Genomic DNA, 144179 nt, shown 5'->3' with positions numbered 1-144179 from the left:
CTGTTGAAACACATTGCAGGTGTCTTTTTGAACAGCAGCAGAAAGGGATAAAGGCATCAGCCTTTCTTCTGAATAAAGTTATGTCATGACTATATGCATACACCCATCTGTCCACTCCTGGATTCTTCAGTAGTACAGCCTTTGACATTTGGCTTCATAATTACACTACCATTTCACTGAATAAAGTGTTTCTTTAGCTGTTGCATGAAGATTTTGTTGTTGTTGTTGTTAAGACCCTTATCTCTCGATCCAATCTAGTTTATACAAAAGAATTAGGCACTACATTTGCTCTTTTCATATTAGTCAGTGACATTTTCCAAAACTTTGCTTACTTGGGCAAATGTAAGTTGGGTAGGATTACGTGCAGGTGAGCAGAAGTACCTGCATCTTTTCCTGTTGAAGTTGAATTTCTAAAATGCAGAGTTTAGAATCTGGATAACGTTTTAGTGAGAAACAATGAGCCAGATTTTGGAATTACAGAGAAGTTTTTGAAATGTTATTTGAAATGTGGAAGGATGGTTAATGAAAAGAGCAAGCATCAGATGATGAATCATCTGGGTCAGATCTAATTAAGATTTAAGCATAGGAAATGTCCTGTTTGGCACAAGCCGTGCTGTGCACCTGCATCAAACCATTTGATATGTGAAAAGCTTTGCCAGCACTAAATTATGTCACAGGTACAGCTGTGTGACTAACTTATGAAGGAGTTATGTATTGAGTTACGCTGGATTTCCAGCTCAAAGAATACCTGCAAGCAGAGTGTGATCTCTTTCTTATCATGTCTCTCTTCAGATTAGTTTTCCTCTGAGGCAGTTAAAAACCATGTTTATTTCTAAATTAATGTAAATTAAATTTACTGCATGCTAACATTCAACTTCTTTAATTGTCCCTAGCTGGATGAGCATCCAAGAATAGTGTGGATAAACACATTTCACTTTCCATTTACACTAACACATTTATTGAAATGCTAATCTGTTCCCACCCTTATACAAAGGCTACATCTGATCAGAGTCTGACTTGGATGTCACTGAGGTAGGGCCCATACACGGCATGGTAATAAAGTCAAGTCAATATTTCCAGGAAATTACGTGCTGCAAAAATATGAATATCTACTCTTCAAGGAACCTCAGAAAGGTGATGGAGAAGAAAATGACCAGTAAAAAAGGGACACACAACTTTAATAATAACTAGACTTGCAGAGGGAAAGCTATGATTGATCTAGAAATTTAAGCCAGATCTCCTTCATTCCAAGCAGTTATACTGGGGAAAAAAATAGTCACAAAACCAGAACTACACAGGAGCAATGTGCCAGATGGTATAACTATACACTGCAAGGCAAAACCCAATGATGTTAAAGGATATTGCTGAAAGCATCAGACAAGATTGTCATCGGTACAGAAATGGAGAACTCTCATCCCTGCTGGAGAATACTGCATACTATAGCTTTCTAGCTTGATCTTTGGTGACAGCATACACCAAACAATTTTTTTAGACATATTTCTCACTAGCATGAAGTGATTTAGGAGCCCAAGTCCCCATAGGAAGTCCTAATCTCCTTAACACTTCACAAGTTCTGTGAAACAGGAAAAAAGATAAAAACGTCAATAATGCCTTGACTCTCCAGTCATGTTAGACTCCTGTGTTCAGCAAAGTATGATAAACATGTCTTAATTTCCTATTGCTCAGGAGCAAAAGTGTAGTGAAAAATGGAAAAATATTTTAAAACTTAAGACTTACGTGATGGATCACATAGCTCAAGGACGTCATACTAAATTTTAAATGTGGGAACTAAAACTAAGAATAAGATATTCATGCATGATCCATATGCTGAAATCTAGTCTCATCAATATTTGTCCAAAACTTTTGAATAATAAACACATTTGAAATATGAACGATTCACTTCAAGACAGCTTCCATCTAGAAACACACAGCTAAATTCAAGAAAATTCAGGAAAATATTAATTGCAATTCTAATAAAGAATAATGTCTGTTTCTTTTGTCTTGCATAGGTTTATTTGCTGGAAAAAAATTACATTTCATTCAGAGCCTTTAATTTCTACAGCATATTATATTTTACACTATGTTTCTCTCTCCCAGTCAAAACCAGTCTGCATGTCACTGAAACCTCCCAATGTGCATCAAATTCACAGTTACTACACACAGGTTTTCATATTGCTGAGTTCAAAAACTCATCCAGCTCTCAATCGTGCCACTTATGATTTTTTAGCAATATTTTGTTAATTACTTTTAGGCTAATTAATGCTGTGTATTGGCCTCTCTCTGTGTGCCCTGGAGCCATTTGTTATGCTATTTTAGTACAGAGAGTGTTTTGCTACTCATTTGGTTCCCTACCTGGCACCATGACGGATGCTGGGAGAAAGGCTCGAGCCTCTGGTGTTTCCCTGCAGGGTTTGAATCCCTACTGTAAATGTTAGGCTGCAGCCCAGTTTGAATTTAGAAAAACATGCTGAATCATTGGCAGGCTTGGTGCAGCTTGTTTCTGTCACACAGTAAGGGACTGTTTTTGTTGAATCTTGAAAGAAAAACTTTCCTGTTCCCAGTGGCTTGCTACAGGATACTGAGTGCTCATGTCAGGACACTCATTTTTCAACACTTTAAAACTGTAAATTATATCTGAAAATATAGAATGCAATTAAAGTGAATATTGCAGAGTCTCTTGCTGCTGCTAGTCAGTTTCTGGCAATTGTCATCATTTGTGACATAAGAAACAGCATGGGAGCCCAATGTCAGAGGTTGCATATCAGCTTCCATCCTGTCAGAAGAAATTAAATATTTAAAATGCAGTCAGAATACTGATCCTGGAATAACACCAGTGCAATGAAATGAAGAATCAGGCCCTTAATATTTAATATAACGTTCAACATTTAAATAAAAGTCTTTTCTTCTCACAGGATCAGAACAGATAGTCTATATCTCTGGAATCTTAAACAGTTGGAATTTCAGATGTCACTCATATAACTTTTTTGTTTTTCACTAATCTGAGTATTAGACTCAGCAGACATCAATAATCACCTCAAACCAGGTTCCTGGGCTAGACACCAGAGATGACAGACCAATGCAATCCTCCTGCCACCCTCATAAAAACGGGAAGAGAACTGTCCAGCATAGTGCACCACACTTACCAGGATGGTCTTGGCTCAGGAAGGAACAAGACCAGCAGGAGATGGACAACAGTTAATGGATATGCTGGGAGGCACTCATGGGCTGCCCACAGGGGACCCTTTGGGTCAGCCTGGCATTGACAGTTCTGTCTTTCCCCTCACGTGTTACTCTCACTCCTGCACGTGCTCACTTACACTGTTCCTCCAAACATCAGTTGTACTTAAAGAGGCCTTCTCTTTTGAAATACAGTTGATAAGTGGTGGAAATTACTCCTGGTGTACACCAGTGTCAAGAAGGACCACACAAACCCACCAACACAACTTCAGGTCCTAAGTATAGACTTCTATTTAACAGTTCCAGGAGAAAATATCAAATGCAGACTGTACATGCTCCCTGTCTCTTATCCCGTCATATCTTTCTAAGCGTCATGGAGGAACTATCTCATTAAGTACAGCCTCACCTCTGGAGCACATTCCTTTCATCAGTCCACAAGAGCTTGAGTTTGGCAGCCAGAAGAGCAAAGGCCACTCCTCTGCTTTCATTCTAGTTTAATATTTTGTGTGCTGTTTGTTGCTATGTATCTAGGTGCAGCAATGAATTTCTGCTCCCACTCATTGACAATAGCTTCTGTAACTTCCATTGTCTGCACATTTACCCCTAGTCACTAGTTAGAAACAAAACCAAGACCCTAGAATAGTAAATACTACACTTAAGGTTTATTACTGCATTCCTCCTCTGAATTTTGGCAAACTTTATTCTGTAATGTGAGACATACAGTAAAAAAACCCCACAACTTAAAACTGCAACTTACATACCTCTGAATTGATGATACACCACAGCATTAAGTTCTGCAGAGTCTATTGATGGTTTAAATAGTACACATCAATAGATGTAGGTCTCACTGCCAGTAGACAGTTAAGACTTGGTTTAAATCCAACACATAGCATGAATTTTACCGGGATCCAGTGATAATAATTGTGACTTTGTGTTATCTTCCATAATGTAAAAAAAAAAAAAAAAAATCTAATGAGATTGGGAATAGGTAAATGATAAATGACCAAATTAACTTTTAAAGAATTGTTACCTTCATCATTCGGGGATACATCTTTGAGTACTATTTTCCATCCTATGATCTGAGGCTAAGAGAGTATTGGCAAGCAAGTTATGCTTCCTTGCAGCACTGCAGCTACAAATTGAAGCACTAAAACACTGACCGACAATCAGCCTTAATCCTGTGAAAAGTGGCATGCTCTGAACAAGGAGGGAAAGAAAATATACTGTGGCACTGAAGAAGGGATGGCTCAATGAATGGATATATAGAAATTGATGGATGGTTTAAGATCTATACTTGTTGAAATGAGGTTTGAGTTTCATGTTGTAGACACAGGGTGTCTCATGGCAGAAATAAAACAATAGAGAGAATACTAGCAACCATTTCACATGGACTTAGAGGGTAAGAAATGTAAGAAGGAAAAGAAGAGGAGGAATTACATGATAAAAGTAGAGGAAGAGGCAGAAGGCTATACAAATCCCCCTGAGCTTGGGGTTTGTCTCAGAAGCAGAATTGAATAGCTCTCAAACTGAACATGTTCTTCAAGCATGGGAAAACAGAAATTTGTTTAGCAGTCCTCTGTAGGCAGGAATATTACTGTAACAGTGAAGTGACTGTCTTGTTGTTAAGACTGTTGTTAGCACTTTTCTGTATGTAAAATCAAATACTCTTTCTGAATTTCCTCTGGATAAGCATTTAGATTCACAGAAGTTGTTTTTGACTGGAGACCCTCATGTTTTGCAAGACTTGCTGCATCATTCCTGTATGCATTTCTAGCTTGTTTTTGAACAACTGCAGATTTGGAGCCTCATTTCTTACACTTGGGAGTTTCCTGCTCAGCCTATAGTTCATAATACTAATGGGATTTTTTCCCCTAATTACCCTGCCTAAAGTTTTCTTTTCCTTTAGGTCATTTATTTGTCATTTTCCATCCAAATGAATTATAATTCATCACAGTTACTGGCATTTTTGTTCAGCAGTTGGCTTGGGCTTTTTTTTTTTTTTTTTTTTTTTTTTTTTTAATTGGACAAGCTGCAGGAACAGTTGTCTTCAAAACATATTTATTAACATTGTATAATGGAAGTAATTTACATTCCTGTTATTGGAATTGGCCTGATCCAGCAATGGACCCTCTAGGAACTGGTGAATTCTTTAAACTCTCCCTGAGGTAATGTGGATTTTCAGAGAATCTGTGCCTCACACAAAAGAAGTCAAGGATCTGGCAAAACCAATAATTTTCTCTCAACCAAAAATCCATAAGAAAACATAGTTCTCTAACCTGCTTAATTCATCCAAACTAATACAAAGGGGAGTGCTGTAGGCTGTCATTTATAATTTGCTTTCTTTTCCAGAACATGCAAAAATGTCAACTGAACAGAAGTAGATGTGCCATAGAGATGCTGACGGTATTTGCTGTTCGTCATGATATAGGTTAACAGAGCTAAAATGCCTAACAATAAAAAAAATGTCAAATACCACATTTCTAGCACAATAATCCAATTAGATTGCTTAGATCTAATCAGGATAGGCTCCAAACATTGCAGATGGAGGACAAGGTTTAGAATATACTTGCACTCAGTTTTGGACAGGGTACCCTGTTTAAGGCATAGCTTCACTGCTTCCTTACCACCTACACTGGCAAATTTCTTGCAGCACCTGAAGCAAAGTGTTGGCCCAAAGCAGGAGCTCCCCTCACAGCTGTATTATGTTTAGAGGAGAGGGTGCTAGTTTAAATTTAGATATTTGTGTCAAATATTTATGCTAATTGAGTTTTACATTGCTAGAATAGGTGTGCTAAGATGGTTGAGAGTTTTCAGAAGCACTGTACCTTCCACTTGCACCGTTCCAGTAGAGGCACTCTGTGCAAGCCCACGTGAGAAGAAAATCTGGCCATCAGAATGTCACCTTGAAGAGCTGGGGGTCAGCAGCACCTCGTACAGAATGCACACTATTGGTGTCCCTTTCCTGCCCAATAGTCTCTGACTGCAGCCTCAGTACCTGCAACATCAGCAGATACGTTCTGTATGTCTTAGAAAAAGAGACGTGTGCTAAACCACCTACTGCTCCTTTCTTTCCTGTTTATATCATCCACTTATGTTTTTCCTTTCATAAATCCATGATTTTTCCCTCTGATCTTCAAATGCTATGCATTCAAGTGTTTACTGGTTATTCTGGACAACAAGGAAAAGTGAATGAAAGCTTAACAACTGAAACCTGTTCACCTGGCCAAGGAGAGAATTAAAGACCTGGCAAACAGATAAGGCAATCAATTGTTCTGTCCTTCTTTGCATAAAAACAGAAAGGTCACATTTTCCATAAAGTTGTTTTTGCAAAGGACAATTTTATTAGGTCTCTTTGAATCTTCTTTCAATGATCTGCCTTTGGAATCATGAATTTAAAATGAACTCTGATCCTTAATAGAGGTGGAAAAGCAAAAGCTTTAAGAGATACATACCCAAACGCTGTTTTCATTTCTTAATGTCCTTTCCCAAGACATTGTTCTGAGCAAGCCGCTACATGGGTAAAACTTTCCTACAATTATTCACTTGATTATCACTCAAGTTTCAGAAGGGTAATATGGCAGCATTTATGGTAGCAAGAGCTAAAGTGTGAAACTACAGTAGTAGAGGAAAAGTTTAAAATTTGTACAGTAGAAAAATTCTATTATGAATAAACAATAAAATCCTTGAGTGGGATAAAATAGCATTTTTGAAGGAAACACCAGGTCTGTTACTGGCAGCATATTGAAAATGCACAGCTGTTGTTGAAAATCCATAGTATGTTGAAAGTTAATGATCAAAAGCTGAATAATTTATATATTAATAAGGAATAGTTAATATTAATTGGCAATTAGTTGCCATATAAAAATAATTTATAAATGTATGATAAATTACTTAAATCAAATAATTACATCATTAAATAAGATATGATAAATTAAATAATTATAAATTAATCAATGCATTAATAAGTGGTTTAAAACAACAAGGACCTAAGTAATGCAATTCAGTAAGTTTTGACTTTATCAAGCATTTAAAACCACATTTGAATTTCATTCTCATTTCCTTAGAGATACAGTGAAATTCTAGGTGCAACTGATGGATTCTTTAAACTTCTTTATATTAGGAGTGGCCTCTAAATCAAGCTGCAGTATGGTGTTAAGATTAATTTTGTGGACAGACACATGACAGTATGAGTTTTTGTGGTTTACTGTAAGCCAATAATACCAGAGTTATCAAGCTGAATGCAGGGACCTAACAGCTATTTGTCCCAGCCCTTTTGTGACATCTAAAACAGCTTAAGAAACTGCATTTCTGAAATGGAAATGAGAGTTGTTGCAACAGAGAAAAAATAACCTATTAGCATCTTGGTACAATTTCTGCCTCAAATTTGACATTTAATTGCCTGCTAACACCAAAGGGAAATCTTAATTCTAAAGAATAATGTGCATTACATCATTCATATTTACGCATGTGTTTATTCTAAAAATACGCATTCAAGATGAGTTATTTCTTCCTTCTGTTCTCCAGGGACATGCATTCCCCAAATAATACTAAATTTACCTATTGATAGAAAACTGGCAGAAGCCTCTTCTATTGCTGCTATGAATGTCCTTTTATGGAGTGAAGACAAAAGGGAGGCAAGTTGAATCACATTTGCCAGTGAGAGAGAACAGGGCAGAAAATTTGACAAGCTACCTCAGTTTAGCAGCTCTATGGTAACTACCTGTATAGGTGCTTTCCCTGTTGCAAGTCTGAGGTGATTTGAGGTTGTTTACCTGGAAGTGATTAAATATCTTACTACAATTTTAAATGATCTTTCATCCTTCACACCAATATTTCTGCTCCTCTCCAAAAAGGATGAAATGTCATTCAAATAAATCATTTGCTGTGGTTAGAACACAGTGCATACAAGGAACTGTTCTGATTTATTTTAGTGAGGTGGCTGGGGACACAACTCTTTGGCAATTATAAAAAACAAAACAGAAAATGTTTTTGTTATTTAAAGAGAAAAACGTTGATGTACCAATCTCAAATAAAATCAGTATGTCATAAGCTTCTGTCCTGTCATTTGACTGGTTTGTGTTTTAAAAAATGCACTTTAAGTTCAGAGACATCACACACACAAAAAAAAAACCCCAACATATTCCTGCACTCTAAAACCCTGATCTAATACAACACAGCATTGTGTTAGATCCAGAATCTTATTCATTTGAGGTAAATACCATACATGTAGATTCATATTAATAAATCAGTTAGGTCCTTCAGAAACAAAAAGCTACTTGATATATTGTTCAGTTGGTTTTATCGTCTATTGCTGCTACAGTATTGAACTACTTCATTAAGACAAATTAACAAATTTTAGTGCTGAAAGGATAACTGGAGAAATGAACGGTCTCCAATAAGCAGCTTTTGCTAAAAAAAAAAACCAAAAGAAAAATCAAAACAAACCCTGGCAACTTTCATGTTTAGACTGTGAACTGTTGAAAAGAAACCTGTCCACTTCAGCAAGTGTAGTGACTCAAAACAATAGTGACAATGAACTGGAACAGAGTACAATTATATTACAGCAATTTTCTTAAATCCTAATTGCAAAGATTAAAAAAAAGATGTGTTCTGTAAGAAACTGCAGGAACTAGAAGAAAATAGTCTTGGGCCATAAGATAGAAGTAATGGCACAAGACTATTAATTTGTGTATGAAAATGTTAATTTAAGCCACATTTTAGAAGCTTCATTTCTCTCCCACAGAAGAGGTAAGTATGACCAACATATAAGATACATCATATCCTGGAAAGCAACCAGAAATATAAGGGAGTGTTTGGTGAAAATATAATTTTGCAGAAATAATTTTTACTTGCTCAAATAATAATTCTACACTTTCATAAAATAAACCATAAGGTAGGGCTTTGTTTTTTAGGCAAGAATGAAGAGGATATCATGAAATGAAGTTCTTTAGTTTCAGTACTCATAACTTCAATTATTGATAACAGTTTGGAAAAAATTCATTTATAATTAAAACAGCTATTAAAGAAATGCAGTGTCTTCCTAATAACAGCACCTCTTTTTGATTGACTTGTAACATTCATAAACAGCTCTGGGTTTTTTTTGTCTGCTGTTCACCATTACTCAATTGCAGAAAATAGTCGCAGCCTCCTTTATTCACAGGATATTGAATAATCCTGAATATCTGCATATTTTTTTTGTAGCTAATCACAAGATGTCATCAATATTATGTTTAAATCAAGGTATCAAATAAATCCAGTCAATCCTAGGCAAGAGGAAAGTTATATTAAAATAGTTGGTGATCTGAAAAGCAAGCTTCATGTTTTTGTAATTTTTTAGATGTTTGAGGCAATTTGATCTCCTCAAAGTTACGAGAAAAACATTTTCATGCCGATAGCCAAAATTACCATTTTATAATGAACATACAGAAGACAGAGTGGTTTGAAAGTAAAGAATTTAAAATTTGTTTTTTACTGTAATGCTTGTATGTTTAAATACTGCATGTATGTATAAAGTTGCTAAAGCTTCCTGCCTTGCCAAAAGCTAGCTCTTCCTTAATAATGATGTCAGTATAGTCTAAGCTTGTAAATACAGCAACTAAACTCTGAAGGGAATGCAGACAGATTTCCCATTACAGATCACAAAAGTCCCAAAAAGCCAAAGTAAACAAATGGATGCAATGAAAAAAATAGATTAATTCCAACCACTTATTTCCAGATCTCAGCTTAATAAGTATGTTTGATGATGGATAAAGAAAAGTAGCATTGGCATACTATCATATGCAACAGAAAAAAAAAACACTATTTGAGACAGTCCGTATGTATTTGCTGCCTTGTACTAATTGGGTTTTTGCACTGCTAAGTGCGGGATTCCATTTAGCAGTACAAGGAAAGTATTATGTCCTACAACATTTAATCAAAATTTCTTTTTTTTATTATTTCTGCATCTCCCACCCCTCTATTTCTATCCAGCCATCTCACTCCAAATAGCAACTAAATCTGAACTATGTACAGAAGAAAGTAATCAGGTTCTGAATTAAATTATGGCAAACACTCAATTGCTTTCTGTCTGGACTAAATTAGGGAGTGCATGTTATTAGTGTTTACGAAAGCCCTCTGTTATCCCTCCTTGAACTCCTATTGTCTTACACTATATCCATTATTGTACGAATTTGTCCTCCTCCAGGGTAATTTGTACAATGATAAAGGCAATCTCATCTTTCTCTGACGAAGAAAAATCATGACATCTATCATTCATGGATGAGAAACTCCCTCAGTGGACTGACCTGCCTCCATCTGCTTGAAATTAGAGCACAGTTTATGTCATATCCTATGTGTTCAAAATGATCCCACTCCCACCTCAGTGTCTGAGATGTCAAAATGAGTAGTCCAAATATTTGGCTTTCAGATACCTTCAGAGATATTTCCTGCATTTGAGAGACAGGATACGTGCAAATGTGTGCTTGTGTACACATATATGAACACACATGTGTGCAAGCACTATGCTCACACGCCTGGTATAGGGCTGTGCTGTTCCATGGCCAAACACTATTCTGTATTTTCCAGTCAATGGCTATTCCCAGGAATTCTTTAAAAAAGGCTGATATACAGAAGTCCTGTAAAAGTGTATTTATACTCTGAATGGAGGTAGAGATTTCCAGTGAGTCCAGAAGACAGAAGAACTCTATTAGGTACAGGTGAAACTACTCTACGCAAAGAGCCAGGTATGTACAGGCTCACTCTTAAATATTCTCCTATAAATATTACTTTCTAAAAAGAAATTCATAGAGTTTCAAACCATACCAACATAGACAAAAGTCATATTGTCCTTAAAAAGAGCTAGTAAGTAATCTTTTTCATTGGCACTTTTTTTTTTTTTTCCCCAGCAGTTTTTGAAAATAAAATATGAGTGATTCAAGCCTTAACACTTACAGGCACCAATGGCTTAATTATTTAACAGTTCCTGGACTGCTGATATTTCCAGCTTGTGGACTTAGTTACAAGCTCAAAACTAGGGAATTGTGTTACTGAAAACAGATTATTAAATAATGAAATACAGGCTTTGAAAAGCCTCTGAGATGCTTACCTTTAGGAATAAGACCAGCATTAAGAGATTTCTAATAAAATATTGAATGAATTAAGGGACTTCCTTTTTCTGTATGTGGAGGTTACATTTAAATCCCCTCACTGCATAGCAGCCTTAGGCAACACAACCTGACTTGACATTCTGTTGCCTTGAAAAGGATGAAGAAGTCAGGTTTTGCTACATGAAAGAAAGGCAGGACTCTCCCTTCTACTCTTTACTTGTTCTCTAGGCTCCCTAGTTGAATAGGGCTGTAGTGATTGAACTAAAAACCCTAGAAAGACTTTGCCTGACTTTCATTGAATTTTAAGTGTATGTGTGTTTATTTTCTGGCACTGAAGCTATAGCAAAGCTAACTTTTGTTTGTGAAGCTCATGACTGAAGCAGCCTTAAGCCATGTCAATCCACAGAAGTCTTTAAGAGCAAGAGGTCCTAGCCGTCAGTGAGCACAAAAAGAGACTGAAGGCCTGCAGGGTCATTTGCCAAGTCAGACAACACTGGTTAAAGTCAAGAAAAACAGGTTGTTACTCTGAGTCTCTAAAAGAACTCTGACAACTGAAGAAATAATAACAGGAATTTTGCAAATGTGTTTTATAATTTTCTCCCTTCCAAACATTAATCTTCTAAAATCTTCTCAATGGTAAGAAACACTACAACCTAGGCTTTGTAAAACTTTGCCTGTGACCTGACTCTCTCATCCATTAGCAGCACTGCAAAGGTCACTGATTCTTTCATCATAGCCACATGAAATATCAGTTGAAGGTATTAATCTTTTAGCATCTTAGCTTCAACCGACCATCCAATTCTCTTCCTGAATCACTCTCTTGTCAAATACTGGCAGCCAGCTCCTGTCACTGCACCTTTTCCTGACACACAAAGAAAGTATTTAGCTGGTATAGCCATGTGATAAGGCATAAAAGGGTGCATGTACACTCCCAGGTGCAGGCTGTCAAACACCAACTCTGCTTTCCCTGCCTCCCCCCAGACTCCTGAAGAGTGAGCGAAGTTTGGCTGGAAAGCTGGGTAACCGCCTTAGTGATAACGACTGTGACAGCAATAGGTGACACTGCTGGAATCTTCTGTGTTACTGACACAAAATATGACTTTGTCTTGTGATAATGCCAACTATAGTGGTATTTGCAAAAACAGTAAGTGCAAAAGGATTTAGGTATCTGCAGATAGGGATGGGGCTTTTCCTTCTCTTCACAAGCCTCCCGCTTGAGAGAATTTGATCTTATCGGGAAGGGCTGTGAAGGGGTCTGTGACCTCTCCAGAAGGACTTGACTGTGGCCGTTATGTGAAGAGTCACTGGGACACAGAGACCCACACCTTTTCATCTTCCTCCACACTGTCAGATCCTGCACCTCAGCACAGGCTCATTGCTTACTCTTTGCTTGGGACCTGCTTACCTCAGACAAAATACTCTGGCATTTTAATCGGCAAAAGGTAGAGACCTGATGTTTGAGTCTGAAAGAAGGAATACAGCCTTCCTCCTACCTATTCCTCTCCCAGGCTGGTGTGGAAAGTCCTGTCCTGCTTCCAGGAGAGGATAAGAGAGACAGAGAAGCAGGAAACAGCAGAATAAAACTGGCCACCCCAGGGTATGTCATTTAGACTATGCTCAGTCTTGTATTTCATGTTGAAGAAATAATACAAAAATCCAGTCATGGGCATTCTGGTGCAGAAACATTCCTAAATTGTTTTTGATATTATTTGTTAGCCATATTAGTTTTAAACTGTTATTTTGAGAGACAAGAAAGTATTTATCAACCCCTAAACCTCACAAATTTTAGCAGAATAATTATTTTCCTGAAAATTTCTTGGTGGAGTGTATGAATTGTTTACAATAATGTTTACAATCTTAAGTCCTCTCAAAGAGAGCAGAAAGCATAGTAAAGTCATGACTGTCCAAAGCCAAAAGATAGATCGAAAAGGTTGCTTAACAGAATTGCATTGACAGTTTCATGTCAGCTGACTTGAAAAGAAACAAATTCTGTGCTCTCAAGCAGTGACATACTACTTGAAGGAAAAAGAAGAAGAGGGAGAAGTAACCTTCTCTTTCACTAAAAATTAAATAAGTGCAACCTTCCTCAAAACAGAGTATAAAGGACTCAAATCTAGAATGAAGTGACTTGTCTATGTCCAAAAGGGACCAACTCTGACAATTTTAGTCAGACCTAGCAGCTCATCCCATCAAGATGTCAAAAATTAAACTGTACTAGTTGAGAACAGCAAAGTTTACAAAATTAAGCCATTACTGAATACCACACAATGATATTAAGTCATGAAAATACCTTCCCAAAGTTATTTTATAGATTATTTTCAATATTAAGTATAAGCACGAGTAGTTACAAATATTTTCCAAAAATAAAATAATTGCTCTATATCATTCTACACCTCTTCCTACTGTGTGTAATTGTACTTAACTTCAAGCATTGGTTGGAAAAAAAAAAAAAAAAAAGAGAAGAAAAAACCACAACAAATCAACAAACTGTAACTTTCTGTTCCATGAGGCTGAAATGGCTGATTTACAGACAAAAGCAGGAAGAAAACACTCTCCTACAGACCAACGTATTGTACTGTAGTGCAGAAGCTGGAATAGACAAGCCAAAAGGTAAGAAGAAAAAACTTTGAATTCTGCTGGAAAAATAATTCATCTAAATATTTAGCCTTTGGTTTCACCAGACACCGTATGTGGCAACCTTAAAAACACGAAAACATAAAATACACCCTAGTGGTGTTCATCTAGATGAGTATTCTGTCTCCTCCTCAAGACCTGTTCTGGGGTTACAGAATTCTGCTGCCTAATCCCTTCAGTACCTAGTTATCAACTTCCAATCCATGGTTTTGTCATCTGTTGACATTGTCTGCGTCCAACGTCTCTTGTGGCAGCACATACCAGAGGTTAACTATGCACTGTGCAAGGCAATGAAACTAGTAGGGGATTAATTTAAAAACAAAGAAATTATGTAGCCTCTAGTTCTATTAATACAGCTTGGTGAATAATGGGCTGCAGTTGATCTATCTTCTTCATAGTTTTTTAAAAATCAGTTGCATCTCTCTCAGCCTTCTTCTCCCCATACTTGAGAGTCACAGACATTTCGGTCTCTTATTTTGCAGCCCTATCCTCTTAACCACTTTAGTTTTTTTTTCTTAGTACCTCCTTTAACTCCAGTCTGTCCTTTTAGAGATGGGGAGACATTTACCACATACGGTATTGAAGATGTGGGCAAACACAAATGTTTATATAGCAGCAAAATAATATCCTCTGTCTTTCTTTTGGTACTATTCCTGATGATAGCCAACATTTTGTTATCTGGATGGACTGCCTTATAACTGTATAACTCACACCTTGTTTTTTAATTCCTAGATACTTTAATTGCATTAGCAAAGACTTTATTATGCTGCAGCACTGGTTGTCCTTATTCAAGGGCATAGACAGGTGTGACCCATGTGGTGTTGATGTAAGGCCTGATGCAGAAGTTTCCATAGTAAGGATCCAGGCATGGGATTTTGATCCGGCCCGACTCTTCTGCACAGACAAAAAATAAGTCTTTTGAATAATTTCTGGCATGGACCACTAAGAGTTTACACACACCTTAAAAAAGTTTTACACACTAAATCAGAGCTTATTTCACCTTTCCTTTGTGATGACTCCATCTGTCATGGCCCAGAACTCCTTTGAGTCTGTCTACAGGCTGGAACTCCCCTTGTTCTTAATGAGGCCAAACTGAATTTGACACTGAGTGAACAGTAACTCAGAATGGCTTCCCCAGGAGAAAGCGTTGTTTATTCTTTCCTTGAAAGATCTACAGCACAGAGGAAAAGCTAAAACAAAGAGCACCATGCATATGTTTTCCCTTAACTGTATCTCAGTGTTGCCTAGCATGGAGTGGGTAATTCCCCTCACCCTAGCTAATCCTCATCTGTGATAGCCTATCATATCAAAAGGCCTGGATTCTTCACTATGATTAAAAGACAGATAAGTGGGAAAAGCTCAAGGGAATCACTGCATAGGAGGATACTTCTGTCTCATACTAACACAAAGGAAACAGAAAGACAGTAAAAAAAAAAAAAAATAAAAAATCAGACCCATTAGGATCTATAGTTATACATCCAACTAAACTTTGAAATCCAAGACTTGTCAGACTAGTCAACTTTCATTTTTATTGACATCTTGGTCATGTCTTTCTGAATCCTTAATCTTCTTTTATTTTCCCCGTAAGAAGTCATCCCCAATAGTGGTTCCTGTACAGTTGCTACTCCCGTAACATACTCCCTGTCAGAGTTTATCTCTGTACTCGTCACCTCAGCTGGGATGTGGATTGTTTGGCATGGGATGTGTGACTTACACAAGGGTCATTAATTCTTGACACATCTGCAAAGCTCTTGATCTTAGTTTTATTCTTTTAAGCAAACTTTTGAAAAAGGGAAAGACAGATTGCAACACTAATTTATCTTTTTGTCTGCCAGCAACAAAGGAACCAATTGGCAAAACTCTGTCCCACCTCTGCATGTCTGTGCAGGAGAGGGAGACAGCAGAGAAACTCTCCTTAATTCTATTTCCAAGGGTTACAAAAGTTGTAATTGTTATGGCTGGAGAGTGTCAAGGCTATTTGGGGTCCAGTGCTGTTTCTTATTCAACAGTTTCCAAAAAAGACATTGACCTTTCTTAATCTTAGACAACACTAAGAGACCTACATACTATTTCTCTGGAAAAGCAGTGACATGTCATGGATATCTCTTTAAGATTATTTTTGCAATTATTTTTTTACAGATACTTTGCTGCACTGTAAGGAAGTAAGCCAGAGTCCAAAGAGAGAGTAGATTGACATAGGATGATTTGCCTTGCAGCTTATACAGACAGTCCTAGAAGTAAAGATCTTGCTGCAGCTCTGTTTAAATCAGATGAAATTGAAGCTGTTAACCCTTCACAGCTGTAAATGCAGGTAAATCAGTCTCCTCATAGGTCAAATCTGATATAACTGTAATTGTTCATGTTTTCCAAGGATCTAGTCCAATAGCTTCCAGAAGCTCACAAAAACCATAAGTATAAACACACAGAATTTACTGTCACTGGAACAGCATACTTCCATCTAACATAGATGCAGAACATAACGTGCCACCAGAGGAATTAAAAAATTACTTTCACTTTCCCAGTACATCAAATCACCAGTGATGGGGGGGAATCCATGATGCATTTATCAGATAAATCTACACAGTCAAATTATAACAGACACCTTACCAAACAGATATACAGAAAAGGCTCAGGATCTTTCCATTCATATGCCGTACCTGGAGAAAAAAGTTTTGTTTTAGAAAACAATGCATGTTTTCTTCAAGCTCTAGTTTGTTGTTAATAAAATATATTTTTTTTATTTATAAGGCCATTTCAATTGCTCACACACAATTTTTTTCTTCTTCAGCTTTTTTTCACCTAAAGGCATTATTTCTCTCTTTTCCTTTGTATGTAATTACGATGTCGTAAATACCAGCATGCCTTCTTGAATTAATTTAAAATACGAGAGGCACCATTCCATACTTCACAGCATTTATCATTAAGAACTGCATAAGCAGGAAGTGACCTGCAAATAAAATAAACAGATGGCTTTATTTTTATTTCCTTTAATAATTTGGGCAGACAGTGTTCATGTCAGAATCACAGTTAATGCACAGTGAACCTTTGAACAATGGTCCAGTGCATCCAGATATGTCTGATAGTTGGGCCAAGACATTCTAGTGCTCTTCAATATTTATTTCAGGCTATGATTGACTGGTTGGTAGAGATTTTTGTCAAATATTTTCAGAGCTGAGTCTTTATTAATACGTATTAAATTGTCTAGTAAGAACAGATGGTAACAAGAGAGATGAGAAAAACAGCTCTTTTGATTTGCAAGGGAGACTGCCTTTCCTTTTCCTGGAACTGTGGCTCCATCAAGATTTCCAAGAAGCACTGAGCTCCAAGGAGCTTGGAAACATGCTATTTAATGTATGTGGTTTAAATACTCTGCAGAATCACAGAATGGTTGAGGTTGGAAGGGACCTCTGGAGATCATCTGCTCCAACCCCCCTGCTCAAGCAGGACCATCTAGAGCCAGTTGCCCGGGACCATGTTCAGATGGCTTTTGAATATCTCCAAGGTGGGAGACTCCACAGCCTTGCTGGGCAATAACCAGCAGTGCTCAGTCACCCTCACAGTTTTCTGCTGCTCAAGCAGCATCTCCTCTGTTTCAGTTTCTGCCCACTGCCTCTTCTCCTAGCACGGAACAACACTGAAAGGCACCTGGCTCCATCTTCTTTGCACCCTTCCTTGAGGTATTTATATACATTGCTATAAGCCTTCTCTTCTGAGCTGAACAATCCCAGCTCTCTCAGCCTTTCCTCATACACGAGTCCTTCAGTCATCTTCATGACCTTCCATCTCTCTCGTACTACAGAACTGCACACAGCACTCCAGGTGTGGCCTCCCTGGTGCTGAGCAGAGGGGAAGCATCACCACACTCCTAATACAGCCCACACCAAACACACACCAAATGTATCATATATTTCATATCATATATGAAGAAATACAGGATACAACTTTCACCACAAAATTAGCAGCATTTTGTTCTTCCTAATAAAAATCTGAGCTTCAATTTTGCTGACGACCTAAGTAGCCTACATTTGATTACAGGTGATGCCAGATGCAGACCCAGAGTGTGACAGTGGCAATGGACAGGTGGATATCGAGAACAATCCACACAAAGTCTACTCAGAGACAATGCAGTTACACAAATGGATGGGAAGCTTCTACTGCAACATCAGGGAGGAACTGTCCCCTCTAGCATCCCCAAAGAGAAAAAGATGGTGGCATGGTGGGAAGGAATAAGAGTATCTAGGAAGTTGATACACTATATTCCCTGAAGTGGGGTAGCTTTGGGCAGCTTTCTACTATGCAGAGAAATAAAATTCTTTCTTGCTTAAGGTGAAAATTTCCCCTAAGCTACCCAGGGGCTGATATAGCACTGCACTGGCCTGAATCCAGACTATAAATAATTTGCCTTCGTCTACACCTTAAAACTTCATTAACTATGACCTTTCAAAATAAATTAAGCTTGACTCACCTTGAAACATCCACTTTGTCATCCTAATCATTTTCATACCATTATTACCTTAAAAAAACATGAAAAGATATAATGTTATTTAGAAAGCAGATGTGAAACAATAAGCTTGCATCTTTTAAATACATGAGAGATTTTTCTCCTTTCTGACGATTTTTAAACTGTCCTTATTTTCAAATATTACAGGGCTTTTATTTTGTTCATTTTCTGGTAACCATCTTTGGAGGTAGTAAATAAAAATGGTAGGTTTCTCAGTAGACATCTCTTCCATAAATAAACCTCGCTTCCTGCTATTTTTTGTGTTTGATTAGCTAGAAATAATTGCTCTCAGACTTTCATAGTCCATTATGACTCTCTGCTCCCAAGACCTCTCCTTGGCCTGACTTACAAAGGGCAAGAAATTGGCTCTTACACTTGCTGACATGTGGCTGGTGAAATCCGTAGGGAAGTCATGTAGTCATGAAGAGCACATTAATCAAAGATAATAGCAAAATACTACTGTCCCTCATTACAAGGACAACTGAACAATTCACCCTGATTTTCAAGTAGACTGGGTCCTCCTGCTTTTATCAAAGACAATAAACAGACTTCATTATAAATATAAATGCAAAGGGCCAGGTTCAACAACACAAGTTCAAATCAGGAGAGATTGTGTTCAAGTCAGCGCAGCCAAGCTGGTATACTGGCATGAAAACTAACTAGCAAATAATCAGTAGGCAATGAACAAGAACTTTGACAACATAGCCACATTTTGTTCTCCAGAAACTGACCTGATTTTTCAAGTAATGGAAGCAGGATTTGATACCAAATACACATATATCGCCAAATTACAATCACGGGTTTTGGAGCTGTTCTAGAAATATATCTACACACAATTCTACAGAAAGAGCTTTGCATGAACACCCCTCCTCTTTCAACCCTCTTTTCTGTTTCCTGCAAGCATAAAGAAATCTTCATTTGCCTTGCCTTACAGAGTTCAGTTAATAGCACAGCTAAAACTTTTTAAAGCTACAAAGAAGTTTCCACAATGCATTTGAGACTAAACTACAACACTGATTTTAGTCTATGAATCAGCTAGTTCCGTGCACTTTTTTCAGTTTCCATTTGATCCAAGTGTTCTGGTCTCAGATGGGATCACTTTTGTTGTTCCAGTTAAACAATTTAGTATTGAACAAATTCCAAGGGATGCAAAATACCACAGGAACATTAATTACCAGAGAATAAAACTTTAAGTGATTACATGAACTCACTGAAGTACTCTTACAATTGAGTAAACCTTTGCAACTTCTGTTTGAGAAAACCAGCTGTCCCTGATTTTTTAAAAATCTCTGCAGAATCTGAGTCCTAGAAAGAAGGAATATGAGGAGAGGGAGAAGGAGCAAGTTGTTCATTTGCTGTACCCATGCTATCAAAAATTATAAAATCTGTATTCCTTTTTTTTAATATATAGAAGAAAAACATTCATCTGGGAAGACAGTTCCCATAGAAATCAAACTCTGTTTTCATGACCATTTCTCCTGAATATTCTGTTGGGAGGGATGGCAGTGTGGGATCAGTTAGAAGTTATCATGGAAATTCACCAAACCAGATCAGCTCTGCCTCTTCTACTTATCTTTCTTCAGCAGATTTTTCCCCTTTTGTGGGTCCTATGACATAAAGGTTACACAAAACTTCATTTGTTTAATGTCCAGCCTAGATGACTAGCTGTGTTTAGGTACCTTGCTCCATTAATTTCTCTGACTGAGAACATGAACCTTTAATTAGCACAAAGATGGATTTACATGATAGTCAACTGAGAGAGGGCACAATCACAGCACTTCATATGCTAGTATAAACCACTGGAAATATCCAAAATGCCTTTCAAAAACAACCAAAAAAGAGAATAAAACCTACTTATTTCTTAACCACCACTGTTAATATTTTTACTACACACAGGTTTTAAATGCAACTACATCTGCAGTTTGTTACTGCATATTAGTAATATTATAAACCTGTATGAACTTTATTCCCCGACCGATGGACTTTAATCATATCATCCTGCCAAGAAAAACATTTCACATTCACTGCAATAAACAAGAACTCTACAAATGTAGAAGGAAGTCATTTACCAGATGTTACTATTTGTCTTACAAGTCTGTCTTTGACTTTTGCTTATTTTCTCTTGACCTTGTAGGCTTCTCCCATACACAATTGGCACAGAAAAAGAAATGTGAAACCTTTGAAAGTCAGTTGTTATCCAGCTAAAAAGTTCCTTGAGACCTAATATATATACCTTTTTGGTGTGTCAGAAGAATTACTCATATCATTTGACCACCAATAAAGGATCACCATGTCATGTTCCTGACTTTTCTGAAACTATGCTATATACCTTCACACTTAACTTGCAACGTTTGCAAGGTTCTTCAAGGTACTGAACCAAAAAAATAAAAAAAAATGAAACTAAATAAAATCTCAGCTGAGAAATGCAGTTAAATTACCTCATTCAAAAATCACAGAAAAGGAAGATTAGATGATCTGTGTTTACTTAGGACAATATATCCTTGCTGTTATTAACAAATGAGTCTTGAACAATAATATCAGTAATTCAACAACTAAATCAAATGTAGGTATTTCCATTTCAGACTCTTAATATTCTCCCTTTCCCTCCTAAATAAATAGGAGACTGCTGGTGGTCATAAAACTACATAGCATTTGAAATGCATATGGTCATTTACTGATACATTTGTTCACATACATACAAGCATTCAGCACAAATTCCTGCTGCGTTAGCTAAACCTGAGGGTCATGTGTGGATTACTGTTGCTAGATGTGTTTCACTGAACTACTCATCGCTCATCACAGTTGGGACTAGCACGTACCGCCGCTGGAGCTACTGAGCATCCAGAACCACTGAGAAGTTTCCATAAAATTAAAAGCTAGTGTCCAGAGTAAGAGTCTGAAAGCAGCTGTTATAATCAGGAGAAGACAATACAGAATAAGCAAGTTGCAAAAAGCACAACTTTCTTCTATACCATCATTTCAGGTTTGTGTGGGCTCTGCTTCACCAGCTGCATTTTAGCAGCTCCAGAAGAACATGGAGGCCATGCTACTGTTTAAGCTGTATATGCAGAAGAGGAGATTTAACCATGTAATTTTAGCACTTTTCCTTCTGTTATCACATCACTTTCTTTTCTCCCAAATGTCTACTAAAAATGTTTAATGGCATGAGAGAGAAAACGAAAGCAGGAAACATCTGGAGGCCCAGTTCTCTATGTGTAACAGTATTAAAAGGACAACGTTTCTCTCCATGACTGCTGTGAACAATGGGCAACTGGTCCAGATTTGTGCTTGTGAGATGGACAGAAGGAAATCTTATGTCAGATTTCTTGTTGCTAGTTGACAGTAGAGGAATGGCCCTCAGGGGAAGCTTTGTCACACTCAAATTGAGTTAAGGCATAGTCCCAGCCCTTTGGCTTTGGCCAATCCTAGCAAAAAAGCGGAACTGAAAAGAAAGTAAAAAAACCTGAGCCTGAGCCTGAAACCAGCTCAGGCAACAAACAGAACACTGCTGTACTAAAGAAATAGCCTAATTCAGCAAAAATGCTCTGACCAGGTCTGTAAACATGGGGCCAGGCACTGAACAAAGCAGCAGAGACTGGGATTCACATTATTGCATCCAAGAAGAACAGACCACCACCAGAAGAAAAAACATCCTGGTTGGGACTAATACAGTGAGTCAGCTAGGGCTGTGCATCCTACCAGGGGAAATTTAAGTCTGCAGGTGTTTGAGGCTGTGTATAACCACAATACACATGATGTGTTTGATTCATAGTAAAGAATCCAGAATGCTCCTTCACTCTGATTGAGGTTTTGTTTCTGCCTAAAGAGTTGTGCACATTTTTATCTCAATGCTACATGTATATTTTTGATAACTACTTCTCCTCAGAAGTTATGGAAAAGATACAAGGCATTTGAACCTAGAATGGCCTGGCATAAAAAATTAGATGTCACATTCCCTAGGAAGATATTGGACAGGACATTAATATTACTAGTTCAGGTAAGATGAAGAACAGAAATGGATTTGAATTTGTCTTTCACTGAAGCTCTTACACCACTGTTAGTTCACTCCAGAAATATTCTGCTAGGGCAAACAAGTATTTTGAAATATTGCAATATTTTAATCACATCAGTCCTGCTTGGTCTGCCTGACAACCTGAATACTCATTTTATCTTAAATACAAATACTTAAAAAACTGGAAGGGAAGAACTTAAGACATATCACAAACAACAGCTAGAGTTCATGTTTAAAATATCTTTGAAATAAGTGCACTCTTTTCCTTAAAAATGGATAATCTTAGGTTACACCTGTTTTCACATAAATATATTGCTAATCAAAGAAAAATAACCAGAAAAACACATGGAAATGACCAAAATAATTGCAGTTGTTTGAGATATGGCTAACAAAATCAGCATCCATTTTACACATGCACACACACACACATACATACTTTTATTCCCCTTTAGATCTTTAAAACTCTGACTTCTCTGATGGGTATTTTATTATTCAGAAACAAGTAATACATGTGCATTTTGCAAGAGCACAGAGTTATAAGTAGATCAGAGACAAACACTAATAATGGAAAAAAAAGAAAAATGAATAGTTATCATATGACTTCCCAGAAACTAAACAAACAAAAGCAGAACAAACTCACTGATAAAACAAAAGTGAAGTCATAGTATTTGTATTTTTTTTTTCCTGCAGCATCCTGAGAACAGATTTTAGAATGTGCATGAGTAACTTGAATATATACATCACATGGATAGAAGTGTTAGCGAAAAAATCCTTGGTTACTTTTCCCATTGAACTGGCTCTTTGTGTTTGCCCAGCATCTGTACAAGCTTGCAAACAAGCCACCTGTTGGGGAAAAAAGTGGCAAAAGACACTTATGTTAGAAACAGAGGAGAGTAATGTGTAGAGTGAGTGACAAATAAAGGTTGTAATTAGCTTCTTGGAAAATACAGAAATTTAGAAAACACAATGTTCGAGAATTTTTTTATAGTCTTAAGTTCTTTTAGAAATATTTTGAGGGATTTTGATTCAGAAAAGAGTACAGCTAGGGAGGGAAGAAAAAGGCAATTAAAAGCATAACTTCTGGAAGGAAGAATCTCTTTGGGGGTAAGGTTTTGCTCCCTCTGTTCTCTTTCCAAAGCCATCAGAAACACAAAGCCTATGTTAGATGAGTTAAACATCAAGTTAGAAGAGAAATGAACATTAAATATATGTAAAATAAAAAGGGGCATATAATGATAGTAAAAGTAAAAAGTCCTTTCAGTTTTGTTTCACAAGAGCTATTACTTGTCAATACATTGATTTTGGCTGTTCTCCAAGAAGAATATTGTCACGGTATTTCAGCCTTGTATAACCAACAACAATAATAATAATTTGTTAAAATACAACATCAGGAATATCTAATTGGTATTATACAACAGGCATAGTTATCAGTAACTCCTTTTCACTAAGCTTTTGTAAATATTTGGTATGTATGGACATAATCTGTGATGGATAAATCCTGAAAATGTACTTGCTTAACTTAGTCTCTAAATTTCGATGCTTATCATTTTCAAACTACTTGAAGGGAAAACCCCAGCTGTCTTCATATGAGGCAGCTAAAATCTACAAGACATACAATTACACTTGTATGATATGCTCTTGCATTGATTCAGTAGTTGGAGTAGATGCCACTGTCCTTTCTGCATTGCATTTTCCTTATAATATATTTAAGCTCCAAAAGCATACATTTTGCAACATCTGAACTTTGCTTAATCACGGTTGCCCTTTCTCAACATTAGTTTGGTAAACAGAAAGTCAGGTTCAGGAACTCTTTTCTACTCGTCTTCCCATTGAAAAGCTCCATAACTGCACTGGAAGATCAAGTTCTTCTTGTATAATATTTTACATAAATTTTGTTTTTAAAAAGCAAGCATATAAAAATACCTGAGTGGCTTATAACCAAAACTGAATGAATTTGCACAGCAGATAAAGAGCAAACATCAGAAACACAAAGAGTGGAGTCCCTATTGTTTCTGCCTTACGAATAGGCTCATGTTTTTCTCTAAGTTCACTGCCACTTTGGTGGAGTGTAGTTCAGAGTATTTATGTCATATAGTGGCAATTCACACATCAAGTTGTGCCAAAAGACAGGAATAAGGAGGGGAAGACAGAGAGACAGAAGTCTGCTTTAAAAAAAAAAATAAAAGGCAAGGGAGAATTTTGTTTTGAAAGAGTCATGGAAAAATGCTGAGATCCTTAGCAGTTTGGTGAACTCATTTGCTTTAAAGGCAGCAGTAGTTTTTTTGAAAGAGACTACAAGACACAAGTGAAATCAGTAAGAATGCAGCCTGGGGTAAGTGGTAGTGCATGGAGCAAACGTTCTGCAGACCACTCTGAAACAGACATCTGCAGGTGAATATGTGAGACTGTTTCTGAAAGTTCCAGCTAAATTCCCCTTCTTTGTTCTGACAAAAACATGGACAAAAAGAATGGTTGTGATCTGCAAAAGTGGTTAGGAAGACAGCTGTAGTGTCACGTGCCTAATATTTTAATACAATTATGTGTGAGCAGGAAATGCTCCTGCTGGAATTCCAAGTCCTACTCATTCTTTTATCTACAAAGTCTTTGCTATTGAGTGTTGCCTACTAATTGGAGTGGATCAGAGAACAAACACAGACCCAAGCGAGTTGGGTAATTGTGTATTTGGAGAGAAAGCAGCTTCAGGCCCTTTAGGGGGGAACAAAGCAAGCTCAGCTCGGTGTGAATGTAGCCATCTTTATTCAGAAAATAAAACAATATGGCACACAATTATATGACTCAAAATGACTAGAGGTTGCTGTCAAAATAGAACTGTAAACAGGAATCCTAACTGTACAGAGACATTTCCAGAGAATCAACTAGTCTGTACGCAACTATGTGGCCAGTGTGCTTCAAAATTCATTGTGCAGTCCTCTTCTTTCACCACATTTGGAACTGACCCTAAGTGTAACATAGAGCCCCCCACCTCCACACCAGCTTTGTCTAAACTAGTGTGCAGTAAGAAATGGCACAGGTGCTGGGGTAAGGATGTGGCCACAACTTGCATATGTGCTCATTTTTTTTGTGTTCCACAGAATAACACAGTCATAAAGCCTATCGATCCTTTTGCTGACGAGGGGTACCTAACCCATTATTTAGTCTGCTGATTATAGGAAGAGTGGAGGATTGGAAGAGAACAGTGGGATGTTCTGGATTTCTCAGGACTGCTTAGTAATTTGGATATCTGCAAGGAGCGTGGGGCTTTTTTGAAGTTATATGTTAAGTTATGCATCTAAGAAAAAAAAAAAAAAAGCATAAATACACAAAACAAAATGTCATCTTGGAAAATCATGACAATAGATAGGACTAGAAATTTTAGTGGATAATTTTCTAGCCATGAAGTGCCTTATGTACCGGTGGAACCAGAAAGGACAAATGTAATCAATGGATACCTATGCAAGGGAATCTAGAGCATCAGTAGGAAATAATTATACCCCTGTATTTGACAGAGGTATCATGCTATGATATCATATCTGATATCAGATATCATATCTGATGCCCACACTCTAAGGATGGTCCTAATAACATGAAGACAGGTTTGAAAAGGGGAATAACAGTAACTGATGATCAGAAGAACTATGGGTGATAATGTTAAATCCTAGGAGTGCAACCTGTCTAGCCTAACCAAAACCAGTTAAGGAAGAAACTTAGTCCATCCTGTAACTACTGGCCAGGAAATAGAAATATGAAAGAAAGTATTTCAACAAACAGACAATTTCAAGCCAGAAATAAAGTGTGTTTTGGTTGGTTGATTGTTTCTTAATCACTTGGGGTAGGCTTCTGTTGGAATAACTTTATTTTTAAAATCAAACATAGATAGTTTTCTAAAAGATACGCTCTATTTCAACATGGATTTAGTTTCTATTAACCCGAAGCACCCTGCAATGTGAAAAATACCAGATACTGTCTTTTAGCAGATGTGCCCAGGCCTCAGTATTGACAGCTAGACTCCATTTCTGCATCAGACAAAGAAAACAGTAGGAAGAAAATCTCTTCCCTTTCCCTATTGATTTCAGAAGTACATCAAGTAATGGCTTCACTGTCTATTTTCACAAGATACAGCTATGTGAACCATAATGTAGTTGCAGTGACCATCATTTTGACTGTGCTTAAGTGAAGTTTGAAAAATTATTTTGAAGGATGCATGTGAAAATTCTCAGAGCAGGTCTGACTGTGCCCTTCTGCATAGCCCATAGATACAAAACTGACCATATGCTACTGCTGCTCTGCTGTTAAATTGACTGGAGCTGTTCTTGCCAAAAATTCCCCCTTATAGGGGAATGACATGACAGCCCAAACTGAGTTGGGAACAATGTGGAATCAAAAAAGCTGACTGGTACTTGGAGAACTGTGTTACAGGACAGCTTGTTCCACTCTGCAGGGCATCTCTGGCCAATGCAGAATGCTGTGCCATCTCTTTCCCCTCTTCCTCTGTACTTACATAAATCCAAAGCTAAGCTGGCTGTTGTTTTAAAATAAATTATTTCAGTGGGAAGTTTCAAAGTTTTATATCCATAAATTCATTCTTTATGTAGTTTAAGAGAGGCAGGTATTCAAACTGAATGATGATATCACAAATGCAAGTACACTAAATGCTCAGGTCAAGGTTTTTATCCACCTTACCTTGCATTGTAGGAGAAAGTGCCTTCTGGAGTGGGGGAAGAATCTTATTTATCTTAAAACATGCTCATAAATCAGAGGCACAGATGGCTTTACTATTTAAAAAACAACCAAAGATTAAGCAAGTGATAATAGTTTAATAAGCACAACAGTTTTGTATTTGCTGCAGTGCTGCTTTTGAAAATTATCTTCTCCAGGCTTGAAAGGAATGGGGACTCTGAAGTGGCAGACCTGAGGCTAAAGTCAAATGAACGCTGAAAGTTGCATGAAGGGCTGCCTCTGTATGAGCAAAGAGTTTTCAGTCTTCTGGAAGCAATGAAACTTTTGATCTTTGAGATCGAATCAGACCACATTACTGAAGGGTCACTGAAGCAACTTATTAGAGTCATTGGCTGTACTTTTCTTGAGCAACAATTAAAGCTCATGTTTTGCAAGCTGCTGCTGACCATTTAAAAGGAACAAAGTGACAAAGTAAACTTTAGAAAGATGGACAATATCTTTTTATAATTTTTGAAACCCAACTGTCTTATAGAAAGATTATCTTGTTTAGCTGGCTAATTTTCAGCAAGAACTTCTAGGGTTTCTGTGGATTTTCTGATACCTATGTTTTCTCACAGAACATTCTTCCTCTTTTTCTTTTCCCAGAAGTTTTAATTACAATGATGGTGTGGAAAAATAATAGTTGAACTTGATTTGTCTTAGAGATGTGTAAGGTAATGAAGAACTACGAAGTCTTCACCTGCAGGAATATTTGCAGCAGAAGTTCTCTTACTTTAAATTTAAAATTAAATATTTTAATAGCTTGCAAATGAATACAGCATGTAATAGTTAAAAAGTCGGTTTTCCTACTGGGCATTTGGCCCACCCTTAGGTAAACGGTCATGGGTTCTCACTAAAACACAGAGCATCTCCTGAGAATAGAGGTCTATCCATCATGAGCTCATATGAATTTTCTGTTCCAGTTCTCAGAAAAGCATTTTGCTTCCTTGTTTATTGTCTACCCATTTACTACATCAGAACAAAATCTCATTGATTTAGTTGCAATTACAATCTTGGATTTAAAAGAAACACTGTGTTTCAACTAAAATTTGTACTTAAGTTCTTTTCTGAAGTAGAGAAGAAGAAAGGAGGAAAGGAAGAGAGGAAGAAAGAGAGCAAGAGAGGAAGAGAGAGAGAAAGAGAGAGAAAGAGAGAAAGAAGGAAAGAAAGAAAGAAAGAAAGAAAGAAAGAAAGAAAGAAAGAAAGAAAGAAGAACTAAAGAAAAGGATCATGTACTGGTGTTCATATACTAAATAAAAGCATCACTTGCTTAACATTAGCATCCACTTTTCCAAGTCAACAACCTCACTACAGTTGCTATCTGCCCTTTCCTTTCTTCTAAAATGGATTCTAAATGATTGACTGTAAATACATGAGACTGATCAGGTTTGCTTTGCATCATTTGCTTTTTCCTTCAAATGAAACACAAATTCATTTGATCTACTTGGTATTGCTTCCTAAGTAGAATATACTTGGGAACTGACTCTGTTCTGCAAGTCCGTGAGGAAAATGTTTCCTAAGTGATAAATGTTTCCTGGAATGTTTGGGCTGACAAAAAACTTTAATGTATTTGAAACAATTTCCTATGCTAAACGATGTAATACTCTCCAGAAAAAAAAAAAAAAAGGGAAAAAAAGTCTTCTGATAAGGTTTCCACTATACATGTTAAAATAAATGACATTTTTCCTGCTAAAATTTGGAAATAATAAAAAGGTGTGCAAGAAGAATTTTTGGCCAGACTCTTCACCTCTCCAGTCTTGCCTGTTCTTGCATAAAATGACATTACTGTCCTTATCATTAGCTGTCAAACTATTCATATGGCCTGTGTTACCAGACTACCTGCAGATTAGCCAAACACTAGTTACACCATAAAAAGAAAATATTGTTACTTTCACTGACCAGGTAAAATTGGTTAAAAGACAGATTCAAAGAGAAGATGGAGGTATTTGAAGAGCACTTTATACAGTATTTAGATAGCTAAATTGAGGTCCATCTACAGAAAGCTTTGTCACACAAGAGATCTAAGCGTTGGTAAGTTCCTATGTTTTGCTAGTAGACTTACTTAGGTACATATCCAGAGGCACCAAGATCCTGAACAGTTTTCATGCTTGAGTACCACTCTCAGGCCTCAAGAAGTTTAGAATTTGCAATCTCTACCCCATCTCAGAGACCATAGTCTAGCAGATGTGTTAAGAGTTCAGCAGTCAACAATATAAAGAGCAGCAGCCTGGAGACACTTGCATGAAATGATGATTAAAAGTAGAGTTCAGCAGGTACAAAAGAAAAAGTTTATCACTGTGAAAGCTCCCTTATTGTTGAACTTGTACAGTACAACTAGAGTGTTTAATTCAACCTTTGTGAGCTCTATTATCATTCTGCTTAAATTAGCATAAATCAAGAGTCAAACTTATGGTAATGGGCACATACAAGTGTAAGAGTGACATAAAAATGTAAGAACTGTAACAATAATGTTGAAGGATCCAAACTGAAAACTGATCTTTTGGATTGCTGTTCTCTGCATATCATCTATTACACCTGAATGCAATCAGTAAAGTGGAGGCACATCAGAACCAAATCCTGGGCTATATGCAGACAAATTAGAAAATAATTAGGCCTAAAAGTGTATTTGTTTTGTCCACAATGTCTGGAATAACAGTCATTAAGCATTCAATATTTATCAAAAATTACCAGATACAGTGATATACTACTCAAAATGCAGGGGTGTCATATTGCAGCTATAATGAGTCTTTAATTAAAAAAAAAAAAAATCAGGTATCCTATAAATCACTAATGAATAATAATAATGTCTCTGAAGGAAATTTCTGTCCTCTAAGAACAGGCAGGAATAAGTGGGAAGGGATCTGTTTGATACACTTCTAGGAACTTGGTCACATACCCATAACAGGGCTGAAGCATATTCTGGGTTTATATGATAAGTAACAGCTCCTCTTCTAGCACTTGTCACATTGCATCTGCTAAATATAGAGTGGGACAAAAGGATAGTTCAAAGAGGAAAGATAAGAAGGTAAAGCTGTAACTGCTTTCTCTCAAAGTGCGTGTTGATATATGTATTTTCCATATCTAACTGGGCACAATTCCTTCCATCTGCCTTCAGAAAATTAACTACCATTCGAAATTATTTTGTGTTAATTTTCTTCCTCATCCTTTCCTCCATCCATCTGTTTTTCTGTTCTTGATACCCACTGAACCCCTCTCCCTCTGAGGCTGCTCCTATTTCTTCCTCTACTACAAAGGAGGTAAAATCCATTTTGTTGCTGAGGCACAGAGAGGGGAAAGTGGCCAGGGAGTGAAGATGGTATAAGGAAAATTGCAAGGCTTTCTGTTCCTGAAAAAGCCACGGATAGGACAGAATACAGGAGCTGTGATTATTTCTTCTAAGAGAGGCTGTGTGCACAGCCAAAAGTTCTGTCAGGGTAGGTGTAGTCAGCACCTCCACAGTTTCCATAGCCATTTCCCTGCTACTTCCCCACAAGGAGCTGTAAGGAGCTCCGTTTTACAATTAAGGTTGTGTTAAATTGTCAGGGACCTAGTCTCTCGTATTGGGGTCAATCCCAGGAAACAGCACCTTGTCTCCCACCCCAGCAGATCCCCATTTCCATGTAGTCAGGCATGTCCCACTTGTTGTAAGCTACATCCAAATTCAGAAGTCAGAATACATTATCAGCCACTAGGTATCTGAACACAAATTTGAAAGACAAGTCTTCTCTCACACCTAACCCTCATGACTCTTGCTGTCTCTAACATTAAGGTTTGCAAGATCGAGACCCCAGTATACTAGCTGTTCTGCAGAGAAAAAAAGCTGCTCCTGACCTGCAAACCTAGCAGAAAGTGCACGCTGAAAATGCCAAAGGGCACATCAAAATTATTCTATGCTTTTATTCCTAACACCTACAAAGTCCACAGAGGTGTCATGTTAGGTCAAAAAGAGATGTCAAAGGAAGAATAATAATCAAAAGGAATGGTCACAAGCAAGAAGCTATGAAAACAAAGAATGTTTTCACCTCTGTAGCTAGAGCTGATTGAAGGGTAAGATCAGACTCATTCAGTCACATGGTATCACTACACTAAAGCTTAAACCCAGTATGCCCTGAAAAAGAGTGACAATTTAGGCACACTTGCTTGCCGTATATGTAATCCTGCAACATCAACAATCAGATTACAAAAAGAAGTGCACGGCTATTAAGAGATGTTCCTTTAGCTCATGTTTGTTCTGAGGTTTCTCAGCTGTGGATGCAAAGTAGTCTTGCAACTTAACAAATGAAGTCAGAGCAAAATTTATCCTTGAAACAATGCGCATCATTCACCATTTTGTAACAGCTAATTTCATGAAAGTTTCAGTGTTAGGAAATCTTTTCTTTTGAGTTTTTGAAAGTTATCCTATAGATCTTGCATGAAAGCAAAACATAATTATTTGCTGCTTTCCCTAATCAGTGTTTTCAGCAAACTATTACAAATCAGGTATTCTTATTACTTTGTTTATCTGGAGATGTTTCTTTCAATTTTTTTACTTCTTATTTTATGTCTGGCAGTCAACAAAAAAGTGTCCCATGACAAAAGCAGACCTATAATTAGTCTTGTGGCCTTCAAATCTTCAATTTGAAAACATAGTCCTTAGGTAATGCAGTTTAGAAATAAATTGGGAAGTGAAGAACTAGATTTTTAGAAGTTTGTACCTACACTTTTAACCCCACTCCACACAGAATTTAATCTCATAATGCCCAAAAGAAAGTAGTAAAGAATAAATCTGACTAAAAATTTTTGAATGTAGCTTCTGATTTTAGACTCACTGGAAAACATATTTATCTGAATTTTCAGGTAAGATACACATATCCTGCAGCAGAAGCCCTCTCAGCAAGACACAAAATACCCTCAGGATTCATCCCTCAGGAAATAATATCTGCATGTGAGAATCGTTATTAATGTCTTCCCCTTAGTCACACATCAAGTTGCAATAAAAACTATTCATTAAATGGTGTTAACTAGCAGACACTGCTTTCTTCCTGCATTTTCATTTCCCGTTATCTAGATGTAAGAAGATTCATGATGCTGAGATCATAATAATATGAAAAGTAATTTACAAGATGACAGGGGAGGTTGGGTGGGGGGAAGATTCCTTCACACAAACACATAACTCTCAGAAAACTCTGCTTAAAATTCTCCTGAGTTAGCTCAAATTATCTCTGCAGATCCATTTCCAAGAGTTAGTACTCAAAAAATAAAATAAATCTCCTTAGTATTTAACTCCTATAAAAACAGGCTTGGTGAAAATATTCCAGCTAGTTAGGCAGCCAAAGTTTCATTGCAGTGAGAAGGGATGATCATACACACATTCAAGGACAAATCTCATGAAGCTCATGTTTGACAGGAAATTGTACAGGAAGCTAATTTAGAGAGATCAAAATGAGGGTGGTATGTTCCCAGGACCCAGGGCAAGTCAGAAATCTTGCAGCTGAATTTTGTACATATGGTAATTTGATCAGAGTGGATATAGCAGAGAAGGGAAAGAAATAGTGGATTGGAAATGTAGAAAAAAGAAAAATCAGCATGGGAAAAAGAATTCAGTATCTCTGTAAATAAGGCAGATCACAAAGCCCCCAAATCAAACAAAAGCTACTTTATAGTAGTAGGGTCAGAAATACCATAATTTGGGATACATGCATCAGACACTAGTCATTTAAATTGTAGCAGTTCAAGTTGCTATGCATGTGTTTTCATTTATCTTCTAGACAGCCTATTAAATGCACTCTCGCCTTAACACTGCAAACTAAAAAATGGAGCATGAGAGCAAAACACAGGGAGAAACTAGCAAATTTGAAGGTAACTATGCATTTCGAAGCTTACTTCTTTTTTATGCATCTAGCATCAGATGATTAAAAAAATGTGTGTATCTTTTCTGTACGTATTAGAAACAGGGAATATGACTCTTTTCTATGTATTTCCAGAACATTGATAGAATTTCAAAAGTCTGTAGGAAATGTATGTGGGCTGCAGCCTGCAGATCCCACAACCACTGTACATATCCTTTCAGCCGAGCCATCTGGTGATTTGTGGTAGCATGAACTTTGATCATAAGTCAAAACAGTTTAATAACATGAAGTATAGCAGTGTCCAAGTAATCCAAGTAAGAGCAGAGAGCAAAGCATTAATTTGAGCTATAACACTGACTTTCTCTGGGAAAATTCACAACTAACAACATCCTTCTTTATGACTAAAAGAATAAAACCTGGTATTTCATTTTCTGGTTTATATCAAAACACACATAATCTTATTTCTGATCTTTTAACGAACTGAAAGTTATAGTGGCCAAATCATAATCTGTTTGAATGATTTTTCCTTCATTGTTCATAAACACACTCAGCTAATACCAGTATGTGAAGTGGAAGTAATTGAATTTACACCAATCTGTTCTTTCAAGAGGCTCAAAACTGAACTTTGTGTTTATGCTTCTGTATACTTGTATTAAAAGAGACATATCTTGGATTTCATTGGGGAGAATCCCAGAAGCCAAACAGGAAAAAGGAGGAGCAATGAATGGGAAAATATGAAGAAAGTTAGATGTTTCCCACACAGCTACAGGATTTCCCTGGGGCTTTAGAGAACCTAGGCCAAATTCTGCACTCAATTACATTTGTAATACCTGACTGATTTCTGGAGAGTTGTGGATGCAGGGGAGTAAAATTTGGCACCTTCTTTTTATCACAGAAAAAATAAGAGAAAGGTAATTCTAAAAGCCAACTTAAAAGCCATATTCTTCTAAAATAAAACAACCACAAATGGCAATGTACAATGAATGAACTATATAGCTTATGTAATTCTTCAAAGACATTTTAAAAACTTTCTGACACAAAACTATGAGGAATCTATAAAAAAATCCAAACCCAAACTACTGGAATCTGAATTTAAAGCAAAGCAAGTCAGAAATCTGAACGACAAAAGTGGACACTACAGCTTAAAAATATCCATGAAGTCATAGACCTAAAATGAATAAAATAAAAGTCCAGTGTGCACTTCTAGGTTCATACACAGAGCATGAAACTCTACCCAGCACTGACCATGCAGGACAGTCTCATCATCGAGGCTGAAGGGTGTCATAGCTTTTAGCAAGATGTACAAATGGGAAGGTCCAAATAACAAGGCAAAAATGTGAGAAGAGGCAGGCTGAAGTCACTTGCTTCCACTCTGCTGCATGATTCCCCGTTCCTACATTCCTGTAGAATACATGATACTTCTCCTTCTTGATGACAGGACTGTATTATGTGGTCAGACAGTTCATCCACTTTGTCCTGCATTTTCTCCTGTTATTGAAGTCATTTGGTGGAAAACATGAGAAAGTCAGTTCTGTGCATATTTTGGTTTTCATTTTCTTGGGCTTCCGCTATAAGTGAAATAAGAAGAAATAAACTCCTCCAGTTTGCCTGATTAAAAATGAACAGTCACCGTTCTCCACTTTGTGAGCAGCAACATTCAGTTCTCCCAGGACCTGACAGCATTACAAGATGAACTGTAGATGACTATTCATTAAAGTGCTCCTTAATTTAGAATCTTTGGAAAAGCTTAAATGGTCTGCACACATACTGATCAGCTTCTAGGAAATTAGAGAAAGCTGAAGGAAGGGAGAAAGTAAGTGTCTAAGATGGGGGATTTCAGTGGATTTAAGGTGGATCTGTATTTGCTTTGCGCTTTGTTTCATTCTGGGGCCCTATTTCCCAGTCATTAATACTAACACAGGTTCATAATCACATTCACTCTGAATTGAACTGAACTTAGTAACAGGCACAGACCAGAAGCTAAACTGGACAAGAGTTTATTTTTTAGTGCATACAACAGGGGCATGAGATATACCAAACATGTCTCCCCCCTCGCAGTCCTGAGATAATCCTTCAGGCTTCTCATGGCTTACGGCTCCCGTACCACTAACGTTGACATTATAAAGCAAAAGCACAAATCTGACAGACCAAAAGCAGTCCTACCACTTTGGTTACTGCTTCTCTTCCTTCCCTGATATGGGAATTTGGAGGTTTCTCCTAGTGATAGCCTACACATGTGGTTTTGCTTCCAGAAATGTACCATGGCAACAGCATTATGAAGTGATCTGACAACAAGCCATAGCAGCAAGCACCGCTCTTAGGAGTTTATAAAACTGAAAGCAGTGTAGTTAAAAGCCTGTATCCTGGATCATTGCTGTGGTTCAGTTCCACACACACTCAAATTATGCACTGGGTTTTTGACCGATAAACCACAGTACAGCCCTCATCCTACCCTTTTATTGGAAGCTCAGAAATGTGTCTACAAAGGCTGAGGCCTGCTTTCTTTTTCAGTGTCTTTGGTTATCAAGACAGGATAGAATCAATAGAAGAAGTCTTTCTGCCAGCCCAGAACACCACCAACCTTTACCCTTCTTCCCCGAAGCATCAAAAAGTACCCTCTTTCTCAAGCATAGTCAGGAACCTTGATATTTGTCTCGTGTAGAATGAAGGGAGAACATGGGTTCTCCTCTTCCCTGTGCTTTTCTCCATGTCCTGTACCACCTACACACAAGGTCAGGAACACACGTCAAATGACTCCCATGACCTATATGTTTACAACCTGGCAAAGAACTTTTCTACATGAGGAGGAATTGCAGTATGACTCACAGATGGCTAATCACAGCACACTATTGCAGCAATAAGTACTGCGTGAGCCCCTCCAAAGGAAAACTGACCCTTCCGGAATCTGGCCTTCTGCGTACCCACACACACTTACCACCCTGCCCACATGGCACTTCTTTCAAAATGACATTGCCCTTGGAATACAGTCACATCCCACATTCTTGTAACGAGCAATAGCAGGCACAATGTCCCTGCATGCTGCTTCATCCAGACTTAGTGTTCTTGTTTCAAGGAAGATTTAAACTCAACTCTTAAAGAGAACATTGTGGGTATCGTAACACAGTATAAAAAGAACGACAGTAGAAAAATGCTGCTGAAAAACTGTGATTTAATTTGCACCGGTGTTCTTTTTCTTCATTAAATTCACAAGTGGTTGCATGGAAAAGGAAACTGCATCTGAATCTAGATATTTAGTAAGAAAAGAAGCAAAATCTTTTCACTCTAATGCCTTCTTTACAATGTAAGAGCTTCCTGAACTGCAAAAACTGGGCCCAATTCTGGACACTGCTCTCCATAAGAATACATCAAGAATAAATCAGCTAATTCTCATGATTCACTGATTCTCAGAAGCCTTTGCTTGTATTCATCAGAAAAGGAGATGACCCCAGAAAATATAAACATGTTTGTGCTGGCAAAGTAATAATAAAAATTAAAAAGTAACAATGTTTGGAAACTGATCAAAATCATTCCAGTAAAATCCATTTTTTTCTTGGTCACCAATACAGCTCTTAAAAACATCTCTGTGAAACTGTTGTTTTAAGACTAACATATACCTTCAAGAAGCTAATCACTCATTCATCCTGTTCTACTTCTCCCAAAAGATAAATCAGGTGCTGTTTCTAAATGGATACTTAATATGAAGCTTATTTTAAGCATAAGGAGGAGGGGAGAGAAAAAGATGTAGGACTGGAGAACCAGAATTTCAGTTAATGATGTAGGATTTTTGGTTCATACATTCAGACATTTCCCTAATTCCTTTATATTATTGTGTAACACTAGACTTTACATAAGATCAGTTCAAGACTATTGTAATATAAGAGGAGAAACCTCATCTGAAAGTTGGGAAACATAATCCATGTTTCTTCATCAAAAGTGCAAATCTAAGGTTATAATGAGTAATCAAAAGTTTAAAACAGTTTTGAATGGACACTTAGATAAGCTTTTAACCACCAGGATGAGCTGAGACTAGTAGTTAACAACAAATCTGGAATCACACTTATGAGTTAAGAATTCAGTGAACACTTTCTGAACAGAAAGCACTTATGAATTAGATCATCCTTCATCCAGATGGCATAACTATAAAGAGGCTGAAAGAAATAGCAACTTAGCTGATACCAGTGTAGTAAGGGAATATTCTGTATTCAAAAATTATGCTTGAGCTAGACCTGAGTCAAAAGATTTTGATAAAATTTTTATTCACTAGAAAAATACCAAGTAAAACCCCCAATAATTTCAGACGTGTGCTGGTTTCAGGAAGAACTCATTTTTACAATAACATTTTAAAAAGTTGTTTCAGCCTCTGCAGAACAATTAATTTTCTAGGTTGAAGTTTTATAAAAGTTATTCCTCTTTTCTTTAATTTCCCTAGTGTTCTCCAGCTCTGTCCTTCACAATACAAATGTTCCTCGGTATGTGACTGCTTTAAAAGCAAACACAAAAAACTTCATCTTTATTCACCTTTCCACAATGTCTATATATCCTTTCTCCATTTTATTACTAGTCTCACTACCTAAACCTGCTGTTTCAAGCTGTCCTTCTTCAGTATGTCCCACATCTTGCTCCCGCCACTGGATCACCACTGAATCTGCAGTCATTAAAACCTCTAGTGATTCTTGGTACAAATCTTCGAACCAGCACTGTCCTTATTCTTCTCAATAATGATATTCTTCACTTTTTGACTCTGTTATCTGTGACCTATTCCATACTGATTATCCTTTGTTCATTATCCAGTTGTCAGCTTCCACTTCTGATCAGCCATGGATACCTTCTGATATCTCTTACATTTCTTTAAAAAATCATCACTGGGCTTTTTTTTTCATGCTGCCCTCCACACTTAGGTAGAACTTCCCATAAACATCCACAAAGCTCTCACAAACATGTCCAAGGCTCTCTTTTGCTATGCTGCCCATAAAATTATTAGTGCTGCTGTTAAGCTCTCATGCCCTGTTACCACCAAGTATCATGTTAGCAAATACTGGTTTATAGTTCTTTTAGGCTTATCTCTTATTACCTACCTTGCCTCTTCTATGTACTGACATTACAAACTTTAAAATAGCTTTCCATTCTTTGTCATTTGTATACCGCACAGCATAAGCTGACACTAGTTTCTCGCTACAGTTCATAGCAATATAGTACCACACAATAAGAACAATAAACAAAAGGAGCTGTATCAGGGAAACATTGAATTCAGTTTTCAGAAAGACAAGCAGGCGAGATGTCTACATCCCATTGGAATTCAGACACCTACATGTTTCCACAGAGGTCATTAGGAACTCATTGTCATCTTTTATGGTCTACAGAACATTTTGCAAAAATGAGTTTCTCAAGATATGGCTTCTGAAGGATGCCACAAAAGATCAGTTACATAGTTTTGTCTCAAGTCCACATTGTGACAGGAGAAAAGAATCTCATAAACGGGAAAATTACTTCATGCAAGCTCTCCTTGAGAATGAAAGCCAAAATCATACATTATACACATTTCAAAATAATATATTGTTCTTTCTGAACCTTCCCCTTTAAGGAACATGCAAAAGATGAAGTGAAAGAAACATGAGAAAAAAGAACGCGAGACAGAAAGATCGTGAGAGAGGTTACCCTCATAGCACTTTTGATCTGGCTGACACAAGAGAGGTAATAAAAATTCATAAGAGAAGCCTTTTCTTGCTCAATTTCCAGGACAAAAACATCTGGATATCTATCCAAAGCTGACTCAGCCTTGACATCTTTTGATCCCAAGTGCCCTATTTCTTTGCATCCAAAAGTATTGTGAAGCGTTCACAGAAATGCACACATTTCCAGTGGGTTTTGGTGTAGCCCGACCAGAGTGGAATGGGGTGAAAAACAAAAGCTAGAATGATCCTGGATACAAAAAACAAACAAACCAACCCCCACCCAGCCCAAAAGTTAAAACCTTACCATTTGTATTAAACACATAGGTTATTATTTATATAGCTCTGCATGCATGCTGCACACAGTGTCTGCCTTGCGGTCTCAGTATTACAACCGTCAGATAATGTTATGTGTATACATAGGCAATTTTTAAAAGTGGGGGGTTTGCTATATAAATTAAAGTGAGGAGTGTGATATGTTTCAAACCAGGGGAAGTTACAAAGCAAGATCAATATTGTCTAGAGAAGAGGATGTAGGAGGTGGGAATTTCAGAAGTGTATGCGTGGAGTGTTTGTAACACACCTCAACTCACCAATTATACTTTACACATGCTAAGTCTCTTGATTTTGTAACAAAATCAAGATTATAAATATATGTTCCATATATACCTGTGTTTACAATTTAGAGGACATGGAACTAAGCAATGTTTTAACAGTACCTGACATATGCAACTGTATTACCCATGAGCTTTTCTTACAGAAAAAGTACCATTCTACTTCCCGCTATACTAATAAGGACTAAAAGAAATTAACTAAAGAAAACATTACTTTGGTAGAACTATTACAGAAACCCTGGTATTTTAAAAGTTGGTAAATCAAATGTACTCACAGTTCTTGATTTCATGCTATTGGTCAGTATAGTGGTATTTTGCTCTGACCCACAGGGCACTGAGCTGAAGATTTCATCATTATTTTTCCTCATGTTATGTTTTCCAAGCCAGTCTAAGAATTATGATAGTATGGTCTAAGTTTTAGAGATGCTGACCATGATTAATTTTTACCTCCAATGTAATTCTGTAAAGTTCATCCCATTCAATTTAAGGTCATCTAATCAAGATACCTAGTATCAACTTTCAAGATCAATTTTTATTGACCATCTCTGAAATTTTGACCTAATTCATTTCAGCTTCAATTTGATATCACTCCAAATCCAGAAATAGTGCTATTTAACACAATCTGCACCAATTAGATTGCACCCAGAATCGAACATATAGATTGCATTTAGAGAGGTACTGTTCTGATTCAAAATATTACTTCAGTTCTTGCTCTTTAGCCATAAAGACACACCCTACTATGTATTATTTACACATTTGTATTTGCTGTGTCTCATACAGGTATGAACTTTCCTAACACTGGATTTATTCAATAAGGAAGGAAACTGAGAAAGCAATAAATTATAGCAACACATCCACATAGTGCATCAGTCACCTTATAAATACAATGGAAGGCCAAAGACTGCTGAAGGTAGAAAATGATACAGCATCATCGTTTATGCCAGTGACTAGAATCTCTTTAATTTCAAAAGCATCTGGATTAGGCTGTTGGGCTAGCTCCAACTAACTCTTTATATACAAGGAAAGCAAAAATTACATAGCCAGCAAGTGTGGAGTTTACACACGTATTCACTTTGGTATGCTTCTATTCAAGACTCCAACAGAGTTTTTACTGCTTAATGATAATGTGGGTGAACTAGAATAACTGGAGAGATATACCTAAAGTGCATCCCTCTTCCCAGGCACACTTAACTCTACAGAAACTGTGAATGAAGCATGGAGCACAGGGAAAGCCAATTCTTTTTACTGGTAAGCTTTGTTTGTGTTACCATGAAACTTTTAGAACAAGCATACCCTGAGTGTCTCCCCGGCTTACACACATCAGGGTAAGAACATTTTGATTGCTAAACTTAAAGCCGCTGAAGTCAGAAAGAACACAACCTTGAGGACCTGTGTCAATTTGAATTCACAAAGTTTTTTGTTTTCTATTTGCAACTTCTACTCTCATATTTCTTTGGGGGAAAAAAAGGCACAGAGGGAATTGATACAGAATTTCACAATACCCCTTTTAACTTTACTATTACTGCTACGTACAGCATATCTACACTTTGATTTCTTTGGTGTGTCCCCTTTTCGTAGACTACATGAAGCATTTGTTAACGATGCTGTGAGGGAAGAAGAATGTCCTGGAACTGGAATGTTTCCATGGGACAACCAACTGCAGGCTGATTCCTGGAGAAAGTGACAGGATCTAAGTTACTGCAGCTGTTTAAACTCAAGCTGGGGTCATCTTACAGAAACTATTACTAATGCTGCTAGAGAGATGGAACTGGTTATTTAATAAGTATCTCCAGCTATTTTTTCTAGTTCTTTCAGCTTGTGTTCAGGAGTTGAATACATCAAACCCATTTGTTCTAGATCCAATAAATTAAAATCTAGTAGATAAGTGAGAATGAGATATTGTTAATATTCCCAAGTGTGGTTATGTGGTTCTTTCAGACAGTTACAGAATCAAAATACAAAGGTTTTGCAAAAAATAAGTTGCTATTTAAAGTTCCAAGCACCATTTGTAAAAAATATATTTTGAGATATAAATGGTATTGTCAGGAAATGCACCTGACAGACCCATGTCTGGACATGGTCCTGAGCAACCAGCTCCAGGCGGCCCTGCTTGAGCAGAGGACTGGACCAGATGACCTCCAGAGCTGCCTTCCAACCTCAACTATTCTGTGATTCTGTAATTCTGTGAATCTGTGTACCTAATTTGTTTGGCAATGTATAATTTTGAAGAAGTCCCTCTTTGATAAGGGGTTTCTCAATGAATTAAGAATATGAAGATGACAGGCAGGATGTGAAAATCATACATGATTAAAACACTGCATGAGGAGTGGCAAAGTGAAAATTACAGGTTTTGCTCAGAGATATGCAAATTATTCCTAATAAAACCTCTACTGAATGTATACCAAAGCTTGTTTCTCAAAAAAAAAAAATGTTATAACGAAGAGAGTACTACCAACTGGGTCAGTTGTTTCCGTTTTCTCTATATTCAGAATTCTCTCTTGCTAGAACTCTCTCAGTCTCTGATCAGGATACAGTCCTACCATGGTACTTATACAAAAAATATTCTTGTAAACTCTGACAAACATTCATCTATGCACATAATTTTATTAATAGCTGCATATGCCTAATTTCAACTACGCAATCACAAGAACTTTAAAGGTCAGCTCTCTAACCATAGCAAGACTGAGGCACTTTTAAACCTGACAGTACCTATACATAGATAATATCATGCATGTATCATTTTGTATTCCTCTTCCCTGCTCCTTAAAGGCTCTTAGTCTTTTGGAGCTAGGATCAGGACTTTTTATGAGTTAGTAGACATGCCTAGAAAAATGCCTTTTCACACCAAGTTGGACACTGAACAAATAAATTCTTATACAAAGTAGGAACATGTTAATAAAGATGGCTGAAGGCAGAAAGGAGAGTATTCAAATCATCACAGCTAGGTGCCTACGTTAGGATGATTTGCCTTTACAGTAGATGAAAAGAGATCTCTCTCCCCGGTGTCTAGGAAAGATTCTAGACAGATGACCCTTCTAGCTTGGGTGCATCAATTAGGTGGGATGAATACCAACACCTCTATTCACTCATTGCCTTACATTTAAATGTTGTGAAAACACTTTCCCTGATCACACAAATTAGGACATTTGCTATGCCACCATAGAGATCATCTCAGAAGGAAAACATAAGCTTTAAGCGCAGAGACAAGCGAATAAGATTCCAATGCAATATGGACAGGAAGAACATGCATTCTGAAAGAGACCAGAGAGGATTTCACAAGTGCTTTGGGCAATGGCACTAGGACTTTCCTGTATCCTTGGGATACACTACTACCTGACACTGCATCCTCATACTGCGTTTTCTGCACTGATCTTTAAAGGTCCTTTCCAACCCAAACTATTCTATGAGTCTATGATTTGTTTCAAATTGATGGCTTGTAGTCAAATGTTGACTAAATACTGCTAACTTTTTTTTTTTTTTTTTCCATTTGTGGCTGTCCTGGTTTAACAACAGAAACTCCTGCTTGCAGTTTCCATTACTCATTATCAGAGAAGAATCAGACAGAAACAGGTAGAGAAGAATTGTAAGTTCCCACTTAACCTATTGCAAGAAAGATATATAGGGCAACCTAGTTTGCTGGCCAAGCAAAATAAAGTCTGCAAGAGAAATTATTGTTTAAACAACACTGAGGAATAAAAATGACCTAGGTTAAATAAAATGTTAGCATAAGAGAAATTTTCTTCAATGAAAACCTAAATAAACTTAGGTCAAAAATTGGAAGAGTGTATTTTAGAACACCCTTTAATTAGAAACTAGGAGGGACACAAAACCTAATTGGTTTCAAGGAGGATCACTGACAAATTTTTGCAGTGCATAAATGATACGGTGGTCTGTGACAGCAGAGCCTGGTCCCAGTCATATGGAGATTCTGGATCCTAGATTTTCAGTTGGTTTGTCTGACTGGTCTCCTATGGTCAGTAAAAGGTATGTTAATAACTATAACTTAAAGAGTAATAAATTCACCACAAAATTTATGACCAGAAATCAAATATGTTTCTGCCTACAACCCAGATTAGGGAAACTGAAGCTTATGTCCAAGCAATCCCTTACAAGATATTATATTACTCATTCAAGAAGCACGGGGCAAATATTTATTTTTAAAATTCTCTTCGAGCAATAAAAATATAAGCAAAAATCACAGCACAGCATTGTTTCAAGCAAAAGAAAACATAAAGGAGAGCAAATGGAAAGATGTGTTCAGGTGCACACATCCAAAAATCGGCAGTATTTCTTCAGAGGAAGGCAAGATTAATGAGTTTTATGTGGAGAATCTGGCATCTGCTAAGAAAAGCAAACACTGTGGAAATGCAATAACACAAATTAGACGCACCAGATAAACCAGGGAACTACGAAAACCCATTAATTTACAGGCAGAACAAAGTCTATGCTTTGGATTCATGAGTGTCCTCAAGAAAATACATTTTAAAGTAATACTGTGAATGAAATGACTCCATATAAATGAAGCCAATTTCACTGATCCCCAACATGGACTCATGACTGAGACTTTGTAATTTGCCTGTTTGTGTATTCGAGAAGCTTCTTGTAGCACCAAAATGCTGCGGGAAAGGCTGTCTGAATGGCACTTCCATCGAAGACAGGACATAGAAGTGCCAGAAAATTTACAAGAAAGACTGGTCTCCTGAGGATTCCAGATCAGTTTTGTTCATCTCAGAAGCAGGCATACATTTTGAAGAAGCAAACTTTTACTCACTACCAAACAAAATCGTAGTTTGACATGTAATTAACATAAAATTTGAGCACACAATCATTTTGTGTTTTCTACAGATAACATTTTTCCTTTGATTTCTTTTATAATTTTCAAAACAGAGAAGCATTAAGAAGCTTTCAATCCACATTCATTCTGGTAAAGATTTCCTTTTCACTATTTTCTTTGTAAATTTTCAGTAAGATCAGGTTATGTCTAGTTTCAAGCCTAAAACTTTACTTTTAAGATCAGTCTAAAATGGCTTTCCATGTTCTCAGACAACAAATGCTACATTTCAGCTTGATCCACTCAGTATATTTCAGTGTTGACATACTCAAAATGTGCACAACTGCTATGAAGCCTTTTGTTGAACTGGAATATGGCTGGTAGCAGAAAGTTATGCAGAACAGGGTTCTCAAAGGCAAACTCAACCATTTTTGTAAGAAAGGGAGCAAAACAGAATCTTCCCTCTGCTATCCATGTGAACATCTACAGTAAATCTACTCATGTCAATGTTGACAGAATTGTGAACATAGCTGCAAAATCAATCAATTTAATTGAAATAAATGGAATTCACCAGGGTAAAAAAAAAAAAAAAAAAAAAAAAGAAGTGTGTCCTGGTATGAATATGATCTGCAAGGCAGCGTTTTGTGACCTGAGCTCATCAGTACCAAGCCACACAGTACCATCTCATCTCTGCAACTAGGGCAATGCCACTACACAATGGACAAACCTGAGTTATGAATCTAGACCATTGGAAACTTTCTAATCATGGGTTCAAACTGACTTTACATGATACTCTTTTTATGGTATATAGAAAAATTTTTTTTTCAATCCAGTTTGGGAAACTTTGCACTCATGGGGTATGTGCAGTGATATAACGAATACAGTAAAGTAATGTTTCAAAACACCATAAAAAAAAAGCAATCCTCTTCTCAGATGCAGTATAGTATCAGCTATCAGGACACGGAGCAGTTAGATCAGGTAGTTTGGGTTAGTCTCGTCAATATCAACAATAGTAAAGGAAATATTTGCCAAAAATATATACTGCATTCTTTTCAATACATTGCACATAACATACTTCCCCAAACCAAATGCAGTGAAACTCAAAAGTGGGAGGACAACATCTTAAAGGTCAAACTCAACTCTAACCACACTGAGCAGAACAGTTCATTCTGTTTTGTACGAAGTACAAAGCTTTGCTGACAGCGCACACTGCCTGTTGTCAATAATGTTACTAAGATAACATCAGGTAAATTCCACTCTTAGCAGGGGAGAAAGAAAAAGTTTTGCTATCCATGAGCTCTGGAGCTGCTTTATTCAGGATTTGAGTGATAGCTTCCCCATTGCATTCCATCTGTATGTTTATGTGAAGCAGTTCTGATGCAGCTCATTAAAAGTTCCACAACAGCAGCATGAGCCAATGTAGAAGCACATCGGGTGGGAATGGGAATGTATATTGCTGCTTATGTGCTTCTTCATGTCCATTTGCTTTAATTTATAGCATTTCCAAGCCTAACATCACAATCCAGAGCAGATCAATTCACCTTACACTTTAACTCATGGCAACAAAGGCAGGCAGATCACTTCAAATTAGTTTGAGAATCACCAGTTGTATACTTAACCACAGTTTGGGCAAACTCTGAACCAACAGATCAAAAATCAAAGTTTCTGCTGTAGTCTGAAATAATTCTAATCAGAATCAGCTATTCAGAAAAATTAAAGCAGCAAGGTTAAGGTGTAGTCTGTGAAGACAGGAGGCACTTAGCTGCCACCTCATTAACACTTATTCAAGGTGTAATATGAATGTGAAAGAGTAAGAATCAGCAAGAAAGAGACAGATACATGGTTCAATTCCCTACTATAGGTTAGCCAGAAAAGCCATAGGATATCGCAGGACCTAAGGAAGAGGTGGAGCAACAAAGGAATTATGACATAAAATTCTGAACAACAGTTTCTTTTGAAGGCTACTTCTGGGATGCTGGACTTCCATACTACTTTTAACAAAGGTCTGAACATAATCTTGCAATGCCAATGCTAATGTATGTGAGGCTACTCACATGCAAGCACTCCTATATTTTTTTCATTTCTCCTATTGTCCCTCCGTACACATTCAGCTACCTTTGAATATTAGTTTATAAGTCAGAAACTGTCTGATGTTAGTAAAAAAATGACACCATAACTCCTACCAGCAATGGCAGAACTAGCATACAAAACAACATTACCTCGGACAGAATAGCTTTAGAACCGCCAGAAGTTTAGGTTTTATATTGGTAGGACAAATTTAATCATTCCATGGCTACATTTCTGGCTCCAAGAAATATAGCAACAGTTTTGTTTTGTTTTGTTTTGTTTTTCATTAGTAAATGTATTTCTTATAGGTTGCATGCTGAGCTAGTTATCTTTGTGACAGAGAGGAGCAAAAGTATAAAATTTACAAGAGGCAAGCTGCTAATGTAGGGGTGTATATGTAAACCAGAAGTACTTTACTGGAGCAGTTTGAACTTATATCGTATCACGGCACAATAATTTGCCCAGTGATGATGCAGGTTTTTTATAGTAGGCTACAGGGAATTTCAGACTTCAGTTTAATTTACTGCCCAGTATTGATGCAGAACCATATGGTAGACACTGAAAGATTCAGTCTTTAAGTGGAGAAAAAATGTGAAATCATCAACCAGAAAAATGTCAATTGCCTCCTATGATGTACACGTGTCTTCCTCAGTTCACCTTTTGGAGTGTTTTACTATATATTGTAAAATATATATTTGCAATTTAATTACATTATCTGCTTTGTTCCTATAAACAAAGTGACAGAAAGCAAAGGAAAACATGTATTGGCTCTGAACCTGGCTTCTTCTGCTGAAGAAGTATGCTTTGTACAATAACCCAGGTACAGGCATGAAAAAATGTGTTTCACCTCCACAAGGATTACCTACTTCCCATGCCATATAAGCATTCAAATATAAAATTGTTCTACAGATTCATTTATTAGCTACCAGTTTTAGTCATACTTATCTGTGGACTATATTACTGGATACGCTCTATAGTATGTCTCTGTTGGGAGGAAATTGGACTAGATTTATGATAATTATCCTTCTTGTATTTCTGGAAATACAAATAATTTTTCTTGGCAAGATATAGCCTGTGATTTTCACCGTCTTTCTGAGGGTCTCTACTATCTTTTGTCTTACCATCTGAATTCAGTCCAGTATTTTATCCTGTGCACTTTCAAAAGTGCTACAATTTACTTCCATGGTAAGAAAAATAAAATCTTGTTTGTAACATTGACAAGCCTGGATATGCTTACATCTGTCCAAGACAAGCTACCAGTTCCGTATCCGTATTATATCCTATGTAAGACACAGAAAGGGGAAAGAGGTAATCTAAAACTTCAGCAATTATCGTTGAGTTTTTGGTGTGTTTTCAAGTCCTACTGACAGCAGTTCTCGGAAGTCATCACTTTGATGGCTGTGACTTCACCAAGCATCCCTTCCAACATGAAGCTCATTATGTCTGTAGAGTTAACGTCAGCCCTCACAAATATTGAATGCTGTGGGTGATTACCATCAGAACACAAGCACAGATATTTCCTTGATTGAAAATGAACTGGTAGCAAATAAATGGAGGGAAACTAATCAGCACTGGAAACGCACAAAGAAATACTCTTAGTGTGCCCTATCCCTATTTTTGAATCGGGTTGTAATTGTCAGTGAGAAGCCCTAATGCTTCTAATGTAACATCAATGAAATAGCCACTCTGACTCTAGGAATCACAACTGATGTACTTGCTGTTTTCCTGTTGATGCAACCAACACTCTTAATTCCTCACAGAAAAAAGTCCTTCTGTATATAGTCTTTACTCTACAGCCACAGAAGCATGGGTCCTTATGTGGCCCTTCTGCTTTTCAGTGTGAAAATTTTGAAACTCTGTATTGGCTCACAGGCCTCCATGACTTGGTAGAGAAGCTGAAGAGAATAATCTGTTCCTAATCAGTTCAAGCAAGATGCCAGCTGGAATTTATTTCAAATTTTAAACTAGATAATGATGTAAAATGGCAGTCTGACTTCCTCCACAAAAAAAAGAAAAATTGGTCTCTAAAATGCAATTTGGAATAGCAGAAGATTTCAGTCACTTGGAGTGAAATTCTAGTTTCACTGAGAGACAAAAAGAATTTTTTCAAGTGACTTCAAAGTGGTCAGGATTTCATTCTTTATATGCTTCAGATATTTTATCCTGAGGAGGAATAAGCTGTTGAAGTTTAAAAAATATGCTCTATTTAGTTAATTTTTAAATGCACCAAGATGCTGGAAGTATACCAATTTTTAAGTTGTAAATGGGGAAGAAAACCTTTGAAATGTCACTTTGAAGAGAATAAGGGCTTCTTATTAAAGGGTCTTATTTGGCAACAACAAATTGTGGCATGCCTTCCCATTCCTCCTTCTACTCTTATAACTATTATTTATTGCCATTACTGTGATGTGTTCTATAATTGGATTCTGGCACAGATTGGTGGAAAGAGAAAAATCTTTCCAATCTGATTCAAAATAGGTTTTACTTTGTAAAATACACATGCAAAGAGTGAAAGATTATCTCCCTGCTCCCCAGTAGTTATTCAAACCATTCAGACATTTTAGTCTAGGCAGACCTTAAACCTGCAATTTCTGAAGCTGTGTTTCTAAACTATATGTATGATTTGGGGTTGGGGTAATTTTTTTCATATTTCTTGAATAGCTTTTCTCCTAATGGGTTTTGGCTGAGCAAATTGTATGTTCCTTTCAAGAAATACACTTTGAAAAAAAACCTTGCCTCTCACCAGAGTCACATACTCTGCAGTCATAAATAAAATAAATGTGGCACTTTACAGTCAGAGTAGAGGGCTGAAAATCAGGCATGTTGATTAGGCATGAATCAGTGATTCTACTTCAGGAAGCATATTGAAGGAATTAAGAAAAAATAAGAAAAGCATAAAAAAGCATAATAGTATAACATAATAACAAATATAAGTAACAGAAAATAAAAAACAGCACAAGGAAAAGCTAAACCTTCTCCCTCTGTGAAAGATGGTCTTCCACAGTTGAAGAACTTCTTCAATCAGTTGATTACAGTGTGAATGGCTAAGCTGAGAACTGACAACACATTCACATGCGCCTCAGCAAAGCTCACACTGATTAAACTTCAGGATAATCAGAACAATACTCAGACAAGGGAGTAAGAAAGACAAATATGAGGAAGTTATCAAACTGCAAAACAGGAAGCTGGAAACTTTTAACTAAAACATCGGTTTGTTTCAAATTTTTTTCCTTTCCATAAACCTTAAGCTATGGCAACTGCCAGCACATGCTAGGTAGTAGTATCAGATGCTTAACAAATCAGAAGTATAGCACTCTTAGAGTCATAACCACCAACTGATGTCTATTTTGCAAGAAATTGTGCCTTTGAGGCCTTGTTTGCCACTGCAAACTTTCCTCCACAAAATTGGTCTGCCCAAGGATCCCTTTATTTGTTTCAGACCAACTCAGCTGCCCTAGTTTGATGCATAAGTGCAAGTGGGCATCATGATCAGGTGGACTTGGCAGGGGGTGAACTAGAAATACATACAGTATTTCTTCTCCTAACAGAGCTTTAGGGGAGGGTTATGTTCCGCTTCTTATTGGTGACAAGCAATGGATGACTAGCACCATGTTAAATTTGGGCAACTAAATTCAGAAGATGCCTGTTTTCTGGCCAAATTTGAACTAGGAGAGAAGAGCTATTTTACTTCAAAGCAATCAGAGAGCAGATTCTGCGTACCAGTTCCTTTTACTGAAAACTCAAAAGAATACCACAAACTTGCAGAAATGTTCCAGTTTCTGTGCAAAGATATTTTTTCTAGTGCCAGCCATTTTGAGTCTCATTTTAAAAGCTTAGTACCAGCTTGTTTTTATTAAGTAGTTAAAAACATTTGACTCAACGATTTTAAAAGCAAAAAACCCTAAAATGTTTTTTTTCTTTAAAAAAAGCACTGGCACTGAGAATTTTATATGCATCTACAGAGGTGTTATACACAAAGAGTGTATTTTTTTGAAATATTGATAGTTTTAATTCCTCTGGATGTTTGTGAGTACACAGAGGGGACAAATAGATATCAGTTGTATCTGAAAATGTAAATGTTTAATGAAAGATCTGGTTAAACTGACAGTTCAATCTTTTGAATGCTTTCCAGGATAAACACAGCCTGTGAGTATTTCTCTGAGTATGGTTTATCATGTATGTATAAATAAAGTAAATGGAAAAGTCCCCCCAACCTTTTGGATAAATGCATGCATATCATGATATGTGTTGTCTTCCAAACAGAACAGGGGCTTTCATTAGAATTCTAGATCTATCCATCTTCATTATTCCATTAATCTTAAGAATTTAGTTTCTGAAACTCTAGGAGGAATCTTAAAACCTTAGCAATATGTATAGTGCTCTAGAAATAGGTGACCTAAAGAAGACACTGTAAATAAGTCACAAGGAATATCTGTAATGAATACAGTAATATAACATTTTTTTTCAGGAGTGCATGACCTCTCAGAAGCACAGATTTAATCAAAACAATAATATGCTACAATGGTACCTTTTGCAGCAATACCTCAGCAAACAGGGTGAAGTGATACATACTTAAGTACAAATCTTAAAATACAGTGCCCAGCCTGTCAAATACTGCAGGTCATGATAGGCTATATAACCAAGTGAAGTAAGGAAATCGTAACTGTAAATATGCACAAGCAAATTAGAGAATAAGAAAGCATAAGCATCTTTGAAGAAGATCCTTCCTAAGATGGTGACTGACTGATGTGATGACTTGTGTAGAGAAACAAATGGTGTTAACCTCAGCTAGGGTAAATATTAGAGCAGAATAATGCTCTAAGTCACTCCCTCTATTTACCTGTGTTTATAACTGTTCCAAGCGTGCTTTCCATAAAGGAGTATTGTGATTTTTATAAGAAACTTGAAGTTCCCCACTAGGCCTATGGGTTTTGACATAATGTTTGACAGTTAAATAAGAGACCAAAAATTGCTGTGCTCTACCAGAAGCAATAAAAACCTGATTAGTTAATATCATTTCATATTCAAAGTCCTAAGTGAAAAGGAGACTGTCTCTGAAAGTATTATTTATCCACCTTCCTGAGCACTTGAGATGCTCAGTTAAGTATAGTGTTAGTTGACAGAACCACCAGGTGACAATGGAGGGCAAGGTGTACTGTAACAGAAGCACCTTATACAAGGAAATAGCCTTAATCTGAGTCTCATCATTTTGATACAAGTTGCCAAACATATCTGTTCAAACGAGCATTTCTTAATATACCAAGTCATACCAGCCCTCCAGGGAAGAAGTAATTAAAACTATCAGTTCCTATTCACCACTAAAAAAACCCTTAAACTTTGTTTCATGTTGAGACACCTCATTAGGGGTGGGTACTTATATCTACAGACAACATTGTAATAAGTAATGATTAATTAAAAAAATTTTAAAACACAACAATTGAGAATTTGAACCCTTTAGAAAACTGCAGAGACTAGGCATGTGACTATCTGGAGGCAACAATTATTGTTACTATCTCTAGAGAGTACTTGGCCCAGACATGTCTATTAATACCAGACTTATTAGGTCTTGACAGCTTATAGGACATCTGTTTGTTTTATTTCCCTTTAGTCTCGCCAAATGCTAGCAGCGAAAATCATACAGATTTTTTTCCTACCTCTGCATAACTTGAAAGACTTTTTTGCATATATGAATTTTGACAATAAACAAGATCTTCTAGTGTTCTGTATCTGATATATATGTACAGGCATGTGTACTCAAAGAACTGCAAAGGTGGGTAAATTTCTTTAATCTGAGGACATTTATCTATGAATAAAGGTGCAGTTAGTGGAGCTAACAAAAACTTTTCTCAGAAGTAGGACAGTTTTAATAGATTTTTTTTTAACTTTAACTAAAAAAGGTGGTAGAGACTGAAATATCTCAGCAGAAGATTTTCACAAGCAACTCCCTCAAGTATTTCAGTATATTGCAAAATTCCAAGAAAGCGCTACAAAGTTTCAGAAAATAATGTTGAGGCTTTTGGTATGGCTTTCCCCATATTTCCACTTAACATAAATTGAAGAGAAAAAATGAGAAAAAGAAAAAAGGAAAAGAGAAAAAGGAAAGTATGAGGACAATTATAAACTCATTATTTCAACTTAAATTTGCATGCATTTATTGGTTGCATTTTTTAGCCTACTTAATGAATAGTTAAACTGAATAGCACATTAAATCAATTAAGAATTGATAAAAGTTTGTGACTAGGATAGCAGTAGTTAAACATTTAAAAATTGAGCTATACTGGTTCTTGTTACCTAAAATACATGATTTTATTTAATCACTAACAATAGTTTACTTTTAGCTATATTCATAAGAATTACCACAGAAAGCTAATATCACTATTTACCCTACTGTACCTAGGAATTGCATAAGTCTCTTTTTTTTTTTTATCTGTACAAACAGAATAGTCTTGTGTTACAGCCTGATACAAAGGACTTGTTGTAGGACTTTCTTCTGTATGTTATTTATGTTCTTATTACACTGGATTTTAACATGACAAAAATCCAGTATTATAAAATGAAAGTCCTTATAACTGTAGTAGCATATCAGACAGGAAAGGGAGACTGGCAAAAAATATTTCTTGTTCTTTTTCATTTCATATTCTGAAAAATCTGAAAGTACTGTCTGTGACAAGAATAAAAATAAAATGAAGTAATACAGATATAGTATTAATATGCCTGTATATTTTAACAGCATTATTAATTTATCTTTCCATCATTTCCCTTTATTTGAGAGGACATAGGTTAATTCACAGTAGCTAGACACATAGAACTGAGCTCAATTTCAAGTTATAAGGCAAAGTGAGAGTTCTATCACCAGAGAAACAAATATTTCTGTTCAAAGACAGCAGAACTGAGTTGGATCTTTTGTCTAGGATACTTGGACTAAGACACATAAAATCACACAGAATCATCTAGATTGGAAAAGACCTTGAAGATCATCTAGTCCAACCATTAACCTCACACTGGGAATTCTCAACTACCTATCCCTAAGCGCTATGTCAACAATCACTCTGTTTTCTTTCCAGCATGCCCTCTCTCTCACAGAGCAGCAAGGGCCGGCTGCTCCCTCGGAGCTGGGGAGCCAGCAGCCAAGGGGATGCCACAGACAGCAAGGCAGGGGCCTTGCCAGCCAGAAGCTTAACATTCTCTGGGCTTGTCTGTCTTTCCTCACCACACCAAACCCCAGCACCATGACTGGGATTAAGTGTAAACTAGCAAAATTCGTCCATTTAGTGTATAGTATATGAAGACATGGGCACACTACCAACTGTGTGAGAAACTATAGTAGATCATCAACAGTGGGTAGGACAAAGATCAGTAGAAGGAAGACGGCTGATGAACACTCTTGTCAGTGTTCAATGCCTACCAGGCATATGCAGAAGAACGAATAGTTCTCATTAGACAGAATACAGCGAAAGAGATAAGGCTCTCTATGAACAAGCCGGGATGGAAGAGGAATGAAAGGAGCCAAGGCTAGTTGGCTCCCAAGCCTCTGAAACCTCTAGACAAGTTCAGATTTTGTAACAATTCTAAAACTTGGTATCACTAAATTGTATTAGCACAGCCAAGCACCAGTAAAAGCACCTCTTCCACATAGTGTCTAATTTCAAGAAACACAGGACAATTCCCAATGATAAAATGGGCAAGTCCCATGGCACTTTCATTGTTAGAGAGATTTTTGTGAGACTGGATTCTGTTTAATCAATCTATGATATTTTTATGGAAAACACCCAAAAATACAATTCTGAATTATGTTTCTGACCAAAACGCAGGATTTCAAATGAGGTCCTTAACATCAACATGTTATTATTAAGTGTGGATCTGTATATGACTGTTCATAAATTCCTGGATAGTGGTAGTTTTGTATCATAAAATATATTTATATAATAAAAAAGTTTAGTATTAAATTATTCTGTTTTTTTTCCATGAGATTATGGATATTTCCTTACTGAATGAAGAAAAAAACAACCCATAAAACATGTGTTTAGGTACCGACTGCAAGGAGCCAACTTGAGCCCTTAGTATAAGGACATTCATTTCTCTTTTGACATAGTAACATTCATGTTTATTTTTCTCATCTACATAAAAGTGAAAGTCATTGCAATAGAAGTCCATGTCACAACACGGTAATAAAGGTAACCTGCTTCACAAAAACTGTTGCTATCTCCTTTAATCAGTTGTAAGCATCACAAGTTAGATGGTTTTTTGCCTCATGCAAAGGCAGTGACAACACATGGCAGTACATCACATCAATCCTATACCCATGAATCCAATCATATCTTAATCCAGGCACTATAAACATGGGGCAGAGGCATCTGTACTGTAAAAACAAACAGAATACCCCACATGCATAAACACAAAAATAGAAGGATCATGCTTGGATGGTTGGAAGAGTTTTATTAACAAACCCTAGAGAGCTGTCTGCTCCTTCTTTCTTGAGTATTACAAACTAGATTCTTCTGTTTACACTGTCTTAATGCTATCCCAGCTACCTAAATGTGTGCTTTGCTTTCCAATAAGGAATGTTTTTCTAGATAGCAGAAAGGAATGGTGCAACCTTTTCCAGAAACCTTGATCATCTGAAAAGTTTTTATCCTAAAATTGAGTTGCAGAGCATTCCTTACATCTATAAAAACATGCAGAAGTTCGTAGATTTATAACTTAATAAGTCTGTAAATAGGCTTACAAGTATCACCTATGGTAAGATAATATGTGGAATAGTATATGATAATCTTTAGACACTGAATAATATAAGAATGAGAGTTTACTGTATCAAAGTAAATGTACAAGCACTTTATTTCAACTTAGCTTTAGTTAGGCTAACAGAAAATTAGATAAAACATTAGAAATAAGTGAGATGAGTTAGGACTTTCCATGAAAAACAGCTTCACTGCAGAGTAGCCATCAGAAATAATTGTAACCTTATTTAGATTAAGATAAAATGGCATTCTAATATCTCACTATCTTATCTAGATAATTTTATTAGTGCTTAATATAATAAAAGAAGCATCTGGCAGCAGAACAGCATTCCTCTACCACAGAATGTGTGTTCTGCATAGGCTTCCATCTGCAAATGCAGATTGAAACTTTCGTGAACTAATGCAAATTATGAAAGATTTTCTAATCTAATATATTTTCTTCATCTTATTGTTCTTTAAATAAAATTTAAATTTGTCTTTATATCTGTTCTTCCTTCTTTCATTTTTTTTAGTGTGTGTATAACCACTCATTGCATAATTTCACAATTACGTAACAGGCATCTTCTGTAACATATCTCTATTTCATTGTTCTTCATATATACAGTTTTACTGTCTGTTTAGGATTTTATGTAAAAATCTTTTTATCTACCACTAAAGACTGTTTTTTTTGGAGAAAGTTCCTTGAAGTCCCTTAGCTCACAGCTAGTTTCAGGGTTGCCTGAAACAATGGGGGCAAAGAATGAGAACAGCTGAAGATCCCCAAGTGCTCTCTACAGACAATCGCTTTGCTGTCTTGGCCTCAGAAATGAAGAAGAAAAAAATAATTTCTTTATAGAGCTAATGTTTAAAACACTCTTTGCTAAATATTTCAATAAACTTCTCACATTATTCTTTGGGACAATATCCAACTTGCCACAGAATATTAATTTACAAGTACCCTTTTTAGTGTAGTTCATGCTCAATTAAATCCCATATGATTTTCCAACAGAAACAGTATAGTGCAAAGTTTTTTGAACACTGTAGTTCTAAAGCTTAAGTCAAAATACTCTCGAAATAATTAAAGTTTCATCTGAATCCCAGAAACCCAGAATTGCAGAGCCACTGAGATTTGAAGGGACCTTTGGAAATCATTTAGTCCAACCCCCTGCTCAGAGCAAGGCCACCTAGAGCAGGTTGCTCAGGACTGTGTCCAGCTGGGTTTTTAACATCTCCAAGAATGGAGGTTCTCCAGTCTCTCTGGGCAACTTGTTCCACTGTTTGATCTTCCTTACAGTTGAAATGTTTGTTCCTATGTTTAAACTGAATTTCTTGTCTTTCACTTGTGCCCATTGCCTCCTGTTCCTTCACTGAGCACCACTGAAAAGAGTCTGGTTCTGTCTTCTTTACTGCCTTCCACCAAGTTTTTATACAGATTGATAAGATCCTGCCTGCGCCTTCTCTTTTTGAGGCTGAACAGTCCCAGTTCTCTCAGCCTTTCCTCATATGACAGATGCTCCAGTCCCTTAATTGTCTTTGTAGCCCCTTGCTTGATTTGCTTCAGTAGGTCCATGTCTGTCTTGCCACAGCAGTCCAGATGTTTCTCACCAGAGCTGAGTAGAGGTTTAGGTTCACCTCCCTTGACCTGCTGGCAATACTCTGCTTAACGCAGCTGCAGATCCCATTGGCCTCCTTTGCTGTGAGGGCACATTGCTGGCTCATGGGCAACTTGTTGTCCACCAGGAAACCCAGGTCCTTCTCTGCCAACTCTTTTCCATGAGTAGCCTTGTCATGAGTAGCCTTGCAACGACATTGGCCAAGTCCTTCAGCACTCATGGGTACATTCCCATCAGGTTCTATGGAACAAGAGCTTAAAAATTAGGGTTTCTATCTATGGAAACAGAGACCAACAACATTACCTCTCCTAGTAAATCTTCCCTGAAATGGCCTTAGTCTATTGCATTTAACACAGTAGAAAAATGTGCCCCAGAAGAAGCTACAATGCTCAATAATGGAAGGGAATTAACAATACCTTTTACCACTTACTCAATCTTCACACTAAAGGTCCAGCAACCTCACTTCTTGTTATTATCTGCAAAATTTATATACACCCAATCCACTGTTCCTGACTAATATTCAGGTGCAATAGCTTCTGCAGTTGTTTCTATATTAATTGTTTGGCACCTTCGTCTATTTTGTCCTTTAAACCTCAATCCTTTTTCCTTTTTGATTCCATCACATCTTCATGTTTCAGCTTCCCATAGTCCAAGGGCAGCAATATTTTAGTGGTTCCAATAGAAATACATTTCCAATTATTAGAATAAACTAATATAAAAATATTTTCCCAATAGTTCTCTTAGAATTATAATTTCATATTGTAAATTGCCAAAAATGTCTAGCAACATGAAGGAAACAGAGAGACAAAGGACAAAACAGAGATGGGAGGAAAGAGGGAGGGAGGGAGGAGTAAGATACTCTTGCCAGAAAGAGGAGTTATTTCTGCTAAGCACATAGAGAGTTATAGATATGCCATTACTAGAGGTGCAATTTAAATAAAGCAGCTCCTGGGAAACAGAAAAGTTATGTAAAAGAAGCAAATAAACAGTTCAATGAGCATGGGAAATAATGGGCCCTGAGTTTCAATGAACTTACCTTTTCTGGTAGGTACTCCTTTTAACTGAATTAATCTAAAGCTGCTGCTTAAGTGCATGTCTTGTCAAAGAACAGAAAACCTACACAAGATGTAAATAATATCTATGGTTTAGATTTTTTTTTTTTTTGTGAGATGCAACTTCTGACTGAACCAGGGTTAGTAAAAGTTGAGAAACCTGCCCACCAAATATTTTTCAAACTAGGATGTTTCTATGAAAAGTTTTGGATTTGCTGAGTTTCTTTTTTTTTTAAAAAAAAAAAAAAGAAAAAAGAAAGCAAAATTATTCACTAGATCTATATATTGAATTCAAAGTGAAACAGTTAACCGGTATTTTAACTAAAGAATCTATGTTCATTTTTCTAAATTATCCAAGTGGCTCCTAACATAATTTGTACTGCTTCTTGAAGGAATGAAAATTATATCAGAAATCAAGTGTAAGAAAACAAAATAATAAGATTTTTATATACTTTGCCATCAATAACTCTTCTGATTTTCTGAAAGTGCTACAGTTTACAAACACATCAACTGACTGCTTATGAAAATGCCAGTTACAGACAATATCTGGTTTTGATTTTGGTCTTTTGAATCTCAGGAATGCAATCATCTCCATGAGCTGATGAACATATGTTTCCATTTCATACCACATCTGAGCAGGTAAGTGGTTTAACAGGTAATACATTCCCTAAATATTAATTTCATTCAAATAAAATGAACTCCTCCGAACACAAGTAAAGAGCCTTTTTTATTGCCTCTGAGGTACTTGTATAAAGGCACTGAGGCTTCAGTTTCATTATGCTAGTAAATGAAACTTTTACTTGCTGTAAAACATTCCTTTCTAATACCTGAAGGCTTCAGGAAAATGAATAGCTTTATAAAATGTTGGGACTCTTCTTGAAGCATGACTCCAGCTATAAAACCCTGGTACCCTTAAAACTGAAGTATAATGGATTATATTGTAATGATACTAATACGTTGCCCTTACTCTAATCTCTGAAATTATGCAAGACAAGCTAAGTAGAATGCTGAAGACACATACCAGAAGAGGTCAGAGGAAACACTTTCACTGCGCTGAATCTGGAAGAGAGAGTCCTCGGTTAGGAACTCTTCCATAAAAAAATGCAAGCACAGATAGCAGTCCTACCATGATGGTGAAAGTGTTTCTAATAGCTGAAATTATCTTGGTTTAAAAAAGTGTATTTTATCACTTTTCTTAGTTACTGAGGTCAACTGCATTTGCAACCTCAGTTTTTAGATAATTCATATATGACACCTTCCTCTTCCATGTTACTTTCATGAACACAGTAAAAAAAAAATAGCAGGAAGAATTAAACATAACTTGTAAATTCAACATAGTTTAAGATGGGAATTCAACTCAGTTTTAGACACCTAAAAGACTGAAGACAGAACAAAGGTCCAACTAATAAGCAACAACAATAATCAATAACAAAGAACACAGAACTCAGCAATTCTGTACATCCTAATAATTAATACCACTTATGTGGGCTGGCAATAATGGAAGCATTCACAATGGTTATAAAGAGCTCTCTTTTTTCATATTTTGAAGTAGATCTTTAACAGCATTAATAAATTGGATTATTTCATTTAATAGTAAATATAGATATGCATGGCAGTGTCTGAATATATGATGTAAACCTTCCAAATTAATGGAATTAGGAATTGGAAGGACAAATGTGTGTTTGAATGGGATCAGAAATATAAATTTCATCTTTTTTAACAACTCTAGTTGTTTAGACATAAAGGTCAAATGATCCTAGGAAAGGAATAGGGTGTTAAGAAGGTTCAGAGAACTTACAAGTGATTTAAAAATGGCATTTGATAAAGTTCTCCAGAAAGCGTGCATAATCTTTACATCCTTTCTAGCTCTTCAGCAGTTTTTCCAACAAGTTATCATACAGATGATTCTTGACAAAGCAAATCATTAGTACTAAGCCTCTACGACCAAACTGTAAAGAATTTAAAATTACTTTTACTAATATATGGACAACTTAGTGGCTTATCAGCATTTATTCAACTTCAGGGCAACTTGAGATTTTGAATTAAACTTTTCTACCTTATTTGCAAATCATAGGGTCCTTGTGATTTTCAGCCTGTTTTGACACATCATTGAACTGAGATGACTTTCTGAAAGAAATAATGTATTGTTGATCCAGATGCTTGTTTTTCCTGTTCAGGATTTGTCAGATGATTTAAAATAATGTCTACAGAAACATTCTTGTAACTATGCAAAAGCCATAACGTTCAAAATAATTTCTTACACAATTTACTGCCAGATATTTTAATTCTGTGGGCCACTAGCATCACATTTCCTATCGTTTTTCTCGGTCTGTTTTTACTCTTTTAGGACCACATATTTTTATATCATATTTAGGAGGACTGCCTTTTTGCATTCAAATGAAGCCCATATATGTTTAGAGAATAATTTCTGTGGTACAGCCAGACGGAAAGTTGCCATGAAATGAGGATCCTGAAATGATTCTATGGGAGACTCAAAATTTCTTGAACTTGCTTGCATGAAGGGATTTTTGAAAGTGTCTCCACTACAAGCTGCTCCCTCTGATACACTGGTAGTTTTCCATAATGAGAAAAGATTATTGCAGAATCACAGAATTCTGATACTCTGGTAGTTTTTAATCATGAGAAAAGATGATTAGCTATAAGAGACATTCCCACTTTTTCTACATGAGTTTTTCTGTACCACTACCTTGACAGAAGAACAGTATCAGGAAACACAGGAATGCCAGGAACTGCTACACTTTGATTATCTCTGTAAATGCGGTTCTGGTCTTGGAAACTAAAAGCTATTAGCAAGGTGTCCTGGATGGACCACAGAAATTTCCACCCAGGAACAGCCACTGTTTGGGGATCCAGCATTTCTGAAACTGTTACACATCGAGTTTTACTGATTGTCTTGGAAACATACCATCACCCTGGCCAAACCGGGGGCGGGAGGGGGGGGGGATGCAAAGCAAAAGCGGTCTATTTCATCGTGAGATTTTTATCTCCGCTCTCCTGCCGGCTCCTGTGCCGCCAGGTCCTCTCGGACACACATCCCCGCCGAGCCCCCGTGTGCCGCCAGCGGGCAGAGGCCGGGGCGGCTTCCCCGGGCTGGGGCTGGGACGAGTCCGGCGGAGCAGCGCCGCTCCATTTCAGAGAGGAAACAGTTAAAGAGCTCCGTGTTCCCCCGTGCCCGGGAGGCAGCCTTTGTGTTTAACATTGGCAGGGGCTCAGTTTGGGCTGGAGGTTTGTTTTAATTGGGGGAGGGGGCAGAGAAGAAGGGGACGCTCTGACTTCTTCAGTCCGTCTGGTCTCTTTGACTGGTTCAGCGGAGGTGGAGATTTTCAATCCCACCCAGTGAGGCGCGGGATCTGGTAGGACTACCCCGGGAAAAGCCACTCGGAGGAAATTCGCAGCAGCAGGAGCAGCCGCAGCCGCAGCCACGGCCGCAGCCGGCGGCGCGGGCGGAGCGCGGAGCGCGGCGGTGAGTGCGCGGGGCCCGGCCCGAGCGGCGGGGGGCTGCCAGCCCCGCTCCCCACGCTCCGGGTGGCGGGGGGGGCACCCCTGGGTGCCCGCTGAGGTGACGGGGGGGCGCCCCTGGGTGCCTGCCTGGGAGCGCGGGGGCTGGGAGTGTGTGTCTGGCTGTGGCTGTGGGTTTGGCTGTGTGTCTGGCTGCCTGTCCGTGTGTGTGTGTGTGTGTGTGTGTGTGTGTGTGTCTGTCTGTCTGCCTGTCCGTGTGTGTGTGTGTGTGTGTGTGTGAGAGAGAGAGAGAGAGAGAGAGAAAGAGAGAGAGGGGGAGACCAGGAGACAGGCACAAGGCAGCTCGGGATAACTATTCTTAAATAGAGTTTCAGTCTCCCCATCTCGTCAGATGCTCTATGTAGGCTGCAGGGGAGGCGGTACCGTTTTGCCAAGTGCCTGTTGGAATTGATCTTTTGATAGTGTTACAAGCGGAGAGTGTTTTCTCTAGTGTGCGAGGAAGAAATCTAAGGCAATTATCCCAGCAGCAAAGAGCGCTCGCTGTGCTGGAGGGGGAGACAACCAGGAGAAATTCGCCTTGTCGGCAGTATTTCTTTCAGCGCTTTCGTCCCCTGGCAAAGTTTATTTGCTTCTCTTTACATCTCAGCTGCCTTTTGGGCAGATTAATCCCTGTTAACGTTTTAGCTTGCCTTTAAGACTTGGAACAATTTCCTTTCCAATAGTATGGGCTCTTGTGAATCTCGGCACGGGAATTTTTCTGTCTTGATACCCCAGGCAAGTTAGTTTTGTTCTCTGCATCTGCGGCTACTTCTGCGGTGCTGTAGGAGCACAGGCACAGCACATGCATGTGGCCTCCAGATGAACATAACCACCTCCCACACTCCAGGTATTCAGATTACATGTAAAGCAGAATACGTTATTACAAAAAGTTAGTATGGATACTAGTATGCTACTTATATGAGGCAATTTGCATGTTCTGTTTTGTAACAAATACTGTGAAAATATGCACAGGGGAGTGAAGGACGGTCAGGAATCCGTAAGGAAATATCCTTAGAAACTATTACATTAAAATTTTCTAGTTTTATTTCTTATGGAAAGTTTTGTCTGGGAGAGGGAGGATATGGTGATTGGCAATTTTGTTCCTAGCTCTGCATGCTGGCTGCATGATTGCCATGCTACCACCGTTTTCATATAATACACATATATCAAATTTTCACAAGAAAATGTCATTAAATGAGGAGGATACGAATACAATCACTAAAGCACAGGGCTGTGGGTTCTGTTCATAGCTGTATCACATTTACTTGGGCAAGCATGAACTTGGGAAAGTCATTTAAATCATTTGTGATTCAGTTTTTCCATTTGTAAATCAGGGAACCATAGTCATAATAAATAATAAAAGCATTAATACTTGCCTGAAAAGAGTTACAGTCAAATATGTCTGTTGTTTCTAATTTAATTCTAGAAACCTAAAGTGAAAGCACTTACATCATGCAAACTGTTGCTAACTGCCTTGAGATACCATCATAACCAGCATTTAGTAAAGGATTTACTATTTAGTATATTAAACTTTAAAATCGAGTGCATAGGAATGCACAGTTGGTCAGATCCTCATCTCAAATATACCAACATAAAAGAGTGTAAATATGGATCTCTGCTCTGGGAGGGATAGCATGCTACATGCCAGACAGGAATACTCAGGTTAACGTTGCATTTGCTGATGTATACAGGTACACACACACTTACACTTCTACAGACCACACCAACAGACGAGAGTAATAGTAGTAAATATTTACACTGTGGCTGGGTCCAGAAGTCCTATCAGTACATTGTCTCCCACATTCTTTCTCTGGTAAATTTCTTTCTATAAACTCTGACTTAATAGCCCCATAGGGAACAAAATTAGGATTCATTTATTTAAAAAGATACTCCCAAATCCTTCATGTGAGTCCCTAGAAATCAGAAAGTTATAAATACTCTCTTTTCTGCTCTTCTTTTGGCAACACTGCGGCACTTTGTCTTATTGGCAAATACGAGCTGTGTAAAAAAGTATCTTAAATTAAACTGAGGCTTCAAGGAAATGGACTTGAGTGGCCTCTTTGGTTTCCCTGGAGGTGTAGTATCTGTACCAGCTCTGATGGTTACACATAGGCAGTTGTACTTACAGGGACAGAATGCTATGATGCGTCCTTTCTTACCTGGAAATGTCATGAGTTGTTACTTAGAATGCTGAACCAAGTATTTTTTTCTTTGAGAGAGCTTATATTTTTTTAATTAGCTTTGCCGTGGCTAAGTACTGAATATGAGCTGCAATGACATTCAAGAGCCAAATGACACATAAAGTTTGAAGGGTTTTCCTGGCCAGAGGTCTACCCTGAGACTATAAAAGTCTTCCTCCTGTTATTTAGGGACTTTGGATCTGCTCCAAAATTTGATCTGAAATACATGTATTCTCAGTCTTCAGACATCCAGGTAATGATAAAGTAAGAGAAAAACAATATACAGCCTCTTTGTTGCAATATATCAAAAATACTCAGAAAATTAACAAATTGGCTACCTTTAATTATGAATGCAGTACTGTTACCTAAATTTTTCAAAGAAAAAATGTTAACTTTTTCTTTTAGCTAAAATATCATTCAGCAATCTCCAAGGCCTCTCTGCTGGTACATTTTTCTTGCAAAACTATATTTGAAAACAGAACTTCATTCACCATTATTTTTCCATTCATACACAAATTCTGTCTCAGACTAACAGGGTTTTGTGGGATCTCATTTTTATAAGGTGTCAATCACTTATGGAATTTTTTGTGTGCCTTTTGTCAGACAGTTAATGTGGGTAATCTAGATTTCAGAATAGCACCGTGATTATAAGCAGGTGTCTGTACGTATGTGCTGTAGAGACTCTACATTCAAATACCCTTCCTAAGTGAGAAACAATGTGTGTGAGTCTACCTGTTGTATTGATTCTGTGTTTCTCTCTTCTGTTTCTGCTTATTGTTTCTCTGCAGGTGAAGAAGTGAGAAGTGTCTCACTGAAATACTGAAAAAACCCTGTCTCACTGAATTTGCTCTTTTGGGACTCGAGGATGGAAGCCTTGTGTTTAAGAGTCTCCTTGCTGCTGCTGGTTCCAGGATTTGTCCTCAGTGACAGCTCTGACAGATATGCTGCCAATCGGAGTGACTTGGGAAACTACCTTTCCACTTTCTCAGGGATTGAATCCAGCATGCTCCTCACCACCAGACAGCCCCTGGTGTCCAACCAAACTGTCAAGTGCTCCCAGCAGACAAAGATTGCTGAAACTTTTAAATACATTAACACGGTGGTATCTTGTGCTATTTTCATCGTTGGAATGGTTGGGAATGCAACTCTGCTGAGGATCATTTACCAGAACAAGTGTATGAGGAATGGCCCGAATGCACTGATAGCCAGCCTGGCACTAGGAGACCTTATCTATATTGTCATTGATATTCCTATCATTGTCTACAAGGTAGGGTGCAACATCAATACATTCGAATTGCTGTTTCTTTCCGACTACACTGTCTGTTCTCTATTGTTACTTGCTTGTCCAAGTAGTGCTCTTTTGTCAATGAATAGTCCACTTTAGAAAAAATACAACTCCTTTTTGTTCTCAGGTTTCACCTCCATAAAGAAAAAGTATATCTCCTTTTAAAGATGCTGTAGCTTGTAGCTCTTAACCAGAGTGGCCTTGGGTGTTTCACAGGAACTCTTAATTTAGTATAGCTACTACAGCTAGCAAAAAAATTTAAAAGGGAAGACTTTTTATGTTCACCTCCTTGATGGAAATACAGCATTGGACTAGTTTCTATTTTTGAAATATCCTATTGTTTCTTCATGGTTTTACAGAAAATACTCTCTGTGATCTGCAGGCTTCATGTTATGACTTTATGGAGAGAAATTATACCAGTTAAATTGAGTGTTAAGGTTTTAATTTAGTATTCATTAATAGCAGATTCTCAAAATTATTCCAGAGTTAGTAAAATCAATTATATCACAGAGCATTTTTGAAGTCTTAAATCCCACCTGGATTTGTCAAAATATGAAAAGGATCCTCAGCAGTTCTTTAACCTAATAGGAAGTTATCCTGTCCCAGTTTTTTTATTTTCCATTTTCATTAAACAAAGCCATAAAACAGTGCTTTTTCTGATGCAATGTATATTTGCTAATGTAACTTGGCATGACTCCAGGACAGACTTGAATGAACAGAACTGAGCCATTTTTTACTACGTCTCACTGAGGTTAATTTAGGAAATCGTCAAAGAATTTTGTAAGCTTCTATCTGTATCTTTGTGAATTGTATACAGGTGCAATAGCTGATGGGGTATTATAATTTTTCTTTCTTTTCTCAGTAAAAACTTAAGGTTTTTAGTAAATAGAGTAAATAAAAGGTTGTTAGTAAATAAACCACAAAGTAATATAATGAAAAAACCCATTCTTCACGATTTTGGCCCTTAAAAATTCTGTAAACATAACTTTTATTTACATGTGTTTTAAAAAAAAACCACATTTTAATCCATAACTTGTTAATAACCAGTGTCCTGTGCTTTCAAACTGAATTTTAAAATTAAGGGAACAGTGATTTGAAAAGATGTATTTTGTATCTGTATAACTATTGATATCTAAACTATTGACCTGCATTATAATGCAGGTATTGATAGGACAGAATCATAAAAATTTGAATTCATTAATGTATTAAATATATGTATATGTGCATACATTACATTTGTACAGAGATATATTATCAACAGTAAAATGCAGTACCTGGTTCTGATCTTCCAGTAGTATAAATGACAGATAAGTCTTTTAACTTTAGCTGGTTTTAATATAATATAAATTTGAAATGAGGATAAAGACTGTTAATAATAATGAATGTGATTTAATGGAAATTCCAGTTTCCACTTTTCAATATTCCACCTGGAAAATCAAATAATTTGTTAATAAGATAGCAGATATCTATAGAGTATTTTGAATTAACAAGTTGATGAGAAATATTAGCCTTTGCCTGATTTGAGATTTGCCTGTCTTCCATAGCTGTGTGGATGCCTAATGGGACAGGGCATTGGGGTTCTGCATATTTTCATTATTCTTAGTGATCTGGACTCATAGGCTGGACTGCATCTCCCATGATGCATTACAGTTTCCTCCCTGGTAAATTATCCTGATGTTTTTATGGATAATTGCTAAGGCAGTGTTCTTCTCGTGGTATTTCTGATAAGAAATTTTAAGAAAAAATAGCATGTGAAACCTGGAATTAATTTTGCTTTTCAGAATTGCCTTTTTATGGTCTTCTGAAAATTCTTTAGTTTAGTTAGAAGTAACAAATGATATTTTTTACATTCTCTTTATTCCCTTGCATTACATTTTTTCTATCAATTTTCTGACACATCTTTGGCATTCTATAGGTTTACTTGCCTTGCTGTATCTTATATGGTGAGCTGAACTGTGGTCCTGAACAAATGAAATTACTTTAGCCTATATGAAAATTTATTTCTGTACTGCAAAGAAATATTTGATAAAGGCTGGGAATGAAACTGCAGCACCTTCACATCAATGTATGTCAATTCCCACATGTTAAAAGGCAGAATTAAAATCACATTTACAAGCATAATTCTACCTTTTAGTAATTTTTTGAGTGCTTGAACCTCCAAGATAAATGACTTTAAAGTTACCATATACAACCATCTTGTTTTATAAGGTTAGCTGCATGTATTCTGATACAGGGAAGCATTTATAGAATTTATAAGGGAGCTCTAGTACTTCTGATAAGAAATTCTATTATTATTTATAGTCTATATTTCATATAAACCATTCAGTAATATGTCTGCTTACGTTAGGAGTTGATTTTGAAGGTTGTTAAATGGCATACCTGTTTGTGTCACCAGGGATCCTACAATCAGTGGCACCAGTTAGCCCTTCCTGTTGAGCGATGATGTGAAGGGTAACCACTGGAAATATCACAATTTGAAAGTGGAAGTGATACGCTTATAAGGAAAAACAAAGTGGTTTTATTTTTGTTTTAAAGTTTAAATTTTAAAGTATTTTATACACTTACTTCTGAACTTCATTTTAAAGCTTCTTTTAGGATTAAAGTCTCATGTTAGACAAATGGTGTCAAACACTTAATATCTCATAGGTCAGATGTTCATTTTTAGGAGGACAAAAGAGCTCTGAAATCACAATTAGAGTAAACAAGCATTCATCTGCATATTAAAATAACCAATAATACAGTCTTAAGATGACCGCATCATATAGAACAAAATGTGTAATACTATGCAATTATAATGTAATATTAGAAATAGGTATAAACACTTTCCTGAAACATAAGGTAGCTTTAACTATTTTGAAACTGCTTTCAGAAGAGAAGTAGGTAATGTTACTGATATTCAAATCCATTTTACAAATCCTTAAGAAGAAGCAGCTATAAGATTATAGTAATTGAAAATGTAAGGTCCCAGGAGAATTGAGATATGCATTTACACAATTGACAAAGATGTGATGCTGGGGGAAAAAAAAAAAAGTAATTTATGTCAGCTAAAGATATGGTCACAGGTGTTTGACATTTTTATCCTTTCTTCATGGTACAGTAGGCTCAAAAATTCCCCCTTACTTTCTCCAATTACTGTAATTATATAGTGGATTCCCCTTAGCAATTTGTTAAATGGATTGAGACATAAGTAATAATCACTAGCCTCCTCTGAAGATATTCTGGATGTATTAAAGCCCCATTACTCTTAATTACCACTAATATATCCACCTGTAGTATCAAATCAATATTAAGACAAATTGGGTTTTACAGGAAGTGTGCCAGTTATAAATCCAGCCTTAATAGACCAAACTAAGACAATTTCCTTTTCAATCACGTTTATAGCACCTGGACCCAAACAATTTCCTCTTCACCCAAAACACACCCATCTCAGACATTCAAGATGTCAAAACATACAGCCTCCAAATCAGTAAGAATAATTTCTTTGCGTGAAAAGAAGATTGAGAAACACAACTTCTACGTTTTATGCTGCTGTAGAGGTAGGATTAAGGCACTGAAGAAGAGACAGGTGTCATACCTCCTTTTCTAGTACCAGGTGGCACAGCACATAGCTGAAAGATGCTGCATTCGCTGCAGTGCCCATCACTGCTGTGTGTGTTCGTAGCAAATAAACTGGATGCAATGCATGACAACTTAGAGGACTGCTTTCCACAGAGAAACTAGATGGTTTTCTAAGGCTATACATAGGCAGCAGCAGAATATCCATAGCACCACTATTGTCTTGGCTGCATTAAACCTCTGGAAAGCCTTTGTGACTGCTGTTGTCACTGGCTAAAGTTTAGCAGAGCAGCAGCAAGAACAACAGGTGCTCTCCACAGAAAAAGCTGTGCACAGCTCTTTCCTGAGCTCATGGAGCTAGAAACACTCTAGGCCAAGGCCTAGACCTTTGGAATGGCAAAATTCAGTTTTAACTATGTTATTGGGAAATACTGAGCTGTCTCTACTTTCATTTTTATGCAATTTAGAGAAAAATGTTTAAATGAGTTCTGTTTCTTGAAAACTGACCTACGTAGGATTGACATAAATTATACTGCCTTACATCTTAATATGCTTAACTCCTTAAACCATTAGCCTATAGATGAAGCAAATTGGCCAGCTTTTAACCTGTTTCTTTAAATGTGAGTAACAAACATTTTCCTATTTATTTTACTATTTAAAGTGAAAGACATCTACCCAGAAAAGAAGCAAGAGCATCCACTGCTCAAACAGCTCAAGAAGATGATGTTTTCTTTAATAAACTAAGCTTTTTTGTTAGTAAGTTGCTATTCATGCTTACCTTAGATGCAACAGCACATAAATCTGAGCAGTCCACCTAGAACATTATGAGTCGAAATATAAAAGGTAGCTAGCAGTAAGCAAACATCTTCAGCCATTTTGTCTTCAGTAAAGGAAGACTTAGCTCAGGCATTTGCAGTCATGGATGTTTTTCAACATTGGAGCAAATGCGTAAGTGTTAGACCAGTCCCTCTAAATCTCAAATTATTTGGCATATCAGATTACCTTTACTGACAGAATTAATATTGCACATACACAAGGATGATAATTAAACACACTGGCACTGATCCTGTAGGCTCATAGAGCAAGTGACCCCCACAGTAGTTAACTGCTTTCTGCCAAAGGAGCATAAGGCCAAGCCCACAGCACACATAAAGTTAAGTGTACTTAGAAAAGAAACACCCCTTTCAAAGCAAAATTTGTCATATGTGCAGCATATATTTTTCTCTCTCTCTATATATATATACTAGCAGGAAATTCTGATGCCACCAGCTTAACAACTGAATTCTTACCAGTGATTCCAAGAAGCAGCGCACTGGTAGCCCAGTGTGATGCAGAAATCTGTAACTGGCTCAGAACATGACCTGTTATTGGGGTGTATGTCTCCATGTAGTGATCACACATAAAAGAAATACAGAGGTAGCATAGGAATTAATCACTGAGTCCTGAAGGCAGAAGTTACCCAAAATGAAAGGGGAAGTCCAACAGGAATTTGTTCTCTCCATTTACAGACTACAGCTTCCCAGCAGGAAGTGTTTAATGTGCATAGCAAGGTAGGAGTTAAGGAAGACGTTTTATATTCTCGTTCTTAGTTCAAGAGCCACTCTGCCTTTAACTAATGGCTGTACTTTGGGGCAGTGGGATATATGTTCCCTTCAGTGCACAGGCAGCTCCTCCCTCATCTTCAATTTCACATCTCATGCCTCCCTTGATGTTCTGTAGATATGTAATACTGTACAGTACCTAGAGACTCTAGGTTTAACAGAATATTTTAGTATGTTCACTCTCTTCATTTTTCAATCCGCTGAACTCTACACATAACAAGCAATTGTTTTGATTGTGCACATCCAGGGTTTACCAGTTCTGCAGTAATTTCTTAGCAATTGTGTCACTCTCTTTAGCAACACACAAAAGTCAACAGGGCTGGAAGAATAACAAAAGCAGTATCTTGCCCAGGGATTGAAAAAAATTATTTTCAACAAATCACCATGCACATAAGCACACCTTGCAGTTCATTTCCCTGAAGAAGAGCAGCCCAGCTTGAGAAACAGCCTACCTAAAAGGACGGGAAGTCAGCCAATACCACCAAACAACAAAAAATAACCTAATCCTATTTGTAAACAGCAAAAATACCACAGGGGAGATGTCTAGAGTTGTTAGGAATGCTTTACTACTAAGTAGATTTTTGTGATAAATACAAATATTTTAACAAGAATGTAAAACTTTGGATCTATTTTTTTACCAGTTAGTTGAGATAGAATGTTCTCCTTCAAAAACAGGGCATTTGTTTTCTTACCTTTTAGGATCTCTTGAAGAATAATCTATTTTCTCTTGTGTAAAAACTATACATTCCCTTCCATCGCTGCCTAAGCAGGAAGAGAAAACTGTAGGCATTCATGAAATGGCATGAGACCCTCTGCTACCTCTACCCTTTCTCAGCTGGGCAAAGATGAGCAAAATAGCAGAAAAAGCTGTGGTAGGGCAATTCAGTGGAAAAAATGTCTTTGATGGCTCTCATGCATCCCCACATAACCTTTCTTCCTTCCAGAAACAAACACAGTCAGTCCTTTTATCCACCCAAAGTGGAAAAGAGACAGTTCTTGGTTGTAGTAAAATTAGGAATGTATTTCCTACAAAGAACAGTTGGAGAGATGCAGTGTGCCTTCCCTACGATGGCAGTATCATGAAACTAAGTATAAGGGAAAAAACAAGTGATACTGAAGCTAGAAGAAGCCTGAACTATCATGTCACTGTGATATACCCAATATTGATCTTGTGCCCTGCATTATAAAAGTTAGCCTTGTTTTTTTCTTTCCCTCTAGTTTTCTTCTACTCACTGTCCTTCCCAAAGTTGAAGCTTTTCACTCCAGCAGTGGGAAGGGAAGGAATACCTAGGGATGGGCTGTGTTCTCTCTCCTTCACTCTTACATCTCTCCCTCTTTCCAGCAAAGTGGTGGAGCACAGCTGGGTTACATATGTGGGGTGACCAACAGTGTTGGTCCCAAGCAAGAAATGGATGAGGATTGTCCTGCAGTGCAATTCCTTCTGGGATATATGGGCGATAGGAAGAAGAAAAAGGCTTGAGAACATGCAGTGAATTCTTCTCCTCTGAAGTTTCATGGGGCAGAAGAGTCCCAGCTGAGTCACTGAATCAAAATACCACAATCAATATACCACAAGTAAGAGACTCAATCTACCCTTCTTCCTAACTAACCAGTCTTACAGATCAGAGACAGGAGGAACATTTCAGTAAGAATCATCATCTTTTGTGACTTCATGCAGTCAGCTCAGTAGTACAGACCTTGAACGTGTCTGTGTTCAGTTAGATTCCACCTGGATTCCAACCAAAGCACCAGGTACCATATTTGGCCCATGCCTTGAAGCAGACAAGGGCATACATAATTGTAGAACATAACTTGAGACAGAGCTTTACCAAGACAGCTCAATGTCTCCTAGAGGAAACTAGCCTCAAAAAACAAACAAACAAACAAACAAAACCTTAATGTGCTGATCTGACAAAAACAGAGGAATTTCTCCTGTCTTTCATTCTGAACTATGTTGCAAGGAAAGGAAATCACCCTGGAATACACTGGGTTTTTTTAACTCCTACTCCACAGTTAGGAGATGCTGGTCACTTATACTAGACATTATCTAGACAAACAGAAATCCTCTGGTTTGGTCCCTTTCTCCATTACTACACAAGTGTAAAAAAAGTCATGGAATAAAGAAGGTATTTCTGTTTGTCCTGCTGAAGATGGAGGAGAAACTCTTGGCTGCCAGGGTTGTGATATCAGCATTACTGAACACTTAAATACCACAAGACTCAGGGGAGTACCCTGCATGGGGGTGACACGAGGGGCAAGCACAATCTGTTCAGTTTCTGGGAAACAGATCTTGTGTGTCAGCACAACAATGGTCTCAAGCAGATACAGGAAGAGGAAGGCTCTAGAGCACTACGGTGAGATCAAAGCAGGAAAGGGCAGGTATGAAACCTTTGCTTTCATCCTCAAGGCCATGTGGCAGAGAGAGAGGACCTCCTGACACGTAGCTGTTGAACTAAAGAAGTTTTTACAGAGCACCTCAGAACCGGTTCATTTCCAAACCCTAACCCAGTCCATCTATTTTGGGCTGAGCTCCAGGGTTATCATCTGCCTGTAAACACACAGTATCAGCCCAATATTAGATAAACACTGTGAATGCACATGAGCATGTACCAGTGAATACTCCTGTGGTTGGATTATAATGTTCTCTCCTTTAGACTATATATAAATTGCTTGGGATGCGCAGTGGGACTTTATGTTTTGTACAACAGTTAGCATACTAATGGGGGTTAGAAAATAGCAACAGCAGTAGAATAAAATCAACTGAGTGACATTTAAAAATCATTCCAAAGGAATGTTCTCAGTGCTGCTCTCTTGTTTGTTTCAAGCTGCAGTGTCAGGGCAGAGAGGCCATATAAAGCAGCAGAGAAGGGGGGATGCTCAAGGAAGCTGTGGCCGTCTGGTCACTTTGGTGAGGCTTTTTAAGACCAACAGTAGAACTTTGAAATCTTGGTTTCTGATTTCAGTGTAAAAATGTCCTGTTGAATACACTCTTGTTGCTCAGGAATTGCACCACAGTCAATCTGTATGAAACACTCCTAAACTGTAAACTGCACAAGGGGAAAAGTGCATTTCCTTTGCTGCGTGTCTTATTTTGAAACCTCAGAGATTTTGTGAGGGCGTTTGCAAAAGCACAATCCGTTTGACCAACTCATGGAGAACTGAGATACAAGTTGGGATAATCAGCCTAATTCCTCCAATCCTTGTGCCTTGATATTAAAACATGCAAAAGTACTAGAAGAGCAGAGCCAGTAGTTCCAGTTCTTATATTGTATCTAAGTAAATCAGGACTAATTGAATTAAATTCCTGGGCCCATTTTTTTAATACAAAATAAATGTGTTATTTTCCTCTGAAGTTTCTGTACCCTTCTAGGGCAGAACAAAGGGCAATGGACTTGTTTTGATGTGAAATTAGTATAACCAAGGACAGGATCAGTTTTGCTGACTAAAAATATCTACAGAAGAAAAAAACTGGCACCTGATCCAAGGGGAAGTAATGAATGCATAGCTGATGTGGAATGATAAGGGAGTATACTCATGGAAATGATTGCAAAGTTAATTTTAAAAATCAAGTAACTTAATTCTGATCCCAGTGATTTTGATTAAAATCAACTTGAAAAGAATGTCTAATGATTTGGTACTGATGTTACTTAAATTAGTGGAAAGGTTTGAGAAACAAAAGGAATAAAATACTTTTAATCTTAAAAAAGGAGAGCTTCCTGGGGTACAGGGAAGATGTGTACATGCTGGAACCATGATAAAGCTTCCCTGTGAGTAATGAGTTAGTGAACCTTTTTCAAGTACAACACTTTTCTTTTTGAAGCTAATACTTGCCTTGTAGTAACAGAGTTTCACAGTCACTACAAAGTACTTGTTCATTTCTGTTGCTGGGTATATGCTACAGCTACCATCAGTGCACATAAATGAATAGGTGGCTATCTTTCAGTTGCCTTTTAAAGCATGATCTGTAATGATAAATCAGTTTGGGGGCTCTGGTTGGCACAGGGGATTGACAAAATCTGCTAGGGCCTCTTTTTCCTGGCAATGCCATTTTATAATTTAGCCTTCACCCAGCGGTTCCTGAAAACTATTCTGATTTTACCAAAACCCAGACAAGAGTCTGGAGCTGAAATTCCATGTGACTACAACTGGTTGGAGAATTACCATGGATTCAGACTGCCCCTTCTTTTTCCCACATTTTTTTCTGCAGCTCTGACATAAACTAAAGCCTCATGCAAGAGTTTCAGGCAAAAGGCGAAGGTATGCCCTGCAAATATTTGCTATAATATTATGAATCTATCTAGAAAATTATTCTGCTGGAGCTTTCAATGTATTTCATTCAGTCTCTAAAAATCAGAGCTTGCAGGTATAATTTCGTTAACTCTGTTATGGAAGGTACTGACAGTACGTAAATCACCAATCCTAGTGATCCGTTCCCTAGCCTGCTGGCACAAGGGGGATTTGCTTTCATCAAATATGACTGTCCTAAACTGGAATACCATTGCAAAGGTGCTCACATTTTCTCTGCTGTGGTCTTGATGGTAAATAAGATGCTCAGCTCTCATTGAAGAAGGCGAGAATTCTCAATATGCCAGAAAACACAGCAATATATAGGAAAAAAACAAGAGCAAATGGATCCACATTTATATGGTATTCTAACACTCTCAAGAAATAGTGAGTAGAAAAACTTGGACTGATACTACAGCTTAAGTTGAGAAATCTCATTTTAATATTCAGCTGTAGAGAAAAAATAATCCAGTAAAAATATAATGCCTAAGAGATCCCTTTCCTATTTAATGAGCATACACGTAAGTTTGCTTCGTAGTATTAACACCTAGTGGGCTGAAAGCTATGAATTGTTAAAAATCTTTCTTGAAATACAAGTAACCAAATGACAATATTAATATGGTCCTAGAGAGACTCAGGCAGCATGTAGTACATAAATGCTTCCAGCATTTTCAAGGTATTACTTGGGGAAAATGAGCACAAGTAATTTAGCATTGTGATGAATGGTGAGGGGATGTGGAAAAGTCAGATCAGGACTGACTCTAAAGAGATTATGACTTCCGACAAATCTGTCATTCAGTGACAAACATCCTGTACTCTACAGCGAAGTGCTGTGAGAACACAGAAAGGTAACTCCTACCTTAACTGAGATAGACAGATGTGAATTTTAACTCCCCATAGCTAACATTTATATTGTTAAGGTAGTGATTATTACTATGTTTCAATTTAACGGTAATTTAAATAGAAATAAAATGTTTACTTTGAATACTTACGGTCCTGAGCTACAACCAAAATTTGGTTTTCTAATTCTACAGACAGGATCCACCCACTCTTACTAGATGAGTGTGTTCCAGAGCGTAAGCTTCTACTGAAAAAAATGTCTAGTCCTTGTGATTGCAAAGATAACTCTCAAAATGTGAACTGACTGTAAGTAAAGAAGTCTGCCTAAGTATGAAGGTGGCCTGGCAGAACAGGTCTGCAAGAAAGTAACCTCTGAAAACAACAATTCAAATTTCTGCTGATTTAATCATACACCAAACACTATATAATCTTTGTTCAGTTTTACCTATAAAAATCTTACAAATACATGATTCATAAGTTGTGTTTATGACTAATTTTTTTCATGAGAATGCAATGGCGTCAGTCATTTGTGCAGATTGAAGTATGGTTCCTTGTTTTCTTTTTTCCATTCTGTGCTCTAGCCAGGAACATCACATCACACATACTGTGTTTATTGGAAATGCTTGTTATGCCACCAGTTAATCTCCATCCTATGCACTTGAAAATAAAATTGTTGTGAAGTTTGAATCTATTTTAGTTTCATAAAACAGTCCCAGGTCTGGATCTGTCTACCTTCAAAAATTCATCAAAATTAGGTTTTAGAAGCTTTCAGAAGTTTGGGGTTGGCTTATTATTGTTACCCCGTAGTGTATCATCTGCTGTCTTCCTCTGAAGCAAATAAAAACATTTCCAAATTTAAACAGTACCATCAAAATATTCTGTGAGCTAGCCTTTGTTCAGTAAGGCTTCATATAAATCCAATGACTGCACAGTAGTAATAATTAGGTAATTATCCAGTAAGACAATTATTATTACTGTCTTTAAAAATGTGCCCCCTGTTTATTTAGGGGATACAACACCCACTAGGTTGTTGACAAAGTTACATATCTGGCTCAAGCACTTGTTATTTTTATTTCAAACCTAATGCTTTCTATTACACAACCACTTTAACAGAATTGATAAAGCATAAGAACTGCTGGACTATATCATAAAAAGAACTCCTCTTACCTCTTGTTGAGTATCTGACCCCTGACAAAGGCTCAGTGCCAGAGACTTAGGGAAGAAGATTAACAAAATGACAGTGTCTTCTGGTGAGAAAGTTTAGTGACTTCGGTTTTCAGAAAAACTATTCATGGTAACTGTAAGATCGCTTTCTCGAGTGGTATGAGCAAAGTTAGACCTCAGTACTTTGTATGGACTTAATAATTTTTCACTTACTATATTTAATTACATTGAACGCAATCTGCCATTTTACTGCCAGGCACCCAGCAAAGGGAGATCTTCTGTGACTGTGCAGCCAGTTGTAGATTTGATTGTCCTGAATAATTTTGTATTCTGTATTTTGTGTGTATACTTGTTCAAAGCTTTAATGTTACAGCTAGAAAGCTTACTGCTTACACGCTTATTATTCACAAGTATTCACATGAATCAATATATTCTTGTCTGTTATGTAAACGCGTCCTTGGCAATACTAATCTAAACCCCAGCCACTCATTCACGTCTTTCCAAATGGATGCTTTTCTGTTGCCTCGTAGTACAGCCCACATGTATGTATGATGCTAGTCCCTTAAAACATAATATGGAACAAATTATGTAGTTACAATATTTTCTCCACACACTTAAGAATCTGGCAGTGAACACTGTCATGAGTTGCATAGTGGTACATTTACAATTACAATAATCTACTTGCGTGCAGCATGAGTATTTGGCTCTGAGATATTTCATCATGAACTGTGAATTAATGCTTTGACTGTTTGGTTTTGGGACATTTGGTAATTGCAACCATGTATGACAAGGTTGAGTTAGATTTTCATTAGTCCCTACTGGTGGTGGAATCACAATAATCAAAAATCTTTTAACAGTGCAAGTTACTATTACAACAGTACAATGTCAACACCTAAGAACTTTCACCCTCTGTGCTTCTATAGTTCTGTGTCTAAGACAAGAGATAATCACAATTGTTACAGTTTTGCTAATTGCAAAATTAGCAACTTATTGCTAAGTTACTGTTTAAATATTCTGATCAGTTTATATCTTCTCTTTAGCTCCTTGCTCAGAAATGGCCTTTTGGAGATTCTGAATTTGGACAGTTTCTTTGCAAATTCCTTCCCTTTATACAGAAGGCATCGGTGGGAATCACAGTCCTGAATCTCTGTGCCCTTAGTGTGGACAGGTACAGTATGTTTTACTCTTTTGACAGACACTCTTTCTTGTCCTTGCAGTTTTCCTAAAACTGAGAGCTCTCAGTATGGTTTTCTTAGCAGGCAGACTACAGTAAAGATGTAACTTACACTCTGGTTTTTGATATCCTAGCTGTAAGAAAGCACCCCATCTGTGGCTTAAACTTTAATATGAAGCCATTGAGCTAATTAACTTTATCGGGTTTTTAGAGGTATTTAAAAGCTCTAGTAAAGCAGTATTTCGGTTTCCTTTACCAGACAAAAATTTATTCAGCTTTGACTCAGTATTCAGCCTTCTTTCTTTCATATGACCTCATGTTTGATTTGTATTTGAACAGAATCATAATCTTTAGTCTTAAAAACAATTTTTTCAACTCTCTGCCTATGGACCATAATTACAGTGTTTATGTTGATAAATTTTATAGTTGAGTTTTATTTAAAAACACATTGCTTTGATAGATTGACATTCATAGTTTAAAAATTGATGCCTCTGCTCAGTAAAATACATAAACTTTTTGATAGAACAACAGCTAAGAGGCTTTTGAACTTTATTCTTTTATGTGTTTTTTCTTCATACATATAAAGCAATAGCAGATGAAAACTTCACTTCTGTAAAAGCTATTTTTATTGGTCTCAGGTTTGCTTCACCATATTCTAGTCCAAAATATCAGTAATTCTGATACAGAAAATATTGATAAAGAAAATAAATTATGTGTATTAGTACAGTGATGCAAAGGTAAAAGAAACTTTCAAATTAATCTTGGTTTGGTTTTATGTAAAAAGTTAACGTACAAGGCTTGCAACAGATGAGTAATTTGGTAGTATCCATACCTGCAATACAGTTCCTTATTGCATTAGTAACTCATTTAGCTGAAGCCAGAAACAAAAAAACTGTAACACAGGCAAGTGTTCTATTTCCATTTTTGAGTCTGAAAACTATGAAAATAATTCTATTTCTCAAACAGTATCTACTCAGCATAAAATACAATCCCATGGACTGCTCTAAGAGATAAATCATAGATCAAGCACATATGAAACAGAGTTTGTTAGATAAGTTCTGACCGATGAAGTTTCAATAGATTTAGTCCTACTGTTACATAATTTTTCATAAATTTGAAGTCAGCTGAAGCTACCTCTTTATATATGCATATATATATTTTTACAAGGACTGATTTGTTAATCCTCACAACAACCAAATGTTGTTTCCATTTGAGTATGAAGTCATGTACAGGATCAGACTCAGACTATTTAATTTCCTCCTCCAGTTTACATGCTTTGCCAAGGACAATTCTTTATCATCTGGTGCTACTCTACTAAATGGTTGCAGAGAACGCGTGTTAGAAAACAGATGTATCAGCCAGATTCTGATATTGGCTAACATGAAGTAAATCTAGGTTAAATCACCATGAAATCAGGATCTGAGAGTACCTTCAAACAAGTAAGATCGGGCACTGGAAGTGGCATAGTCACATCAATACAAAATTCCACATCAGCTAATGTTTGCTTTTTAGTACGGAAAATGAGTAAATATGGAATTTTGTGCTGTCACAGCTGGACTGTTTCTGGTCTACAGGCAAGTTACTTTTTTTCTTAAAAACACTCCTGAAAACTATCACATTTATAGTTATTTTGGGTGTCTATATATAGAATTCTATGAGGTAGAAAAAGATAAGGGTCAATTGATATAATGAATTCAGAGTTCCATAGCTTTGATAACTGTTGACTCTGTCCCTCTTGCAGACTACAGCCTTAATTTAGAACAAGATTTTTTTCTTCCTACAAGGACTGTTCTCTGTGCTAACTACACCCTGTTGTGAAACTCCACTCATTACTCATACTAGTGCCCCTTGCACAAAGTGACTTGCACTGACAGTGTATTAAGGTTTAACTGTGCATACCCAAGAGGAAACAATGTCCACTCACACATGGAGAGGGTTTTAAGAGGCTGATAGAAAACACCAAACCAGCCATTCACCCTTCAGAGGAAGTTCACATTTGTTTCAGATGCCTCTCAGGCATTTTTAAACTCTTGGTCATGATGGTGATGAAAGTCTGACTCTTTTTCTAAACAGTGCCTGACTGTGACTAAAAGGAAGGATATTTCCCTTTCTGAGCTTTTACTGTTGCTTATGTCTTGGGCATAATGATTTTGATGAAGAAATGGTTTTAAGAACAGTGAAGATATGAATCTTATTTAATATGTATACACCTTCCTCTTGACTACTCTGTATACCAAAGTGCATAGAACAGTAATCTCAGGGTAGTTACTTTCATCGGGCCCAACTTGCAGTAAGTGTATTAGATAAGATTTTACCACTAAAACAAAGCTATAAGAGCTTTATTGTATTAAGAGCTTTGCAGTCAACACACTGGTGGCTATCTTTAAAATGAAGAACAGCTGTGACCTCTCACAATGAAGAGGAATGGAACAATTATCAGCAACAGTAGTGACATTTAAGAACTGTTCTAACACTAATCTTGACAGTGACTGCTTCTTACATCCTTGATCAAGTCTCTTACCTTTTCTGTAATGCTTTCCCTCTTATAAAAGGGTTGATGATACTTGCAGAATGGTAACATGTTACACTACTGGGCCATTTGAACAAATTTTCTAATGCAGTCAAAAGGAACAGGAAAACAAAAGCACCTATTCTGTAAGACAGCAGGCACAGGGGAATGATACTCCACAGACAAGCTATAGGCCATGATTTAATTGTCATATACTCCTTGATTTAATTACATAAGGCCCACAATACATTTTCTTTTAAAATTCTGATTAGATGCCACTTTACCATAGGGTAAAATTCATCCAAATTGTTCCAAAACCTAATCCAGGCTATGGCAAAAACCACCACCATGCTGCATTAATGAGACCAATACTGGAAGGCTAACTAGAGTTCTAGAATTATTCTTTACCAAAGAATGATGAGATTAAAAAGAGGGCATAGAAATGATGCAGCAGATCTCAATTTGTTGCTTATCAAAAACAATACTAAAGAAACCACTTAAATGTAATATCCACGTACTGAAATACAGATGATTCATCAGATATCCATGAGGTTTTTAGCTTAGCGAAGTAAGATATAATACGAACCTATAGAACAAGATTTCAGCCTGTGAAGGTTTAAGCTTTGCTGGGACCGGAGAGCACATTGCGGTGGCGTTGGGTGCTGGGTAAGCTTCCAACCATCCAGTGGTTACTTCCACCATTGTGAGCACGTGGCGCTTCCTGTGGCGGGTCTGTGGCAGTGTGATGTAGTCGATCTGCCAGGCCTCTCCACATCTATATTTCAGCCATTGCTCTCCATTCCGCTGGAGCTTCACCCGCTTGGCATGCTTGATTGTAGCACGTCTCACATCCGTGGATGATCTCTGCAATGGTGTCAATAGTGAGGTCCACCCCTTGATCTCGAGCCCACCTGTATGTTGCATCCCTACCTTGGTGGCCCGAGGTCTCGTGGGCCCACCGGGCTATGAACACTTCACCTCTGTGCTGCCAGTCCAAGTCCACCTGAGCCACTCTAATCTTAGCAGCTTGGTCTGCCTGCTGGTTGTGCCAATGTTCATCAGTGGCCCGAATCTTGGGTACATGGGCATCCACATGGCGCACCTTCACAACGAGGTTTTCCACACGGACTGCAATGTCCTGCCATACTTCAGCAGCCCAGACGGTTTTACCCTTATGTTGCCTGTTGTTCTGCTTCCATTGCTGCAGCCATTTCCACAGGGTATTCGCCACTGCCCACAAGTCGGTGTAGAGGTAGAGCCTTGGCCACTTTTCCCGCTCAGCAATATCCAAAGCAAGCTGGACGGCTTTCACCTCTGCAAATTGGCTCGATTCACCCTGTCCCTCAGCAGCTTCAGTGACCCATCGTGTGGGACTCCATACAGCAGCCTTCCATCATCGATGTTTTCCCACAATGCGACAAGACCCACCAGTGAACAGGGCATATCGCTTCTCCTCATCCGGCAGCTCGTTATATGGTGGGGCCTCCTTAGCACGTGTCACCTCCTGCTCTGGTGACATCCTGGAATCTTTGCTCTCTGGCCAGTTTGTAATCACCTCTAGTATCCCTGGGCGGCTGGGGCTCCCTATTCGAGCCCGTTGTGCTATCAACGCAACCCATTTACTCCACGTGGCATCTGTTGCATGATGCGTGGAGGAGGCCTTTCCTTTGAACTTCCACCCCAGCACCGGCAGTCGGGGTGCCAGGAGGAGCTGTGTTTCAGGGCCGACCACTTCTGAGGCAGCCCGAACTCCTTCGTACGCTGCCAGTATCTCCTTCTCAGTTGGTATGTTATTAGCTTCAGAGCCTTTGAATCCCCGGCTCCAAAAGCCTAGAGGTCGGCCTCGGGTCTCCCCAGGTGCTCTCTGCCAGAGGCTCCAGGTAGGGTCATTCTCCCCAGCTGCGGTGTAGAGCATGTTCTTAACCTCCTGCCCTTCCCGGACTGGCCCGAGGGCTACTGCTTGGGCAATCTCCCGCTTAAATTGATCAAAGGATTGTTGTTGCTCAGGGCCCCATTCAAAATCGTTCTTCTTACGGGTTACATCGTAGAGAGGGCTCACAATCAGGCTGTAGTTGGGGGTGTGCATCCTCCAGAACCCCACAGCGCCCAGGAACAACTGAGTCTCCTTTTTAGAGGTTGGTGGGGCCATGGCTGTTATCTTGTTTATCACCTCCATTGGGATGTGGCGACGCCCATCTTGCCATTTTATTCCTAGGAATTGAATTTCCCTTGCAGACCCCTTAACTTTCCTTTGCTTAATGGCAAAGCCGGCCTTCAGGAGGATTTAAATTATTTTCTTCCCTTTCTCAAAGACTTCCTCGGCTGTGTTCCCCCATACAATGATGTCATCAGTGTACTGCAGGTGTTCTGGAGCCCCACCTTTCTCCAGTGCAGTATGGACCAGTCCATGGGAAATGGTGGAGCTGTGGTTCCACCCCTGGGGCAATCGATTCCAGGTTTACTAGATGCCTCTCCAAGTGAACGCAAACTGTGGCCTGCACTCTGGCGCTATCGGAATGGAGAAGAACGCGTTAGCAATGTCAGTCGTGGCGTACCACTTGGCTGCCTTCAACTCCAGTTCATACTGGAGCTCTAGTATGTCCGGCACTGCAGCACTTATTGCTGGCGTAACTTCATTCAGGCCACGGTAGTCCACAGTTAGCCTCCATTCGCCATTAGGCTTTCTCACTGGCCATATAGGGCTGTTGAAGGGTGAGTGAGTTTTGCTGATTACCTTCTGGCTTTCTAGTTGGCGGATCAGCTGATGGATGGGGACCAGGGAATCTCGGTTGGTGCGGTACTGCCGCCGGTGCACCGTTCTGGTAGCAATTGGCACTCGCTGCTCCTCAACCTTAAGCCGCCCCACCGCTGAGGGATCCTCTGAGAGGCCGGGTAAGGTGGACAACTGTTCAACCTCCTCCAGGGCAGCTACACCAAAAGCCCACCGGTACCCTTTTGGGTCTCTGAAGTACCCTCTCCTGAGATAGTCTATGGCCAGGATGCACAGGGCATCTGGGCCAGTCACAATGGGGTGCTTATGCCAGTCCTTCCCAGTCAGGCTCACTTCAGCTTCCAGTAGGGTCAGCTGTTGGGATCCCACTGTCACTCCAGAGATGCAGATGGATTCAACCCCACTGTAGCTCGATGGCATCAGGGTGCACTGTGCGCCAGTGTCCACCAAAGCCTTATACTCTTGCGGGTCTGACGTGACAGGCCATCGGATCCACACTGTCCAGTAAATCCGATTATCCCTTTCCTCCACCTGGCTGGAGGCAGGGCCCCTCTAATCCTGCTCATCATCACTCACTGCTTGCAAGAACAATTTACTGGTCCCCTCAAGAGGGTCAGACATAACGTTCACCATTCTATTCTGCCTGGGGGATCTCTGACTGGACACTGGAGCTGCGCTCTTCTTGGAGGACTCCCCTTTTGTGATGGTCTTCCCTTTCAACTGCTCTACTCGTGCAGCTAGGGCGGCAGTGGGCTGTCCATCCCACCTCCTCATGTTTTCTCCATGGTCACGGAGGAAAAACCACAGGGTGCCTCGTGGTGTGTGCCTTCTGCTGCCTTTCTCTTGGGTGGGGAAACGTTTACTTCTAATGGCTGAGACATTGGCCCGTGCAGGTGGAACGCAGGACATGTCCTCTTCCACTTTTTGGATTCTCTGAGACAGTTCCTCCACAGCTGAGACCAGGGAATGTTGAGATGAAGGGAGATTTCCCTCCTATTGCCGGAGCTTGCCAACCACTCCATCCACTGTTAGAGTGTGGGTGTCTGTCCACCAGGACACTATTGCCAATGCTTTCGAGTGTGCTTCTGGTGCGCTCTTCAGGAACTTTCGCCACATCAGGTGTGTGCAAGGGGCCTGATCTGGGTCCATGGGTGACTGCTCATTATTCAGATCACCATAGATCATCTCAAACACAGCCAGTTCCCTGAGGTTCTGGATGCCTTTCTCAATGCTGGTCCATTTGCCTAGCTGACATAGGATATCATCCTTGTAGGGGTGCCTCTCCCTTACACTGAACAGGAGTTGCTTCCAAAGGCTGAGGGTTTGAGTCTGCTTCCCTATTTCCCTATCAATGCCAACATTCTTGGCCAAAGATCCCAGCTGCCTGGCCTCTCTCCCCTCCATCTCAAAAGCACTGTCTCCATTGTCCCAGCATCAGAGCAGCCAGGTGCAAATCTGCTCGCCTCCCAGGCGGCCGAAATCTCTCCGCATATCTCGCAGCTCAGTCGGGGATAGAGATCAGACGATCATCTCTGGTCCTTCCTCCTGTTCCTGTGATGGGCCTGGCTCATCCTCATCCCTCACTCTTCGAACTGACTTTCTGGTATATTTTGTTTTCTGTATTGGGGTGACTGACGCTGGCACTGGCTGGTTCTCTGGCTCAGTCGCTGTGCTGGTGGAGGTGACTGAGACTGGCTCTGCCTGTGCCCCCGGTTCAGATATTGTTTGTGTGGCCTTATCTTCTCCTTGAGGGCAGCGGGTGGTATTAAAGAGGACACGGTAGGCATGGGCAAGTCCCCAACACATTGCAGCGATTTGTGTCTCCTGGGTTTTGCCAGTTTGGTAGCACACCCTTTCTGAGCACTCCATCAGCGTCTCAGGGCTTTGCATTTGCTCAGGAGTGAAGTTCCAAAGCATTGGGGGTGCCCACTGACTCAGGCCTTTGCCCATCTTTTCCCACACCCCTTGCCACTCACTATTATCTGACCTCGGGGCAGGTTTCCAGGCACTGCTATTGTTAGACAAATACCATATGGCCAAAACCGAAATCAGGCAGGCATTCAGAAGGCACTGTGCCACAATCACACTGGCCTGCAGGCTCCAAGGAGAGATGAACCTCCCCAAAGCTGAGAGGATCTGTTCCCCTGGCTCACCCACAGAGGGGGTGATACCCCTAACAAAAGCCCAAACGGCAAACAAGTACCGCCCCCCCCCCCAGCGATACAAAGGCATTATAAGCATTCAATAGCCCGTATAACAACATAAGACCTTTTATACATTTTCCACTGATAACAAACGCCACCACTGGGATCATATACTGGATATAAGGATTAATCCAGCCCCACCACGGAAGCAAGTGGGCCAGCATTGCAAACATTTTCTTATCAAACAAACACAAATACAAACAGAAAGATTACACCCAACAGATTGCTCTATCACACTCTGGTCAGGGTCTGCCCCTTTTTATTCTTATTTCAGCTCTCGAGCCCCACATTGGTGTGCCAAATTATAAATGTGAAGGTTTAAGCTTTGCCGGGACCGGAGAGCACGTTGTTGTTGCCCTTCCCCCACCTGCAGCTGGTTGGGCTGGAAGTTAAACACAGACCCCGGCTAAAATAAGAAGAAATTTAATACAACAGTGTGATAAAACAATCTGAACAACAACAGTGGCAATGATAACAACAATAAACAGCAATAACAGTGAACAAGACAAAAGATATACAAAGAAATACCGCAAAATGGTCAGGGAACAAGGCTGACGCATGTATGGCAACCCCCAAAACCCAAAGCAAAAGTAAAAAGGTTCCACCCCTGGACCTGACGTCAGCATGGTATGAATAACCCAGCTGGAGATCCCTTCTCCCTCTCTCTTTGCTGGGGAAAACTTGACCCTATCCCAGCTGAACCAGGACACAGCCAGACAAATTCCAAATGAAAATAAGGTACACATTTTTAGCAATGAGGATCAATAACTACAAGAAGAAACCATCAGGGAAAGGTGAAGGTGTCCTCCTCTTAATGTTCTCAGATCAAGTCAGGATGTCCTTCTGAAAGAAATGCTTTAAGCAAGTTGTTATAACTAGATAGGAGTGCAAAATATTTAATTGTATGTATGAATACTTCATGATGTAATGATCCCTGGTCCTTAAATACTGTGCATCTCTAAATATAAGTAGCAGGAGACTGCAGATCCATGAGAAGTAAGTTGGAATAAATAGCTAAGAATAGGAGAAGAAGGAGGAGAAGAAAACAGGAGAGAGAGCAGCTGAAGAGCCCAATATACTAAAGTTGACAGCACATGCATGAGTAGTAGAGAATGAAAAGAAGAGAGGGAAGAGGAGTCACAACATTAAATAGAGAAAAGAAAATGACCTGGAAAAGAACTGAATATCCAGCAAGGTTGGAAACAAGAAGGAAACAAACAGAAGACAGAAAAGTAAGACAAAACACATGCACACAGATTTTAGGTTGGGGAATGAAATGTAATGCTTCATGCGTGTATTTTATGTCAGTTCCCTGGCAGACATCCTACATTTTCTAACTACGAGGGAAACAAACCCTGCAGTATTTTCCCACTCATAATTATGGGAGGTTTGTGGCTAGACAAGGATCCTGTATATTACATAACTCACAGAACACCCACTTGAAAAATTATTCTACCACTATTTTTAAAATCACTCATACAGCAGTGAGTAGAGACCAAGTAATTGCAGGTTAATATACATTCGGAAAATTCATATCTAATTACTGAGCTTCTCATGCTTTAGCTGAAACCATTGATAAAATTCTTCAACCAGTAATTCCTTATCTGATAGTTATTTGAACTGTGAACTGAAAAAAAATTGCTAATAAAATACATACAGGACCTAAATCCTTACTGCTGTGCATACTGATCTTCTCATGTGCAAAACTGATGTTAACTCAACCAGAACAGGTACAAAAATACAAGCAAGGAAAGAATTGAATTCACAATTTACAATCCATTTATTGCCACTTACATAGTTACCCGGGTGACACAACATAAACTTTACATTTCTTACTTGAAAAATGTGTACAGTCTACAGTTACCTGTTTGCTAAGAACATTATTCAGTTAAGGATGAGATAGTATCATGTACCTTGTGCAGCTGATGGGACCAATTGTAAAATTACCAGTCAGTAGAAAGTAAACTTCAAATCCATGGTTAAATTTTCACAGTTCACAAATATTTGAGTATTTGTGTGAACGGTTATGTTTCTATGAATATTCCACTAAATATTCCGTTTAGTCATTAAAGCCAAAATTTTATGTTTGGTAAAATGAAATATAAGAGAACCACAAATTTTCAAAATTAAATTTGAATTTTAATATGAATCAATATGTGTGAGAAGATACGATGCTGAATGTTACTCCCTCAATTATTTCAGTATAGTTTATTTCGACACTCTCAGAATTCCAGTCTCACAGACCTCCTCACCATGAGTGAACCATTGCCTCCCTCTTTCTGATATTCTTCAAAGATAAGGATGCCTTTAGAAGATGTTTTTATTTTTAATCTGCAAGTCCAAAATGTAGTTTGCGTTAGTATGTTCAAAATCTTTATACATGCATTTCTGTTAAAATGATGTACTGAGAACCTGTCCGTAGTACATCTGGGACTAAGCGGTGTGTGATATTGCTATAGATATCAAAGCAAAAGTTTCTAGTCTGCTTACGGCAAGAATGATGGCATACAAGGCTCTGACACCTTCCAGTGATGTTCTGTAGTAATGCTTTCTGAAGTTTTTGTGAGGGGCTTATGGCCTGATCTTGAATGAATTCATGGATCTTCCTTCCTCTAACATTGAGGTTACAGGGGATTTAATTCACAAGTGTTCTGTCCTGTTAATAAGCAGACCTCCAAACAAAAAAAGGGGGTGTGATACAGGAAATCAGAAGAAATGCTGTGTGTCTGATTCCCAAATGTGTCTTGGTTAGAGGAACAGTGAGGGAGCCTTTTAATAACTAAGTTTTACTGACCTTTGTAGCCTAGGTCCTATATACCTTCACTATTTTTTTTTTTTTCATATTGGAAGCTCTTAATTCCTTCCATCTCAGAAATTCAGAATCCAGTACTTCCTAGTATGCTGAAAGCATCCTCACTCAGAGATCTCAACAATCCTTTTCCTTAAACCCGTGTTATCCTTGAGCCTTCAAGAACACGCCAAAATTCTCTATTCCTTCCAGTTACCTCTCTACCATCCCACCCTAATCCTTCCACAACCTAATCCTCCAACCTAAAGCTTTCTGATCTGAATTCCCCTGTTCTTTCCTTCCCTTGCCAAAGCCTACTCAGCCCTGCAACTCAAGAGCCCACATACTCAGAAACTGTATCCTCCTGGTCTGTTCAGGGCATCTCCTTTCCCCAAATCTTTCACCTTCCTTGTGCCTGCTGGTATGCCCTTTGGTACTCCAGTTAGCTACTGTCATCAGCTAAAATCACCACCCCATTTGCTTTTCTCTGAAAAACTTCACCTCCGCTTGTGCCGTGGAAAGGTATTAAGAATAGAGGTGGCAGCTGCACATGTAACCAAATGTATCTGCCTGGACTCAGGGGAACAGAAAATGAGGGCATGTCTGAGGAAGAGATGAATACTTGCCATAGTCAGGACAGTATAGTGACACAGCTCCTGACAATTTGTTATCTGCTTTGGTGACTTCCTAGTCTGACATTTTTTGGACTTGTTTTCTCCTCAGCTAAAGAAAACTATTTCATCAGTGGATGCTATGATATATTCATGTAGCACTGTAATTCCAAATGGGAAGGAATACAATAGGTATTATTTTGGGCAAGTAAAATAAGCAGTTTAGAAGCTGTTACATCACCAAAGACAAAAAACTCTCCAACGTGCATTTCAGATTATTAGAAGATCAGAAATAATATATTTGTTTTTTGCACAATTTTTAGATAGCGCTGTCTTTGTTAAATTGTTGGGAATGCTAAGTAACCAGTTTACTGCAGTTATTGCTAGACAACAGTTGAGTCTGCTACTGAAAATTTTATTTATAGTCTGGTTTATACTCTGTATTGTATGTCTATCAGTCTTCTCCAAATAATTTTCGAGCTTTTTTGACCAGTTGACAGAGAGGTTGAGGTCTCAAAGCTAATAAATTTCTGCAAGTTCCTTGAAAACTGGCAGACAAGTAGAGGAGAAGGACCCTCTCAGTTCCCTGACTGGGGAAAAGGCTGCAGCCTGGTAATAAGAATCCTCCAGCATTGGAGGGACAGAGAAGGTAAAGAGAGGGAAAGGAAAAGGGGGAAATGCATGGGCTGTATTTGAAACTTCTTTAAGATTTTGCACCTTTCCCCAAGATTACAGTTATGAGATGCATACACATAGGAAAGCAGGTTTCAATAATTCCACTTTTTACAGAGAAACGCTATCTAAGGGATAAAGTAGTGGGAAAATATGTGGGTTTGGCATGTACAGACTTCTTAGACACGCACTTCAGTTTCTCATCAGAAAGGTGATGCAGAGGCTGAGATAGCTGTCAGACAGTCCTAACTAGCACCCAGTCATAGTCTAAGGCAAATACAGAACATGCTGCATAAACCCAGTATGTTTAACATTGAATACTGTAAATAGAACAAATGTATCTTCATTTCTGGTCACAAGTGATGTCCTGCAGGGCTCGGTTTTGGGGCCACTCCTGTTTAACATCTTTATTGATGACCTAGACGAGGGGATCGAGTGCACCCTCAGTCAGTTTGCAGATGACACCCAGTTGGGTGGGAGTGTTGATCTGCTCGAGGGTAGGGAGGCTCTGCAGAGAGACCTGGACAGGCTGGAGCCATGGGCTGAGGCCAACTGCATGAGCTTCATGCATCAGCCAGGGGCTGCCCTTGGGCCACAACAACCCCCAGCAGCGCTACAGGCTTGGGGAGGAGTGGCTGGAGAGCTGCCAGTCAGAGAGGGACCTGGGGGGGTGACTGACAGCCGGCTGAACAGGAGCCAGCAGTGTGCCCAGGTGGCCAAGAAGGCCAATGGCATCCTGGCTTGTGTCAGCAATAGCGTGGCCAGCAGGGACAGGGAAGGGATCTTACCCCTGTATTTGGCACTGGTGAGGCTGCACCTCGATTCCTGTGTTCAGTTCTGGGCCCCTCACTACAAAAAGGACATTGAATGACTCGAGCGTGTCCAGAGAAGGGCAATGGAGCTGGTGCAGGGTCTGGAGCACAGGTCATACGGGGAGCGGCTGAGGGAACTGGGGGGGGTTTAGTCTGGAGAAGAGGAGGCTGAGGGGAGACCTCATGGCCCTCTACAGCTCCCTGAAAGGAGGGTGGAGAGAGGGGGGATGAGTCTCTCTAACCAAGGAACAAGTGACAGGACAAGAGGGAATGACCTCAAGCTGCACCAGGGCAGGGTCAGACTGGCTCTGAGGAAGTATTTCTTTGCAGAAGGGGTTGTTGGGCATTGGAATGGGCTGTCCAGGGCAGGGGGGGAGTCCCCATCCCTGGAGGGGTTTAAGAGTTGGGTTGACCCAGCGCTGAGGGATCTGGTGGAGTTGAGAATGGTCAGGGTGAGGTTCATGGTTGGACTGGAGGATCTTCAAGGGATTTTCCAACATAGATGATTCTGTGATTTCATGAAGAGTATTTTTACAGTATTTCATTGCATGGAGCTGCCCACTTCAGATAGCACTGCTGTTACAGCTGAGGTAGCTGAAAGAGATTGGTTTCTATCTATTAGAATGGCCTGTGTGCTTGGAAGTTTCTTTTCTTCTGTCAGTTGATCTAGCAAAAGATGTAGTCTGTCCTCACAAACTTTGCCTACTTTAATTAGAAATCATTAGTATAGTCCACATAGCAGAATTCCACGCAGTCCTGTGCCTAAGCAGAACAGTTGCAGCCAGCTTTCTGCTGATCCACCCCTTGATGTGCTCTGCTGTGTCCTAGCTGGCTTGATAGCTGGCAGAACCCCTGGAACAGGCAGAAAAAACAAGCAATACAGTTCTAAGATGCCAGCTTTAGGATTTTACTTAATATGTAAATTAAACCAAGATCTTTGAATTTAAGGAAGAAACTGAAGGTTCGAAACCTAACGCTTGTCTCTTTCAGGTATAGAGCAGTTGCCTCCTGGAGCCGTGTTCAGGGAATTGGAATCCCTATGATCACTGCAATTGAAATTTTCTCCATTTGGCTTCTGTCCTTCATACTGGCTATTCCAGAAGCAATTGGTTTTGCTGTGGTACCTTTCAGATACAAGGATGAAGGTTATGTTACCTGCATGCTCAATCCTACAAATAAATTTATGTTGGTAAGTAACATCCTTACTTCTCTTTTTGGAAGCCAGAGTATATAGGTTAGATAATTAAGATATCAGATTATAATATGCTTTATTCATCCATTAAAGTGCAAAATGTATTCTAATGTATATTGGTGCAAAGAGGATCCTTCATTTACAGTGACCTGTCTCTACTGTCAGGCACAGATACTAAATGGGACTTCACAACATTTTCATTTCTTTAGTACTGAGGATTCTTAATACAGAAATTTGCAATTTGCACTTGATCAAAGTACAATCAAGAGATGTTTCAGGTAGCCAGAGCCTTGGAAGGTATTGTGTTTCTAGGTATAACACCTTGGAGCTTCTAACTGTCAAAAACCATGTTTTACCATGATTAGTCATCATTTTGCATGCAGTAGCCAGCTCTTTCGGCAGACAAAGAAAAGGGTGAAGCCATGCTCTAACATAACTTTTCCTATGCTATATGCACTTACAAAGTCAAACAGAATAATCCCTTCATTTACAAGAAATCATGACTAGAAATCTGGCAGACTCACATCTCCAACCTAGATAGCATGGGCACTGAGTTGCCATCTAGATAGAGCAACTTAAGAGCGAAAGAAGTGTCTGAGACACACCAGGCTGCTTTGGCATGTTTCATAGCCCTCATCCTCTGTGCTACTGCAGTTTAACAGTTGCCAGCACACACATTAGCTTGTTCAAAACAAGTCAGGTGAGTCGTCACTACAGAATTAATAGATCTTTACTGCTTAGGGGTATAGTGGTTTTTTGCCTGGCCTTACACTGAGAAAATGGGAAAATGGTATCTTAATTTTTTCTTCATGACCCCAAAGAAGGGCCAGACACCATTCACCCAGTAATAAAAAAAACCCCAATATTTTGTTTTGTCTTAGAGAGGCAGATAGTGCAAAGTCTTAGGTCTTAAGGGAAGCTCCATATTTTTCTCCAGACTAGAATTTTTCATCACAGAGTGCAAATTTGGTTTTTTTTAAATATTTGTCCTCCTTTTATTTAATCAGAACATGGCATGGACTAGAATTGGGAAGGATAGGGCAATATGGAACTAGGAAATTTAGAAAATAAAAAGTGTGGATGATTTTTAAGAGATGACGGTTTTTCAGAGGAACATCCCCAACTTTGGTAGGGTTACACAGACTGCAGGGATTGCAGAAAGAGCAAAAGGCAATTGCAAGAGAAGACAAAAGGAATTCCCTAATAGAAATAATTAATGCAGGTCAAGATGGAGTGGAATTGTCCAGTATTTGCTATATCTTTGTTTCTAAACTCTACAGACTGTGTAACTGCAGATACTGTAGTTATAAGAATATGATTTATGAAATGCACACTGCAGCAAATTTCCCTTTTGTAACAGCTATTTTTGTCCACAAATGTGCCTGGACAATCTTCACCTCCTCTCTCCCTAAGAAAAAGAATAGTTTTCCCTCTTCACATAAAAACCCACTGTAGTTCAGGTCTTCTATAAGCATGCTAACTTTAATGATTATTCTTCTGTTCTTAATGTGGTAAGTAGAATAGCTTGTTTTATTTTATTAGCAGGAATTATTATCTTTTACTTGGTCAGTACAATTCAAAAGCTTCAAATCTCCCCACGCCAGTTTGATTTTCAAGGAAACAAACTAGCGTTTATATCCAAACTGAGAGTAAATGTTGGACGCGTCAATCAAAATGTAGAGTGTTTTGTTTCAATGCGTTTCAAGCAAGTACAAACATGAGATTAAATGGAAATACCATTTAACCTTAACTATAATATTTACTGCCACAACCACAATAAACAGTTACTAAACTTTAGGAAGGATTTATTATTAACTGGCTCCTGGTTTTAACAGGAGCTTTATTCATGTTTAAAGCTATCCTTGAAAGACTTAAAAGATTCATGCTAAACCATGATTCCCAAGAGGCTGAGTGCACTAGGAAACTTGTTTAAAATGCACATTTCCTGTAGAAAACCAGTTCCATGTGGGCTTTCAAGACCAACGAAAGAATGTCTACTTCTCTTAAATCAACCCAATTTTGTGCTTTGATGTAAGCTTTGTGAAACTCAGATTCCACAGTTAATGATTTACAGACATTTCTGTGTAGGTTTTAAAATTTCACAAAGTCAGGTCCTCATACAGAATTGCATTGGTCAGGGTTGTGACACAGAACTCTATGTGTGTTTTCTTGACTGGCAGGCCATGCTCATGAAAGCCGGTAGACTGATATGACAGAAAGCTTTCCTTGTAAACATAGCACGGATTCACACAGTACACATTTTTTTATGCAGCCCAACCAATATGTTTCCAGTCTGACTTGGAGGAATTTGCCACAGAAAAGATAATTGTCTCCATGTATTTGTAATCCTTTTCTCTCCAGAAGGAGTGGTAATTAGATTTCCCCTCAGTACAAACTCTTCAAATATGAGGCGTATTTATTGTTTTCTGTTTTTCTGCTGGCAGAAGCTCTGTTCCCCATGGGAGAAGTTCTGCCCCCATGAAGAGCACAACGGTGGAGCAGAGTGTAGCCCCTCCTCATGGAGGGATGAGGCTAATGAGGAGGAGGAAACAAGCTAATCAACACAATTCAGTATGTCCTGTGAGGTGGGGTTGTGGCCTAGATACCAGCAGCATACTCTAAAATAGCAAGTTCTCTAAGCAGCTGGCTGTGTTGGGACAGAGGGAGAAAAATAAAAAGCATTCCCTTTTTCTTCATAAATCTAGTATAACTAAAGCAGATTTTAAAATGAACATTATTAAATACTAGTCTATTAATGGCATCCATTTTTTTCATCTTTCAGAGTTTAGTGCTGTGCAGTTTTAAATGTAAATAAGATGTCAAAAGTTTGACTTTTTCAAACCGGATTCATATAATCCTCAGTTATTAGCATTTTGACATTTGGTGTGGGAACTGTGATGTTACAAGAGCACTTCTGCTAGAAATAAACAGGCTAGGGGAAAGATTACAAGAAAGAAGGTTCCCTTTTACACACACCCATTTCAGTGACTAATAGAGACAGGAAGTATTTAAAATCATATTTCTGTGCACACTTTAAAAAAAAAACAAGATACAATATTTTCTCAAGTCTGAAAATGTAATCGTCTACAGAAAAATTTTAAATGTTTTGTCAAATGTAGTATTTCCCATAATACATAAATCTATTAACTTAAACCACGGCTTAAATCAGAGCTAACAAAATTACACTCCATCAAGTCCTCAGTGTCTTGTCACAAAAGGCAAATGGTATGAATGGCAGGCAAATGGTTAAAAGTAACTGTACCACTAGAAGCCACCTGTCCTAAGCTTTGCATATATCACTCAAGCACTTATGAAGTGGCTCCTATCTGCCCAGTACATAAGCAAACCAACTACCAATCTTTTCTCTGATAACAAAAGGTGATTAAACTTACAAAACATTTTGAATTTTCCTTTTTTGGAATCAGGACAGAAGCCATTGAGGTAAATGGCATTTCCTGAGACAGCCTTTTAGTAAGATTTGTTATCTCAAACTGACACTGTCTACATTTTGGCATGTCTTTTTCATGAAACTGGATTCCAGTTCCCATGAATGAGTGTAAATGTTCAGAAAACAGAACCAAAAAATTATACCAACCCAAGACAGATTGCAACAAAGATACAGGCAGGTTATCTATAAGGTAAAATAAATGTTTACACTGCCACAATACCCATTTTGATGGTGGTCCAAAACAGGTCAACAATAAGAAATTATATATTTGTGCTGTTTACGAATAGACACATACCAGTGTACCATCAGGTTTTCCAAGACCTTTCTGTGGTACTTGCCATTGAATCATAAGAAAATATCTTCTCTTTTCTTTACCTTATCTACAGTTCTACAAAGATGCAAAGGATTGGTGGCTGTTTGGTTTCTATTTCTGCATGCCACTGGCATGTACTGCCATCTTTTATACACTGATGACTTGTGAAATGTTAAACAGAAGAAACAGCAACTTGAGGATCGCTCTCAGTGAACACCTTAAACAGGTAAATATTAGGAACACCAATGTTTGAAAATACTGTCCTTCTCTCTTAGGGTTTGCTTAGAAATGTTTCAAAGTGTACTTGAATATAATAAATTACAGAAATAGGAAGTGAGGATGTAGGTTATTTATGACATTAAGGTATTTATTAAAACCAGGAATACAAGACTAAATCATAGTATAAGGAGGTATTGAAGACAGCACACTAAGGAAACTAGCCAGTTTCTTTCTTTTCTTAAGTATATATGACAGTTGTGCTCTCCTGCTCTTTAACTTCAAATCACTACTGGCTAAATGCTTTGAAATTCAACTACAAAGATTTGCCAAAAAAATGTTTATTTTTATTCATAAAGATATGATTCCATGGGTCCTCCCTACTTTTGGCATGCTTTGATATGCAACTTTAGTTTCATATAAAAAGCAACTGTAGAATAACCTGGTTTAGAATAGAGTGGATTTTTTTTTCAGGGTTATTGCACTGTTGCAGTACCACTACTGTAGCTGCTTTGAAAAGAGCAACAGGAGAGTAGTACAAACAAATGATCATAGAGTCAAGTCACTCATGGAACTGTCAGATCGCACTTTGCTGGCTTTACAGCACTGTCTGATGTTTAATTCCTAACTAAAATTTTAAAACCAATCTTTTCCCCTGCGTTAACGTCAGTTCCTCAAATTCCACTCTTTCTTTCAAATTCCACATTGACAGATGTGAATCTCCAAAGCAGCCCCCTCTGCATCAGAGTGAGTTCTCTCAGAGGTTCCTCCTCTACCGGTTCAGATCCGGGCAAAACTGGAAACCCCACCCCCGCCTTGTGCAGATCCTCCACTTTTTCCCCTCATCAGGCCCTGGGGCTTGCAAACAGTCTGTCCTAGGGCCACACACAAACTACTCCACCCACCAGAACTAGAATGGTCTGTACTGGGTGGGGGAACACATCCTCCTGCTTTCCCACCCTGACATGCCGTGCCCAGCAAGCTACAGACTGGTTGCTGGAGAAGGCCCTCATGCCACAATTTACAAATGCTTATCATCTTAACTATCACCTTTTGCTCTTCTTCCTTCCTGCCTTACTTCCCTACAGCCTTGTCCACATTAATGTCTAGTCATGCTCCTTTCCATATTTTGATAAAAACTGATATTATAAGAAAGAAGCAAAATCAAGGCATATTCAAAGCCTAACAATACTTATTGTAATCACACATTTGACTTTAAGTTTTTTAATGACAGAACCTTGCCATGCTCATTACTGTTACATTACAGTGGCAGTTTCAGCAAGTGGTATTCTTACCCCTTCATATGCTTCTCTGTCAAATCCATGCCTACCAAACACCAATGGTATGCATTGTGAAAAATCCACTAAAACATCTGTAAATCTCTAGAGCTATATAAAATATCCATTAAATTTAAATTATTTCCAAAGTATTATGAGATTAAGATGTAATACAGACATTTCTGAAATTTTGTTTGTAGAGGAACTATTTACTTAAGAACATCAAGGTCACATAGCAAGGATCACATAGCATAATTAATATACTGTGCAATATCCCTTTATGTAACATGATGCATACTAATATAAAATAATACATCAGAGAGAATTTGACATCCTGACTAGGTATGTGGTTGAACTTTTATTGCCAGTTGATTTGGCTGCCTTGTGTTTACAGATTGCCCCACATCAAGGATTAGAGACAAGTGGTTTATCAAGCAGGTGTGATCCCAGTTTCTCTCATACATGAAAAAGTTTTCTTGCAGATTATGCATGTTTCTGAAGAGAGAGTTTTATCTGAGGGATTGCCTCAGATAATTTAGAAAACTAATCCAGTGTAGAGGAATAAGGGCTGAGAAAGCAATCAGGTTCAGGAAAGCCCAGCAGTGGATTTTCTTTGGCTAACATCTACAGTGTTCTGGCAGTGACCTGTGTGCTCCAGCTGCTCCAGTCTCAGTGGTGGGCAGGTTCTGTTGAGGATGGCCAAACTCAAGAACATGATGGGCCCTGTAAAAAACAGTTCAGGGACATCAGGTAGTCTGGAGGCTGCACCTTGGGAATCCTTGCATGCTTTATCTAGGTTACTTATTTTACTGCCAACATCACTATGCTACAGACACCTACCAGTTCAAATTAGGCACTCAGTCATAGCTATCTTTACTTCTTTTTCTAGCGTCGAGAAGTTGCAAAGACAGTTTTCTGTTTAGTAGTGATTTTTGCTCTTTGCTGGTTCCCTCTCCATTTGAGCCGAATTTTGAAGAAAATGGTATACAACGAAAGAGATCCCGGCAGATGTGAACTGCTCAGGTATTTTATTTTCTATGTCAATCACTTGTTTATACTGAAAAAATACAATGCCACACACTTGGAGTTTATGTGAGAAATGTCATTGTGCATGCAACTGTGGTGTTAGAGCAAACACTTTATTTTAAACTTTTCAGCTGCATCTGTTTTCAGGGGTTTGAGTTTTAATAGGGTAGCATAATTTCAGTAAACGTCGTTTGTCACTACTGCAATCACTTTCCTCTGGCTTTTGTGAAGTTCTGTGAGACAGGTTATTATAGATGTGGCATGGCACAGGATTAGATAGAGGGAGTTAGGCAGAGAATTAGTTTCTGTGACAGAAGAGATTGTAACCACAAAGAACAGGTATGCTTCTACAGTGTATGGACAGTTTAAATGTTTTGCTTTCTCTTTTATTGCCTAGTTTCTTGCTGCCATTGGATTATATCAGCATCAACCTAGCAACCATGAACTCTTGTATAAACCCAATTGCTCTGTATTTTGTGAGCAAGAAGTTTAAAAACTGTTTCCAGGTAAGATCTTCTTGATAAGATTTTATGTCCAGTTAATGAACTGTATTAAAACCACTTAGTTACTATCTATTTTTAGCAGTTGGGAGAAGAGGCATGTAAAGGAATGAAAGATTATAAATTATCTACTTTACCAGCTAGCAGCTCACATAGCACACATACCAAACTAAAAGTGGAACTATTTGCTTTATCTGAAATACTAAACCAGTAAATAAGTTTGACATAGTCTTCACATTTAAACATGTGAACTGAGATAGACATGCTTTTGTAAGTACTATTTATCTACATGTAACATATCCATGAAATAATAGAATTTGATTGATAATGTATTTTCTACTCTAGATGAAGACAAAGAACACATGCATAGGACACCAAGCAGTTAATCCCCTTAGTGACTAAAATTTTCAGGCTTGAATACCAAAGCAGGCACCTGAGTTGACTTTGGCAATTAAATCTGCATTATGGCTTTTGCCTGCATTTTTCCAGTTCCTACACATGAAAACGTATTTTAAGGCTAAAATAATTTCCTTGTGACACCATGCCTCTACAAGTCCCCATTCACCTAATAAACACAATACAGGAAGAAAGAAAACGAGAGCATATAGTGATAAAGAAATTAATGAAATGGAAAAGGAAGACTGAAATAGCTTTATCTGCAAAGAAAAACAAAAGACAACAGGACTGTACCACTAAGCTTTAAGTCTGCGCATAAGCAACTCAAGCTTTTGAAAAAATGTAATACATTATTAGAATAGGGAGTACCAGTTTGTCTGTAGCCTGCTCAGATTTACAATTTTAAGGGATTATTTTCACATGATAAATGGGAACTTTGGAGAGGATAATATGCCTGAACTTGTCCTCAGATGAAACAGTGGGTACTACCAGGCTGCTCCTTGTATCGTTATTCATTCTTCCTATTTGTCCTTCCAAATAAAATTACAACCCAACAATTCTAATTAAAGAATTTTCAGTTATTATTTAATCCTTCCCAACTTTTCATTATAGCTTACACTTTCCTTTCTACTATCAAGGTCATTAATTCAGGCAATCCTTCCATTTTGTATTTGAGTTTCTCACCCTACCTCTTTTGCTATTTTACATACCCACCCATAGATAGTTAGTACATGTATCTTAAGTCTGGCTTTACCTCCCTTCTCATTGAGTTCACAGAAGTCATGGATCCACGGCTGTTACTGCCATTGCTCCTCCAGGGCCCTAACTCTTTCCCCTAAAGTAGAGATTCCATCTGCATGGAATTGGGCACTAGGGTTCTTTTGTGAAGGGAGGGAAGGATAGATGAAGAAAACTTTCAGAAGAGAGAACTGAACGTACCAGCCTGTGAAGAACCCAGGAGCATGATCCGGAATCACTTTCTATTCTTAACTGTTGAAAATGATACACCTCAATATATTCACTATCCTTTTTCCTAAACAATTTTGTCTTCTTTTAGTATGTGAGAAGAGACCTAAGTCACAGGCTAGGGAATTTTATTCTTTTCTCTTGCATACTAAGCAGCACACTGATCCCTAAATTTGAAGTGCAGTGATAAAGAGGGAAAAAAAACCCCAACACTGCTCTTACAATATGTACGGAGTTCTGTCACTTCTCAGTCGATATACTTCAGTCAAACAGATTTCCCTTCTGATACTGTAAAAAGGCACAGGCTGGGCCTAATCTGTGTTTGTGATGTTTAATCACAATAATTGTTTGCATCCCAAGATAAAAAAATTTGCCTGAGAGCAGAAATCAGTCCGTTCAGCTAGAATTGTCAATTGATTTCGGAATGAAAAATATGGCTGGCAATCTGCATAGAGTTGATAGATTTGTGTTAAGCTTTATTTTCTTCTTTTTATTTCCAGTCATGTCTTTGCTGTTGCTGCTCCCAATCTAAGAGTCTAGTGACTTCAGTGCCCATGAATGGAACAAGCATTCAGTGGAAAAATCAAGAACTAAACAATCACAATACAGATCGAAGCAGCCATAAAGACAGCATAAACTGAAAACTAAGGACTGTGATGCCACTTCATAATCAAACAGGAAAAAAAAACTCACAACAAAGCTATTTCAACAGGAAAACCAGTGACTGTTCCATAATCAGTTCAGACATGTGCACCATTGTACCTAATTCTGGTGACTGAGTAGATTGACTGACTATAACTGTGATGTTCTGTGAACTGTGATCCACTGGATGGTAATCCTGTCTCTGAAAATGATATTGATGCAATTATGACACCAAAAAACTGACTTGAACTACACAAGTGTTTGCTCTTCTGAACAAAGCAGGAACTGTCCAGTGTCTGTGACTGGTACAATACAATCTTTTTACCTGATTGTCACCTAGAATTAATCACTCAGAATTTTTCAGAAGATACCAAAATGGAATCTCACTGTGACTATACTTTCTCTCCGCCCATTTGTTTTTTAACTTTTATTTGTGCACTGGATATACTCCATGCACCAGTATGTTTTGCATGTTGTTGTTGTTGTTTTTCAGGTTTATGTTGGAAAATGTTTTGGTCCACACCAGTATTTTATTTACTTATTTTACAATGGGTCAGGACATTAGCTGGACAGTTCACATTTGTAGCACTTCAGTACTCAAAAATAGGAAGAGATCATTTAAAGTAGCATCAACATTTGGCACTTAAGCACCGATTAATACCAAAAAAAAGAGATATTAATAATACAGTACTATACCGTGTTATTTATTTTAATGCTCTGTACAAAATAAACATAATCTATATAAGCAAAAATAATGAAAGATGCCCACAGAGGGGCACCTTACAATGTGTTTTTAATTAACCTGCCATGTTAATTCTTAAATTATATGAACCTATTCATCTATTTAACTATAGCTGCATTAAAACTAAGTCTCAATGTGTGTCAGTGGAACACAGTGAAATGTTACTGAAATTGTTCAAAGAGTTCTGAGAATATGGTTATTATCATAACAGCTATGCACAACACTGTTTACACATCATGAACATGAGGTTATAGTCATATTGAATGCAGAACTGTGGAAGTCTGTAAAAGTTGGATGTGCACAAGGATATTTTGTGACATGCTTACAGAGTTCTTTGTCTTACTCTCACAACATTCAAAGATTTTAATGGGGTTTGATAGTTTATTAGCGTTGTTAACCATATGAATACAAAATGGTATATAGAAAATATTGCTTGCATACATGTAAACTCGTGATTTACTTATTATTTCCATCCATTATGGTTACGTGGCAAGAGGTTCCTTGTTTGGCTATAAAAATTTTTAATAGGTAGTCTTTCATTAAGTAGTGGAATTAAATATTGTGGTGTAATATATAATATGCCTCATGCACAAATCTGCTAGGAAATTTATAGCATCTGTTGTGCTAGGCTAAGAAGCAGTAATTAAAATTCCACAAATTTTAAAACATCTGTTACATTTCAAGTGAAATATATAATTCTGCATGTTTTTATTTACGAGGTCAAAATGCTAATGCCTGCAGTGACTTCTGCTGCACAACTTTCCCGAATGTTTACATTCACACAAATCTTCTAAAGTATATTAAAAAAAAGGTTCTTTAAGTTGGTTTATATAATTTTGTGTGCTTTTGTATGACATATATGCGTGTATAAATACATACAAATTTATGTTCATATGTTATAAATCTAAGTACAGTATTCTGACAGTGCACTGTAGTAGTGCCTAAGAGCATGGTATTGAATGAGACTTGGCTGAATTTTATTCAAAACATTTCATCCTCAAACTGTATCAAAAATCATAGTAAATGAGTAACAACGCTTTCTATTGAGAAGGTTGAATTACTCTTTACATCCTGACACTTTCACTGCTCCTTAGCCAGAATGTATTGAGCAGATGATAAAGGTAAACAGAAAACAGACATGAGGAAGGAATTTAAGTTGCAAATCGCCCCTTCTTTATTTCAAAGCAGGAAAAAGCTTTGTGCCCATTCCCCTCTTCTGTTATTTATCTGATGGTTAGATGAACCAAAAAATTCATACTATACCAGCCAAAAAAATAATCTGATTGTTCAGAAGACAGTCTTTTCTACCTGTCTACATAAGACGGCGAGCAGTAAAAACAATTCAGGACAGAAACTTGACTCCTAACTTTTACCAAAAAAAGCATCTACCTGCAAAAGTTTCAGACCCTGAAACAGACCACTTTTAGGCGTTACCAGCACTGATACCAACAACCAATCATGAAAAGCTAACAGTTTTCCTTCCAGCATTAGCATTTCATCTATTGCTTTCAAACCAATAGTTGGCTCTGTTATGTGGCAAAGATACATGCAAGTGTATACACAAAGCATGCTTTAAGACAGTTCAGCCTAGATGAAGAAAAAATATCTCCCTACTTCTCAAAGAGCTGGCTGGCCTTAGCGGAAGCATGATAAACGGCAAAATTTTTAACTAAAGCAAAAAAAGAGGGTGAAGTATCTAACAGATGTGAAAGTGTTTTTTAGAATGTTTTAGAATGATTTTTGGCAGCTTACTTAGGGATCAAAGCCTGCAAAAACTAATTGGTGATCTTCATTCCATCTCCTTCAGCCAGTGGAATGACAGACAGAGCCTAAATAACAGTGACAAGTGAGGTCTCAGGAGGTCTCAGGCTCTTTTTTGCCATACATGTTCTTTTGTATTTTCACTGGCAGCTGCTACTCCCACTCACAAACCGATCATAAGGACAAAGGGTGTTAGGATGTGGCAATTATGGTGAGTGGGGACTGCTTCTGTAAAACTCACTAAAGTACCTGTTTTTTATTTCTCTCCTGTTCTTCCCCTGATAATGGTAAATATTCCTCCTAGAATTGTATCTGCCCTCAATTCTGAAAAAGCTACCTTTCCAAAAGTACCACAAAAGTCTTCCACAATTCTGAAATTCAACCTTTTTTAATTTTAACCTTTCTTTTTCCTGCCAAGTTCTGCAAAAAGGAGCTCTGGCATTTCTCTTTGTGCATCAAAACCAGTGCAAGTTTAGTTGGGATTTTCTTCTGCTTTTGCACAGAAGCTGCTTTCTCTTTTACATCAGAACAACTTTCCACAAGTATCCTTCCACCCTCCTCTTTTTTTGTAGATGTTTTTATTTCTACTCTTTGCATTCCTCTCAGCTAAACCAAGCCTAGCTTTTATCTGCAGCTGACAGGATCTCTATTCCACAAGTTTCAGATTAATTTCTTACACTTTTTGTAACATCTGTTCCTCATAAGCAAAATCCATTTAACTATCCCAATCATCTTTTTTGTGGACTTCACAATTCCCAATTATTTTCAGTCCAGTCAGTGTAAAATTTCATTGACTGTTTCCTCTTCTATACAGTCCCACATCTAAACTTCAAGAACTTTGCAGTTTAATTTTAGAATGCAGTTATTCTCCTTGTTTTCAATATGCATTTTTTAAAACTTTTTTTTTTTTTTTTTTTTTTTTCCCAAAGATACATAGATTTTCACTTGTTGTATCTATTTACTTACATATGAAACTGTGCTTCAGACCTGACTTAGCCAGCTCCCGTGGTTTGGAAGGAAGTGTCTATGTAGTAGTTCATCATAAATCTCACCTGATACAACTATTAGCTTGGTTCTGTGAAGGGATGCTTCTGTAATCCTCATGTCTGAATATGTTTATTTTTGCTTTTCATACAGTCAGTTTCAGGCGCTTACCTGTCTGTTGCTCCATCTTTCAAAGCCAACTACTAACCCCCTACCCAATTTCAATAAATTTTACAGAATAGAGTTATCATTAGAGTTATCATTAGCATCATTATGAAGTTACAGAGAATTTAACAAAAACTGCAGGACAGGTAGAAGAACAAAATCCTATTTGTGCTCTATGCAGAAAATTGCTGAAATGGAATTTATATGTACTCAACAAATACACATGATAGAGAGATGTTATGAACATTACAGATGCAGAAAAAGCTTTGATCAGAGCTTGCAACTTGTAAGACATCTGAGAATCAAACCACAACACACAGATTCTTGGAAACCAGTATTTGTGAGTTCCATTGCTTGTGGAATTACTTGCTTTTTTGCTGTTTCTCTCTCATCATTTACATATTTACCACAACCTTGTTACTGTATCATTTGATTCTGTGAAGCCTTATGGGTTTCAGTTTGTGAGAAGACATGGTACAAAATCAAATTATTCTGCATTTGTATGAACAGATTTCTGCTCAAATGTCCCTGAGGCAAAGCATGCATTTTCATTAGAAGAAACACACTCAGACTGCATACTAACATTGCCTTGTAAAATTTCTTTCAATAAGTTGTGCAAACCTTGGCTCACTGAACTATTCCTAATTTACACTCCTCACCCCTTCAAAGACTAAATAAAGGCAATTATCTCCAAAATCAGAGTAAGAGAAGACACATTAAAAGTTTGTAGAACAGAAACCATTCCCAAGTTGCACAGGAAAAAAACCACAACCAAACCCAGGCATGTTTAAAATGTAGCTCTAAAAGAAACACAACTTATCATTAGTCAAAGTGTGGGAAAGGAAGATAAGAACTAAAAAAAAAAAAAATGTAGGTCATCTCCAGTTTTGCTAAAGGAAAATTAAATTAATTGACCTCTAATCTCATCTAGAATCAGATTTTCCCCTGTGCAGATACCACTGCTTCTGAAGTGAACTGTTGCTTGAGTCACAGTTTTGAAGACTCAGTACAGTAGCTTATTATTACAATAAAACTCAACATAACTTTTAACTGATAAGAAAAAATAATGTATTCCATTCTTCAGCAGCACTCTGCCCACGTTTCTGAGAGTAACCGAGCATCTGCAGACTGCTCTGAAATCAGTGATTTGGAAATGGTGCATCTCAGAGTAAGGCCTTTACTCTAATCTCATTCTGCCTTAGTCCTTGGGAATTAAAAGACTGAATCTACAAGTTTCTGAATCAAGCATCCAAAATGATTAATGAGAAGCATTTCTAAGCCATCCAAGAGAACATGCATTCTGCTATATATTTCAAACATAGAGGAAGATTAGAAATCCATCATTACTAGACACCACTGTGCCAACCTGTAGCCACACTTCATATTTATTGAAATCTCTGTGTCTAAAGTTATTGTCTTTTCCCCTCCAAAATCATTGTACAGTGGCCTCTTTGTTATTGCCTCTGAATAAAGTATACATTTGGATTAGCTTTCTTTCAAATATCTACACAGTATTAATAAAGCATCCATCTCCAGATACATGTTGTATTCTAATACAGAAGCACAATTAAACCACATTACCAGAAAAATCACAAATTTTGTGGTCAAGTTTTATAGGGAAAATAAATATAGTACTTTGGGACAAATGAATACTGCAATTCAGTACTACTAGTGGAAAATATATTGATTTTTTTACAGAAAAAAGAAACAATACCAGTTTTGCTGATTTAACCAGAATTAAAACAATAATTAAAAGGTAGATGTTTACATGAATAGTGAGAATGTCCACAGCTACGTGAGCTGGAATAAAATACTCTAAGGGCTATAAATCTTTATGCTCCAGGATATAAATAAAATAGGTCTAAATTCTGGGGATTAGGAAGGCATAACTATCCAATGCAAGATGCTTTGATTTTCCTTCAATATCTTTCTGAAGTATTACCTCTAAGAGGCATTTCAACCTCAGAGACAGTTGTGAAGAAAGGGAAATGCCTGACTGAGTGTTAACTAACATTGTCTTCTTGCACTGCACTTGCACTGCAAATAAGTCTTTGGCTAATATTTTTGGAATATCCATCATCTTTTGAGTTTCCTATATCACAAATGAACTGCATCAACTTCAATGCCAAGGACTTCTCCAAAATCAAGGAATAAAATGTTGAATTGTTTCCTTTTTATGATCATTTGTATATATATGAGAATTTGCTTGCACAGAACTTTCACCAGTGGTTTTTCTTCCATATGAAGTGCATTTATATATAAAAAACCCCAAGTGATCTTCCATTTACTTTAAAAGTGTGAGCCATTTAGAGAGAAAGCAGAAAAAAACCACTGTGTAGTTTAACTGTGAGCACATATGACTGTACACTATGATAAACAAAGACATGAATGGCCCATTGGGCAATCAAATACTGAAATGTTTCAACATTTTAACATGAGAAATAGAAAATAATGAATACATTCATAACAATCAAAGCTTGTTTCCATATTCAGTATTCTAGAAAGTCTAGAGACTAGCACAGTAGTGATTCTGAAAATTGGGTAAATTCACTTGGTGGCAAATAAAAGAATGTGGCCTGGACACCCACATTTGTTTGACCTGATGTTTGAAATGCCACCAAGACAAAGGCATGAGGTTAATCCACAAAGAAAATTATTGGCTACAACTTCAGTATAAACAAGCAACTAAACATCAAATTCACTTCTAAGATTTCCAGATTTTCCAGACTAGAAGTGGTCTTACGTATGAACTGTATCTCAGTTCTGTGTTTCATAACTAATTTCTGTTTCCAGTTAAAGACTTTTATACATTTTATCAATTTTGTTTTATTTAATTTTTTGTGATCTGCTTGGAAAGTATGAAAATGGCATCAACATTTAGCCAGTTTAGATTTACTTACCCAAGATTATAATTTTCTCACACAAGAATTGAAGGCATCTACACTGCTTAAATTAATAAGAAAATAAAGGATGTTATTTTATTTGCCATCTGAAAGTATTACCTTGATCAAAGTTAAAACCATCCATTAAAGTAATTTCAAGACACAACTTGGAATAAAATGCTGAACCTTTTGAAGTGAAGGGTGAAGTTGACACTGACTTCAGTAGGACAATGTATGATGGAGACCCATTTGCATGGTAACTATGGCAATGTGACTAAACCCATTACAGCTAAGTGGGACAGAAGAAGTAAAAGATTTTGTGGGGCTTTCATGAATAATTGCAAAATTATCATCTCATATGCTCAGGTGGGAAAAGAAGCTTTGACACACTTTTCCTCACCTCAGATCAGCTTAATAAAAGAAGTCAGAGGTAACAGGGTTCTCCTCTCAGACCACTCCACCAACAAAGACAAGTGGCCAGAACAGGAGAACAGGGAGATTGTCTTGCAGGGACAATCCTTACTGTAAAATACTTGTATTCTGAAAATCCAGAGAATTGTCCCAATCCTGTCCTTACTCCAAGATGTAACTCTTACTCGTACAAGTTATCGCAGATATCAATAGAATGATCTATGTCAGTGCACTTACAGCACGTGTCCTTTTTGCTATTCAGGCAGATACTGTCAGTGTACAGTTGGCTGGGATCTCCTAACATTATGTATCCCTGACATGCCTGCTGCAATTATGCAGATCAGTTCTACTGAAACGATTCTGGTCTATGCTGAAATCAGTGTGGGCATATTATAGTGTAAGCACATATCTCTCAGAAATATAGCAATCCTATGTCAGAGGAATCACAGGATCAATACTTATTACTGCAGGGGATGTAGTATGCTGTATTCCTGAAGAAGTTGATAGATACAAGAGAAAAATATCTCTGTGGGAGTTTACCCTGCTGAGTCAAACTGAAAACCCTTATAATTCTCCTGATATATAGACCTCTGGGACCCACCTCCTTTCAGAAAATTTCATCTTCTGTAGCTGATTACATATTTAGCTCTTCTAAGGATGTATTTTCTAGGCTTTGGGAAACCACAGTTTGCACTAACTAGACACTGCATGAGAACTGTCACGTACAGTCATTCCCACTTTGCAGTTTTTGCCACGGGTATGTGATTTCATAAACATACGCAAATAAATAATCAAGTAAAATAATATGGAAAATGTATAACATGAAGAAGAAATAGTTGTCACAAGAAAAGGAGCTCTCTGTAATGAAGCCAACCTGACATACTTATCAAGCTCCACTTGGTAGTAGTAGATTACTTTTTAGTTAATCTGCTAGTAAATTGCAGTAATTCTTCCCTGGAATTGATATAAGAATGCGATGCAATGCTTAATTTATTGGATAATTGGTTAACTTTTCCCCTGTTGAGTCTCAAAACTGAATGCAGATAATTAATTTCATATACTGTTTATGCCTTTGTTCAAGTAAGATTACTTCACCACTACTTTGTAACCCAAATTGCCATGCTATGCCTAGAACTGGTTAACAGTTCCAGACGTGTTAGCAACAATTTGTTACGGTGGATGCCAAGATGGAAACTGGAAAGGACTGACCAACCCAAATAAGCAAACAATGCAATTCAAGAGCAATTTTGAGCTCACTAGGGAGCTGAAAATCTATTCCAAATGCTGCTTCAACTATGTGTCGTATAAATACTCTAACAATTTTTTCCAAAACTATGTTCTGCAAGCCCATGGCATCATAGACTGCATAACAATTTTATAAAACAATAAAAATGAAACTTTATAATGTTTAGTACTAAAAGTTTGATGATGACTAGTGATCTGCAAAAAATTTTGAGTGCTAAATATTTTTCATTATTCCTGAGAACTCTGAAAATTCAGAAGATAACAGAAATTTTCTCTAAATAGTCTAATATACAAGTTAGAGAAATTGGAAGTTGTGTGTTGAATTCCAGCTTCTTTGACTTGGTGCTTACATTTTGTCCTTGACCTCTTGTATTATCTTGTTCTCTATGAGTTCCTTTGTTATCCTTGACCTATTACTGCCAATAAGCAGGATGAATTATGTTATATTGAACACTTGACTTCTTCCACTACTTCAAACATTAATATTATCCAGGCCTAAAGCTGGCCTTAGGTGTTACTGCCCTATATCAAAAGTTCCAATGTGAACATACCATGAATTGTCATGGTAGTTCCTGAAGATAAATTAAAATGTAACGGTTGTAGGGCAGGTGATTATAGGAAACAGAATAAAATTAAGGGGGAAAAATCCAATTAAATATTGGTATTAAAATAAGTTTTTTGTCTTTAGGAAAGGCTTTCTATCAGTTTTCCACAATTTTTCTCTCAGAGCCTCTTCAGAACCACAGTCAATAAAAAGATGAATGTGTCTGTCTCACATCAAGGAAGAAAAAGGTTTTATGCAATCCTTATACTAAGCTAAGAGCAATAAACAAAATTTTAAACTTTTAGATAGACATAGTATAGAAGATTCTGAAGCCTGCTTTGCAATGGTTTAATATTTTTATTACAAACAGTTCCAGAGCTCTCAGACTCACAGATACAAACAGATACAAAAAAATTAACTTTAATCTGGCTTTGGTGTTTATACTCTCACTACACAAAAAGCTCATCCTAGACGGCCTAAACGTAATTCAGCATCACAGCAAATAATGTAACATGCTACTGCAATTAATGGTTACAGATACCCAAATGAATTAATTTAGATCAAGCATAGCTTTGGCAGTTACGAGTTTTGTTATGTATTTTAGGAAAGAAACAAAGGTCCAGAACCCAAAATCTCTTCAGGAGTCTATTTACAGAATTTATCCTTAAAGAGGAATCTAAAATAAACAAGCTTCTTGTCCCAAAATTGCATGTTTACAAGAAAAGAAGGAAAACCAAAACCCAAACATTTGTTTCTATCTGTGGAGTTGCAGGAGTGCTGTGGTAGAAATTTTACCAATATAAACACTGCGAGAAAAATACTTCTCAGGTCAAACTTGAGGTGTATTAACACTGCAATGTGTGGAATTTAACAGTGTGGGGTTTACAGCTCTTGCTGCATTGTTCATGATCCCAGCATAGCTAGAGAAGTAATGTTATAGGACAATCAGCCTGGTACCTTTCACAAGTATTGCTTTAAAAGAAGAAGGATTTAAAAGAGGGAGTATTTACTATAAAAAAAGAAGTAAAAAAATTTAATTTTATAATAACATAGAATCATAGAATGGAATCACAGAATGGTTTGGGTTGGAAGGGACCTTAAAGATCATCTAGTTCCACCCCCCCTGCCATGGGCAGGGACACCTTCCACTAGCCCAGGCTGCCCAAAGCCCCGTCCAACCTGGCCTTGAACCCTTCCAGGGAGGGGGCAGCCACAGCTTCTCTGGGCAACCTGTGCCAGTGTCTCACCACCCTCACAGGGAAGGATTTCTTCCTTAGATCTAATCAAAATCTACACTTTTCTAGATTAAAACCATTACCCCTATCACTATCCCTACACTCCCTGATAAAGAGTCATCCCTGTTGTGTGTGTCATTCCCTGCCCCCCCTTTCCTGTAGCCCCTTTAAGTACTGGAAGGCTGCTCTAAAGTGTCCCCGGAGCCTTCTCTTCTCCAGGCTGAACACCCCCAACTCTCAGCCTGTCCTCACAGGGGAGGTGCTCCAGCCCCCTGATCATCTTCGTGGCCTCCTCTGGACCAGCTTGAGCAGGTCTGTGTCCTTCTGATGTTGGTGCCCCCAGAGCTGGACACAGCACTCCCGGGGGGGGTCTCACGAGAGCAGAGTAGAGGGGGAGAAACCCCTCCCTTGAGGGGACACACTTCTCTTGATGCAGCCCAGGACACAGTTGGCTTTCTGGGCTGTGAGCGCACATTGCTGGCTCACAGTCAGTTTTCCATCCACTAGTACCCCCAAAGTCCTTCTTCTCAGGGCTGCAGTCAGTGCACTCATCACCCAACCTGTATTTGTGCTTGGGAGACAGAAGATAAATTTTATCAATTTGTGGGAAAGAAGAAGGTAATCAGAGGTGGTCTTTAATGGGAATATGGAGTCATGGAAACAGACCTCCACATGACTGATCACCAAGTAAGTGATGTGTTTGCAACTGAAATATGGCAGCAAAGAAGAGAAATGCAGATTGGAATGAATACATAGAGAAATTAAGCGTCACAAGGTAGGGATTTAATATGTGTCTGTAATGTGATTATACGTGGAATAATTACATTCAGAATAAGCAATCATGATTTAAAACATTCAGTTTTGGTTTAGGGAGTGGACAAGCCAATTTCTTGAGAGGTCTTTCAAAAGTAAAAGTATTTTTTTTTTAAAAAAAGTACAAGAAAATTAATGCTATAAAAGTAGATTAGTTTAGAACTCTCTATGTAAAATTAACACAGTCCTGTCCAACACGAGAGTCAGCTGTATTTTGTATATGTATAAACAGTCTCTCTTTGTGTTAATGATCATAAGAATCTAACAACCTAAAACATTACACTGAGTCAGACCTTCCTGTCACCATGACAATCAATAGCAGACACCTAGGGAAGGGTGTGTAAGGGCAGTATCAGCATACGGCAACACTTCACTGATATCTGTCCAAGCCTTTGCCAAACTGGGGTTAGAAACAGTACATTTGGGGTAAATGATGAGTATTTCTCCATTTTATCTTTTCGACTTTAAGTAATTCTTCAGTATTCATAGCATCTTGAGGCAATGAATTCAGTGATTTTACTTACATTGTGTGAGGCTATGCTATGAACTTACCATTTGGTAATGTCATTCAATAATCTCTAGTTCTTGTATTAAGAGACAATAAACAATTACTCTCTGTTTACCTTGCTGCTCATGAGTTTATAGACTCAGATGTCTTTTCCAGGCTGACTAGTCTGTTTACTTATATGCTGTATGAAAACTAATCTCTACCATTGATCATCTTTTGCCCTCTTCTGTATTTTCCCGAGTTATTTTCAAGATGGAAGGGATAAAAGACAAACCAATGTGACTTAGATGCAGCAGCATAATCATGATCTATTTTGTATTTTATCCCTCTCTAATAATTCCTAACAATGTATTTGTACCATCAAAACTTAGTTGAGGATGGATCTTGTAAAAGTCTTCTGGAAATCCAAATCATAACAAGATGACAATCCTTGTGAACATGTTCAATGACACTCTCAAAGAACATAATTTTTTGAGCTATAAATTCCCTTTACAAAAGTCATGTTGATTCTTCTAAATCTGTAATGTTTAGCAATGCAGTCATTAATTCTGTTGTTTGTTATAGGTTCCACTGGTTGCCTGAATACAGACTTCATTTTACTAATCTGTAGTTTCATGCAGAAATCTCTCTCTCTTCCTCCCCTTTCCTCCCCCGCCCCCCCCCTCCCCCCCCCCCCTCCAAGCATATGTTTGTTATGCATCGTTTCACCTACAACTAAAAGCTCCTATGCATTTCTTTGGAATACTTAGCTAAATACCATTTTGACCACTGACTAGTTACTGTTCTGTTGATTTGATTTATAGGCTCTTCCTTGGTTTAAATCAGATCTTTAGAACAAATATCAAGACAGTTTTGTTGTGTGAAGCTACTTAAGCTCCAATACAGCAACTGTGGATGCAATGGATTTAGCTAATCTGCTATGACTTTATCTTCTCTAAGCTTCCTTTTATACTTTTGACTTCTATCAAGCTTCAGTATCTCTCTGGTCTTGTTGTGCTTGAAAAAGTATTTATTATTCTTCATCAGGTTGTTCCTATTATTTTTATTTTTTTTTATAGCAGTATTTTACCCAAGTCCTGTGAACTGCCACGATCAAGTTCAGACTTCTGCTTCTGTGGGTTCCCTGATTTCTATTCCAGAGCAGCCATGCACAATCCCATAGGGGGTCTGAGCACTGTTTCCCAGCATTACATTTACACACTCTACCTCATGTAATCGAAGTGCTGCATTGCTAGTGTGTCTGTACTGTCACAACATTCCCAGCTCCCACAATATGTCAGTCATCATAGCCATGCCATTCAGCCACTAGTAAAACCACCTTTTTACTACCTTTATACTGTTTACGCACTATTTGTACATTAGATTTGCAGGTTTAGAATAGAGGGACTGTTACTTGGTTTATAAAGGTTATCTTTGCTTTCATATATGACATCTGTTCTCCCTTGACATAACCCATTACATTTTCCTTACATAGACATCCCACTGTTTCCATTTATTATGTTCCTTCCACCAAATTCTGTGTATATCTGATATGGCAATATCATTGCAGAAAAACAGGTATTCCAGTTCCCCAATCTCACTGTTTTCTAGCATTCCTGGCTAAGCAGTATATGTTTGGTTTGATTTCCTGCTTTTCCATGCTTTGGTACTCTATTTAGATTATTTATGCTAAATTTGTGCATTGCCTATCTAATGATAATATTATACAGTAGCTATCACCTAAAGACATACATAACACCTGTTCTTTTAAACTGTTGGTATAGACATTGTGGGATTTTTATTTGGTGTTTGTGAGAAGTCTATGAAAGTTCATTATTAAGATGGAACTTCACATTACAGTATATATACTAACAAACTTTATTTGTTATAAATTAATATAAATTTTTAAGAAGGAGAAAATAAAGAGAAAGATCTGCATGAGCTGCCTCTTTGAATGCCAGTGCATTTCTGCAGCTAGTTCTACTGGAAATGTTTCAGGGTCATCATATTTAATCATGAAATATGTAGGTTATCTTTCCTTCCACATCAGGGCTCCTTCCACCATAATAGTGTTGCCCTCACAAAGTTTTCTGCTCAGGCCAGCCAATGCCATGTGTAGAAGGAAATTACAAAATTAGTGAAATTCTGCCTGCAATCTCCAAATAGAGAGGCACATCTCTTAACGTAACCAGCTCAGATATTGTTAACAGTGTCATCGATGGGGCTGTTCTTCCTGCTTGTTATTTATGCTGTCCACTACATTATAGAATCACAGGCTCACAGAATGGTTGCAGTCAGAAGTGACCTATGGAAGTCATCTTGTACAAACCCCTGCTCAACCAGGGCCACCTAGTGCCAGGGACCATGTTCAGTTAGGTCTTGAATATATCCAAGATGGAGACTCCACAACCTCTATGTACAATATGTTGCAATACAGTCACCCTCACAGTAAAAATAATTTCCTTAGGTTCAGACATTTTCTTATGTTTCCCTATCTGTAGATGCAGTGCTTAGGGACATGGTTTAGTGGTAGACTTGGCAGTGTTAGATTTATGGTTGGACCTGATGATCTTAAAGGTCTTTTCCAACCTAAAAGATATTATAATTCTATGATTCTTATGTTCAGTTATTGTAGGACTTAGTTTTCCACTGCTTGAAACTTGAATACTAACTGCTTGGGTCAAAATTTTTCATGCTGGTCATTTTCCTTATGCCAACAATGAGTTTTCCTAGAAGAAAATATGAACAATAACTCATTCCTTTACAAAAACAGGTCTACAAGTCCTATCAGGCTTTCACCTGAAACATTCTTGCTCAGATACTTAGAAGCAAAAATGTAAAGTAGCAAAAAAAAAATTTAAATTAAAAAAATTAAAGTTGTCTCAGGATGCAACTTTCATTGCCTTGTGGAACTCCAAAGCAGGTCAAAGTACAATTACCTGGAAAACCATCAGTATAAGTCATTAGTAGTGTCTTTGGTTTTAGCAGACAGAATCCCCAAGACACAATTTACCCTGAATCTTCCAATGATTTATTCTTTAATTTTTCTTTAAAAATTAAACTTTGCAGCTATAATTATTCACTGTTTGTTCTTGGGTTTTTTTCACTATAACTTTTTTAGCTGCTGTATTTGTGGTTCTAAGTCACAGATGACAAAGTAATAGGCATCTCACAGAGGTTTGTTCTTTTATGTTTTCTAAGGACAGTTATATTTGGAGGGATTTGTTCACAACCAGCAAGGCTAAAATCTGTCTATTTTGTATTTTGCCAAGTGAATAAGTGCATACTTCAAAAAGTAGTGTTAATGGTACTGTCCTATTTGTTATGCCATCCTGTTTCAAGTGTATTACAGTATGTACAGTGTTCACAGCTGCCTCTATACTCTCCACAATTGCACATGGATTCACATAAACTGCACTTATTTGGGACTTTGCATCTTTCTCCCAAATAACGAAGATATTTCTCACTTAATTCAATTTATGAAGTGTACTTAGATGTGTTAAGTGTGTCTGGCTTCTGAACACTGCAAAACCATAAAAGTGTACATTTTTGAAACTGAATATATGTTTTTTCTTTAATTATATCTGTAAAATAACTAGCTGTATATCAATAATAACTGTTATTACTTATGGAATAAATTTTCCTTTAAGCTTTCCAAAAGGAATCAGCTTGGGGATGAAAAAGCACGAAAGGTTTTGTCTACAAAGGGTATTATTGCAGAGTCATAGATGTAAATAAAAATAAGGTTTTGCAAGGGACGTATGCAATTTTGAAGATAATTACGTGCTCTTTACACTAGCAAAACTGAATGGACTTAACTGCTGTTTTACATGCTAAACTGGATTCTTGGAAGTCAGTGGAAGCTTTGCCTGAGTAAGCAGGGTGAGGACGAGAAACTTAAGAGGTGAGTTGATTTCTTCTTTCAGACATTGTCTGAGTGTCTCATGGAACTGAATTAACCACTTGACTTAAAATTCTGTTCTGAATTATGTGAAAGGAACTCCCAGCCAAATCCACAGGAGTGCTCACATGCACCTGGGAGTGCTGGCTTGGAGAACAGGACCAAGCCTGCTGTGATAATTGTCCCCTGATGTATAAATTCTCTGTGTTTATTGATGTATAAACACTCTACAAATTAACTGAAACAGTCAAGTTCAGTATTCCTGCCCCACAACCGGAATACCGGCTGTAGCACACAGATTAGGAGCCTGTAATGACTAATGTGAACTTTTTTCCTAGAGTTCTCTCTTTGCCACCTCTTATGGACTTCCTTCAAAATACATCAGAAGAAATTTCCTGTTACTTTAGCTTTGAACTACTTCAAGCACACACAGAAGAAACAATAGTCCTACCTGAAACATGAAATGAGCCTATGCCAAACTCTAAGTAGCACAGGCGTTAGAGGCAAGTGTAGGAGGAAAACAATTATATAGAAAAGCTTCATTTTCAGACACAGCTGATATTCTTGTTTCTAACGGAACTTAGAGAATGATAAAGTTTGACAGTGTCTAGCAGTAGATAACGTCCAAAGAAATGCTACAATCTCACTTGGATTCACTTCCCCTTGCCATGGTAACTAAGAGCTGAATATGGCCCATGAGTCTTCCAAGTACATTTTTTCTTCTGGGCAATGTGTGTCTAAATACTTCGTAGTTAGAAAATTAGTTGGTGTGGTTGTAAGTAAATGTAAGTATGGTTTAATATCTGGCAAAATCAAAGTATACTTGCATTAGAATAAGCATGTCTAATTTATAAAACCATATTAGGAATAATATTGCTGGTAAAAGAAAATTTCTTAAACAGAGAAAAGCAAAGTGCTAAACCAGTGTAAGAAACAGAACTGATTTTCCTGTATTTGTAAGAATAGCAAGGAAAAATACTGCTGGGTTCATTCAGAGGCTAGTTTCTATATTGTAGGTATTTTGGAATCCTGTAGTGAAATCTCTCTTTGGGAATTGCACTACTCTTCTGTCCAGCACTCAAAGTTTATTAAAGTTTTGTGGGAAAAAAGCTGTTTGGCAGTATCCCAGTCCATAAGGGTCTGAGAATGATGTGCCAGAAAGACTCGGGAGGCCTAAAAAGACACTTTAAAATATGGAAAAGCTGGTGTGGTTTGTTTGTTTGTTTGTTTGTTTTGTTTTGTTCGTTTTTTTTTTTTTTTTTTCCCCAGAGGCCTAGTTCAGGGGGTTTCAGTCTGTTTCATGGATTTTTCTAAGCTGCAGCACAAAAGCAAACCATTTGTTACAGACATCCAAAAAAGCTTCTGATATTATATCATGTTTAAACAACTGCTTTAGAAAGAAAGGTTTTGGTTTTATGGTTTTTCATGGTTATCGAAAAGCTTTTTTTTCCCCACTAACAGGTAATAGCTATCTATTTGTAGATATGTAGAAATGTATTTAGTGGGAAGATTATCTCCCAGTCACATTACTGTTTACATGTTGTCAGGGATCAAAGTCTATTTCCATCTTCACAACTCATGTTTCTTTATATCAACATTCCTCAAAAAGTGAAAACTTTGTCTTTATGATTTTGTTCTGTGATGACTGCCTAGTCATATGCGCAAGCTGTTACAAATAATAAAGGTAAACATATCCATGCAAGGATAAAAGAAAAATCATGCATGTATTCTGGAAAGAAAAGCCTATTTGAACCACTTAACAGACCACATCTCAGAACATCTGAATTTAAATAATTATAAAATTCCTTTTAATTAATCTGTTACTGATTAATCAGTTATTGATACCGTTACTAATTTAATTAATCAGTTACTGATACAGTTACTGATTTGGCAGAAATAGCAACTGTGACAAATCACAGCAGCAATGTGTAAGTTTTAGGTATAATAGGTACTATACGGGAAACTTCTGAATAAAGTTCTTCTTCCATTAATACTTGGAGGCCAATTCTAATTTCATTAACATCACCAGGATTTTTCCCTTTGACTTCTGAAGAAAAAGATCGGGCTCAGACTATGTTTTTTATCTGGTCATTTTAAGACCCGACTACAAGCATGGAGAGAAATAGAAAAAGAAAACAAGAGAAGAGAGGAGGGAGATTCTGTCTGTTCTGTCATATCTAACAGATCCCTATGGCTGAACCCAGGACAGACCCAGAAAAAGACTCCTAAGTATCACACAATCTGATTTTCATCTTCCTAGCCTACATAACTGAATCCAGAGTTTAGAGTCTTTATACAGTGCACAAATGAAAGTTTTTGCCACTTCGTACACCCACAGAAGTCATCATGTTGTATAGGGAGCAGACAAATATAAGCAGGCGCTCACTGAAGAACACTCTATCCTAGGTTCTAGCTCCAACTCCTACAACTATTTTTTGTACTTATCCAGGACTGAGTATTTTTCTATTTTCTGTTAAAAATGACAACAGTTCCTCTTTCTTACCAATGTGCCATAACTGTAAGACTTAAATGCTGATGGTTAATAGTGAATATCTTCTTTGTAAAGTGAACTTGAAGATGGGACAATTCTTCCTACATTCTAAAAAGTCTGCTGCCTGCTGACTAAAACATAGTCCAAAGGAGGGGTTGAGTCCTTTCAGACAGACAAGGGAATAGAACCTGGATCTCATCCACATTTCTGTCTGTTCTAAGCACTGAGCTACAGTCTGAAGGGAAACAGATTTTTCCACTGTGGGGCCAGCTGTTGCTGCAGGATCCTGGCCCACAACACGTTTTCAGAGCTCACCTACTGGATTGAACCCTCCAAGGAGACATGCAGAGGAATGCTTCATTTCTGGACACCCACTGAGCACTAGCCTGAGTTAATTACTAGGCTGCTCAGTCCTATTAAGGCTTAAGTACCTTTGAATGCATGAATGAGCACTGCTGGAGTACTTTATGTACCTCATAATAAAAAATGCCTGAGCTTCCAATCAAACTAAGGTTCTTCTAGCGTTATGAGGCAGACGTGTAAACATATTTAGGACTGTAATTTTCACCCAGGGCATCTAAATTCCACCTGATTTGAGCATCAGGCATTTATGTGCTTTTCTGGGCCTCATCCCAGATTAGAATCAACTGCTCAGAAATAATCATAATATCTGCATAATGCTGATTTTCAGAACAATTTATAAATATTAAGTAATTAATCTTCATATTGCCCCTGGACAAATATTTCCATTTTACATATATAAAAAATTGTGATAAATTGCCATAGGGTACAACAGAGTCAGTATCAGAATTAGAATGGAGGAATTCCTGGCTCTCAGGCTACAACTCAGTTCATGCCACTCAGAAGAAAGAAAAGAGAGAAAATCTTATTCTTCAGAAGAAAGAGCTGTTATGCTGACATGTTTTAATTGACATGGGACTTTTAAAGTGGTTTATGTTGTGAGGATTTTTTTCAAAGAATGCACAAAACTTTGCAGTGCTGCCTTTCAATTCTGGTAGGCTATCAGCAACACTGCTAGGTAAATAATGTAGAAAGCCTGATCAAAACTTACCTTTAGTAAACCTCAATTTTTGAGTGCAGGTAGCATGATTGGAAATACTGTATTTAATATCATACAAGCTTGATGAATAAGTTAGACAATAAGTTAACAAAAAGACTTATTAGCTCACAAACACTATCAGTAACAACATTCTCTATAGTACATGAACACTGAAGTATTTTAGGAATCTTTTACATATTATATGCTGCTATGTTTTCTTTAAGATGGAAAATCCAGAAGAAAAAACAAAACCCACAGAGTAGGATGCTTTCTCCCTTTCTTGCTGAAGGAATTCTCTAACTCTGGATACTTGCAGGAATTGTTGCTGGCTTGAAAGGATTGCCAGCTACCAAGCCCTTCACATCATATTCTCGGCTTGAACTGTTAAAAACATATCCTTCCATAAATTCTCTTGCATGGCTTAGCAACCTACTTTTTACATACACAGCTTAAGAGTGTGTTAGCCACATTAAAGTGGTGAACGCTGGAAAATCCCAACACATGAAACAATGTCTAGGCTAAAGTATCAAAACTGACAAAACAGGTCAGTGTTCATGAAACCACAATTTGCAAACTTTAACAACCATGCTGCAAATGTTTCCATCCTAACAGTTTTCAGAACTCTACGTCTTGCTAAACATACATTGTTTTACAACTAGTAATTCAATACACCAGTTTAAATCCACAAATCTTAGCTGAGCATCGTTTGATACATGTTTACGTTTACAAGCAACAGAAGACCAAGAGCACAAGTATTTTGTTATGGAACATATTTCATTTTTATTAGTGTAAATATGTTGCTTGTATTGCACAAATGATATGCACACGAGGTCTTACCACAGAGACTACACCTTGCAACAATATTCTTAATTTTCAGCAGTATAAATTCTAATGTTAGATATTCAATAAATTGAATGTGGTCATGGCTGTGACACTACTTCAGTAAACTCAAATTTCAGCATCCTTCAAGCATGCCTGCTATGGATATTTGCATGATAGGAAAATTTTCCTATCCTTCAAATACCCCACTCCTTTCCTCACAAAAATCTGTATTTTATACTTGCTTTCTGAAATCTCCAAATGAAAATACTAAGGGTTTAGGTTTACACCACACCTGAGAATTTTGAAACTTCAGTCTCTTATATACCAGGGCTTCAATTCTAGGCCGACAGCACATCCTAGTGGTTACTCACTATATTCTGTCGTATTTGATTTACACAATACCTCACTCATAGCTGCATAACTACTCTTCCAGTACCCTTCAGTGCATGTACTTGTTATTCTTTCCCTTTATGGAACAACTAAGAATGAAGTTGGGATTTTGGAAGAAAGTGTCAATTCATAAAACTGAGATAATCCAGGAGCATGGCAGATTTTAAAATTAGTTCTATACATCTTTTAAGCAAAACCGTGCTTCTGATTATGTATCATTTTAGATACTTTTAGGCAGAACAATGAACAGGAGTGTACTTTGTCCTTTTGTTTTAGTTTTCCAATAGGAAAAAACGACATCTCTGTTTTTACTTCAGTTTCATCTGGGCAGATTTACCTGGGAAATATGAGTAAAGGGCTATGCGCATTACTAAGTACTTAGCTAGTAAACTAAACTGTAAATTTAGGCATCAAAAATGCATCTATTACAGCATTGTAATGCCCTTTTTTTGCCAGTCAAGTGTGCAGCACAATCAGATAGCTGTCTGTTGAAGCAGGCAGCAATCAAGACAAAATGGAAATAACATGTTGCTTAACTGTGTTAAAGCAACTTTTTTTAACAGACCCATTTAGAGATTTTTAAATTACTTCTTCTGTGGAGGGCTGTGAAATATGGGATGCCTATATGGAAAATCTTAAAGGTCTTTTTTCCCAGGTAACGTCACAATTTTGCATAGCTGCAAAACCTTTCAGCATACTTCTCACTCTCTGGTATTATCATATTTATAATGTATATCTTCTCAGTAGGAACTATCAGGTAACATGTTTGTCTCTTAAAGGAACAGACCTGTAAATGGAGTACTGTATCCCTGACAGTCTGTATAGGCTGAATTGCTGGTGGCAGGACTGGAAAGAATGTCCTGTGAGGAAAGGGTGAGGACTTTGGGTCTGTCTAGCTTGGAGAAAAGGCTGAAATGAGACCTCACTGCTCTCTACAGCTTTCTGAGGAGGGGAAGTGGAGAGGGCAGTGCTGAGCTCTTCTCCCTGACACCCGGTGATAAGATATGGGAATGGTTCAAAGCTGCACCAGGGGAGATTCAGACTGGGTATTAGGAAGCATTTCTTTACCAGGAAGGTTGTCAGACACTGGAACAGGTGTCCTAGAAAGGTGGTCAATGCCAAGGACTGACAGTGTTTAAGAGGCATTTGGACAATGCCCTTAACAATATGCTTTAACTTTTGGTTGGCCATGAAGTGGTCAGGCAGTTGGAATAGATGATTTTTGTAGGTCCCTTCTCAATGAAATTCCCTTCCCTTCCCTTCCCTTCCCTTCCCTTCCCTTCCCTTCCCTTCCTTTCCCTTCCCTTCCCTTCCCTTCCCTTCCCTTCCCTTCCCTTCCCTTCCCTTCCCTTCCCTTCCCTTCCCTTCCCTTCCTTTCCCTCCCCTCCCCGGAAAACCCTGTCAACACCATGGCAAACATAGGATCTTTTGAGATTAATCTTTTAGGTATAGATGTGTTGAAAGGCAGGCAGTGACGTGATATGCAGGGAAACTCATGATCTTTTGGCATTCCCCACATCAGGCAATCAGTTGAAACATCCTGGGCAGAGGTGCACTTATTGCAAGCAGCACCTACCCTTTCCCCCTCCAAGATTACCAATGTGAAACCCTACCCATTGCCATTAGGAGCCAGAGAAGGGATAGCCCCGGTGATTGAGGATCTCAAACAATGGGGAATTCTAGTGTTTATCCATTCCCCGTATAATTCACCAGTGTGTCCAGTACACAAATCTAATGGAAAATGGCACTGTTAACTGTTGACTATCAGCGTCTGAATGCAAACACCCACCCCCCCACCCCCCAACTGCGGCTGTACCTAACATGGTCAAGTTAATCACAACCATTCAAGAACAGGCACACCCCATCTTAGCAACTATTTATGTGAAAGACATGTTTTTTATGGTTCCACTCCAAGAGGGTGATCAAAATCAACTTGCTTTCACTTGGGAAGGACAACAATACACTTTTACCGGCTTGTCTCAGAGATATAAACACTCACCTACCCTGGCCCGCCATGCCCGAGTGGAGGAATTGGCAGTAATTCCCTCAGAAGGGGAGATCAAGGTCTACCAGTATATCAATGACATATTAATAGGGGGACATGTCATGGCCTTAGTGAAGACTATGCAGGGTAGTATCATCAACCATCTGGAAGAAATAGGCCTTCAAATACCCAAGGAGAAAATATAAGCTCCCACCACTAAGGTTAAGTTTTTAGGCATCTGGTGGAAAGAAGGGTCAGTCTGTACTCCTCAGGATAACCTCTCAGCATTAGATCAGGTAAAGATCCCAGAAAATAAGAAAGAGCTGCAACATGCCTTAGGATTGTTCGTCTTTTGGAGAAAGCATATCCTGGACTTTGCAATAATTGTGTGACCCTTATATCCCTGTTGTGGAAAGCTTGGGAGGGGACTCTAGCCCATGATGAGACATTGCAACTTTTGGTGTTTGAAGCAAGTACCCATCAAGCTTTGGGCCCTATCCACCCCACTGACCCTGTCCAGATTGAATGGGGTTTTATATGCTCAGGATCGTCAGTTCACTTTTGAAAAAAGGGACCAGAAGGTCTTATCTGCCTAAGTGGGTTTCATTCTAGGAGCTTTAAGGATGATGAAAAATGATATTCCAGTCGAGAAAAAGGTCTGTTTGTACTGCATTTGGCTCTTAGAGAAGTGGAACAGACCGTACACCAACGATTTATAGTCTTAAGGGGACTCTTTAAGGCAATTAAGTCTGTGTTGGCAAGAACTCCTCCTGCTGATGTGGTGGCCCAAAAGGATACTCTAAGGAAATGGTACACTAAAATTGAACATTATTGTAATGTTTTCAGTCACTGAAGGTACCCCTAAGTTGTTAAACATAGAGGAAGAAGTGGCAAACCTTATGAAGAAGGATACTCCTCCTCCTTCAGTTATCAGAACAGCCCCACCCTTTTTGGAATAATTGCAGAATGTGTGGTTTACAGATGCCTCCGCTAAGCCAGAGGGCAAACAGTAGAAGTATCAGGCTGTAGCTATTAATGTGGATATTACAAAGGAAGTAATTACTGAAGGCGAGGGTAGTGCTCAAGTGGGGGACTTGGTAGTGTGTTTAATAGCAAAGAAAGGACGAGAACTCTAGTGTATATCTACACTGATTTGTTTGCAGTATTCAGAGGTTGCATGGAATGGCTCCCTTTTGGGGAACAGAACAACTGGGAGGTAAACTGGGTGCTAGTGTGGCAAAAGGAGAAGTGGCAAGAAATCTTTAGACATTGCCAAATGTGGGGATATTGTGATATCATGGGTGGCTTCCCACCAGCAAAATGATACCCCTGCAAGCCAGTGGAATGGAAAAGCTGATGAGCTACCTCGACTGGCTCCCTTGCAGAATGCCTGTCCTGGTTTTGGAGAGGATAGAGTTACCTTTCTCTGGGCTGAGAGGGAGCCCAGCTGAAGGGCTGGGTCCTGATTGATCACTGGAGCATTCCATGTCATGTGACGTTGAAGCTCAGCATATAGGTGGGCACATGCTCTCTCATTGTTTCTTTTGTTTTGGGTTTCCAGATTGGCTGGGCGGGCTTCTCTGGTGGGTCAAGATCGCTGCTGGGGACGGGCTCTGTACCAGTCACCGTTCGGTAAGCCACTACTGTGTTTTGTCTGGTTTGGACTACTATCATTACTGTTGTTTTTGCTAGTAAATTTTTGGGTTTTAACCTACAAATTTCTTTTGTTTTGTTTTGTTTTGTTTGTCCCTCCCCTATTTCACTGGGGTGGGGGGAGTAAACAACTGGCCATGTGGCGATTTGCTATCTTCTGAGTTCAAACCACAACAGTGCTCAAATAGCAGAGGATTGGGAATGGTTGCTAGAATGGTTACATGTGAAAACACTCCGGGGCCAAGGATCTCTATTGTGAGGCCCAAGCCCAAGGCTGGCCAGTTACCAGAGAAGAATGTAAAACTTGTGTGTCTGCTTGTGAACAATGTTGTACCCGCTTAGAAAGACACCCCCTGTAAGATGATCCCCTGCATTTAAGGGAAGGGAAACATCTATGGGAGGCCTGGCAAGTGGATTGTATTGGCCCTTTCTGGAAATCAGAAGGAAAGCATTATGTGCTGGTTGAGGTAGAGATAGTGTCTGGGTTGATCCAAACCAAGGCATTTGCTAAAGCAACAGGGGAAGACACAGTGAAAGCTTTGAAGGGGTGGTTTGGCACCTTCCCCAAACTGCAGTCAATTCAATAAGAAAATGGTTCCCACTTCACTGCCAAATTAGTCCAAGAGTGGGCAGCTCGAGAGGGTATTTCATGCGTGTTCCATACTTCATATTATCCACAGGCAAATGGAACTGTGGAAAGAACAAAGCACTTCCTTAAGCCACATAAATCAGGATGGGCTGAGTGACTATGGGATGCAGTGACTAGGTTAACAGTCATTGGGGAATAAATGGATGCCCAAAAGTTACAGCATTCTGTCTGAAGGCCATTATACCAGTCCCATATGGCTCTGATCATCCTAAAAATCCATCACACTTTCCAGGCCAACCAGTTTTAGTCAAAATCCCCATTGTGGGAGCTGTGCCCCTGCTGTTGGAAACTCCGATAAACAAATATGCCTGGAAGGCAAAAAATGCCTATGGAAAGGAACATAAGATTAACACAAGATGGATTATTCCATCTTTCTATCCATAATCCGTTTCTAGTTCCACATATCGAACTGAGGATGTTGTGTTTTCTTTTGTAGGTATCAATTAGCTCTGACATGGACCACAGCTCTCAAAGCAGAAGGGGTGAAAGTCTTAATTATATGCATCATGGCATTGCTTATTACTTTATTAATGTTTTTAAGATGTATTGTCTATCATCACAGAAACTGCTTTGGGTGACCATTCTCGTCTCTCTCGGTCCCTGGGGAAGCTTTGGCTCTCTAAGTGTTAAATGAGAATGAGGGGGAAATGAATTTGTGGCTTTAGATCATTCTGTTGCCAGTGCATTTGACCTTACTAATTGTTGGGTGTGTGGAGGTCCAGGAGGATTTGAAGATTGGCCTTGGCTGGCCTAACTAGTACAACCTAAATCTGGGTCAGCAATTTGAGTACAGTCCATAATGGGACAAGATTCTGGACTGAGGATGCTGATCCCTGGAGACTGCATTTTCCTGGAAAAGTATTTACTGCCTTAACTGGACAAAAGAGAGGAGTATGAGTCAGGGAGAGTGTTTGTGAATGGACTTAATCTCCAGGCTTTGATTGTTATGACCCTTATTGCAGACTCTATGATCTAAATAGCAAGGTAGATGGAACCAAACACATGTAAAACTCACTAACAATAGCTGGGTAAAATGTTCATACCAAGAACCTACAGGGGAAGGTTGTAAAGCAATAATGCGAGACCTGTTCTTTGACGTGCTGTTTGGAAATTGTCTACATGCCAATAGTACAGATAGAAACCATACAGTGAAGGTGTTTCAGTGGGCCTGCCACCTGGAACCCCAGTGAAGTGATTAACGGTGCTTGAGAACCTATTTATAATTTGAATTGCATTATTCGATTATAAGCTGTTTCAGAAAGTATCACCAATAATTATAGATTTATTAGCAGACCAGGCCACAGAAATGCAAGCTGCAATATTCCAACATCATATGGTTCTCGATTACCTGTTAGCCAAAAAGGGGGTGTTTGTGGTAAATTAAATGATTCAAACTGTTGTTTAAAAATCGATGACAGTGGTCAGTGGTCAAACAAATTACTTCTGGGATTAGGAATCTAGCCCATGTCCCTGTTCAGACCTGGAAAGGTTGGAAATTTGATCCCTTCTCATGGCTTCTGGGTGCTCCGTGGATTAAGTGTATCTTGTTTTATGTTATGTGGCTTAGCTATGGCAGTGTTTTTACCTTGTTTGATACCATTGATTCAAAGCGTTGTGTCGAACATGCAGTTTGTCTCTACTGCTTCACCCGATGGCATTAAAAAGATTCATGCCATATGTAAAAAGGCACCATCTATCATAAAGGTTGTATAAATACATGTGTTCTTTTCTCACTTACATTTGACCTCTTTTACTAACAAATGGCCATCATTTTAGTCATGGGGTGGTATAACAGCCCACTGCCTTATTGGGAATAAGCATAGCAGCAAGCTACCCATGAAAGAGAAATGAAAGTACTCAGGTCTAAACTACACATGTGCTGGGGGTGTGGAAATACATTTTCCTGCTGCGTAGGCAGACCCCAGCTCCGGCCAACCAGATCACCATCTTCAGCTCCACAATTGACAATAACAACCAGAAATGTATACCCTTTTGATACTTTATTCTGTGGCAGTTACTCTGTTATGCTTCCCCTTGTGATATGTATGTGTTGGTCCTCTAAGTGTCCATGTAAACTGTTTCATAGTTACACTTGTTTATGTGGACAACCACCTTCTTCCCCCAGTCCCCAAGGGCCAGGAGCATGTCCTTAGGCCCAGCCTGGGACACATCTTAGTTAAACATGTTAGGTTAAAATATTGTTAACTGATATTTTTATAGCTACTTTTATTATATGTTCGGTGAGAATATTGTTAACCATTGTTAGTGTTAATACTATTTGTTGCACGGTTTGGCCTTATTACTGATTTTGTCATGTATTATTCTCTGTTTTATTCAATTAATTCGACGTGCTGTGACCAGTATGCAATTTCTAGCCACCTCATCACTGGTCAATGTTAAATATGTCCATGTGGTGTACCAGCCAAAACCTTCAGTTGTGAAGACTGTGTGGACAGATGTTTTTTCCCTGTTTTATTTTGCTATGTGATTTTGTCATGGTAATGTTTCTTCTTCTTGCCATATATTGTTTCATATTTTATACAACTGATTACTGTTTCAATTGGATGAATTATGCAACCCCCTTTTCTGGACTTTTCTAAATAACTATCCTTTCTTAAAGCCACCATGGGTCCTGAAGCAATATTTGAGCCACGGGGTGGTGTGAGAGACTGAAATGTCAAATTACTGTCTCTAAGCTTTCTTGTGTCTGTGCAGACCTCAAGGATAAGCTGTTGCAAGCTTTGGATTAGTCTAAGGAATGTTGCCCAAGGAAGCGGGAGTGTGTTGAAGGATGCAGCCCCTCATTCCTTTGCAATTGCATTGTGAAACTCCTTAGACAAGCCTCAAAGGGACAGACATGTACTGAGCAAAACCAAAGGTTACACCGTCCCTATTGTGTAACCTTTTGTGACTCTATTGTGTATGTCAGACACAATGCATGCATTGCTGATGAACTGATAAGAGGCGAACATTTCTTCTCCTTAAGCTGGATTCAGTGAAAACCTGTGTCAATAGAGAAAAAAAAAAACACAAACCCAAAACCTAAAGGTGGGCAGATATGCTAATCAGCGGATACGATCAGTGGATGCTGGGTGGTGGCTTGTGGGATGGTGGATGGTGAATTGTGGGAAGGTGGATGGCAGATGGTGGATGGTGGGAAGGTGGATGGTGGATTGTGGGATGGTGAATGGTGTGAAGGTTGTTGGTGGATTGTGGGATGGTGGATGGTGGAATGGGGATTGGTGAGAAGATAGATGGTGGATGGAGGATGGTAAATTGTGGGAAGGTGGATGGTGGATTGCGGGATGGTGGATGGTGGAATGTGGGAAAATGGATGGTGCATGGTGGATGTTGTATTGTGGGATGGGTTGAAGGAGGAAGGTGGATGGTGGATTTTGGAATGGTGGATGGTGGATGGATTGTGGGATGGTTGATGGTGAATTGTGGATGGTGAATTGTGGATTGTGGATGGTGGGAAGGTGGATGATGGATGGTGGATTGCAGGATGGTGGACAGTGGATGGTGGGAAGGTTGATGGTGGATTGTGTGACGGTGAATGTTGAATGTTGGATGATAGACTGTGGGATGGTGGGTGGTGGATGGTGGATGGTGGGAAGATGGATGGTGGATGTTGGGAAGGTGGATGGTGGGTTGTGGGAAGGTAGATGGTGGATAGTAGATGGTGGATTGTGGGATGGTGAATGGTGGGATGATGGATGGTTGATGGTGGATGGTGGGAAGGTTGATGGTGGATTGTGGGATGTTGGATTGTGGATTGTGGAATGGTGGATGGTGGATGGTAGATTGTGGAATTGTGATTGGTGGGAAGGTGGATGGTGAATGGTTGGAAGAAGGATGGTCGATGGTGCATTGTGGGATGGTGGATGATGGAGTGTGGGATGGTGGATGATAGAATGTGGGATGGAGGATGGTTGATGGTGGATGGTGGGAAGGTGGATGGTGGATTGTGAGATGGTGGATAGTGGGTTGTGAGAATGTGGATTGTGAATTTGAGATGGAGGATGGTGGATGGTGGATTGTGGCATGGTCGATGGTGGGAAGGTGGATAGATGGTTGGGAAGAGAATGGTGGATGTTTGTGGGTTGTGGGATGGTGGAGGGTGGATGATGGATTGTGGGATGGTGGATGGTGCAACTGTGGGATGGTGGATTGTGGGATGATGAATGCTGTATTGTGGGATGGTGGATTTTGGAATGGTGGAATGTGGATGATGGATGGTGGACTGTGGGTTGGTGGATGGTGAATGGGGGATGGTGGACGGTGTGTTAAAGGTTTCACCAGACTGTGGGTATTTTTATGCTTGCTTTATTAACAACTCAGAGTTGGGCCATCACCTCAGTGAGTGGCAACGTTAACAAAAAGTGCCCTCTATATACATGATTCTTCATAACATGCAGTACAATAGAAAGACTCTTTCCAGGATATTCCAAGAATTTATAGTTCTTAATCCATCATCAATTTCAAAAGTCCATTATATTCCACAGTTTCCACTAGTTCTTCTCGTTCCATTCCAATTCCTCTTCTGACACCACTGCTCACTGGTGCAGTCTTCAGTCACCATGGCTGTTTAACTTCTAATCAGTCTTCACCCCAATTCACTTTTAAACCTCTGTTAAAAGACTCAAAATGTTCATTTACCATATACTCAATCTCTGTCTAGCTTTCCCATTACCTAGCCTTTCTAAATTGCTTACCCCAAGTTAAGCACTTATTTCCTATCTTTTGTCGTGTCTAAAAATTATTTACCTAGGATAAATTTTTAGTGATTCAGCTTAACTGGATTTTAAGCCAGCCATGATGAGGGCTGTACAGGGGACAAATAAGCAGCATGTGCATTCAACTAACAGTATTGTTCCTAGAGCACCTGTGCATACTGAATTGAGCTGTCAGTATTGTTCCTAGGGCACCTGTGGTCTATTAATCAAACCTATAAAACAATTTCTATTTATTAATTATTCCTGCTATTAATAATATCCTAAAAGAGTTTTCTAAAGCTTGTTCCTTTTACAAATTCCCTCCTTTTGTTTTTCCATGGCACTCCTGCGATCCTTCTTATTTATAATTCCACATCACTCTATCTTCCACATTAAAAAGGTACAATCAATGCAACATTGAAACAAAATAATCACACAGATTATTATTACTATAATGGTTAAAACAATAAGAAATAATTTATTTAACTAAATCATTAAGTTCGTAAACCAGGATGTCAACCAAGAAAAAGTGTCAGAAAATCCACAAGAAGTATCATCTCTCTGATTTTGTTGCATAGTTGAACTTACTTCCCAGATTCTATGGACATCAGTTATTAATTCTCCAGGTCGGTCTGTATACATACAACAGCTAACATTTTAAATAGAATGAACTCCTCCTTGTGAAGCTAAAATCATGTCCAGTGCCAGTCTATTCTGTATGGTCATTTTCGAAAGTTCTGTCACCTCCTTTTGCAGGGTAAGCAATCCATGAGTGGTAGAATTTGCCAATTTTTCAGTCTCCCCAGAAACATTTAAAATTGCCTTTTCTAATTCACTAACTCCTAGAGAGGGGATAAGCCATCTAACAAGTGAATGAAATTCTGTTGGTCTTTCAATCAGGGGATTGTTTGTTCTTCAAGTTCGAATTAAAAAGGTTCAATGCCATGTTGAACCTGTAATAGGTTTTGGATGAATTTCTACATCAGTAGGCATCGTTCCTAAAGTACAAATACGTCCCCAATTTGGTGGCAAGGCTTTATAGGCCTTGTTTCCACATAGCCAAATTATGCCCAGATCTTCTGGTGCTCACCAGCTTAAATACATTCCTGTAGAAATAGAAGTATTTTGGCATTGAGTCCAATTTCCTACAAATGAATTATTTTTACACAAATTCTGGTTACCAACACTTAGGGGATAACATCTCTGCACGCCGTGGGCTTGTGAGTAATCTCCTGAATCAGATAAAGCTATTTCCCAAATTTGTTCCTCATAAGTCTCAAAGAAAGTGGTATTATACCAATATTTCTTCCAATTTGCATTTTTAGGAATTGGAATCCCCACCAATTTAAATCCTTGCTTTAAGATTTTGGGTAAGGCTACACAAATCCAGCATTTATTTATATTTAAATTACTAGTAAAAGATCTCGTTAAAGACACATGCATATTTCCTTTTCACATACTCATTAAATTGACGTGGTTAAGATCCCTGGGTTTCTGAATAAATTGTTTGATTCTATAAATCTGAACGAGAGTCTGAAAGATTTACGTGAGCTATGGCATGTCTAAACTCAATAGTCCAAAGAGAGAAATTTAATTGTGGTCCCCACGTCATGTTGTAAATCACAATCCTGAATTTAAAAGTAAAATGATTGCCTGATATATTAAATCCATAACAGCACCAGTCTCCACTGCCATAAATTCCCCACATCTGATAATCATAACACCATGTCCCAACTCCCCATGTTGGTTCCTGTATCTGAATGTGATATGCAAACATAGTATCTGAGAAGCCCAACTGATTAGACCTGCCACAGCCCCTGGTTCAAGTATTCCACAGATTGTCAAGCCCAGATCTAACATTTGATCAGAATTTGAGAGAATTATCAGACAGATAGATAGGGTCTCTCTGGCTGATCTTTGGATAACTAGATGAAAAAAAGATTTTGCCAGCCTCTGCTTGATGACCTGTAATCTGACCTGTAAACTCACAAGAATAATCACTATATACAATAACAGTTCTATTGGTACTGGCATCCTGATAGCGCAATGCAAATTTTGTCCACAAGGTGTCGTCCCAGAAAAAGATACCGATAAGTATTAGACAAAAATGTTCTATACCAGTCTGTTATGCTTCAGATTCTTTGCGGACATGAGAATGACGAATCTAAGTCTCCACATATCTTAACAGCATAAATAGAAGTTAACAAAACAGTATAAGGCTCTTCCCATTTTGGTTCAAATCTGTTCTTCCTTTTAAATTTAATATAAACTTTGTCTTCTGGTTGGATGTTATGAACTTGAATTTCAGGAGTAACTCCCTGATACCAATAAGCATGATTGCACATTTGAAAAAAAGACTTCTGTAAATATAAAATATATTGTGTAACCTGTTCATCTCCATCCAAAATACTGGGTTTTGCTGGCACGTATGTCCCAGGTACAGCAAGTATTCTCTCAAATAAAATTTCAGCTGGGAAAATCCCAACTGGCTGTCCTGGGGTATTACTTATATCCCATCACACTAAATTTAAAGCATCAGGCCACTTTAGGCCAGTCTGTTTAAAAATCTAAATTGTAACCTTAATTTTTCTTTTAAGATTATGTTCCTTCATTCTACTTGACCAGATGAGATGAATCAGGGTGATGTGGAGTATGAAATTGACCAAAAATTCCTAAGGAATTATAAATTTGAATTAAAACTGCAGCTGTGAAATGACCCCTTTGATCAGAATCAATGACTTCAGGAACTCCGTATCTATGCTTAATTTTCTGCGGTAAGATTTTTACTACTGCTTTTGAATAATTTTTGCTGGTAGGAAAAGCTTCTACCCAGCCTGTTAACTGATCAGCTATCACTACATATAAAAGTATGCCCCGTTGTTTTTGGTATTTCAGCATAATCAGTTTGGAGCTTTTGAAAAGGAAAGGTGTCTGGAGGTCTTTTTCCACTGGGTGTCTTAATTCATACAGAAGCATACTGTTTATAAAGTTTACATCACAGATTCTTTTGGCTGCTGGATAATTTCCCAGGGCAGCCCAAAGTCTTTGAATCCAGAGTGCTAAGCTCTCTGCCCCCCCATGAGTTTTTCATGATGCTATCACATAATTGGTAATAAATACCTTTTTGGAAGAAGAGGGTTGGTATTGAGCATCCATTGTTACCCTTATTGATGGGCTCCAAGCCAGATCCACTGCTCTTTTTCTTCATCAGGGACATCTTCATATAACTTATTTATATCTAGAAGTTTGATATCGCCTCATGTTGTGAGAATGACATGATAGACACAACCTGTCATGCTGCAGCTCTAGCTGCTTAGTCAGCTAAAGAATTTCCCTCTGAAATAATATCTTGCCTTTGAGTATGTGCTTTTATATATATGACAGAAATCTCAGAGGGTAATTGTATTGCCTCTAGCAATTCCTTGATCTGCTTTCCATGAGCCATAGTCTTCCCTGCTGATGTTAGAAAACCTCATTCTTTCCATAAAGTCCCAGTTGCGTGGCAGATACCAAAAGCATGTTTAGGGTCAATATAAATGTTAACTCTTGTCCAATTGCATATTTTGCAGCTTCTGTAAGAGCAATTATTTCTACTCCTTGTGCACCTAAAGGCGCAGATAAAATTCCCACCAACAGTACCTGTGTTTCCGTGGTCACTGCAAAACTGGTAACTCTTCAACCTTCTTCATAATAGGAGGAGCCATCCATGAAGAGGTTAAAATCAGGGTTATCTAAAGGTTGATCCTCCAAATTGTCTCGTGGTTTGCTGGTTTTACTTAATAATTGAACACAGTTATGGTTATCTTTTTCTCCATCAGAGGGTAAAGGCATTAGGGTGGCAGGGTTTACTGTATTGCATCTTTCCAGTTTCAAATTATCAGCCAAAAATAGAATAATCTCATATCTATGTGCTCTTTGAGGAGATAATCGTTGTTTTTAATAATAATTATTGTTTTAATTATTGTTTTAATAATATTTCTACTTCATGGGGTACACAGACAGTTAGTTGATGTCCTAGAAAAATTGTCCTGGGTTTTTCCACCATTTCAGCTGCTGCTGCTATTGCTCTAATGCAAAAAGGAGTTCCTTTAGTCACTGGGTCTAATGTAGAGAAGGCAACAGGTCATCCATGTGTCCTAAAGTTTGTTCCTTTATTTTCATCACGATACAATTTAAAAGGTTTTGAATAATCAGGAAGCCCTATGGCAGGGGCAGAGAAAAGTGTTGCTTTTAGAGTATAAAAGGCTTTTTCTCTCTCAGTAATTGGTTCTACTTCTCCATTTCAAGTAGCCTCATGCAAGGGTCTGGCTGTTGTAGGATAGTGGATGGTGGATGGTGCATTGTGAGATGGTGGAAGATGATTGGTGGATTGTGGGATGTTGGCTGGTGGATTGTGGGGTGGTGGATGATGGATGGTAGATGGTGGGAAGGTGGAATAGAGGATGGTGGATTGTGGCATGGTGGATGGTGGTGTGGTGGATGGTGTATGTTGGGAAAGTGGATGTTGGGATGGTGGAAAAGTGGATGGTGGATTGTGTGTGGTGTTAAAGTGTATGGTGGATGGTGCATGGTGAATTTTAGGATGTTGGATGGTGGTGTGGTGGAGGGCGGGAAGGTTAGTGGTGGATGGCGAATTGTGGGATTGTGGATGGTGGATGCTGAATGGTGTATGTTGGGAAGGTGGGTGATGGATGTTTGATTTTGTGATGGTGGATGGTGGATAGTGGATAGTGGGAATGTGCATGGTGGATTGTGGGAAGGTGGGACGGTGGGTGGTGGATGGTTGATGGTTGCTTGTGGGATGGTGAATGATAGATGGTGGATGCCTAGATGGGAGATTGTGGGTTGGTGGACAGGGTATGGTGGAAGGTGGCGTGTGGCTGGTGGATGGTTGATGGTGAAAGGTTGATGATGGATAGTTGATTGGTGGATTGTGAATTGTATGATGGTGGATGATGGATAGTATATCATGGAATATGGATGGTGGATTGTTCTATGATGGGTGGTGAATAGTGGGAATGTGGATAGTGTATGGTGGATGGTGAATTGTGGGATGATGAGTAGTGGATGGTAGATGGAGGGTGGTGGGAAGGTTGATGGTAAATGGTGGATTGTGGATTGTGGGAAGGTGGATGGTAGATGGTGCAGAAGGTGGATGGTGAATGGTGTACTGTGGGATGGTGAATGGTGGATGGTGGATAGTGGATGGTGGTTGCTGGGAAGGTGGATATTGGATAGTATATTGTGGAATGGTGGATAGTGGATGGTCAGGTGTTGGATGATGGATGGTGGATAGTGGATTGTGGGTGGTGGATGATGGGATGCTGGATGCTGGATGGCAGTATGGTGTATGATAAATAGTGGATGGGATTGTATATTGGCCCAAGCCTGACTTCCAGAGGAACAAAAGGGCACCCTCTGGGCTCTGGTTCACACAGAGCTTGCTCCTGGCTAGGAGCCACTGATACAGTGAACGGCATCATCATCCCTCTTTTGCACAAAACACCTGAAAGTGTATGCACCCAAAACCCAGCAATGCGTGGTCTATGCAGGAACTGATGAGGGAATGAAGGGAGAAAAACTGGAACTATTCCTCACCACTTGCACTTTGTTGATCAGTACTTTGACGTTGTACTTGAAAGGAAACAGGTCTTGGAAAAAAATTAATTATGGAAAATGGAATTACTCACTAAGAGCTCTCAGTCTTACTGCGGTGGAGATCAATATAGAGTCTCCTGTCTTTCAGGATGATGGCACAAATGCTGTTGTCTTGCAGAATTTCTAAGTTTTGAAATAGAGAAGGATTGACAACTAATATCTCTCTAAATTATCTCCATCTTCCTAAATCACTTTCTGAGCGTGATGTCCTTGTTCAGCAGCTATTCTGGAAGAGCCAGTAAACAAGCAGTTCTGAATGAGATTGTCGTGTTTACATGCATAACCTGTAAATATGACCTTGTCAACCCTATTTTGTTCCAATGATTATACTTAAAGAAGTCAATTACACAATTCAACTAAAATAATAGTGTATTTTATTTAAAACCCCTATTTTAAAAATGTGTTTACTTTTTATAAACCCCGAATGACACATTCCTTCTAGAAATACATCACTGAAAATCAGCTAGACAGAACCCAGTGTTTCTGGAATGTCCGTACACTCAAATTGATGGTCAGTCTGCAAAGAAAAAAAATTCTTGAGGATTGTCCTGTGTTTGTTCCTCTGGGATATTATCCTTTTGGATCATTCTAGAGGCATTCCATGAGATATCTGTACTGGAAATAGTACTGTTGTGCCAGGGAAATATAAGCTGATTGCCTAATTACTCAATGTGATCCAAAATCTTGTGTTCACAAAATTCCCTTGTTTTTACTGCTTCCAAACCCCAGCTTCAGTGACAGAGAAATAAAACCCACCTCTGAAGTTTGAATTTCTACTTCATGACTGCTGCAGTACACAAATGATCTTTACTTATATGAAGAATTAAGTTTGGGACCAAGTTTATGCACCTCTGATACATTGGCAGCTACCCCAGCAAACACACCAAGAGGTGCGTTTGTTCTTTTGGATGTCAGAGTAGGCGCTGAGGAGGGAAACACATTTTTCAGACTTTTCTCCTTGACAATGGACAAGTGTCGGGAACACAGAGTTAAATCCTGATCCCTGCAATGCCATAGGATTTTGGCTTTGACTTCAGTGGAAAGAGAATGGGCCCCTAAAAGCACTTAGTGGAGTGCCCAGGCCAAGCAAATTTGTATTGCTAACACAGTTCAGCTATGTTAGAAAACCCTTCTCAAGAAGATTTAAACTTTCCCCTGGTATGGACAGGAGTAACGAACCTTCCTTCAGAGCCCATCAGCACCATTCATTTATCATCAGCCAGAGGGACTGCTGTCTAGTGACAGGAGACACTGACCAATCCTAATGGGAACCAGTAGCATCTGCTGTGCGAGTTGGTAAGTAAACAGTTGTTGTTACAGGGTTCTGGGAATCTTTGACCTGCAGAACTGAAGGGGCCATAAACAAGTTAGTATACTGGGACGTAAAACACTTCTGGCAGTTCCTAACCCAGTGTGTTCCTTAAAGTCATACTGTTTCCACCTCTCCTTTGGTGTTGCTCAGATTTACCTCAGAGACATATAGTAAGAATAATAAATAATCATCTGTTTTTTCTTCTCTTCTTAATTCTGACATGCAAACACTCACCACAAATTTTCCAGCTTTTTCCACCATTAGAGCTCACAAAAAAGCATGAAATGTGCATAAAGACTGGCATTGCAGGATTTTTCTTCCCTTTCTCACTAACATCACTGATGGAAAAAGAAAGTTTGTTCCCTAGCTAATTACTTAGAGGCTTGTCCAGTAATATTTCCAGGCTAGTGGAAGCTGGGAAGTTATATTCACCCTTAGAGAAGAAGAATGCAGAAATTAAATGGGATGAGAGTTTCAATGATTTTTAAAGAAGCATACTTAACAAATCTTGGGTTTGGGTTTGATATTATGGCAATGCATGTATATTGCACTGAGGGAGGTGAAAAGCTATCTGTCTCTTATGGGATGGAGGTGCGGAGGTCTGTATTGGAGAAAAGGGAGCGTGCATTGTAACATACACGGTGATGACCTTCGTGGTTAATTTCAGGGCACTGGTGTATGTCCTTGGAATTATGAATTGCATAACTGACTTAGAAAACCATAGTCAATCATCTGGTAAAAATTCCTTTATTCTGAAGATCACCTGTGCAGCTGATGAAAGCATGTGTTTCCAAAGGAAAATGATTCTTTTATTTTCTAAGCACAGTGTACAGGAAGTTGTAATGAGCATGTGCACACTAAACAGCTAATTTAATTAAGCTTCCATAAGCATAATGCAGGATGAATGTCCTGGTTCAGCTAGGATAGAGTCAAGATTTTCCCCAGCAGAGAGAGAGGGGGAAGGGATCTCCAGCCAGGTTATTCATACCATGCTGGCGTCAGGTCCAGGGGCGGAGCCTTTTTACTTTCGCTTCTGGTTTTGGGTTGCTTACACGCGGCGGGCTTGCTCCTTGACCATTTAGCGGTATTTCTCTGTATATCTTTTATCTTGTTTACTGTTATTGCTGTTCATTGTTATTATCATTGCTACTGTTGTTGTTCAGATTGTTTTATCACTCTGTTGTATTAAATTCCTTGTTATTTTAGCCCGGGTCTGTGCCTAACTTCCAGCCTGACCGGCCGCGGGTGGGGGAGGGGCAACGGCAACGTGCTCTCCGATTCCGGCAGGGGTTAAACCTGTACAATGAATTAAAGGGTAGTCAGCATTATCTCTGGCTGATTTCAGATATGTTGCACAAGATTAAAAGGACTTTATGTTTTCAGTACCAGGATGTCTTAGGACACAGTTTCAGTAATATCTGTCCTCTCCTCCCTGTTGTCCAAGCTGGCCTTTCATCTCAGTTTTTTTGCTTCTGCCACTTCATTTGTGCAGCTGGGTCATGAAAGGGATAAGGGAGTTGATCTAGATAAAAAATAATCTAGCACTGTCTAATTTCAGAAAGCTTTCTTTTATTCATTTGTCTTTTTTAATGACAGCAAGACCTTAAAATGTTATTGTCGAATGCAAGAATGTTCTTCCCCTAAGTTCAGTCATAACAAAGGCATTAGATTTTGGCTCTTTCTGAAAGTGAAGCAGATTCCTTTCTATGTTCTAGGGCACTTGTATGACACTGTATTAGGAAAACTGTTCCTCGAATCATCACTTGGCTTCCCATCCTAGTTTGCTGCATATTATCTCTCCTACCAGATTTTCTGAAAGTTTCATCACTTCAGACTTCTCCAAATTACACTTTGTAGTAGGCAGCTCGGTTTCCTTTGATACAGAGCAACAGTGCCCTGCTGTCGACATCTGTGCCGGATTCCTCCCAGAAGGAAGTGGCTGCGTCGGCGTGTGCGTGGCCGTGGTGCTGTATGTGGTGTGTGCTTCACAGCGGTTGTGCTGTGGTTTATCATTTGCCTGAGATCTGAGACTCTCATGAGATTTTCTGTACTGGGTTTAATTCACAGAAAGTAGTGAGCATCGTGGTTCATCTAATACATATTTCAGAAATGTTGAACAACGTCGCTGAGTTCTGGGGGAATTGAGTGGATGTTTGAGCAGTTGCCTTCCCGAAAACTGCAGAACCTGGAGCAGGTGAATTGCTATGGTGATGAAGGAAAGATTTTCTGTCTGTTGTTACATAAATCACCGACTGACTAAAGCCACAGCAAACACGGCGATTTACACCAACAGGGACAAGACTTCCTCTAACATTGCAGTCCACGTACTAAATTAAGATGAACTTTAAATGGTGTAGCTAATGAGAAATATGACTTAAGTTTTTATTTTAATTTTAAAAGAACAGTCAGCTGAATCAGCTTTTTTACTTGATTTGCATCCTTTAATGTGTACTGTAAATTAAAATTTTTTTTAAAAATCTTGAAATTCTTTTTCACCTTCTTCCTAGGCCACCTTCTGTTTGTGTGCATTGTAAATAAGTTCTCTACTACATGTTTGGCTGTTGCTCCAAAACAGAAGGAACATGCTGTGTGCTTCAGTTAAAAGAAGCCCTCCAGCAACATGTGTTAGTCACAGGCAGAGGCCAAGTGTATCATTATTCTGTAGGAACAGCAGTCAAGAAAACCAACAGCTAAGGGCAGTGGGCAATGGAACATGAAGTGTGTCATGTCAGCTCACTGTCAGTGCAGTCTGGGCACACTTTGCCTTAGAAAGTGCTGTGTAATTGCAGGGAAGTGGCTGATCTTTGGAGAAAGAGTAGAAGGTTGCCTAATGGCATGTAGCAATTTTAAGACCGATTTAATGCTTTTGCCATAACAACCAAAAGATTTCAGAAAACAGCTTTGGTGTTTAATTCTTTCCTTGCTTTGAGACAAACAGAAGTTTTTGTCTGGGCTTCCAGTGCATTTTACTTTGAAACAAAAGAAACTCAAATCCAAAAGAGAATTAGTCTGGTATACTTTTCTTTCTCATTTAGTATATCCCTTATGCAAACAGCTCAGGTGAGAAGCATGTTCTATTAGAGTTGGGGCTTCAGAAATTGCACTGGAGAAGGGGCAAATCTCCAAAACAATGTTTTGTACATGATCAGCCCTAAAGATGCTGAGCTCAGGATTCTGACTCTGTGCTGCAGCTGTTAAGCATCTTTCTGAAATCAGGCCTGCAGAGCCAGCATGCCTGGAGCAGGAGAAGGAAAGATAGCAGCATGTGCAGTTGCACAGAGAATGAAACTTGGTGAGTCTGGAGAAAGAAGAAAGAGGAAAGTGGTCAAAAAGTTGAAGGGGAAGAGTAGCAGAGTGCTTATTTTGCAAGCTAAGAAAATGTGTTATTTGCAAACCATGTGTATTATCTACAAATCTGGGAAAATACGGAAATTTAGGGAAAAAGCAGTAATATTAAGTACTTTAACAGGTCACAAAAAAGTGGTTGAAAGTGCTGACAGAATACCTACTTTTAAGACAAAGATTTTAAAAAATATTAATACAGATTGGTGGAGCCTGGAGCATGTTTATCTGCTTGCCACTTGTCTAAAGCAGCATACTCTAAAAACCAATAACATATATCTCTCAAGTTTCTAACCATTGTAAAAATGTATTTGAGCATTATTACAGTTTAAAACAGAAAACAAAACAACTGCAAGGTGCATTTTCTGTTCTGTTTAGGAGAATCAGAAAGAAAAATAACCTTAGCCATGTTTCCTTGCAGTTCTTCCACTTGAATACAGAATGATATGGTGCAACAGTAGATAATTATGGAAGTGGCATTTGATAGTGCCACCTACTGCTAGAAAAGCAGAACTAAAATGAGTATCTTTTTATGTGCATGTCTAAATTCAGCAGAAAAATGAAGGGTACCTGTTCATCTTTCGATTATTGCAAGGTATTTTAGCTGTCTGGATATCAGTTTGACCTTGGTTTTATGGCTGTATTTTTTAAAAAAAGATTTATTGTATAGTAGTGTTGGAGATGGTGCAGGAGCATCAGACATGCAGAACGCTTGCAGCTATTGGCATGTGGTTGAATGCCAGTGGCTGTACTTTGGCTAAGCCTATTGAGCCTGGTTATCCCTCCCCACCTCTCACTGATTACATTAAACTTCATGTAATGCACTAGAAGACTGATCCTAATATCCTAAAACTGCTTTAGATTTAGCAAATCACTGAAAATCAGTTTTCTGTAGTGTTTGAGCTTTATGTTAAATGTGAAAGGCATAAAACATTTTTAACATGTATCCAAAAATTCTATGAAAAGTAACCTGCTAATGATGAAAATCCTTTGAAGACAAAGACTTAATGCTAAGGATGTATCTTAATACATAGTTTCCTTTAACAGGACTTTCAGTTAGCAAGCATGAAACCTGATTTCTCCACCTGCCCTTTGAAAGATGGTATTTGTGTTATTATACAAGTCTAATTAACGCTAATGGTAAGAATAATGAAAGATTTATAGCAGCCTGAGATCAGTTTTAATTGTGGTTCTCAGCATTACAGATCTTTCTTGCTGTTGTTTATCTCTACCAGAGAAATACCCTATCCTAAAAAAATGCACATTTTGGACCTGTAATATATAAAGGAAAGAAAACATGTCTCTTATGTATTGTTTTGCCTGGAAGAATCTAGATGGAAAGGTAAGAGCACAAGGTGCCTCCAGTTCAGGGGCTCAGCCATGGGGGCCTCGGGTGCTGCCCGTTTCCACCCCGTTACAGCCCGCCCTCCCCCTCCTTGGCACTGGGAAACAAACAGAGCTGATTGTGGTCGTAGCACCGACACAAGGGGCACGGAAGCAGGTTCATGACCACAAGCCCATTCCCAGCCTGGCTGTCAGGTAGAATTGCTCGTTTGGAATCCATAAAGCCTGGCCCATCCACTGAGTGACACCCGGGGGCAGTGGGGGGGCAGAACCCAGCCAAGGGCTTTGTGCTCAGGGAGCTCGGCTCTTCCTGTGCTGGATGTGGGGGGAAGGGTATGGGAATCACCCCCGAGCCAAGCACGAGCTGTGAGCATGCTACCTACGCTCTGGCATCCCGTAACCCTAAGACCCCATAACCCTAGCACCCAACACCACTATCTCTCCCTAAAACTAGTGTAGCACAACCCTCGAAAACCCTTACCCCAGCACTGCATAACCCCGGCACCCCAACTACCGCGAAGCCCCAAGAACCAAGGCGGTCAGCAGCTGCTACCCCTGAGCAGCCAAGAAGCCCCGTTTTCATTGGGTGGGGGCACCTGCCCCAGCCATCAGCACTGGTGGGGGCCAATCGGGTGTCACCACCAGGGTCTGACAGCTTCTGACCAGCAGACCCGCTGCTGGTGTCCTTGCTCACCCAGCCGGGACGCTGCTATTGAGCCTGTTTTTCTCATGACACGGCTCACCTGGGATATGTGAGCGTACAAGGCACAGACAACTGCCTTTTGCAGCTGAACGTGACCATTGCAGCATCTACCGTCATGGCTACAGAGCTCAGGGGGCAACAGCTTTCCTCTACAAGTGTGCAAGATTCCCAGTAGTTGCACATTTCAGCACCAGGAGAAAACCATCTGGGCCAAAAAGCTTTTTGGTGAAGAAAAGGGTAGAAAAAAGACCCTTCCTATAATAGCCAATATCCTGACAGAGACGCAATTTTTGGTTTTCAGAAAGAAGCTTCACTCTGCACCCAGGTAAAAGTCAGCTGAAACTGGTACCTGCCGGCCTTCTGTCTTTCCTCCAATTGAAAAATTGCGATGATGAACAAGGCAGCCTGCTGAGTTCCTAACCAGACCAATACTAACAAAGGATGGCATTCCCAAACAGGGAGAGAGCTGTAATCTGCCTTCATAATAAAAGCTGTGGAGAAAGTCACAAAGCATCCCTCATTCTGCAAGTCAATTTCTTGACTATTTTCTCACTCCTGCTGTTGTAACTGTAAACTGCTTCAAAATAACACTTAAAATTCTTAACTTTTCATACCAGCAAGTTCTTGGTGCCATCAGAGAAACATTGTGCTGAGAAGGCATTATAAACATACAGCAATATTTACATGTATACATTTTGTCTTCCCTTTAAGTTATTTTGTAATTTCGAACCTTAGTGGAAGGATTTTTACTTTTATCTTGATCAGATATCTGAGTGCCAGCCCTCTGCTACAGATGCAGCAGAAGTATTCAAGCTGTTTCAGCACCAAATTAAACTTTCATTTTCCACTTAGCTGTTTTTTTGTTTGATTGTTTGTTTGTTTGTTTGTTTGTTTTTTCCCCTTCCTCTTAATTTTTCTATTTAAACAGTTTAAGTGTATGCTTACTTGGGGAAAAACAGTGCTATCCTTCTCCTGCTATGATAAGCTACTGATTTGAAGGGCAGAAAGCCGAGACCCCCAAGAAGCTATTTAGAAGAGAGGGAAGAATTTGAGAGTCATACCTTGGATGTTCTTTGGCTGTTCAAAGCTGAGGAGGGGGAAGAAGACCTACAGGGAACTCAAGGGAAGCACAAGAGAGCATCTGGTAACATACAATGTGACGGGGCCGTAAGAAAGCGCTACACTGCCGTGTGACAGCAAAAGTGTTTTCAGGAACTGTAGAGGAGAGTTAATGCCACTGACAAGAGCACAGCTCGTCTGATGTGGTGGCCCTGCTGGTCCTTCACGTACCGGAAAGGTGAACTGGCCCTGAAAGAACTCGCAAGGAGAACTGCGGGGCTGGCTGGGACATGGGAGATGGATGTGCGTGCTGACGTCAGGAGCGCTTGATTTCCTGGGGCTAGAAAAGCAAGCAGGAGAAGAGTGGGGTGACTCCCATAAAGGCAGAAGAGGGAAATAACACTTAGGGAGAACAGATACCAAGATTGAAGGGTATGAGCACCAGAAAAAAAGGTGTACTGCCTGGTCCTGAGTAACTTTAAGCTGCAAACTGGAAGAAAACTCTTCAATGCTTAGAAGATTTAGGTTCTTCTAAACCTTCCAAGGGAAATAAAAAGAATTTCTCACTTGAAAAAAAAAGGAAAATGCTTACCTCAACACCAAACTCAAACTTGACAACAGGTACATACATACGTATCTTCAAGTGCCTGTAAAGGAGCAGATAACTGGGTAAGAAAAAATTCTTTGCTACTTCCATGGTTTTCCTAAACTGTAATAAACTCATTTACTCGTTCTGTCTTCTCTAAGAGAACCAAGAGAACTTCTACCATCCGTAGATGGCTACCTTTACTCGTTACCAAGACTCCAACTAGCTAGAGCACGCCTGTTACTCAAGGACAAAAGCATAATATTTTGCTGAACATTGTAGTTCTTGGTAGATTTTCACAGTGAACTGCTTTGTTTTGATGAACACAGAGGAGTCCTTGGTAAAATTCCACAGAACAGGCTGGGCAAGCAGGATTCTTAGCAATATTAAAAAATGATGATGAGTAATACCAGAACTTGCTATAAGGAAGTAAATAAGTTGCTAAGCCGTTTTCTATAAGTAAATAAGTAAATAAATCTCTCTCAAAACAAGCAATCATTTCTCTGTGTCATCTGGGAGGAACCTTGGGCAGATCCCAGAGAAGAGAGCATCCTTTCAGGGAGAAAAACCTCTTGGGTATCTTCCTTGGAGGAGTCTGGGGGTGCTACTCAGGACTAGCTGCCCTAAAGCAGAGGTGGAAAGGATCCAGGACACGCCTGGGAGGAGTCTTGTGTGTATCCTGGAGCAAAAATCTTCCTTTACAGGAGAAAACACACCTCAGGTGTCTTCCTTGTGGAGTCTGGGGCTGCTAACTGACATCACATGTCTTTAAGAGAGAGGTCAGAGGAGACAAGGAGCTGCCTGTGAGTTGCCCTTGGTGCATCCTGGAGGTGGCAGCTTTTGCCAAAAGATAACATGTATTTCAGGTGGCTTCCTTGGAGGAGTTGGTTGCTACCTGGGATCTCAGGTCCCTGAAGCAGGGCACAAGACAGTCTGGGACATGTCTGGGAGGAATCTGGGGCACATCCCAGAGAAGAGAGTGTCCGTTCAGGGTGAAAAACCTCTTGGGTGTCTCACCTGGAGGAGTCTGGGGCTGCTACCCAGGATTAGGCCTCTCTAAATCAGGGGTCAGAAGACTTCAGGACATGCCTGGAAAGAATCTTGGCTTTGAAATGCCTGTTGCATTTAATGTGACAAATAAATTTGGTAAGAGATGAATCCCCTTGCGTTCTAGTCAGTCCCCAGAGATTAGAGGGGCTGGGGGTCTGGGCTTGTCTCTTCATAGGTATGTCAGTTATTGCCGTGACTAGCGTCCTGACAGCAGCCGCACGAACAGCCCTTGTGCTGTAGGGCCCGTTCATTCAAGAGAAGCCGTCAGGGTCACCAACAGCACGGTTTATTCTTATGCAACGTCTACAGATTCTTTGGGATTGCCTTCGGTATATGCACAGGCTGCAGGTTGGCTGTAGAGCACTACCCACAAAAATCGATTGCCATCACACACAGTTGCCAGGTAATCCCTCGGCGTAGCCGAGGGCCCAAGCCTTACCAAAAGGTGTCCCTTCTGGGGCGGGGGTGCGAGGAGCACAGACCCGTCGGTCTGTGCCTCCGGTGTGGGTTGGGATTTTCATCCCTCCGAGTTAAGATCCATCTCGGGCTAGTACTTAGCCAAGTGTGTATGTGTGAGTGGGTGGGACTGTGGTCAAGTCACACTTCCTAACAGCAGAGTTCAGTGCAAAGCGCAGTTTCTGCTCATTAGCATCAACGTACCAGCATCCAGGTGCTACACGGCTCTTCAGCAGCCGTTGTTGATAATGCATGACTAATACCGTAGACGCCAGAGAATTTATTTACAGGTGAAAGAGTTCTTGAAAACGTGTGGTGTTTGGGACAGTGTAAAAGAGCGTCTGCATGTCAAGCTCCTTACCCAGTCATCGCTGC

General features: G+C 38.6%; 1 protein-coding gene across 2 annotated transcripts; it reads left to right on the top strand.

Annotated features, from left to right (window-relative positions):
* Nucleotides 1-60727: 60727 nt before the first annotated feature.
* EDNRA (endothelin receptor type A) lies at nucleotides 60728-101141 on the top strand. Of its 2 annotated transcripts, none has more exons than XM_074904978.1 (8): nucleotides 60728-60939; nucleotides 63943-64421; nucleotides 76924-77051; nucleotides 90375-90573; nucleotides 94411-94563; nucleotides 96720-96853; nucleotides 97254-97362; nucleotides 99219-101141. In XM_074904978.1, the coding sequence occupies exons 2-8, from the start codon at nucleotides 64020-64022 to the stop codon at nucleotides 99357-99359; spliced, it is 1266 nt and encodes a 421-aa protein (XP_074761079.1). In that variant the 5' UTR covers nucleotides 60728-60939; nucleotides 63943-64019; the 3' UTR covers nucleotides 99360-101141. The 2 variants fall into 2 exon arrangements, with proteins under 2 accessions (XP_074761079.1, XP_074761080.1); XM_074904979.1 differs by lacking the exon at nucleotides 60728-60939 and adding an exon at nucleotides 61805-61821.
* Nucleotides 101142-144179: the final 43038 nt, after the last annotated feature.

This window comes from Athene noctua, chromosome 4, assembly GCF_965140245.1.
Source record: "Athene noctua chromosome 4, bAthNoc1.hap1.1, whole genome shotgun sequence".
Taxonomy (NCBI): Eukaryota; Metazoa; Chordata; class Aves; order Strigiformes; family Strigidae; genus Athene; species Athene noctua.
The sequence above is the reverse complement of the archived record's forward strand: the minus strand, read 5'-3'. Positions and strand labels throughout refer to the sequence as shown.

Bases quoted from the DNA above. Each gene is read 5' to 3' on its own strand.
- EDNRA (XM_074904978.1), top strand. From the start codon at position 64,020: ATGGAAGCCTTGTGTTTAAGAGTCTCCTTGCTGCTGCTGGTTCCAGGA. The intron at 64,422-76,923 runs GTAGGGTGCAAC...TCTTCTCTTTAG, and splicing joins TTCCTATCATTGTCTACAAG to CTCCTTGCTCAGAAATGGCC. The intron at 94,564-96,719 runs GTAAATATTAGG...TTCTTTTTCTAG, and splicing joins TCAGTGAACACCTTAAACAG to CGTCGAGAAGTTGCAAAGAC.